This window comes from Lathamus discolor, chromosome Z (genome assembly GCF_037157495.1).
Source record: "Lathamus discolor isolate bLatDis1 chromosome Z, bLatDis1.hap1, whole genome shotgun sequence".
NCBI classification, from domain to species: Eukaryota; Metazoa; Chordata; class Aves; order Psittaciformes; family Psittacidae; genus Lathamus; species Lathamus discolor.
The window spans coordinates 67,682,255-67,826,433 of NC_088909.1; the positions used below are offsets into that span (position 1 = coordinate 67,682,255).

Here is a 144,179-nt window from a genome sequence, read left to right on the forward strand (position 1 = left end):
TGCCATGCTGCCCTCTCCTCCACAGTGGAGCAGATGTAATTGATGCTCAGGGCTAGCTTTCCTGGTTAACCATCCCGCAGGGTACAGGCTCTACCATCTCACACTTTCCAGTGTTTCTGGGATAGCTGCTGTTTCCCTAGAAGTGGGTAGAGGACTGTTGTAGTTTACTGTGATCTCTTTAAAACGTCTTTTCAGCCAAGAGCCACTGGCATCTGGACAGTTTTACCAGAGCTTGTAGAAATGATGTGTTAGCTAAAACAAATACTGAAGTCAAACCTTTGTAGGGTTTTAAACTATTTCTGGGTGTGGTTTACCAAGCAGCTTAGGCTGATTTGAACCAGCATTACTCCTAAGAAAAAGGCATTCTGGCCCTTCCCTGTCCTGTTGACTCTCATTCCTGCTCTAAGCTGTGGCAGCAAGCTCATCAGACTGCAGACAAAGCCTTCAAAACAAAGTGATAGCTTCCCGGTGTATCAGTGAGCCAAATTGGCTGGGCATGCCAGGTAAGAGCCCAAAAGATGGCAAAGCAAGGGTGAAGACAGGACTTCCCCCTTCAGTGCAACACACCTTTAGTTTACCCTAAGGTACTTGGGCAAATCCACCATAAGTCTTACGGTTTCAAGACCTGAGATACGGCAGAACTTGGTTAAAGTCTCTTCTGTGTCAAGCTGAGCAGGAATTTAGACCAGCCAGCATCAAATTCACCCACTCTTACACAAACTATCTATCTATCTCCTGACATTGTTGTGAAAATGCTCTGGATTAAAGATAAAAAGAAGAAAAAGCAAAATGTCAAAACCCAGATGTTACTGCAGCAAGGTATCTAGCCCCCATCAGCTGTCCTGAGTGTAGTTATAAACTCACATGCACGCCAGCTACCCTTCAAATAAGAGACGTCAGCCTTGGACAAATCCGCTGATCAGTTGCCAGCAGTCTCCTGACCGAAACGTATGCAGTAAGGCTTCGAACTGTGGCTACTGGCCAGAACAGCACCTGCTCCTCTTTGCTCTGAAGGTAGCTACATTAGCTGCTGCATGCTAAGCTTTGTTTACTGTTTCCCACTAAGCTCTACCATGCTGCTTTTCCAAGAGAGTTTAAAGATGAACACAGCACTCACTAAGCTAGCAGAATTAGACTCCCTCTTGCAATCGATGTAAACGGGCTCTGCCAGAACTGCATGTACAGAACTCTCCAGGAACCCATACTAGAACATGGTCTGGCTTTAGAAAGAGCCATTAATCTTATTTCCCAGGTGCCTTGTTTACCAGGACTACAAGTGAACCAGGGCCTCCCTCTTTCAGGACACTGCAGGACAGGGAGTAACGCAGGGGATTTGTCATCATTGCTTCCTGCCCACATTTAAAATTGTCTGTGCTCCCTACAGAAAGCAGTTCAGATGTTTCGAAAGGTGAATGCCATCAGTATGTTCTCTAGTCTGGCTATTTCAATGTTCTCAACACTTGCTTATTCCATTCCTGCTCCCCAAAACATTTTGTTTAATTGGCTTCTCAGAGCAGGATTGCAGAGATAGGCTTCAGGTAGCAGAGATTAGGAGGAGCACATCTGGCTTCCCAGATTTGAAACTATCCCTGAAATTTGGTGCCCCAATGAGCTAAAAGTCAGAAATAAGGACTGTAGTTATTTGTGTTACAGCAAAGGCAGATAGCTTGTGAAATTTGTTCCTCATACAAAAGCATGAACCTGTTTTTGACCCTAGTCTCTAGTTTCAGTCCTTGACATCTGAACCCTGCAGCTTTGATCAACAGCTACTAGTACATAACATACTCAACCATTTGGCAAGGTCGAGGAGCCACTGATTTCACACATTTCCTTATTTTTCACATTCCCATTCTACTTTCATCACCAGCCCCCTTTCATATAATTTATAGAAATGGCCAGAGATGACAGAGGACACTTGAATAACTTTTCTCACTTATGGTTTACACTGTAGTCCTCATCTCTTCTTAGGGCAGTCCAGTAGAAGTCCCTTGGCCACATCAGCTACTGTATCTCTGCTCATCAGGAATATGATTGTGCCATTCCTGGCTAATGCTGGGAAATGTGAGGAGACAACATTTGAGAGTCTTAACCTGGCTCTACAATAATACTATGGCCATGGCTGTAAATTCTTACAGTAGCATGATTTGGACAGTATCTCTCATCAACAGTTGGACTGATTCAAACACTAACAAGAGGAAGGACATCCTCACAATTAAGCATGTGTCAGATGAGAACTAAGTGGCAGGGGCAGTTTAATAACCTAGCACCACACCCTGCCTGATGGCAACAGAGCATGCCAAGAAGCCACTGTTCTGGGTAGCTTCTGCTAATGGAGGCCTTGTCTGAATTGCAGAAGTGACACAGTACATCTGGGATTTGTAAGTGCTGGGAATTGCTCTCTGGCCCATGGTACAGAGTCTTCTGTTGGGAAAACACAGGAAACCAAGCAGAAACACACTTCTGCCAAGCAGAGGAGAGAGAAGTTGGACTCCTGCTTGGAGCAAAAGAAAGCAGTCTTGGATGATGTCTCCAATGAGCAAATCCAACCTGATTTCTTAACAGTCGTGTTTCAGAACATAGCCCAAATCAATTATACTAAAGGCTTTCCAGACTTCATTGCATTTCAAATCAAATTTAGATTTGAAAAAGAGAAGTGACTTGGCAGATTTATTTATTTTTTTAACTGGAAGCTGCAGAAAGAACGTAAAACCAGATTTTTGTTGCAACTGAAATGACCTTACATGCACTTGAACTTAGAACTCCTCAAAAAAATCATCAGCACTGCTGGCCCACTTCTTGAGGCTCACCTCAGGCTGGATAAACATGCGGAGTTGTGGGCAGATAACAGAAGTAAAAGGGTAGGCAGAGAAATGTAACCCCGATAGTCCTGAGCAGAAGTGAGACCAGGTCTGCAGGTCACTTCCTCCAAGCTTCAAATGGAAATTAGCTTCAGCTTATGCAAAGTGTGGCTCTGGGCCTGGCTGGTATTAAGAATAAGGTTCCAGTGGCATAAGTGGTCCTCGTAAGTCTAACCACCTGTAGAAGGAACCACAAGTTTCATGCTTACTGTGTATGCACAGATCTACTAAATACCTGTCAGGGAGAGTAGTCTTCATTCATTTCTGTTATGCAGAGGCATACAGAAGTCATGACTGCTGTGGCAGTTAGTATGTAAAAGCATAACAGGGAATTGTGGCTCTAGATTGATAGTGGATTAAATGTTTTGAAACTAATTCTTCTAATGACTGAAACAATCTGCATATTATTTCACTTACCAAAGTAACAGTGGCAGTCTCTATTAATAACTCATATGAGTAGAAAATTGCTATCAAAGGTTATGCTTATCTGTTAGAGAAAAGGTTGTTTTTTTTTTTTTGAGAATTCATTGAACTCTATCCTAAAACCAACAGGGACCAAAGGTGGAGATTATAAACACTTGCTGAAAACAAGTGGTTTCCGGCACTTACATAGAGATTGGCTTCACTTCTGGGAATGAAAAAGTGGAGTCCAGCGAATGCTGAATGAAGCAGGAATGTTCCCCATACTTCTTTATGCAGTGGTACTGACCTTTATACAAATACATGAGTGTCAAAGCACAGTTTAGCAAGATGCCTTTGTGCTTACAAACCCTGTTCCTGAGCTCACTGGTGGAATGTGAAAGATGCTTCATGTCAATCACACTGTAAAGAAAAACATAAGACAGTTGCCCTTCTGTTCTCATCAATGGATGTGGTATTTTGTGTTTGCAGCTAAAGCCATGGGACAGTCAGAGGTACCACGTCCATACTACATGTCCTGGGGTCAGGGCTGTGATTGGTCTGACAGTAGAGAGAGGCACTGGGACAGTCACATTTATCTGGCCAGGGACAGCAGCCACCATGTCCATTTGCTTTGACCTGTGGTGCTATTGTGTGCAATGCCTGACTCACCTGGTGCTGCAGACGGCATTTTGCACAAGTGACATGACACTCCTTCCTGCAGTGAGTAACTCAAAGCAGAAAGGCAGGTCTGGTAGGGGAGTTGTGAAACTACTGCACTAGGATGGAAGACTGCAGTGTTTAAATAACTGAATATCCTTACTGAAGAAGCCAGACTTTCTCCCTGACATGCTTTTCTTTAGTGACTATGGGAGTTCCTACAGAACTTTTCTAGCCATGATAGTAAGAAATGGGTTAACTGCATGGTGTTAAGTCACAGCTGGGAAAGTGAGTCTTCCCTTAACACTCCTTCACCTTCCGCCAAATTGTATTCTGTTTTGTTAATTATAGAAAAGACTGGGCCTTGGAGAGTGAATGGCAACCGGGGAGGTCATTTGATGGCTTTCTGTTCATTCTTTACACCTGTTCTCTACACCCAAGCCAACACCAGCAGATTAGGTTCCTTTTCATATTTTCCTGAGAAGGCAGCAGCAACTGCTTTGCGAAGTGCTTCTCAGCCAGGTAGCATTACCTGGGATAAAAAGGTCTGGAAATCCTCTTCCCAGGAGCACTTCGGAGCTCTTGGCCTTGATTCAGTTCCTGAAGCGTACATGGAAACTCTGTTAATCCATCAGTTTATACATTCATGCATCTTCTTTCTGAACGTCAATAAACAGACTGATACTGCCCGTCACTTCCTCAAAAGCTTCCCTTGACACCCTTACTGGCACTTGACTGCCAGGTCTAACAGCTGCAAGCTGTATTTCCTTCCGACTGTGAGCAACCGAGGAAATTCAGCCCATCCTATCTGATGCTAATTTGGTTATGGTGACTCAGCCCCTTCCACAGTTTCCAGACTAATTGCTACAACATTCTCAAGCTGCCAACACAATCCCCAGAGGTCTGTAGAAAATTTTGATTCAAAATGTTCTAGTTGTAGGGGATGGTGGTTTATCTCCTTGTGTATAAATATACCAGAGAACATAATCTTAGCTGTCAAAGCCTTTAATGGGTGGAAACGCCTCTAAAATAGATCTCCTGCTTCTTCTGCAGATACGTACCTTAGAACTGGTAGATACCATAGGTTTAGGAACCTTACGTGGGTTTGGCACCGGCTTTCATGTGCACTCACATACTACCTTCAGCACAAAATTCAAGACCTGTACCCTCTGTTTTCCATGGTAATGTTCCAAGCAGATGACCCTTCCTCTCTGCATTCCCTCTGTGCAGCTGACTCACTCTACTACATACATTTTGGCTTGTAAGTACTCCCGCACAGGGGATGTTCGAGTGAGACTGATTCACTTCCAAGGGAAATAGAACACACTGTAACAATCAAATACATATTTTTTTTGTGGGCAGGCTATAGTAGTGGATTTTGCCATCCAAAAAGCAGCCTGAAAATGAAGCACGGTGACTCAGAAAGTCATACACACACACGATCCTTTAACAGCATCAGCAGTCTAACTCCAGGAATGCAAGAGTTCTCCCTTCTCTCCCATGTTTCCTTGACAACATTTTGAAAAGCAGAACTTTATCGTCCCCACCCTGTGCACCTCATGTGAGTGTCTCACCCAGCCTTTACTCACTCATATGAATTCCACCACCTTTGGCAGGTAACCCCCCAACCCAGCCTTAGATGCCAAGATGCAGCAGAAGCATCCTGACTGTACTTCAACACAGATGGCCCAAAGCTTCTCCAGGTCACTTACGCTCAGCTGCAACGGTGTCCGAGTCAGCAGGAAAGATGCCTCACCGAACTGCACTCTTTGGATCCTGTGCAGGTATAACAGCATATTCCTGAACCTGGACACACAGAAGCTAGAAACGCCTTCATTATTGCAGCAGGTACTATGATGTTTCACAGCAGGAGGAGGAAGTATGGGCCCAGGCTGTCAACATCCACCAAGATCCTCATCTGGCTCTGTGGCAGCATTAGCTGTTGTCCCCACTGTTCCTGTAAAGCTTGTTATGATAAATGGTGTAGCCACACACAGGAATACCAGCAGTCCTCTTCTATACACAGTCAGATGAACTGTGCAGAGAAAACCCAAACAGTTCAAGCAAGTCTGAGTGGCTTGACTATAACCCTTTTGTATCTCACGCATCTTCCTCTTTTCTACCTACTACCTTCCCTTCCAAATCAGACGAAGACTGAAAAAACGTGGGCGTGAATCTCTGGTCATGTTTAGTATTTTTGGTGATTTAAAAAACAAAGTCAAATAGAAATAATTTTTAATATTGTACATAGTGCCTTCAGGCCACCTTCAAAGAAGATACTGTACTGCTTCATCTCCTCTGACCTAAAGAGAGGTTTCAGCCAACAGAAAGCTTCATTTACTTACTTTACTAAATTACAACTTAGGCATTACTCCTCGTTTTCATTGGCAAGCTGCAGTAGCAGTATGAATCAAATGGAGGCACATGTTTTAAAAGGAAGCAATGAACTGAAAGGGAACTTCTCCTTGGAGTGGGCAATGCAGCCAGCACATGTTCAGGTCCTGGAATTTGCTCCAGCACAGCCAGCTCTAGCAGATTCACTGTTGCTCTCTCTAGAGACCTCACCATTTAGGAAACTGTGTTCTGGCTCCTTTCTAAGCCTCCTGGCTCTGTCAGTCTTTTGACATTTGGGAGTCGCTAAATCCCTGTAGTTCACAACTCTTTGTCAATCATTTGAATCACAAGGATCCTAAAACCTGCGGCTGTCTCCAGTTTACATCATCTTCAGGCGAGAAGAATCATATATATTCACCTCCAGCCAAGGTCACCTCTGGAAGCCCTTCTTGTCCCACCCTAAAATCATTTGCATGTCGACACTTACCTGTTGTGGCTTTACAAATTTACCAGTCTGGTCAGCAGCAGAACTCCCACAGAGAGTAAAAACGCAGTAAACCCCAATACAAACAGCAATATGGCGCACTTTCCTACCCTATGCATGCTGCTGCATGCCAGAGAGAAAAGACTCAGCTTGGAAAAATGCTTTGCAGCAAAATGTTTGCTTCTTCCCCGTCACCACCTTCTTCAGAATGTTTTGAGTCCAGATGCCATAACACACCTCTCTAAACAGGAAGACCATCTGCAATTCATCTTGTCCTTGAGTAACTGTGTTGCAAACTTGAGAGTTTGTCTGCATTACGGATTTTGAAGACAAAATGAAATGTTTGGGTTTATCTGCTTTATCTTCAAAGTTCTGTCTCAGAAGCTCTGTGCTGAGGCCAGAAAGAAGTGGAAGGTAGAGAGTCTCCGAAGAATATCCAGCTCACTTATTTCACTGTCAGGAACTGAACTCAGCATGTTCCTTGAACAAACTATACATACTGTACATTTATGTCTAAAGTGCTTTGATCTTGCAAAGACCTGCATTCCCTCAATTTCTGAAGTGACCAGTAAAGCAGGCTCAGTGCACTTTAAACACAGTTCTAAAAACTGCGGAATGAAGCTCTGCTCCTAGTGGGATTCACAAAGCAAAACAGGCAATCAATAAAAGTGAAGCAGCTGAAGGGATGCCCACTTGTATCACTCTGCTAACCTGCTGACCTTTTTATTGTTATTTAGGACAACAGTTTTTTTTGTCAGCAGCACATGACTTGTAGGAAAGCAATCCAAGCTATCCTATGACTGTGATTCACTTTCCTGAGCCTATTACCATGAAAACTGTAAACGATGCAATAGGCTGCGACTGCTGTTCAAGGATCCATCACAGCATCTGCTAAGTAATTTATACTCCCAGGGCTGTATTTTACAGTAAATGGAAGCAGAGAGTTGTCAGGAACATGCTGTTGTTTTCTGCATGTCAGGAACATGCTGAAAAAGGGCAAAAGACTGTTGCATCAGCGTTGGTCAGTCAACCATGCATAAAGCAACACGGGAGGCAGGCAGGGTAGGAGCTACCTGGTATCTCGAAATCTTGCCACTCCACCACAAGCAGTACAGTGGTGAATTGAATTCTAAACTAACAGACACCACTGACAGCCCTGCTTTGGAAAGGCATCTGAGAGTAGTCTCTGCTCTGAAAAGGCTTGTGATGGCAAGTCCCACTTGTCTGCAGTCACATGGACTCAGTGAAGGTAACTCCAAATTTGATGCTTGAGAAACAGGCCTAAATAAATCAGCAAGAAAACTATAAAGTCTTATGAGATGAGAAAGACCCCTCCACACACCAGAATCCAAAAAAAAGCGCTGAATGTGTTCACAGAGGGAAGTTGAGGCATGGTGGTGGCCATGACACGACCTAAGCAAATACAGCCTGTGGAAAGCTGAGCTCTTCACTGAGCAACTTTGGGCACTGGTGGGAGACACTGAACTCGGTTCATTAGAGGCAGAGAATATCAGAGCACAGACACCTCAGGTTAGTACTGGCATTAACTACATTGCTCATTGAGGACTAACACTTCAAGAAGTGTTTAACAAAGGAGCCCAGTGATGCCTGGGGAAGAATTTAACGAAACAAGAGAAAATATGGAAAGAAAGGCAGTGGGAAATCACAACTATCATTTTAAGAAATTACTATTCAACTGCTTTGCAGCATACACAGGGAGGACGTATTGTGCACAGCTGCCTGCATAGAGTGCTGTACTGAGACTGTGCAGCTATCAGTGAGTGATGCTGAGGGTTTAAATAAGTAGCCATAGCACTCATGTCATAGAATTGTAGAATGGTTAGGGTTGGAAAGGACCTTAAGATTATCTAATTCAACCCCAATCATGAGGGGATCCTTAATGTAAAGGACTAATACTGCAGCACAGGCTCTAATGCAATGTTCTTCCCCTTTGCAGCACAGCATACCCTCGAAGCTTCCTGATGACAGACTCATGTCTGCTGTTTTGGTTTCCATTGCAGAAAAACACAAAGGAGAAGCTATGTAGCAAAGAGCTTTGGCTTACCATTTCTCAACCACAATGCAAATCCTTCTGCTGCAGAGGGACCACCTCTGCAGTAAAAAATGAATAAATATTCCTCCTGCATTCTAAGAAATTCCCCTGAAGTGAAACAGAGGGTTCCCAGAATTTCATAAGCCAGGCACTGCCTCTCCAGGATTGAGAGACTGTAAGGAAAGATAAGTTTCAGTCCCTCTCAAATACAGAATACGAATGACACGGATGCAACAAGCAACAGTTTATTTGTAGAAAAATCCTTTAAAATTTTACTACATTGTAAGATTAAGGAAAAAATAGTATTAATGTATGTACATACAATATATATAAACAAACACACATCGCACCATTAAATTACATGCTTTTCAAAACAGAAAATGGTTCATATTCCCTCATATCAATTTTAAAGTTATCACTGCAAGAAACCTTGCTTCCTTTTTTTTTTTATCCCCATCGAAGTTTTCAAGTACAGGAAGTAAAGTAATGCAGGATCTAATAGTAGAAAACCTTTGTTATACACAAATTACGACTGACAGCTCTACAATATTTTTCCGCAGTAACCAACACTTGTGTTTTTTGAATTCTATGATGAAAAGCGAACTTTTACCTGAGGTGCACGGAAATAATGAAGCATGGTAATTGGCAAGTTTAAGAGATTTTCACATTATGATCCCACTGTAATTGAAGTTGATCAGGTATCACATGTCTATACCCATAGTACTGGCACAAGAATGCTCTGCGTGAGTTATCACCAATGTCTTAGAAGTGCAGGAAAAAGGCAAGCACCACTTGCAATGATAAGCATGCAGACGATTTAAGTGAAACAGAGGTAGCATGTTCTTGTAACTCCAGCAGGGTCATTCAAATCAACTGCACCCTCCCTTCTGCAAAAGGCACTCACTTTATCAGCTAAAAACAACAAAATGGTGTAAAATTCAGTCAGATTGACCACAAATGGTGGATTTCTCTCCTTACAAATATAAGAAAATATTAAGCAGAGGACATGATGGAAATTAAAAAAAAAAAAAAAAAAGGGTGTGTGTAAGACATACACATTTTGGGTAATATGTGCTATTCCTCTCCCACTGCCTGTTATGGGGAGAATCGAAGTATTTTATAAAAACATTTGCAGTACATAAAAGTGAAAACTTTCCAGTTAAGACGGCAGTATTAAGCAGCACATTATGTATCAGGAATAACTTCGAAACACCAGAAGTACACCAGCCTTTTTAATAGATAAAGAGCAACAATTCACAGTTAGAAGTAGAAAGCTTATGCACAAAAGGTGGTGCTAGAGAAGGATAAAGATCCTTTGATGTAAGAGCTCATAAACTAAAATGCACAGAACCTTTTGTACTGTATCTCTTATCCTTTCTGCAGTTTGAAAGTACGTCCATGCAAAACACCTGCTCTTACCGTGACACTACAGAGCTAATTGAATTATAAGAAGTGCCACTGTTGCAACTAGAAGCATAAGCTTCTGGACCGTTAGCATCTAAATTTATTTTGAATACAGAAGATGCCTTCAGTAAAAAATCTGCTGCATCTCTGCGACCTAATTCCCTCAGCTTAGACATTAGGATACCTACAGTGCTCTCGGGAGCGTTACTCCACTCCTGCAGGAGAGCATGGACTGGGCTCGTGATAAAGTCATTTTGTGTTCCATTATTTGTATTGTACTTTGCAACGAGATCAGGGAGGCCCAGGTTCATGGCCAGAAGGCACCAATCTTTCCCCATAGGATCAGGTGGATCCAAAAGTCGACTTAGTTTTCTCCTGGTAAGTAGATTTAGATCAGAAACATGAATATCCATTCCTAGGCTTCCCTGGGAGTACACATCAAGACACCCAAAACACAGTATACTGCTAAAGCTCTCTTTATATCCCCCCATAGTGTTAGTTAGTGATGTCTCTTTTTGACTCTGCGCACGGAAAAAGTCTCTAGGCTGGTAGACCATTACTGGTTCATGATGTTCCCTCAGCTGCTGAGGACTAAGGTAGTACTTCCCAGTCAGAAGGCCTGGTAAAGTTGTGGCCATTAAATTATCAATGGTGCTGCATACAGAATCCAGAAGTAAACAGCACTTGATCTTCTCTGTTTCCAGTCCTCTAACTTGAACCTCTATACCCTGACCATGGTTGACCAGCAGCACTAAAAGCTCAGCTCCACGATTCATAATCTTTGATCCATTTACCCACAGACGTATATCTGCATCTCCCTCTGTGCTTTGCTGATGAACCCACCTGCAGAGATTCACCTGAACTTTATGAAAAATTCCACAAGGAAATGGGGTAAGATGTTCCACAGGAACGATTCTAACACCACCATAAATAAGCACCTCATCTTCCTCATCTGTCCAAGACCTGTGGAGATTGTCAGTCTTTATGAGAGCAGGAATATCCACCATTGCTCCACTGCTAAGGTCCCTTGCACAAATATCCATGGCATCCAAAATCTGTATCAGCTCTTCCACATCACTATCTGTCACCAAACGCTGGATATCCTCTAGAGTGTACCGACCTCTATAGTGATGGAGGGCTTTTGGGTTCTCCACTGACAGGATTTTTCCAAGGACATTTGAACAGAGCCAGCGAGGATCCAGAAGCACAACATCTTGGACAGTTTCACTCTGCATAATGTTAATCTGTTCATAAATACGAAAGTTATTATTTACGTCTTGTGAAGTACAAGATGATACCCCATGTTCTCTCCTCCCTAACTTGCTGACCAATCATTTTGTTAACACTGCTGACAAGAGAAAAACAAACAGTGCATTTTATTTTCAGAACAAAGAGCAGATCTTGTTCTTGATTTTCACTAGTCATGAAGCCTTTAGAGTCCAACAGCCGTAAAGCCTAGCCATGCCCTGCAAGCTATTTATGCAAAAGTGTTATGCTTTGATTCAATTTCTAATGGACATACAAATTTCTCATATGCAGTTAACACATCAGGCACTACCTCATTAAAGATGAAAGCATACTTTCTGGGTATTTTATATTCTTACCACTACAGCAATAAACTGTAATTCTTCCTGTTTCAAGGAAATGCTGTTGAATGGAACAGGAGCCACAGGACAATAATGATAAACAAAAAAGCATTAACCAGTCTACTTTTTAAGATGTTTAAAAGGGAGGAGGAAAAAAACCCTACAAACTACAAGACACACTACAACTACATACTTCCAAACTACAGACATTTGCTTCAATCTCATTAATGGATACTCTCCCAGAGCAGCACCTTGCTAATAAAGAGTTGCAATTTACATAGAAACACTTACCTCTCCTATGCTGTGCAACTGCTGTGCAATATGCCGTAGGTCATCTTCGCTTGCTAGGGGATTAAGGTGTTCCTGTACATCATATACAAACTGCTGCAACGACATCAGCTGGTTGGGTCCATTCATTTTTCTCCACGAAGGCAGTGTGGAGATTATTTTTTCACACAGATGAGTCATAGGTGGGCAAGTCTTATGAAAGCACAGAAAACATCTGTTTGTAACTCTACTGTGCAGAGAATGACAGTACTGTTGTTGTGGGGTTTTGTTGTTAGTTTTGGTTTTATTTTTTAATGGAGGTTACAAAGTCTAATATATTCATGGCGTATATTCATGTCTAAAGACTTCCCCCTGCGATGGACCCTTACTCTTCCACCTGGCATTTGCTTGACATAAGAGCTACATTTTCTTAATAAAGTGTTTTTCAGTTAAATTAAAACAAGATTTTTTAAACATGATTACAAAGAGAATCCTGACATGTGAAACAAAGCTTGGTTGATATAGTCCTGCCTTGTCAAATATCAAATGACCAACTTCATGGTCTAGAAGATAATCTTTATTTCAGAAATTGTCAACATTATCTGGACAGGACCAATTTACTTCAACAGGGGAGACAGCAGGGTACCGGATAAGAAGATGTTACTTTTATTTATTGATTGTCTTGGACCTCACTGTTGCCTTACACTCTCAAGCCACAGCATGCACTTCTTCTGCAGCAAAGACCTCCAGATTTCAAGCTAGTGAGCGTGGCTATGATAAAGTTTTGTCAGAGAAGAAAAGCTTATTAAATCAAGAGACCATTGGGAATGTAAAATAGACTGAATCTGGTATGAACCCAAACATTTTCCTTGATCTACAGAATGAACTAATACATTCGCTTTTCATTCACTTTTAAAAAATCCCAACCTATCAGAAGTAGCTACAGAAAGACTTAAGTGTGTCACACAAGTATGGTATGAAGAAATTTAAAACCATTTAGCACAGGCTGCGTATCAACTTGACTGGGTCACCGTTGTTATGGATTCCTGTGATATCACCTGTGATTCCTCTGATATTCACAGAATTCCTGGTAATAACATCGAGTCATGGCTATTTTACCTACAGTGTCATTTACATATACTTAGCCACATATATACACCTCCAAGCACACATTTTCCAGTAAAAAAGTAAAGTAAAAAGTTAATCAATAGTCAGTTCACACATCTATATTGGGAATTATCTTTCTAACAGTTAGAATCAATCACTGTCGATTAAAAACATGAACCTGTAACTTTGAACTGAAAATCTTGAATTGTTTCCTTTTAAAAGAGTTCATTTTGATGACCTAACAAAATATCTACAATTTTGAAAATGCTGACTGAATCTTTGCTGTCAGGAGTTTCATTATCATCATGTTTGTCATGCACGCTGCTAAAAAATTCGAACAGCACTCACTTAAGTTACATAATGTAAGTACTGAATTTACAGTAAATTATTGCACAAGATTCTTGCATTTTGGCTGGTCCAACCCAGACCCTTAGACATTACTTACAGAAATAATCTGGCTTCTTATTTCTTGCAAGTGATTTCGGAGAAGCTTCATATCTTTAGACCCAGATGCGCCAGCATCCAACACATACAACTTTTCTGAAATTTGAAGATCATTTCCAAATCTAAGAGAGGAAAAGTAAGCAGTTATTTACTTAGTCCCAAATCCAGTTTTATTTCTTAATTCAATCGTACTTCAGCCTTAAATTACAGTTATTTTTCTTCTAAGGAACAATGAAAACATTTAAGTACTGATTATGCTAAGTTATTTTATAAGCACAGAGTACAACTGCTCTCTAATTTTCTTGAAAATAAACAGAGATATTGAGAGAAAATTGTATTTCCTAAAAAAAGGAGGCTGAACTTTATAAGAAAGTAACAACTGCATCACAAGACTTGAAATTACAAACTCAAACATTTTACTAAAGGAGGGGTAGCGGAAATTAATTATTTTTAAGGTCTCTGTATTTGCTGTTTTCTTTTTTTCTCACTTTGAATAGTTCAGTTGTCATTGCTACTGACACCAGCTCTCTTCTCCAGTTCCTTTTTTTTCAACAGCACATATTTGTTTTCCTAGCTCTGGACTTATCTGCACTTAAAAGTATTCCAACATCAATGATTATGCAGGTATTTTCTGTTGGTTTATTTCAACTGATTAAGACACTGCCCTGCCACTATTGCACTGGAATCCTCACATCTGTTTCTTGGACAGTCCAGACAAGTATCTATGCCCGCAGGTATGGATGGTTGCTCATAGCACGTGTTACCCACTTCCGTGCTCACTGTGAACATAAATTGTTGTCAGTTTATACAACAGTATGTTCATGACAAATTCCCTTTTCCATCTCCAACCAGCATGCCCTCCAAACATTTGCTGAAGAAGGCTAGAAGTGTCCCTAACTTCTAGGTAACTCTTGGATTACCTTGTCACCTGTGTGACTCCACAATACGCAGCTCTTCACAAACTGTGCAGGGAGTATCTCCAGGTTTAAGTTTTTTTCCTGCACAGGAAATCAATTCAGAGCAAAAGGTGGCTTTCCTGTAAAGCTTCCTCTTTTGCACCCAGAGTCTGTAGCTGAGAACTGACAGCCTCCTTTTCTGAGACTGGTACAAAACCTGAGTACACGAAGTGTTAGGCAGATGTCTGATATGGATCTTTGGATGCACCCCAGTGTTTACAGGGCGAGACTTCTAAGCCTCAACTAATTTTTGCATCACTTAGCTCATTTTAGCTCACTTCAGGCAGCTTGCTCACTGTATTAATGGTAAGTGACTAAATATTTGCACAATATAAGCTTCCTGAACATACTCAAAACATCAAATCATAAAGCTTAAGCCACATAAAAATCTTTTACATATTCCTATCCATTTTAGTATTTTTCTTTCTTTCCACCTGGCATGTTAAAGTGCTGTGTATAACACACTCCCCACTTACCTGTTCCTGATTTCTTTCAACAATGACATGTCTTTGTCATACCAAAACTCTCCCCCAGCAGGCCGAGGAAGGTTCACTATGTCAGCATGTGTGGCAACCAGAACAACACGCAGCGGACTTTTCAGTTTTCCACCGAATGCTGGAAGAGAAACAAGAACACTCCCTCACTATGAGACATGCCTATGGAGATGGCTGCCTTACTAAGCTGGGAAGGTAGCAATACATTTTACATTCTTCATACCAATCATTTTTGCAGTGGATTTACCAACTGTAAGCATAACCACAATGTGGGTACACCACTGATGCTTTGCGGCTTTTATTTGCCCACAAGATTATCTAAGTAGACTTCATGAATATCATCAGATACATTGATACTACATGACTTCATTGTTTTAACAAAAACATTTATAACACCAACGACATCTATTAACACTGTGACAGTGTGAGGAAAAGAAGTAAAAATAACAGCTTCTTCAAAGGGTTTCTCTCAGTCTTTGGATGACGCTTAATACTACAGGTGCATAGCAGAGGACTATAAGTAGAACACAAAAGGTCTACAACATTCATACATTAGTATGAATGCTATTTTGCAGTACTTACACAACAATGACCTCTCACTTAGGTGAGAGTTAAGTAGGAAAGCCTGTCAGAAACCATGAAAAAGAATAAGAAAGAAAGAAAGAAACAAATGACATGAATGAGGTGACAGGATGGAACACAAGAGTTTTCAATCTTTTCTCAAACTAATCTTGCATAAAAGAGGAGACATTGACAGTACATCCAAGTCTGCTGTTTTAATCTGAAAAAACATTCAATGGGAGAATATGCTTACATCACTAATTGGTTTTCATCAACCAAGGGCTACACAATCTTGACTCATTCATGAACAGTCACATTTTCCCAGATCTTTGCATACTACTTCCACGGTTAAGTATTTTGTACTAGTATACATTTTTTTGGCAGCTGAATGACTTAGGCAAAATAACTAGAAAGTAATTCCAAAAGTGTAAGTTTTCTGCTAACATCAGTTACTACAGATTACTTAGAAAGAACTTGTAATAGTACAAAAACGCATGGGTACCCAAACTGAGCCCACCATTATAAACACTGATTTAAGCATTTAAATAATGCTGATAATCAGCTCAGCAAGAAGAGACAATTAAATTCTAACACAGTCAAACCAAGAACTATGTTTCCTCACTAGACTGAGGAGCTGTTAAAAGCTTTCCACAACTGCAAACTCACTGTTTTTTCAGCTTTGATACTTTTTTGCATATTTCTGAGCTTTTACTTCCAGAAGTAATTTCATGTTGGGTAGATCTAAATGTTCATATTGTTAACCTCTGTGACTATCGTAACTTGATCTAAAATGCAAAATGCACATGCCTGAACTGAAAACTGAAGGTCTGCCTGGGCTCATCATTATCATTATTTGTCTGAGACAATGCATACAGAATTGAGCAGAACACAAAAAGAGAGAAATACTCTTTGCACTATGTAAGTACTTGATATGCTTGTCTGTTGAGTCCCTAGCAGCATTATACATGCTTGTGGGTGCTGAGTTAGATCCACTGGCTGGAATAATATTTTGGTTCATAGAACCAAGACACATGTCAGACCTTGGTTCATCCCTGAAACTGCCGCAATCTGCAAGCCGATGCTCAGCTAAAAGCACAAACAATTTATATGGTGTATACATACCCAGACTTACAGACCTTTTAAGGATTAAAAAAGGAAAGCTGTTTGCCTGCCGAGTAACTTTGTTTGTTAGAAAGCGTATATATAAAACAAGTAAACTTACTCAAAACCTGTGCAAAGTCTGAGAATATACGAAGTCAAATTTACAAGAAATAGCAATTTCTGTACACCCGGATACACCAAAAGGTTAACACATCTAAAGTCTCAACACAACTCTAGTTAAACATGTTAAAGTTGCATGTATTGAGAGATAATGCCACGTCACTGTTTTCTGTCCTGTTCTCACTAACAAGATTAACTTATGCTGGAAATGCTGTTAATTTGGGATAGATTTAAGTGGAATTTAAGCAGTATGTCTAAAACTGGTTTTAAATGGTTCCAACCCTCTGAAACACTTTTCCCACAGCGTATTTAACATAAAACTTCATGTGCCATTTACAGATGTAAATCCCAGTGTTACAGGAGGCTGTACCACACTTCATGATCATTTTTAGTTGGACTAAGTGGTGGGTACAACTCTTCAGGCTTGTTCCACAGATAATTCCCTTTCTCTAAGAAATCTTGTGTGAAGTTTGTTTGAATACATGGGGATGACATAACAGTGCTCAACACAGATGATGCACAAAGGTGCAGAGAAACACAAGAAGCTTTATTCTACAGTCCTCTATTATTTAATTAACAGGCAGAAGAGCATACCTATTGGCTCCTCAACTGGGACTAATGATTTCAGCAAACTGAGCCAAAAGGTCACTTGGTTTAACTGGATTTCATAAGGCTCCTCCAGACTAAAAAGCACTATGTGAATTGCTGTGGCATCATTTGTAGCAAAATAATCGTAACAGCAGAAGTACACAGGATTCCCGGAAAACTCCCAGATGCTGAAATCACCAACTCCTGAAAACAGACAAACAGGTGAAAAGATCACACTTTATCAGTAAGCACAAAGCATCTTTCAGCCATGGAAAGACAAACAAAAGAGTTAATCTGATTTAAACTTTCACAAAGATAAACCCTACACATATGGGAAAGACAACTGCAAATGCAATCATGAACAAAGGGAAGAGGTTTCAGACAGTTTTAGAGGCTGAGTAGTTGGGTGCTCACAATCTGTTCCGCTCTCACATTCACTTCTCTTGGACAGTCAGCTGGATGCCACACCTGTGTGTTAACTGCATGCAGCCTCGAACATTAAATTTGCCTTTGTCTTGTAATTCACTTGCAAAACAAGAGTTGCAGCTTCCCTTCTTTTCCTGCTAACCCCCAAAATCTGAGCACTGCAGTTTTTCTTAACATGTTGCTGCTGCTATTAAAACAAGCTGAGGGACAAAAAGAAGCCTTCTGCTTTACAGAATTGCCGTACTATTCACGTCACATTATTAACTCAGGATTTAAGAATCACCATGTTAAGGATCCCAACAGAACCATGCTTCTTGTTGCCATCTCCTTTAGTTTCAGGTGAGAAAAATATTAGTGTGTTGCAGTATATAGTACTTCCCAGATGCACCATTTGATTAGGGGTAAGTCTGCTGCACTTGTACTACCTCTATTTAAATAAAATGCTGATTAAGATGAACCTTAAACTTCTAGAAGAAGCCAGAAACCTCAAACCTGCTGTTAAGAGTACAGCTATTCAGAGTTCACCCATGTGTATTCATTCTATATCAAGCCAGCACAGAGAAAGAAAAGAAACCCTTTCTGACAGTTTGTGCACAACTCTGTTTCACTACAGAACTTGACTTGGTTTCAAAGACAGGAGAAATTAGCCTGGATGAAGAACAAGCTTTAGCTGCATGGCAAACTCTTCAGCATCTAGGACAAACGTTCTGCCACTGCATGTGGTAGTGTGTATATACTGCATTCATAAACAGTTTTCTCCCTCCAAGACAAAAATCTTGATTAATCCTAAATCAGAATCAAAACTGCAGCTGTTAAGGCATTCAGAACATTTTCGCTATGAAGAAGAGATCCTACTGGGAGAGATCTTACCGCCTATATAATAATTAGTGTGGCTGGTGGTGTATATGCACTCTTTGTATGGTCTTCACAGTCAAAGTCATGTATGTAGTAAAGACAACTTCTCTGACTGAGCCCTCTTACTGCTAACACGTGTAACTTTTCCTTTTAAAAGAACAATGGAATCAGAAGCTCCACTCACCATGTTTGGTGAGCTCCAGGGCTCACCAAACATGATCTAGTCCTGTCATGGGGTAAGAATGGTAGGTCCTTCATACAGCTGGGAACTGTTTACATATCGAGGACACTTGGGTCTATAGGACCAGATTAAATCCAATCAGGATATGGCCAAAAGGACATACAGTTTTGGTGAAAGAGCCTTTACACTAGTAGCTTGTTTGCTAACCCCCTCTTATTATACTAAGTCCTTCTTTCCTTCCTCCTGCCCCACTTACTCACCGTAAAAACATTTCTGTGTGACACTATAAACACCTGACACAAGTGATTAGTATGTATATTATAGGTATAGAACTTTATGCAGATTTACCTTCTGCTTAAACAAACCAAGTCCCACCATTGTTGGATTTTCAACCACAGTCACTGCAATATCAAGTCAGATTTTTGTTTTTCTTCTCAGTTTTATTTTAAAAAACAAGCAACATGGCATTAACTGTCGCACATCATTAAGGCACACCATCCCACGGCTTTGCTTACCATGCAAGTAGGCATTCTGAATATCAATAGCCTTGGTGGACTGGTCATCAGCAGATAAGTGAGAGTGATGAGCAGGTGAAACGAAAGCTTCTAATACTCCTTTGGTCAGGCCCGGCTCAAACATCATACTACGGCTTCTCACGCTCACATTCTCACAACCAGGATAAAGATTTGTAATACTTACTGAAACTGGGTCAGGGAAAGGAAAATGTGATTACAAAACATGTGAAAATCACAACCAGATCAATTCAAAATAAGTATGCAAAGCATAAAAGCTGATTAAACAAACAAACTGCTCTTCAAAGAAAGCAGATGACTACCAAGCTGTGAGAATACAAAACTACATCCTTCTTTTGCTGAAAAGGACAACATTAGAATGATCCCATATAGCACTTAATTGCCCTTTAGCATGTATACTGCTGGGGAGGAAGCACAGAAAAAACCCTAAACCCTGAAGATTTGTGAGTGAAAGGTTTCAATAGTTAAAATTCTTCTACGTTGCAAAGATAAACTGTTTGTTCAGCTAAGTGCTGCAATTTCATAGTATGGTCTGTTTTTATTGGAATATCACTACATATTCATATTGTTGATTCCTGTAAGTAAGAATAAAAATGTCACTGTGTAACAACACCTTTCTGGGGAGATGGGGGAGAAAAGCAAAATTGTTTTACTAGTAAGCAATTTGTTTAATTAACGATTAATTCAGATTTTGTGAGAGAAATGAAACGGCTTTGTAACTGACTGGCACCATCTAGTGGAGAAAGTAAAGTTTCCTCTCTACTAGACACTGCATTTGAATATTGGGTTTTAACATAGAAACCGCCTGTCAGCTGTAAAACTGTATTTTAATGTTTGATCTTCTACTGTATTATTTGTATCTTTAGGCTCTTGTAAATAAATACGTGGTGAGGCCACACATTTTTTGCAGAATATAAACAAACCTAAGCACATGGAACCATACAATCAACTAGGTTGGAAAATACCTTTAAAGGTCATCAAGTCGAACCATTACCCCAGGACTGTCAAGACCACCACTAAACATGATCAAATATAGACCAAACTGTGCTGGTTTAAATGTTTATCTGATTATGTCACTCAACCCATAATGTTATTTATGTTATATAAGGAATTTCATCCAAAGGAACAGATGCTGAAACAAACAAAAACCAAACAGTAAAATAATGCCACAGTAGCGTTGTTTGCATAGAATTGCAAAAGTTTCAAGTGTGCATAGCAATGCACAACTTTTTGGTTTATATTTAGGTAAGCTGTTTTCAAGTGCACACTTTGAATTCACCATTATATCTATAATGATTTGCCAATGTGACTAGCAGTGTTGTCTGATTTTATGATGGCGTGAGTACATAACAACTATCCTCTGCGTCTGATACCAGTCAACATTGAAAAAAATCTGTCTTCAGTCAAAACCTTCCTGAACTGCCTCCAGGTACTGATAAAAACTTCCAGGTACTGATATTCCTTGAGTGACTTATCTCCCCTTGGATGACACAGTAAATTAAGATAATCAAGAACTTCTTACTGATTCCTTTAATCAGTTTCTTTTTTCTGTTGTCACAGATGTGAGCCTCTTATGTTAAGTAAACAGCAAATGCATAACAATCTCTGTGCCAGCCATCTTGTCTTAAGCCACTCTTTGAGTACCTTTTAGCTTCCTCAGGTGACTAGAAAGAAAGCAGAGATGAAATCTACTACTAGCACTGTCCTAACATTACTTAAAAATGACAAATGAAACCTAAACCTGCAAGTATTATCCAAAGGTTTTTAAAGAAAAAGGCAACCCTCGACCCCATCTAAAACTGACTTAGTTAAGACTATTTCTAAACATTGATTCAAATTTGAGTTCCTCCAAGTGCTTGCTTAGCTTGTATATTGTGCAGTCTCTCAGTACGAAAAAAGGCACCTGGACAAATAGTTTGCTACTCTCGCTAGTGTACTTCTATCACAGCTGTAGATTCCTCCAAAGTCAGGCACATGCTGAAGTATAAACCTAGCTAGCTCCAACACGTTCTGCAGCTCTTCCGACTTCACACAGGCCAAGTGATGCTACATGGGCAAAGTTTTCCCAATTATTTGCACACATTTATTTCAGTTTAGAAAATCTCTATTTCTACCTTGTTTGGAGACAATTTTAGACATCTCTAACTGGGCTAATGCACTCCTGTACCTTACAGAGCAGCACTCCAAGGCATGAGAGGCAGTCTGAATGCTCTGTTATTACTGAAGATCACAAAAACATGCAGCAACTGTTTCAATTCTGCACAGAGTTTATTGGAACTACTCAAACAAAAAGACTGACAAAACCTAATCCTCGAAATCATGACGGTGACATGTGGTCAGGACACTGGCGTTCGCAGCCTAGGGCATTTGGGGAAAAATAAATGCCAGTGTTCACAAGTCCTGTCCTCCACTCTCCAAGTTCATGTAGGTAAGCAAAACCTTAACTACTTCTGCATCCTCCACCCAGCCTGCTCCTCTTTGCTCTTACTGTAAGTACAAGCCTGTGTACAGAGAAGCCAAAACTCTCCCCAGTTTTTGCTTTGGTTTCTTAAACAATTCTGTCTTTTGCAGTGCAGCCAACAGCTCCTCCTTGGGAGCTACACAGACCAAGAGGAAATGTCTTCTTATTCAAACATTACCGCTTCAAAGCCATACCTGAGGGTTTGGATGACAAAGGAGATGGGGGGAATCTGGTTGAGTTTGTGGATGAGAGCCTAGGCCTTCGTCTTCGGAAAAAGCTTCGTATCAGGCCGCATTTGAGAGACTCCACGAGGGTTGTTTTCCCAGCACCTGAGTGTCCAAACAACTTCAGTTTGATCCGGGGCTGTGGATTCTGTGTGTGCCGGAGTTGCTGGATAAAAATTCCCCTGTGAGCATCCTAAAATTCAACATAAAGAAGAAATCAGAATGTGGCAGGGAACTTGTGCCTCTCAATAAATTCAAGGCACAGGGTTTAGACAACACTTTTTTTGCCATGCTGGTGTTCATCTGGATCAGTTCCTTTATCTGCTTCACCATGCAAGTGATGCTATTGGCAGAAGGGCAGGAACAGGTAGACAAGGTACAAGAACAGGCAGACAGCTTGCTTTCAAAGCGCCACCTTGAGTCTTCATGAAAATCACACATGACTTCAAGTTTAACATAAGTGAATAGGATCATTCTGACCTCTGACAGAGGGCAAAGGAAGAAAACCTAGCCTCTTTCAGTACCCATTCTCCTTACCTGTCACTCTCAACAGCATAACTGATATCCATAATCTTATACATATACATACAGCACTGAAGAATTTTGCAGTGACATCTACCACCTGAGCAGCCCGAAAACTTGATGTGTGTTTCCCCTCTTCTTTACATCAACCTTTTCTGCACTTACCATATCTGGGAGAATTCTCCTCTTCCCCATCCAGTTCTCTGTTTACTTTCACTCCAGCTCTTCGCAAGATAAGTGCCCCTTTTCCCAGACCACTCTTACCTCTCTTTTCCCCGCACACTTACTCTTCTTTACCCGAAAAGACCTCTTGCAGCCTATTAATTTTCCATTTTTCTAGCCCTCTACTGCAAGTGTACATTATACTCATCTCCCACCCTACTCCCAAGCTTCCCTACTCAATTAACCTTTCACAGTTTGCCCTCTGTTTGCACTCATTGTCTCTTTCATAGCTGCAATCTCATCCTCCTACACAGGCCTTCTTCAAACCCAATCACATCTACAGAAGAGCTTTTACCTCCCCCATTACTCATCTGTATCTTTTCTTTTAGTATCTGAAGGACACTCCTGTTCCTGCCAAAGATAGGAATGAACAAATCAAATCTGTCTTTTCTTTTTGCCAGCAAGAGGTAATCAGAAATGGATAATCTTTCCCACACAAAATGAGCTTGGAAACTCAATTCAGCAAGGGGGTGAGGTGCAGGACAGCAAACTATCACTTGTCTCTTGCCACAGAAAGATGGGCTTTAAGAAAATTGGGAGATAGCAGAAAGGTGAAAAGGCAAAGGAAGTAGCTTCATCTTCCCTTCATTGCCCTATTTGGAGCTGAGACAGAGGCTCTGTTGTTCTGCGTTTGTACTGAGTTTAACACGTAGGATGAGTCATTAAATGGGCACCTACAGCTCCCCAAAATTGCATGCAGCAATTTAGCTGAGAAATTTGACAGAAATAGTAGCGCATTTAATTTAGTTCCTTCCTCACCAACAGACATTTATTAAGTAAATTAGTCACAATGCAAATACTGAACCCCTCATGGCTTAATACTGAATCCTCTCTAAAAAACACTGGGTAACACTAATGAGAAAACGTTCTTCACATGTGCTATTAGAAACTAACCCCTCCACAGGCACTGAAAATACAAGTGTCAGGCACAGTCTGTACTAGATGAAATTGATCATTTTGAATAATACTAGAGTATTGTTAGTGGTTTGATGTAATTCATTCATTTCAATTGACTAGATTGACTCTGTTGCAATGACTATGCTGATGAAGTATATAAGACATGTTTCCCATATATGCAGGGCTTCAATAATTAAGTGTACCCTGCTATCAAGAAGAAAGTTAACAACTACTAACATCTCTTTCAGAAGATGATTTATGTGACCTTCTCCCTTTTGTTCCAGGCCAACTTGTATTAGTTCTGTATCTAGATCTTGACTAAACCACAATTTTATTTATCTGCCTGCAGACACCAGCAAGGGTTCAGGGATACAACTGTGCAAAAACCAGCTCCTGTTACCACAAATGTTTACAAAAGCTATCACTGCAAAGGAAGCCTGAACTTTGGCACTTTCTGACATCTTCACTGATATACTTTACAATTGTAGCAAGTACAGTTTTACTGGCAGGACTAAAGGATAAGTCTCTACTTCCACCTTGGCAATGCCTGGTATGCACAATCTTCTATTGCTACTCTGCAATGTTCATTTATTTCAGTTTTCCAGAGGCCCATAATCATATTTAAAACAGGATTCTTTTAATTGGTCTGGCTTTTGCCTGTAATGTCCAGGAAAGTGGTCCCTGAACCTAAACATTTTGAATGATGCCACGTGTCCAAAATAATCAGTGCAGTATCAGATGTGTCAGACCTACTGCCTTACAAGCTCTGCTTTCTGGGAAGATCAGCTTTCTGTCTGTCATACTAAAATTCCAGAATTAAAAGAAGACATTGAAAACTTATACAACTCTTCCATATGGTATTAGTTTCCAGAAGAGGCACAACCCCGTCATACTTCATAACCCTGATCTAACTAAAATGGTGATGGGTAGGGGAAATAAGTCCTCTTGTGGGATGTGCTAATTCTCAATAGTTTATTTTCCAACTTCTTCTAACACCTTAGCTGTTTTGTAGGCAATGTCAGAGACAGGATACGATAGATTAGTGGTGCAGATTAATTTAGCCATTTTTGTTAGTATGTATATACTAGCTTTAACTGAGGGCATAATTTTGAATTAAGATTAAAAACAAAAGCACAAAACCCAAACAAACAAAAAAAAATCCTCCTCCCTGAAAGAAAGAGACACCATTCCAGTATAAGGATTTTTGCAACTGTTTCTTTAGAATGGCTTTGATGAGAATCTTATTGCATGATTTTCCATGGTCAAACTTTTCTTGGTATCTTAAAAACAGGAAAACCTCAGTTAAAATTCATGCATTCCCAACCTTTTTAAGTCTTGCAAGCAGACTGGCTACATGTTCATGCTGCTCTGCTCTGGCAAGATCTTCTGCTGTTTTCCCATCCTGTCAAAACACAAATATATTAGCAGCAGTTCCTTCTTTTTTTCTGACAATAAAAAAAACTCACACGCAACTTAGCTCAGCTACTCAAGGCAGCAACAGAATTGCTGTCAGATGCAACTGCAATAGGAAGAAGGAAAAAAAAAAACAACCAAACCCCCCACAACAACCAATACTGATCACACCCCATCAGAATCCCCATCTTCTTTTTAATTGTCCAAAAAAGATAGGGTACAATGCAGAACAAGGGCATTTCTTTCACAGATTGGCATCTGGATACCACTGCAATAAGATATTTTGAATTTAGAACCTGAGAGTGATGCCAATACTCCCCCATCTGAGCTTCTCTTCCCATCAATTAGACGATGATAGCAACTTCTACACACTGAACAGACACAGAAGTTTAAATGAGTGACAGTGGCGTTAACAGTCACTGGAGGCTTCCAGAAAGCAAGAACATTGTAAGGGATGTTGTTTAAATTGCATCAGCAGATTTTAAAAAAGCAAAGCTACCTTCAGCATTCTTCAGGTCTTGCCATTTGATTACCCATGTTTCAGAGGTCAGCAGCTTAATATTAAATTGGCTGAAAGGAAAATTGCTCACTACTTCTACAACTACATTAATGCTATAGTATTGTTTAAAATTTGGTAACAGGTAACTAACTTACAAGCACTCTGCTTCTTTCACTCTCAGATAAAACCATTCAGTTATTAAGAAGAAATACTGGAAAACTAAGGTCTCTTTATTTGTGTTTCTACCTTTGATTTTACTAGTTTTTCATGTAAAACCTGCATTGTCTTAAGTAGTTCCTGAGGTTACTGTAATTATTACAGTATTATTACAATTACTGTATCATAGGAAATAAACATCTTTGACAATTGAGTGTCCACACACAGAAGCAATTTTCAGGTTTCCATAAAAGTTATGTACTCCAGAGATAATTCAGGCAGAATAAGAACAGAACATTAGCAGGAAATAGACAAAATTGTAGTTGATGGCATGAACTGACTGAATTTGAACCAATGCCTTACCCTTCAATTCCTTCCACAGCTGACATGTAATTGCACCTTTAGTAAAGAGACATCTGAGTGTATTTTTAAAACTTTATTTTCCTTAAAGAAGATGTATCAAAGGAGAAAAATCTCTTTATTTGTGTTGACCCTACTCTCCAAATCCTAGTTAATTCCAAGTGTCTTCTGTATGAGGCGAAGAGGAGTCTAATGGCTGGGCAGCTAGCCTGCCATCAGAACTGCTTCAATACTTTAAGTGCTTCCAAAGTTCCCAGTCTTGGGCACCTACAGTGGAATCCAAAACTTTAAAGTAAAGTGGAAATCTTGATCCCCTTCCTGAGGATCCCTGTGGTAATGGGATGCAGCCTCCCCCAAATGAAAGTGTGAATTGTATCTGGATCCCCAAACCTTTGGCCTCCTCTTAAATCCAAAGCAGGACTGTTAGAGCCTGGCCCTGCACTATTCCTGCTGCAGCATACGTTTGGAAATGGCTGTCAAGCTCCAGCACCAAGCATGTATGCAGTGACAGATTCCTGCACGAGCATTGTCTCTTTGACAATCAAAGTAGGTCCCACACCTCTTGATGGTACATCACAACTGCTACTGGCAAAGCTAAGATAACTTCACACCCTTGTGCTGTGCTCCACGGGGGTTTGCTTTGGTTTCAAGCCTGACTTTGGCTACTCAGCTGTACATAATTTGTTTAGCTCTGTCACAACTATACAGGCACAAACACAAAGGAAATAATCTGGTGAGTATTTGAAAAGGAGTGTGGGTAGCAGTTGCTCATTGGAAAAATTGCAACAAGAATGGTTCGAATTGCTAACAGTCTAAGCAGATGTGTGCACAGAGCAAGCCTACCAGTAAGAGTGGGGTGGCACTGTCATGACCCACAGATCCCTCCCCACTTCTTAACAGGTTCTTGAGCTCAAGACCAGAGCTTGATACAGCTGTCTAATCTTGGTGCTGTGAAGGAAGACCACCTCAAACGCAGACCTACCAGGAGCTTTGCACTACTTTTTGCTCAGGCGTTGCTCTTATGCTGAAGCTTTTGCCCTTGGTCCTTAACTGAGCAACACCACAACTGTATGTCTGCGTGGCCATGTATCCCACTGACGCACCTCCTAACTTCTGGGTTTGACCTTGAACCTGTTTCTTCTCTATGGACTTGCCTGATATCACTAGACCCTTGGCTGACCATGGTCACTTAGCCCAATTCCTGACCTTGACTTAACTTCAGACCTGCCTCATTGTTATGAACTTGCCTGCGGTCCACATTCCTGTCGGAAGCTGGTTGCCATCCCTGCACCTGCTCTGCTTGTCTTGCTTGGGTACTGTGAGACCCAGCTGTTGTTGTCCAGGTCACTGTCCTTACTTGCTGTGTTGTTAGGTGGCTTGCAGCTCACCTCTGCTTATGGAGAAATGCCTTAGCAAGGGCGATGCCTGACGAGCACGAGTTTTGAAGTCGTGGTCATTCGACCCAAGTAAACAAGACATGCAGAAAGGCCAGTGGAGTAAGTGAAGGATATCACAGAGCACTGGCAACAAGTACAACAGAATGAACTCTAGGTCAAATTCACCCCCAGAAAAGCACTGTGAGATGTTAACATTGACAGAGGCTAGCAGTTCAGTTCACATGTCTGTTGTAAGTATAGACTCAGATCTGGAAGCTCAATTTATTAAGATAACACGTAGAAAAAGCATTTGCTTCCATGACAAAGACATTAACAGAAGAAAGTTCCCTTTTTGTCCAAAATTGTGAACAAGATGAGGCTGTGCACATTCTCTATGTGTCCACAGCAGGATGAACCACAAGAATTAGAAAATACATACCCAAGTAAAATAGTAAATGTGTTTCAGTAAGTTATTTTGCTATTAAAGTTTTCTTGACAAATACAGGGTATATACACACTACAATAGCAATGTGTAAGCAAAACTGGCATCTGAAAAGGGCTTGGCTACAGTCAATAAAACCATATTTCATACCTGGCGGTAGCATTTCCCTGCAATTGCTGACTGTCTCTTGTTGCAAGTCAGACAGCTATGCCTGCAAGAGTTAGTCCTGGGTTTAACTGTCCATGTGCAAGCATCATCATTCAAAGGTTTTAAGCAATCTGACAATGTTAAACTTGCTACAATTTTAGAAGCTTCTGTGAGGAGAAGCCAAGAACATGGTGCCAGCTAGTGTGTGAGCACAACACAAATTTTCTGGTGACATTCAAACACTGGAAATGATTGTATACTTCAGGAACTTAAGGTTTTTTAAGGTTACTTTGCAGCATTCATGCAATCTAATTCAAATAAACTAGTCCTTAAATGGGCTTACTGCAGCCCAGTTACTTAATAGCGCTGGAAATGTTAACTTCTCAGAGACAGCATGCTGAGAGAAGAAAAAGGTAATTAATTCTACCACGCTGACTCAGAAAGAGCTGTTACTAAGACTTTTCAGAACAGTTTAACATTTACCTGGAAAACTAACACAAAACTGAAATGCTATTAAAGTCACAACACTCACTTCCTCTCCTCCTCTCCTCCTTTTCCATTCTCTTCACTACAACAATGCTAGAATAAAATGGATAGTTACGTATATTCAATCTGCTTCTGCCACATTTAGTATCAGCACAATTTATTTTGTTATCCCCTTCAAACTATCTAAACTAAAGGTAAAAAGGACTTTTATCTTGGAAGGAAAGGGGGCATACAGGTAACTATACCAAAACGGCTGTCATCATGACATAAATAAAGTGACACAGCTCAAGAATTCTCCCATCACCTTTCTGTTTGCAAATAAAACAGATTTTTTTCTCCTTTTCCCCCCTCCATTTCAGCTATCTCAGGAGTAATTTATTAGAGAACTTTGAAAAACATGGACTCTACTAAAATCTAATCACAACATGATTTCAATATACAGAACAGTAGTTCTTTCTGAGCAGAATGCATTCGTTAGGGCAAGTAGCTATGCAAACATATCTAATGCATTTGAAAATAAAACATGCTTAGTTTGTTCAAAACACAGGTTGTGGTGTGTATGATGCCTAAAATGTATCATGTGCATATGAAGTGTGTATGATGAACGACACTTCATCTCTGCTGTGGATGTGTCAGGTAGGAGGACATTTCTCACATTAGTGAGAATGAAAAATACCTTCAGTGTTGCTAATTGGCAGCAGTGGTGCTGACTGCTCTGACACAAATTATTTGCTTTGCAAGGACACTTGGATGCTAGTTGACTGATCCATGAACCCACACATCTCCCACCATGAAAAGAAAACTTTTTAATCTCCTGAAAGCAGTAAAAATATTTAATATATATACAGTACATTTGTATGGTAACTGTATGTGATGTGAAAAGATGTACACCTTCATGACAGCAGCCCTGCCATTAAGCACACGTTTCTGTGTGCTTACAGAAAACACAGCGCTACAAGTAATTATTAAGTCAAGAAATTCTTAGGTGTAAATGAAGTGGTAGCTATAGTGTACCTTGATCAGTTTCAGATTTCACCCATCTCTAAATTAGTTTCCTACTCTCATACATAAGAAAAGCATTAAGCATAAAAGTATCTCTCAATACTTACAGAAGTTAAAGCTTCTACATTGGCCCCCGTTAGACACAGGAACCGGACAACATCAAGAATGCCATTGTTTGCTGCCAGATGTAACGGGGTTCTTCCATACTAAAAAGGTGAATAAAGTGACATTAGTCAAAGACCTTAATTTCAAATTTTATGACTAATAATCAAATTTATTTTACAATTATACATCCTGATACACAGTAAAAACTGTAAGAAAAAGTACTTTTGGTTACAGCTTAACCACAACTGCTTAAAGCTTAATTAAAAAGAAAGGATAGAGTGACTACTACAAAATGAGAAACAATTTTATAGCTGAATGCCACACAACTGTGAAGGAATCCTTGATTTTTTTGGCTGTATTTGAGAATGTGGTTTTAGTTTCCAGTAAAACTAATTGCATTTTGCTTAATTAAATATGAACCAGTTAAGCAACACTAAGTCCTTAACCTTTAAAGCTCTGAATTCTATTTCAATCCAAGTTATTATTGAAGATTACGTATCTGCAGTCTTCCCCTTCCAGCCAAAGGAATAAGAGGAATGAATGCAAGAAGTCAGGCTGAAGGAATCTGTGCTTTCAGTGACAGATGAAAAGTGCTGAAAGTATTGCCTCCCAAATTTTTGCTTTTCTTTGTGATTCTCTTCACTGCCAACAAGTCCTCAAGACATCTACTTCTGGTCTTTAGTGTTCAACGCTACTGTTGTAAATATCACTACCATGTATTCTCTGTGTGTAACTCCTCTTATATTACTTCACATATTTTCAGGCTTTCATTACTGATCTCCCTGTTTCAACCCTATATTCAGAAACAAACTCACAAAATAGCTTCATAAAAGGATGTTTCAAATCAAAGCTAACATTTTGACAACTGGAAACTGAGAAGATGCCCAGCTCCTCAAAACTCTATACCTCAACACAAATAGCATCTGGGATTGTATAAGAGCTAGTGTGTCCAGCAAGACTAGGGAAGCAATAATCTCCCTGTACTTGGCACTGGTGAGGCTGCACCTTGAATCCTGTGTTTAGTTCTGGACCCCTCACTACAAGAAAGACGTTGACGTGATGGAGAGGGTCCAGAGAAGGGCAATGAAGCTGGTAAAGGGTCTGGAGGACAAGTCCTGCTAGGAACAGCTGAGGGAACTGGGGTTGTTTAGTCTGGAAGTACGTAAAATAGAGAAGGCTCAGGGAGGGACCTTATCGCTCTCTACAGCTACCTGAAAGGAGGATGGAGCCAGGAGGTTTCTGGTCTCTTTTCCGAAGTTACAAGGGATAGAACAAGAGGTAATGGCCTCAGGCAGATTTAGACTGGATATTAGGAAATATTTTTTCACTGAAAGGGTTGTCAGTCATTGGAACAGGCTGCCCAGGGAAGTGATTGAATCACTGACCCTGGAGGTATTTAAAAGATGTGTAGATGTGGTCCTTAGGGACACAGCTTAGTGGCAGACTTGGCAGTTTTACTTTTACGATGATCTTAAAGGCAATTTCATACCCAAATGATTCTGCAGGAAGTAAATGTGTATGGTGTTTTACTGCACATAGTCTATAGAAAAAAGAAATGGTGTCCTCAACTGGTATCATGTATGTGTGGGACTAAGGATAAACAGTCAATTATATTAATGCACCTCCATTACAGGGCTCACTGCTGAAGAGGACCAGCAGAAATAGATTCTGTATTTGATAAGACTCAAACTCACCCTTTCAAATAAAGAACACTCTAAAAATCACTCTTGTGTACACAACTGTTAAAAGAATAATGGAACACAAGCCATAAACATGATCCTACCCCCACTGAACTTGAAGACTTATTTTTTCCAGACCATGCTTGCAGCCAGGCCATTGATGCCATTCTCCATTAGGAAAAGAGGTGCTAATCCAGCCTTGTGCTTAACTCACATTCCCCAAAGTGTGTTCTCAGCTGTGGATCTTGATTTAATGGCTTAGTCAGTCAGGTTTAAGCTTAGAGGCAGGACTGCGGAGCTCATTATTTTAAGTTTCTTTCACTCGGCAGCTGATGATTTTAATTATTAAAACCGAAAGTGATTGCACTGGACAGCCCTCAAGTGAAAAGCCCCACAGCTTTCTTTAGCTGACTAATACGGAGAAGGTCAGTGCTTTGGTAATAAATGGAAGTGTTAACTGGCAAAATGTAATTACCAGAACATGTACTTTTCCAGAAACACAAAGAATCTACAACACCTGAATCAAACAAATTTCAGAAGGCAATATGAATATTCCTATGAGTAACTTTTAAGCTTTGTAGCATATATAAAGTTTAAAAAGGGCAGAGAAAGATATTCAAAGCTAAGTATTGTGGCCTAAGCCCCATCAGCAGAGTCCAATGGCTGACCTTGACCTATTCAAACTAACCAAAGGAAAATTTCCTGAAACTGCTTACTTCTCTTGAAAAATCTCTGGTGAAAATGCCAGAATGTTAAACCTGTAAAGCATCACAGTCAATTAGCTCATACAGTGACTGCAGCACTAGCACAACAGAAGCAGCAAAAAAGATACTACTATCTCAAAGTTTAGGGACAGCTATTAAATATTATTTTGGCAAGTGCTTACAAAAATTATGGACAGTTCACATTTTTAGATGGCAGTAACCCAGCAATATGCACTGGGATCAACATTTTCAGCGTTATAACGCTCACCAAGGGTGTCTACAGTTGTCATGTGATTTTGAAATAATGCACAATAAGAAAATTCCCAAAAAGCACCTTACTCAGACTGTCGACTTCAACTTTTGAAAATAATTTTACATTTAACGTCTTACTTCTGAGATTCCTGTACCCTGCCAGTGACAATTTGTTTAATAAATAAATTTAAACTATTCTAAGATAAATGTTTCATTAGGGTTTATTGTAATAAGCTCAATGCAGAAAAACATAAACCAGCCAATATGACACTTACTTTTATAACTGGGAATAGAATCTGCAGTTGAGTTAAATCCTTTGTTAGGTGTCAGTACATGATCTTTTCATGCAATTTGGAAGAATTCAAAACATATTTTTCATAAACTGTACATTCAATTCTGTATATAAATTAGTGGTTTTAAATCACATCAAATCAAGGCCAGCAGCAATGCATATTATCTGTTCTTCAGTGCCTAGATGTAATTTGCACAAAGAAAAGCAATCCAGATAGGGAAGAAGGCTAGCATATACTTCCACATTAGAGCTGAGTGTCAAAGCACACTGTGATATTTCAACTGGGCTCGCTTTTCATGTATCTTTAATCATCTACTCAACTGAAACAAACTTAGGCAAATGTGCAAAGCGACTTGCTTAATGCTTTGCATTTGGCCACTTCAAGGGATAAAATATTTTTCATATCAGAGAATTGGAAAGGTCATCTAATGCAACAGGTGAGCTATTAAACAAAGGAGTTCAGAATCCATATTCCATTTACCTTATTAGTGACATCCAAATTACAACTTGCTTCACAGAGTGCCACCACAATAGGAACATTCCCATCTTTGCAGGCCACATGCAGGGGAGTGTTTCCATGTCTGTCTTGGAAATCTACAAAACATCCTTGACTGATAAGAGTTTTAACTACTTCTATTTGACATCTTCTCACAGCAAGGTGTAAGGCTATATGACCATCCTGAAATAACAAGACAACACGTAAGTGAGATTTAATAATGCTAAAAATCAAAGCATTTTGCAGAGTCACCATCCTTTCACACAACTGGGTGTATCTCCTTGCCTCAAGAACCGCAATGGCTTTTATTTCAAGCGTGGACACAGTGAGAAACACAGTATCTGTCAAAACAAATCAGTATGGGATGAAAGCAAATTTCTATTAAGCCACCAGGCTTTGCAGTGGAATGGATGAAATGCAAATACACATTCTTTACTAAGAGCTTCCCTAGGAGTGGGGAGAGTGGCCAACTGTAACAACCAGTTGAATATTGTAAACCACTCTAGCGTCTGCTTACAGAAATTAGTGATGCAAAAGTCATGCAGTCTACTTTACAGTAGTCTGCAAAGGTCAGTAACTTTACAGACAGGGCTTTCTCTCTGCGGAATAACTAAAAGGGACAGTGTGACTAGAAGCACATTTTAGAAGCAAAAGCATTTTTCTGAACTTGCTTTAGTAACTGACAGCAATAAAAAGACAAGCATACCAAAAGCGCAAGCAATGAAATGTTGAATTTCTTTCTTGGGATTACAGCATGAAAGACAAAACCTGATTCTGAATTAAACAGAGTTAAATTTTTAAATAGTTGGAATTTAGCTTATTGGAAATAGGTGTGATTTATCCAACCACTGGGAATCAAAGGCAAGCAGCAAATCCATCTTTTTTTCTCTTAACAGTTTGCTGACAATTACAGAACCCAAAGTTCCTGCCTTTTTTTTGTACAGTGTAACTCATAAGGTGATATTGGATAAGGTGATAATTGACAAGGTGATAATTGATAAGGTGATAATTGATAAGGTGATGATGAATCAGCAAAATCCCAATCATAGAAAAATAAACAGCAGGCAACTTTAAAGACTGCTGCAGTCACCAATAGAGTCTCTGTGTGAACTACTCAGAAAATCCACATCATGGAAACAATGCTGGCTTGCAGCATTCAAATGAAGCAATTCAAAAAGATGGCTCTCTGACACCTTTGATCTCTGGATGTAATTCCTGACCAAAAGAAACTCAAATTAACCTTGTCTGTTGCATGAAGATCAGCCTCATGTTCTGCCAAGCATTCCACTATATCATGGTAGCCTCTAGCAGATGCTGTCAGAAGCGGAGTCTCCCCTTCTTTGTTTTTAATGTTCACATTGCAACCTGCTTCACAGAGTGCTCTGGCAACAGAGTAGTAGCCGTGCCAAGCAGCACAATGCAGTGGGGTTTCTTCCTCCTGTTAACATGGAAAATAAAAACAACAAAGCAGAGCTGAACCAAATGCCAGGAGGAACGATTCCACAGCTTAATGTAGAAAAACAGAAAGATGACACAAAAGAAAAAGGTATTGTAGTTCCTAATGCAAGTAATGCTAATGTAGTTCCTAATTCTCAAAGCAAGAGTAACGCCTTCTGATATACCAAGTGATTATAGCAATGCACTAGATTTTCACTATACTTTTCACCATAAAACTATCTATTGACAATACCTTGCATATCTAGTCTTAGTTTAGATGGTTCCATGCTCTTGAGCTAACTGTCTTGGTTCTTTCACTTGAAAACATCCTCTTTCATAAGAAACTTCTACATCCTGTGTGCTGAGAGACTAATCCAGGGTTTAAAACAGAACACTCACCAAGGGGATACAAACCCCTGAACTCACAGAGCACAGACCACCACCCATACCTTTGTGATGTTGACTTTTGCCCTCTTCAAGCTTTCTGAGAGAACCTGTGTTTTATAACAGCAGTTGGTTGGTCTTATTTGTAGAAAAAAAACAGTCTCCACGACTTACCTTGTCTTGAAAGTTTGGATTGGATCCAATGCTGCAGAGAAACTGAACCACATCCACATGCCCATACCGAGCTGCAACATGGAGAGCAGTCTCCCCAGACTGCAATTACAGAAGAACATGCCACTGTAATTTCATGTGTCACCCTATACATACACTGCTGTGTACAGCCTGAATACCAGGCAAGTACACTGCATGGGGTACTCCTCCCTCCCTGTAACCCACAGGTACAGCTTCAGTCAGCATAGATCTTTCACTTACAAGCTGCAGTTGTATGTGACAGACTTGACAGGTTATTTCCTCAAAGGCCTGACTTTTTCAGAACTTATTTTCCTACTTTATTTGTTCCAGGTCACAGCCACAACAGGATTTCTGAGCAATATGAAGAGGCAGCGGCATGGGCAACTGGTGGTGAAACTATTCATTCTATTCCCATACACCCCTCCTCTGCCTTATATATACAAATGTAAGGAGCTTGCCTAACACCTTGGTATATCCTAGCATATTTGGGTCATTACATGTGATTATGTGCAACCTTTTATTGAAGTTGTATGAAAAATAAATGGCATTTTATTAAGAGGGTAACCTCTTTCCTAGTAGTCCTATCAGGAGTCAAACACTAATTTTGATAACATGCCTTGCACTAGCTCACTAAGCAAACTGTATTTCACAAGTAAAAGTGCCTCTGTACCACAGCTTTAGTTAGTATAAAAACACCACAATGGCATAAGATTTTAAGAGCAACTAGTTTCTAGGGCAAATGTTGCTAAAGTAACACTGCCGGAGACAAGGTAAGTGCTCATCAGCTATAAATTGTTAGGCTTCATTATATTCAACTTAATAACAGTCAAATTTACTTGTCAGACAAAAGTGATTTTCAATCAAGAGGAATAAAAACCAGAATCACGATTTTGCCCTATGTTTCAATGAGAAATCTAGTTTTCAAGTGAAAATTAAGTTAAGTTTGTACTTCCCCACCTACCCACCATGTAGTCACCACACTTAAAATGCATGCTTGGTTAACATTTGTCAGGAAAACAATCAGTACATCCAGCTACTTTAAAGCTGTGTTACCACAGCCCTAGATGTCAGCTTATAAAACCACACTAAAAAACCCGGTCATATGGTTGGAATTACAGCACAGATAAAAATCATTCCGAATGACCTTTCTCTTTGTTAAGATAAAGTTATAAGAAAAAAAGCTCTCTGCATGAAAAAGAATTCTTTGCTTACCTTATCCTTAACATCCAAAGGACATTTATTATCGTCAAGAAATTTCAGTGTTTCTACATGACCATGTCGAGAAGCCCAATAGATTGCATTGGATCCAGCCTGTCATAAATATTTGATTACAGATCTTTTTGATGTTTTTAGAATCCTAATTCTAGATTATCAGCTGAGGTATACATGCACTTTGACGTACACAGATATAATGAACAGATATTAAAGCTTACATGAATATATTTACCTAAAAAAAAAATTCTAATTGAATCAACAACCCCACATATCAGCAATGACAACAAAACCCCCTCTATGCAAAGGACGACTAACGGGATCACTAACTGCAAGGATAATCCTCTTCCTCTTTTTAAGGGAAGTTTTCTGGGAACAGTCATGAGACAAAAACCTTTCTGTTTCTGACTGTACCATCTACAGACAGAGAAGCAGACAGTGCTTAAAGTTCATTTTAAATGAATCCCAGATTGTTACACTATGTTTTGGAAAAAAGCTTGCTGCAAAGTATACCCTCTGTCGCGTACCAGCTCTAGTTGCAATATCCTTCATCACTAAAATGTGTATTCATCATTCCACGATAAATAAAGCTCACCATTGTGTTTCAGGGCAATCACTAATTTGAACTAATTGAGGCAATTTTGCAAGCATGAACTGTATTTTAAGATTAGCATCATTCAAATTATTTCAGCTAATAAAGTGATCAAAATTAGAGGATATGCACTAGAAACAAATGACATTATTGAAGATTTGCTTTTATCTTTTTGCTGTAGAAGACAGTAAATGGGCTCTACAGCCAGCATTTTTTAATTTCCAATACAACTTGGTCAGAACTGCTTGTCCTCTCCTAACTGTACCAGATAACTTACATAGAATGGTGACAAAGAAAAACCCTGACCTTATCTTGAACATCAATACGGGATCCATGCTTTAAAAGCAACTGAAGCATCTGAATGTTTCCACAGCCAGCAGCAATCAGTAGCGGAGGTGTTCCATGCTAACAATGAAATACAAATGAGAACAATCTATTCAATTTTTGAAGGCTTAAGAAAAGAAAGCAGAATAAAAGGTAAGTACTGAATGGCATCTCTGGGTTTCCAGTTTCAAATTATGTCTTCAGGGAACACTGTATAGAAATAATTTGTCCCTTTGACCAAAAGAATTTATTGCACGGCAATCTTACAAATTTTTGGGATGAATTCACGTTTACTAAATAATACACCACATGTTAAAGGTATGCTTTTCAAATCTGGAATATTAATGTTAGGCTCTCATTAGCCCACTCTGGCAAGGACGATCCCCTTTGCAACTCCTTTATATCTACATATCTACATTTAAAGCTGGATTACCTAAGGTACCTGCCAAGACGCAAGCCACCAGCAACACACAGGAAAGTTAAATGGGACTGCACCATTAAAACACAAACCCACTGATTTTTTTAAAGGTTCAAGACACCATCACAGTAAAATAACAGATGCTTTCACTTCACAGTGCTCTTCATGAATATTTCTCATAATACAGATTTGGCAGTCTGGTTATTCCTACATATTCTGCCATGCTCATCTGCCACGAGAAACAACAACAAAGGTTGACATCTGATATACCGCTGCTCTTGACAACACCATTTCATTAATACTTTCTCAAAGGCCTAGGGGGGAAAAAAACCCCAAACAACAACAACAACAAAACAAGAACAACCAAACCAAACAAAAAAACCCCAAATGTTTTAGGTTCCATTTTCAGGTAGTTTGAGAAGTCTGAACACAGAACACATTAAAGTTTCTCCTAAAGAAAGTCAGAATCATTTCCCAACCACCGGTCTCTTCTTTTTGGGTGTTATATTTCCATTTTACAACCATGCTGCTCTATTCAACAGGCTGATAGCTAGTCCCCCACGCACCTCAAGCAGACCCACACTACCTTGTTGGGTTGATTGACATCGTAATTTGTCAGAGATCCCAGAAGGTGCTGTAATCCAGGAAAATTGTCATCATTGATGGCATGAATAATAGCTTTCATTACAAAAGAATCTTCCTCATCCTTGTAATTAAATGAGAAAGAAGAAAAATTATTAAAGGAAAAAAAAATCCCTATCTCAACAGCTGCCAAGACATGTTAAAAAAAAAAAAAAAGTAAAATTTTCAAAGCCTTCAGCTGCAAGTTGTAACCCTTTGTGAAGTGTATTGCTAACGTGTCCACAAGTTATATGAAAAGAAAACCCACACCAAAACCCCCCTCACTTTTTCCAGTACTGTTATGTTTCCCCTTTCTTCACACATGAACCCATTGCTCATCGAGATTCCAAACAGGTTTTTTATTAGGTGTACTTTCCTTTTCCTCCCAGGACTTTCAGTAGATGCAGTACTTGCATCAAATGAAACTAACTCCATGTACATATGTGAACATTAAAAATACCAAGAAGTACACAAATACAAACTGGAATATCAAGTCTTGCACCATCCATGACTATGACATAGGAGAGGTACTTTGGACCAAGCTTTCATTTATTCAAATTGACCAGTTAAAAATCTAGAACATAAGTAATGAGCCTAGATACCTCTGCAGGTGTAATTTTGTTGGGTTTTTTTTTCCCATGCAGTAACATGTCAGAGCACTGAAATCCACTGAGTCTAGTATTTCATTACTCCTACCTCCTGTCTCCTGAGGTTTCAGATTTTTTAGAACATTAACATTAGGGTACAATCCTTTCTGCTGCAACATAGGTTGAAATGCTGATCCAGTGTTAAAAGTCATAATGATAGCTGAGGTGGGGGAGGCAGGGAAAGGAGGGCAAGATGGAGAGAACAAAGAGCATGGAAGCAGAAAGATAAGAGGAAGAAAAGTGGAAATAAGTGGAGAGTTGCACAGGGAAGATAACATGGATAAAAAGGGCTCTGCAAAATATTTGACATTTGATCCTATTAATGTATCGAAAGATGAGGTTACCCAGCTCTAAACATATTAGCATACATAAGTTGCTGATCACAGGGAATTTGTGAAGCGTGTATTAAAACCTGGAGAGTAAGCTAAAGAAGAATGTTTTTGGTTTTCCAAGCATTTGTAATTACAAACCATACAGCAGTCGCTTCTGACTACTTAAATCTAGTAGATGCAATATTACAAACTGAGTAATGGCCAACTTACAGATTTCCCCCTTAAATAACAGCTTGTGACACTGCTGTCTAGCATTCACTGAATCTAAGACAGTCTCAATGATTTTGAGTATTCTGTTAAAAAATGCCCTACTATTTTACTCTACACAGTGCCGTAAAAAAATTCAGATGCAACCTTTTCACTTTATAGTTGTAACAGCACAAAAAATCCTCTTGAATAAAAACAAAGTTAGATGAATTTCTGGCTCTAGCTATCAGATTCACCATGGTAATTAATAAATTCAACTTCAAGGTTTGTGACGTGCAGAAGATCAGACTATCGGTAACTGATCTCTGCAGCCTTATAATCTATTTCATCCTGCATAAGAGATTAAAATTAATCTCTTATGAGAGATTAATTAATCTCTTAAGAGATTAATCACCATATTTTCAACAAGTCAATATTTCTGTTAAAATAATTTCAGAAAACGTGAAGCTTCAGATGTAGTAAAGCATTCTAAGCATGTAAGTATACACTTACCAGAGTATCATCACTTCTAGCGACACTCATGTTACTTCTGGACAAGAAAGATCTTGATAATCTTTGGCACAAGGATATTAAGCGCACTGATTGCTTTTCAAAAACAGAAAGAAAAAAACTATATTAAAAAAAATTAAAAGAGAATACTGTCATATTAGCAAAAGAAAGTGGAGCTTGAATTCAACACCCCCATCTAAATTTTATATTGCATTTGAACCTTCAATTTCTTTTGCCATTTATAATGCAAACAGGGTATACATATACACTAAGCAAAGCTGTATATTATTTTAGGATCACTACTATTTCATCACACTGTTCAAAATAAAGCAAACCTGATTTGTATTACATCCTCTGGCTTACAATGAAAACGTTTAAATATAACTATTTTAAAGCATTTACACACAGAAAACCTAAACTGAGTGTGAATTAGCTGACAGCATTCCTTTAAATGCCAGGTTTCAAACCAGTTTAAGATATTCCTAGACACACTATTTCATTTTAAGGCAGCAGACTAGTACCTGAATTTTATAAACACCATTGATGTTCACCTACCACAGCCACTGACCTGCAGAAAAAAAACCACTGTACTGCCCGCCTGAACATTTTGTGCCTTCAGACCATAGCTTAGCAAAATCATCCTATTTCCTGGCCTCCGTGACAATGAATAGAACTCCTTTTCTAATAACAGCGACTTCTCTTGTCTCATGTCTCATCTCTCCTCATGATAAAACAGTTTTCACATACAACATTCATGCGCTTGTTTAGTATCAGTGTGAACTCCCCTACGTGTATGCTGGAGGAGGAGGGACCTGTCTCAATGAACTGCTCCTTGCACAGATCAATGCTTTCAACTAATACCTTGCCTCGCTTCTGGAAAAATAACTGATGCCAACCTTCTGAACAGGTTGGCAATCTCAGACCAAAAATCCTCTGCAAGAGAGACTAGTTTTTCCCTCCTACTCTGTAAAGTGTTGGCATAAGTACTGGAGCATTTCATTCTGTGAGGCCTGCTTAAACAATGCTCTATTTATTTGAATTATTGTCACAAAAACATGTACTTACACTTAGAAATGCCTTAGAAATGTTAGAAAACATTACCAAGACAGATGACAGCATACAGCTAAAGGCATAAACCAAAAAATCCATACACACACATTTGTATGCAGATCACTAACAAAGAAGTCTTCTCCCATACCACCATACTCCAAATGACAGAGGAATGGGTTTCTTCTTCCTCCTTCTTCACTCCTAAAGGCACTGATGTTTCCCTGGAGCAGGTAGTATCACTAGCGCATTTGTATGTCACCGATTTTCTTAAGATTTATTGAATGACTTACTTTCCATTTTCGTCGTGCTGCAAACTTTTTGAATTTCTCCATATTCACTGCAGATGCTTTTCTACTAAGTGCTTGCTGGGTGTCTTTAGGCTATGTGCAACAGGAAAATAAACTGTAACTCCCACAATTACATCCAGAACTTTCCTAAAATACCTTTCTGTATGTAAGACTCTGTCCTTCAGTGATGACTTCCACTTACATTATAATAATACTGTAATAATGAAGTAATTGTAAGCACATCATTTTAACATCCACAGCCTAGTGGCGCATGCAGATAGGATTTCCTGAGAAAACGCCCTGAAGAAAATCCAGACCTAAGAATATTTCATGCAATAGTAAAACTTGTTTCTTCATTTTTAACAAAATAAGCCAACACTCAACAGAATATTCGGCTTTATCCTTCACCTCCCTCTATGACAGAGGCACTGGATGTCTCCTAAATAAATCCTGTCTTCTTGGAAGGCTTCCTGCTGATTTTAAATGCAACCAAACATTGTTCCAGTCTCAGTGTAATCACCTCGATATTGCGCCAGCTACCCATGGAATATACCACATTTAGACTGTATGTTCCCATACTTGAAGTAATTTTTATGGAGAAAAGCAGGTAAAGGTAGTGAAGGGAATGGGAAAGAGAAGATATGATCAGTGTGGTGGGGGAAAAATGCCTGGGAAGTTAAGATATAAAGGACCATAAACGGGTACAAAATAACATGACTTGTTGTCAGAGTGGAGACCTTGGTCCCTGAGAGAGAAAACTGGGCAAAGCTTGCGGTATAAGAAATCATTTCAGCATGTTTCAACTATTTGAGATTATCCCAGTTCAACCAGAATTCAGCAAAGCACAGTCAAATCTGCAGGTTGGTGTATAGGAGTAGAAATGTCTACACTACAGTGCTGAACTGGACTGGAAAAGTTGTGGCATGGGTAAATATTCTGCTAACTGGCTGTCTAGGAAATGAATGGGGTCAAATACCCACTGTGAAACCCTAACACCTGGGAAATCAATGGCACTGAAGAGGTTTAGTACTTACAATCAGAATGTGGTATGGAATTTGAAAAAAAAAAAATTAAGTGGCAGGTATTGCTATACCCATTAAGAAGAAAGATAGGTCCCACTTCCTCCCTTTCAACCTAGCAACACCACAACAGCTCAAACCAAATCAAACACTGGAACACTGAAAGAAGCAGACCACTGCCCTGCATTAACTGCTTTCTTCAGTGTAAAGAGGAAGGACAGAAGAGATGACCCTTTTCACTTTTTTCCCCCAATACAAAGAAGGAGATTAAAAGATGAAAAACATGACAGGAAACTGAATAGAAATCAGAGAATGCATATTTGTCAGTGCAATGCTCCCTGAAGATTAGCTTCTCTGCCTAAGCACTAATCTCAGTAGTGGGCTACGTCCCTACTGATGACTTACATAGAGGATATATTAAAGGAGTCCACATTCTGCATCTATTAGCTTTCATACAGACAGCTTTCCAAAACAGTAAGTTATATTAAACAGTTACATTAAACAATTTTCCTTGTTAAGGAACTTGAAAAATGAAAGCGAAGTACGAAATGAAGAATGATTGAAAACAGGACAATAGAATGAATGACACGCTAACCTTGATCCAAGGATGCAGCAAACTATCTTGAATAGTCATTCTCTTCCTTTAATAGAATAAAAGGCAAAACTGTGTCAGATAGTAAAAAATACATACAGCTATATGTTTGTTAAACTAACATCTAAAAATATAATGCAAATATGAAACACTAAAGACATAGGCTGCAACAGCGTATACACAAGAGAAACAACTCACTTTGGATCCTTGACTAGAAGTCTTTGTATAAAATCTTTAGCTAGGGCACTGGTATTACTGAAGAACTCTTCTTCAAATTCATAATTCACAGCAGACACATTTGCTAATGTTTCCTGTTTGGTTTCTCCAAGAAATGGTGATGCACCACTTAGCCTGCAAGATAGAATATTCCTCTCATTTCATGTTGTAACATTGCTGTTTCAACCTTCTGAGGTCAACTAACAGTAGAAAAGTGAACACTTTTTTTTCTGCTCTAAGACTGCAAATAGACTTTCAGGAAGATGTGCTGTAGTAGGGCAAAAAAGCTTTGCTGTAATTTCAGCGAATATTGACCAAGATAAAGCCACAGTGGAAAATCATCTACAGATCTGAAGACAGTTTCCCATGCTATCTCAATGCTGATTAATGGCCTTCCTTTCAGTAAATATACTATTACTTTATGATTGTTCAACTTGAATCATGATGAGCAGTCAAAATGGTTTGACTTCTACAAACACCACTGAAAACCCAGATGACAGAATCAGAATCAAAAAAAAAAGGAAAAAAAAAAAAAAAGAAAAAGCATTTGCCAGAGCACCCGTAGATTTTGGTACTTACAGAATATAAGTTATTACACCGATGCTCCTGGAGTGAAAGGTAAAAAAAAAAAACAACAAAAGGGTGAGGGAAGGGGAAGAGAAATGGAGGGATAGAGAGAAGAGAGAAAAAAAAAAGGTTAGAACATAAGAATAATCAAGAGAGATTTACTTCAAATAAGATCCAATAACTTACCACATATCTGCTTCAAGACCAAGAGGCTCATAATTTACTATTTCAGGAGCTAAAGGAGAAAGCAGGAAGATCAGTACCTAGTCAGAGAACAGATCTATGTCACTCTGAGCCTATATATGTCAGAGATAATAAGCTAAGATGTTGATTGATAAGAACACCTTAATGCAAGTCTAAGTCGGAACAGAATGATACAAATTGCTTATTTACATTTCAAAATGTCATGAATTACACACAAAGTGCATAATCCGTATCTCAGCCAAACCAAGCTGTGACACAAATTTTGTTTCATAGACTGAAAAGTTTGAAGAAAAAACAGTTTTCTCACCAACAAACTCTGGCGTTCCAAAGATATTTTTGAATTCATTCCCAAAGTCAATTTTGTGTGCTAAACCAAAATCAATAATCTTGATTCGAGGCTTTGGTACATTCCTGTCCAACAACATTATGTTTTCAGGCTTTGAGAAGGAGAAAAGGAGAGAGGAGAGATTATACATAGGTAAAAACGTGCCATACATATCAGCATTATTCAGCACTGAACACTTCTCTCAGTCTAAAATTCTGTCTTCAACAGAAAACCCCCACATTTTCCTATTATGATGTAACATATGCTAAAAATTAACTACAGTAAATTAGGATTTCATGTTGATGACAGAGTGCTACGATTACCAAAGGGGCAAGCTTTTAGCTCTTGTAGACATAACAGCTGCAGTTTTCTTGTGGACTGACAGTAAGTGAAACACGCTGTCTTCCATGAAGACCACAACCTCTGTACAACAGCCATTCAACCAGTCCTGGGAACTTGCAAGAAGTAATGTCATGTACACTAGCATTTAGGCTTGGTTAACATTACTCCCCGAAAGAAGTTTTTTTCACACTACAAGCAGTCAAGGAGGTATATCATGTTGCCTTTGGATCTTCAACATAAACTTTTGGAGTGGTCCAGCTCCCAGATTTTGAGGTTCAACATACTGACAAAAACAGAAACAGAACAGGTCCTCATGTCTTTTCTATCTTATTTTAAAATACAGACTTTGGATTATTTTACAACAAAGATTTGCAAAACCAGAAATGAAGTTAGGAGGTAAAATCTCAAGATTACCAAAGGAGCCTGCTTTTACACTCCATCACTTTAGTCAGGATACAGAACCAGCTACTTAGTCTCCGTATCCTGACATGTCCATAAGCTGGCGTGCTTTAAAAAGTTTCTTGAGTTACATCCATCTTTGTTCAGGACTTCTGGAGTCATTCAGCTCAGCTTTTCATCATCACCCTTCTTTTACCTCTCTTCCCCAACGAGACGGGCTGATACGTGCAAATGTAATATTCCTCCTTCCCTTCCTACATTTCTATTGCATACTTCTATTGTTCTGCATACTTTGAGTACTGTTGCATACAATTCGTATGTTCTTGGTATCTGGTGAAAGGATGCTTTGTATTATTACAAGCACATTGGCCAAAATTTACATTTCATATTGTAACAAATATATGTCTTACTAGATACACAACTTTTTTCTTTTGTTAACTGTCATATAAAGACAGAGTGTATTACTGTAGGCAATGAGGATGAGACTGGGAAAGGTATGCTTATTCTAAACATAATTTCCTTCCCTAACTCATGCTCAAAACACAGCACCCCTTTCAGAAGTGCACTGCAATGTAATAATTATGCCTCCTTTTCCTATTATGGATATAGCTGCCAACTTCAGCCAACTTCAGGGTATGTTCAGCTGCCTACCTCTGAAAAAAATCTTACAGAGGAAAACATCCTGGAATTAAAACATTAAGAAAGCAATAACTGAGTTTAGATACAAAAGATCTCTTTTCATTACCAAAAGGATGCAATTTAACAGGCTTTCAGAAAATGAATAGAAAAGCCCCAAGAGCAAAAAAAGCAGACAAAATGATCTGCTCTGTTTGCTCCATAAGAATTTTTGTATTTAACTCTGTACTGTTTCAATTTAGTACCTATAAATAACATTCATGGGAACATAAAACAGAAAAAAAAATGCATCCTGGTCAGATTATTTAATCCAGATCCCATTCACATTACATAAAATCATAATCATAATTTTTATTTCGAGACTGCTTCCTCAGAATGGTTTAATTTCATCGGAAGTTGCCATTTTCTGTGAAGAATCTTACATTAAAACCAGATGGGAACTATTTATGGTTCAGTAATTTCTTTTCAATGGCTGACCTCTCCCCTGTCTATATAAGCTAGCAAAACAAAACTGCCGCCAAGGTCTGCATGACGGCAGATTTGTGGCTGGTGTTACAAAGGACTTTAACGGAAACTGCTTACAGTTGAAGTTTTTATTTGCTCAACACACCTTAAGATCAAAGTGGGCAATTTGCAGAGAGTGGAGATACTGAACACCATTAAGTATCTGTTTGAGAAATTCTGTGGCTTCCTCCTCCGTGAGAGATTCTTTCTCGGCTAAGAAGTCGAAGAGCTCTCCACCTGCAACACTTGGAGAGCAGAAGCAGAGTTACTGATGAGCTTCCTTTATCCAATGGATTCCTTTTAGCATAGGTAGTCTCAAACCAGCCTTGAAAAGAATACAGATGCTTTAAAATTTGTCAGTACCAGAAAGAACATCAAAATAACTTAAGTCAATACCCCAGATAGTAACTACTCCTTGTCTCCCTGAAAGGAATACAATGTAAAGAGTCTTATTTTCTAACAAAAGAAGGTTTAAAAAACCCAAATACATATAGTTGGCTGTATCTAAATTTAAATTAAGTAAAACACACCCACTCCGTGTATGCACATTTGAAAGAATATAATTAAATGTGAAGTAAGTATACTGAAAACATACCAGTGTAGTGGGACATCTAGAAAATAAAACATGAATTGGCTCCTATCAGTAAAACGTCAGATTTTCAACCCTACTTCTCTCCCCCTGTGAAACAGATACTGGTAGCTGCCCTACTATTCAGTTTCTAAAGTCCTCAAAGCATTCAACTCTTTGAAAACAGTGTATTACATTCAGCATGTATGTTGCATTTGTTCTTTAACATTACCACACTTTTCCTGCAATGAAAAGCCACTACTGCCCCCAAGTCTATTTCCAGCAAGTGTTTTAGCTGCGCAGGCAGAAAGAGGAGTAAGAAGTGAGGAAGGTACATAAGCACATCTAGATTTTTGCATTTGAGGAAGCAAAATAAACTGAAGATGACCCTTTTCTCAGCTCTGTCAGCAGTTTGGCAGGATTGACGATAACTGTCAACAGAAAAAACAGATACTGAAGTGAGCAGGAAACACGAACTACAACTATTCTTAAACAACTGATCTCCTCTCAGTTTAAGGATATATACGGAGATGACTGTCTACTGTGGCAAACTGTTTTTCCTGCTTATAAAAGTAGCTTTATTACTTAGAAATGTCTTAGAGACCATAAAGATGGTCATATTACCCCTTATATTTTGCACTGTATTGGCATCAGAAAGTACACCCTAATTTTTGTTGCCTTTCTGTAGGGAAAAAAATATAATCTGTTCACAATTTCTATTTCTGATTATGAAAAATAATGGGATTAACACATAACAATAGCTAAACAGTCTGTGCAAATTTCTGGAAATACATTCGACTACTTTACCATGTCAACTTTTCAAGAGACTTAATCTGCATTATTGTGATGCAAGTTGCATGAAAAGTGTATTTTAATGAGTTCTTGGAGCTTTCACTGAGCTGCCTAGACAATAATGAGAGTATTGTTTTTGGTATTATTTGTGTTGTAGTATTTTCTGCATGAAAGCAATCACTGAAACAAAATGCCATTAAATATAAGAATTATAGACTGGAAGGAAGAGAGGTAATTTTGTGGAGCTTTTTTTTTTTTCTTTTTTTTTTAAGAGATATTAAAATTTAATTTCTAAATATTAAATACAGTTCATTATTTTACAGAGGCTGGTCAGAAAAATCGTACAAATGGATACACTTGCATATTCTCTCATTCTTTGCTTCCAACTGAAAAGCCAGGAAAAGGTTTTCAGGCAAAGATCTGTATCTGCAGCATTTCGTAATAATGAACAGAAACCTGGACGGTGACACAGTGCTGGCATTTCTCTTCATTTCCAGTCATTGGGCTAAGAGACTTAGACATGCATGGAACTTGTTTCCATGTGTTTCCAACTGGATGTCTGCTGCATTTGCCAGGAGGCTGTTAGCTGGAGCACAGCCATGCCACACAGAGCAGACTCACTGTGGTTGCTTCCCCAGCCATGGGCAGCCACAGAAGCAGTCACAGCAAACCCCAGCACCTCTGTGCACTCAGCATGGTTTGCCACTGGGCTGTCACACAGTTTGGTGAGCTGGCAGAGCTGGACCCTTGGCTGAGGAAGAGTCTCAAAGGCTCCACAAAGCACATGGTTATATGGTCTACTTCTTATGTGAAACAGTGAAAGTGCATGATGATGCTTAAAGCACCAGAAATGCAAAAGAAGTACTCAAAGCACACATTTTCAGCAACAGCAACTTGCAACACTGTGCTGCCCATCCTGCAGTCTAGACCAGATTGCGACTGTCACGCAGGTATTGGTATGTTTTATGGCTGCTACAGTTTAGTCTTATACACACTGGCATATTAAAGATAGACAGTCTCTGTGAAACTTATTAATCATCTATAAACAAGTAGCACTGATTACACTCCTTCCTTTTAGATCCAGAAGAATGACTTAATTCTCAACGTTTGCTTATTTTCAAGTTAACTAACAAAGAAACGTAACTGTGTTTGTGTAAAATGGAAAGAGTTTCCTCCAGGTTCTTATCTGCAATCTTTCTATTTTGTGCAATTTTGTATCCTGAAAGTTTACACTGCATGAAATTACAAGTTTTACGTACATGTACTTTTATGCGTCCCAAAGATGTCACATTTGTGAGTAGTTAATTGCATGAGATCACATATGGCTTTTCGCTAGCACTGCTGAGTACTATCCTGCCATTGCCACAGGTTAGTTTTAGTGACATTTCTTTCACATGAGGCCTTATACTAGTGCAAAATTGAATGTTACCTGTATTTCACAGGTAATATACCTAGTGCTCGTCAATCTTAAAACTGAGGTCCAGAGAACCTCACTGGTTAAAAACAAACAAACAAAATCCTGATTTTTTTCCCCTTAAAATTTGAAGCTAGTTAGCAAAAGTTTGAGATTTTTCGTAAGTGCTGTGTGCTTCTTTAGATGCCTGAGTACTGTGACCTTAAGTGACTTGGTAGTCCCATACTTAAGGAGTGGGTGGGTGAGGGACTGGATGTAATACACTCACAGCTTTGTTCCAGAAGAAGCTGGACCTCTGGTCTACAGGATTTTAGTGTTTCCCTTCACATTACGCATCTTAGCCTTAATGCCTAGGGTGACATCCTTTGCAGGTTCACCTCACTGCAAGGCAACTACTTCAAGAAAATCACAGAGGTTTAATACAGCTTTCTTTACAAGTTTCATTTCCACAATTAATTCACCGCATTATAGTGACCCAGGTCTACAATCACAGCCTGCTTTCATACATTTCATTACCAGATTATGTATCTAAAATCACTAGATGATCTTGACTGGACTTTCAGACGTCACAGGTCCAAGAAATTTATTGGAACAAGCCAATAGAGACATTAGCTACGTAAGCTATTGCAGTCTTCACAAACCTCCTAAAATCGTTGGGTTTTCAAGCCTAGCCCTGCAGCTCAGCCAGGATAACAGAGTCCCACGGTAAACAAACACTGCACATTTTACTATCCCAGGGTCACCTTCAGAGATGGAGCCAGAAACCAAGCAGAAACACCATTCCACTACCACTGCACATGTGCACATCCCATCTCACGCACAAATGCAAACTTAATCTCAAGAAAGGGGCAGACAACATACATCAGCCCCTACAATGGACCTTTTTGAATGTCACCTTCTCCCAACTAGTACACTGGTTCCACTTCTATTACAATTCCTCAGCCTTGTTTCTAAGTTAGCTTTAGTGTGGCAGGTGCATGAATGCCTTGCTGAAATCTGCCTGAAATCAGGTCATTATGCAAGTTTCCAGAGCCATGCGACTGCCTTCAGGGCTCTACAGAGAGGCCCATGCAGCCAGCATCTAGCAGACTGCCATCAACCAGTGGCTGGATAGATTGCTTCCTCAAGGGAGTAGAGGCAAGAGGTTAACCAAGCACTAATGTTTCTTCCTGTAGAGCACTTTGGAGTGTCTGTACCTAGTATACTCTGGAAGCACAGACATTCCCTTCAATTTCTCTGTTTGCTGGTCGGAATTAGCACACAGCTTTCTGAGCAGTTCATTTGTGCTGTAACACAACTCTGATTGCCAAAGTGCTCATAAATAACTGATGGGGAACAACCTATACCCCTTCAGATTAACAGAAGCGCTTGATTACATTCAAGTCACAGCTAATCCGTTTCCAGCTGCAAAGCCCCTCTGTTTTCCTTCACACCCTATTTTCCTTTAAAGCATTAATTCATTAATATTCCTGCATAAAAGTTTGCTGCTTACATTTAGACCAAGTCACGATTTTGCAGGCATCATAGGTTGTTCAATTATTTTGATCAATAAAACAAGAATTTGTGACTGATGGAGATGACAATTTTAATCATAGAGGACATGTTACATTACTGGCCATGATATAACACAGAAAGCCATAAGGGCTCAGTAAATCTATTTTCACTGTTATAACATGACTGCATTTTACATTGTTTCTGAGTAGCAGAGCATGTTTTCATAAATATTTTGTACAACCATTTTCACTAAGAGCAAGGCACTGATGCAAGTAAAATAAAGCTTTGGGTCAACTGCATTCTTTTTTATAAAATGCCACAGTGGCAAAAGCATTTCACAAGCATTCTCAAAGAAAGGTCTGCAACCCACATAACTCACTCTGGGAATGAAAATATATCACCTCTGGGGAAAAAGGGTTTCTGGATAGCGCTTTTGCAAGTTGCCAGACTTTCTTAACTATGAAACGGAACTGATCACCAGATCTCAGAGGAAGTCATTATGGGAACCTACACAGGGAACTTAGGACTAATTAACCTTCACAGTCAGCGCGGTCACCTTGTAACAACTCAGTCATATGCCATGTCGATCACACTGCCCATATTGTAACAGCACGTAAATGGTAATTAATGATTATCTAAGGATTTCTAATAAAGTAAAAAACCACAAACAAACCCCTAAACCCAAATGCAAACCCCTTGTTTGAAGAAAATTAACCTTGTAAGTTGAAGCTTACAATGTTTAACTTGCCTTGCTTACATTCTGAAGCAACATAAACTAGTAAAATTAAAGATTTCCACAACCATTTTATTTCATTTTTTAAAAGCAGGTTTGATAAATTATCTGAATTCTTCTCTAATCCATGTCAACTGCAAAATAAAGGCTTTCTCTAAGCATTCTGTGGTCAAATGGCTGCTCGATGACCCTTTCCATTCCTTTAAAATAGAAGTTATCAGCCGAAGACTAGACTGAAAAATTGCTACTTCTGTTTTAAGGTTAAGTGGTTTTACCTCCGCTGCTTTTCAGAACCTTTATGAATTGTGCAGTTGCCAACCCACTCATCAGAAGTACAAAGTGTACCACATGTTTTGAAAGAGCAGAACAAGTCAGTTAGCTGTTTCCTACTTACAGAAAAACACTGCACTTAGCTTTTTCTTTATCTAGCTACCAAAAATATCAAGACATGTTACAGCATCGCTATGCCTCATCATTTTCCTTTGTCCAGCTTCCATTAGACACACCAGCTGTAATGAAATAATCTCTTCAGTGTGACTGAATTCTTCAGTTATATCAAACAAGAAAAGCATTAGACTCAGAAATGCCAGCCAGAACACAGGCACTAAACTCTAGGCTAAGACTTAAGCAGTTAAGTCACACTAAGAGGAAGGCCTGAACACTCCTGTGAGTATTTCCTGCCCCAAACACGGCTGGTATTCAGGTTTTCATCACTAATGTTCCCTAAGTACCCAGAGTCTGAAAAATGCACATGGTTCCAGACACTTTGGCCCAGAGGAGAGCCTTAGCATTTTGATCTAAAATTAACATACGAGGAGCATTCAGGTTTAGCATAAAAGAGTGCCATGCATTTTGCTCATGGACTGCAGAGACCAGAAGCCAAGCGCTCTCCCTCCATGACGTGTTCAGGGCATTGCAGAATTGCACTGGCCCTAGCTCCTTTCTTTTCAGCCCTGTCAAGCCTTCATTCTTGCCTGTCTACATATCCTCTGTGCATCAATCTGTGGGCCCACAGTTTGCGATTTTGGAGTAAAAAGTTGGAACATTCACAAATTCGCATTGCAGAGATTGCTTACCTGCTGCTACCTCCCAGTAAGTGCCAAAGATTCAATCCTCCTCTCAAATTCAGTACAAGGCCACTTGAGAACAACTTTCTTATGACTTACAGGTAAAATTAGCAAAAACCGTGGATCTATTTATATCAAAAGACAACCGAAACTTAAACTCCATGCAGACGTCAAGCTTCTCTGGAAGTTAAGCTATTATAAATGCAAAAAGTTAAACAAGCTCCCAGTAAGCTAGAAGTTTAAAGAGTTTGCAATTATGTGCTTTTATTTATTCTTCATGAGCATCTCATGAGATCATTAGAATTTTTATACATGAATCTATCATCCTTTTCTTGCTCTGTTCTGTCTCGGTTAATAGGATGAAGGTACCAATAACGTGGCAAATCTCTCAGGCACTGTGGTGTTAAAGACTATATTTTAAAGAAAGTATATAAGAACTTTTTTAAAAAGGCATAAACCTAGTATTTAATACACAATGACTTGTAAGTCAAAGTCATTCCTCTTTCTGAGCTGACACTGTCAAAGCTTTCTTCTTTTTTTTTCTGAAGTTCAGCAAGTTATTCATCATTCAGAGCTATGCTACAAGAGCTATCTTCAGTTAAGATTTCCAATTCAGAAATGAAGGTAAGTTTCTTGCAGAGAAAAACTCCATCCACAACTTCCCACTGAAAAGAGTCAGCTATTGCTATCAAGCTATTTTAAAAGGTGAGACCATCTGCATTACTTTTGAGCATTCTAAAGAACTACTATATAGTTTAAGATAAGGGTATTCATTCTTTGCAGTTGAACTGAGAAACCATAACCAAGGCTCTACAAAGCACCACACACAGTATATTTTGTAGGTCTGCAGTCTAAACGAAGACATAATAAAGTAGAAGGAAAAACACAACAGAAGAGTCAGATTATGCATCTAAGGTCAGCAAAAGGGGAACCAAGTAGATGCAAAACATGCTTGAGGAAAGAAAATAATCATCACTGTGCAACAGAAGCATCTGTGTTTTCTACTCTGTAAAGTCTGAGAAAATGATGGCTTCAGCAGAACTCACTGAAATAGCTAACAAATAACAGAGACTACTTCCTGCAGCTGGTTAGTAAAAAGTACCATAAAATTCTGACTAATTAATTATTTGTGTGAATGAAGAAAAAACCTCACAAAAACTACTACAGTTTTAAGCTAGATGAGGAAGAGACAGTGTCTTCTAGTTAGTATGTAATGCACAGCATTCCTGGCAAGCTGATAAAGGAATTCATAGAATGGGAATTTCAAAGGTTATTTCCAAATCAAGGAGACACTTGCCATTAAGGAAGACCTAGAAATATGAAAATATGCCTGATTTCTCTAAATATACCAGGAGTGTCTCTCTAAATATACAAGGCTCTTCAAGGATAACTCATGCTAGTGTCTGACTGCTGAAATTTTTAAGGATGCATTTGACTATTAAATATTTCATAGTTTTTTGTTTTGTTTTGCTTTGTGAGTTTTTTTTTTTAACTTGTTTTTTGTAGGGTCAGTTTTGTGTGATAAGGTAGTTGAGAGAAAAATCTCCAGACATTTACGTGGATAGTTTTTGATATGCAGCTCTGTTCTGCATTCAGTGTTATGAGGACCTTGCAACCATAATAATTAACTAACTGCCTACATATTTCTGCATACAAATCACCACATTGAATACTTTGCTGGCTGATGTAACATTTACCACAAGGGAATGAAGTGAAAATTTGTAGAGTCAATCACGTCTGAGAAACAGCTGACTAATAACACACAAAAATGTTTAGAAGGCTGCACACAATACTGCAAACCTCCTGCTGAACCAGGAGATAAAAATCAATACTCAACAGGCAATAGTCACTGTTGCCCTGAGACTCTGGATGTCAACATCTGGCAGCCAGCAAAAGGGCAGTTGCAGTGGCTTGATCTCTGTGGGCTGCAGCTTCTACCAAGAACAGAAACCAGAGATACTTTTCCTCACCACTGCTCGTGTTGCTACCCTTGCTTATTAACATTAGTGTTTCCTCTGGGCTTTTGTTTTGTCATGAATTTCCCATACACAGCTGGAGTGTTGATTTTTAGTTTCTGAATTCTAGAAAAATCAAGTTACACAAAATTCTGCCTGTATGTGGCATACTGTCTCAAGTCATAAAGGAACATGAGTCCCAGGAAAAATGCTGTGTTCTGAGCAGAAGGGAAAACAGCCACTTAGGATGGATTCTGAGCAAAGCAAAACAGGTTATTTAATGAGCTTTTAGCTTTGTATTTATTTGAAATTGTTCTGTAAGAGCAAAGGATGTCAGGGGAGTAAGCCTCTAGGCATAATGCGAATATTAGAACATAAGAAGAAAGGGATTACATATTTAAGTCCCTAAGCATGCAACTGAAATGACAATTTTTTGTCTTTTCAGTAGCTTTACATAATATCATGGTGATTTTCAGAATTACAAAACTTTACAGCAATTAGAAAATTCAGTTTACAAAGGGTTCACAAACGTGTCTTCTCTTCCTTGTCGACCCTCTAAGTCAATTAATGCATTACCTTTGTGATATCCCAAATAGCACTTAAACCTGAAAGTCTCACATAGTAGTTGGAAAGCGAAAAAAGGAAGTTTCCAGCAGAAACTATATGGAGATTGTTAACTAGGCAAAACAATGGGTTAAATTGTAATGCCAACAGTCTGCTGAGCTTTGCACCATCAATGTTAAGAAATATTAACACACATTTTCAGAAGCAGTATCTGCTTCCATTTAATGAACCTCAGGAGGCACACACAGACAACACACAGCAATCTTGTTGCCGAAAGAGTTCCTATCCATGTTGAAAGGGGTTGGGGTGTAGAACAGCCCCATTCCTCCTACCACTGTCCATGATTACTGTGTCTTCCTCAGCGCTTTCAAGTCCAGACACTGGCCAGATATCAGCTGGACAGATTACAGAACAGAAAGCACGCACTGCACAAGCAGTGATACAAGGCTATAGACAGAAGGAATGTGATAGCTAGTATCAAGTTGGGAGAGGAAAAAGGATCACACTAATTTTGCTGTGTATTCATGACACATTTAAAGAGCTCCAAATGAAAACCAGGAGTAGCAGATATTCTGACAGGAATATAAGGTAATTTTACTTCATACAGGATGATAGTTAAGCTTTGATTAAAAAAACTCAAAATTTGTTTAAATTACCCCAAGTTAACAAACTAATGCGAATGTGTACTTCTGGAACTAAAAAAACCAACCCAGAGTACAAAAAGTATTACAGTAAACCATCACATGCTGGACTACAAGTGTAAAAGTATGTCCTAATGTAACAAAGTAGTATCACGCATTTACATACCACAGAAAAGATGAAACTCCAACTTTCCAATATTCTTTTTAAATCTAGGCTGCAAATCTACAGATATGTTACTGAAAGCACACAAAACTAAAGTATTCTTGTAAAGCAAGTGAAAATAACTTTTACCAAGTAAACAGGAAGACATAACCTTCATAAGAAAAGTTACATGAACAGCCAAAAAAAAGACACAAGTGCTGCCCAAAAATCTGGTACCAAATCACAGAGCAGGAATGCCAATTATACAGTGTCAGGTATGCACCTTATGTAAAGATACGCATGTCCCACCAGCAGGCACTGCCAAACTGTAATGGGTGAGTGATGCTTAACTTCTAAACTTGCAGTCTTTGAGGAACTGGAAGGCAGACTTGAAAGAATGCAGAAGTGTTCTCCGACAATATATTTACTTCAATTTATTAACAATAACCTTGGATGGAAAATGGGAACTAAAGCTATATGAAATGACATGAAAGTTCAGTTTAGATTTACACAGGACAGAACTGGGAAAATTCTGTTCTCTGTTAAGCGGGTTAAAAAAAAAAAGGAGAAAAAGCTGTGATGCTACTTTACTTTACACCAACATAAAGCATAGTAAAATTTGCTAAACGTCCACTTAGAATCTGTACTTCCCTCTGCTCTTTATATCAGTTTACTTAGCCCCAGGCCATTCCTCTGGATCCATAACATCGATAATGATTAAAGTAACAAGCAGGATAAAATTCTAAATATGCTGGTTTGGTTTTTTTTTTTAACCTTTGCAGTAGATTGTGTGGTGCACTGTAGTGAAAAATACATGTAGAAATCAAGAAGCTACAACTCTAACTTAAAGAGTTCTAAGGCTATTACTGATCACCTTTTGGGGCAGTAATTAAATCAGTAAATTCCTATGATTCTCAGAAAAAGCATCTGTTTTGTTAAAAACAAATCAACAAACAATATTCTGTTACTAGTCCCCAGGTCTCTAGAGCTACTTACAGTTCCAGAATAAGAATGACGTCTGTTTTGTTCTCATAAACATCATGCAGGGTGATCACATTAGGATGTCGAATCTCTTTTAGTATGCAGACTTCTCGCTCAATATCTTCCCGGCTCACCCCGCGCCGGCTGGATTTTGTTCTTCGTTTCTTGATGAATTTTGCTGCAAACTGCTGGCCAGTGCTTTTCTCACGGCATTTTTTCACTACAGCAAACTGCCCACTAAAAAAGAAACGGGGCGGGGAGAGGAATGAAGGTAAGCATTTGCTTCAAGGAAGTGTTAAAAGTACCCTCTATTTACCACAGTGGGAAAAAGAGCTGTAACTGAATTACCAATTTGACTAAAGTACATTACTGCTTTTTTATGCAGTCTAGAATAATGCTGAAAAAAAACACTAGAGAAGACAGAAAAGGCAAGTTAAGGTACTGCTTTTACATCACATAACCATACATACACACACATTTCAGTGTATCTGTAAATAAAAGATAACACCTCTGTAGATCATTGGATTTTTGACAAATAGTGCATTGGGGATTACTGGGGAAAAGTAATGGTTTCTGGATTCTCCTTCTATATGCACGTTAAGGATAATTTTTTGTTGTTGTTCTGGAAGAGAGACAGCACTTAGTTTGTTCCAATCTATATGATCTGTCAAAATTCGTCTTATTCTGTCCTAAAGTATGGGGCTTGTTTTCTTTTGTTTGTTTGTTTCTCTCTTTCGTTTTTTGTGTCTGGGAGTTTTTTTGAGTTTGTTTTTTTTTTTTTGTGGTTTTGTGTGTGTGTGTGTTTTGTTTGTTTCTTTTTTTTTATGATACTGGGTTGCAGGGCTTTGGTTTTTAGCTTTAAAAGCACTAACTAAATACAGCTATTTTATCATCTTCCTAAGTAGGTAATGTTCGAAGGTGAGAAAAATACCAAAGTACTGAGGAACAAAAACCTGTGACTGTGTTACATATCAGAAGAAACTTCAGGAAGCTGCTGACTCCAGTATGTTATCATTTGACATACAAGCCTGTTGCTTCTAGACATACAGACCAGTTCAAATCCGAAATCGCCAGGAATCTAATGCTGAGCTAAAACAAGCCCAGGATTTCTAATATCACTGAGTTTTGCTTTTAAGTTTTCTTGATTTCTCGCTGCCAATTCTGGTTTTGGTTTATTTGACTGTAGGAAGGATTTGCAAAATCATAAAATTATGCCAATGAGAAAATCTTCCGAAGTTAGCCTACCCTGTTAACTTACGAAGTGTTGTCCCCTAAAGTAGACTTAGAACAGCAGTTAAATCAAAGCTAAGCCTAGTGGCTTATATCTAGGCATGTATAATTCTACCTATACCATGAAGAGGAGCTGACTTATATTAGTGGTTAATTAATTACAGCTGACAGAGATCTCTCTAGAAGACGTATCACCTGCAAAAAGGGCATCACGTAACGACAAAGTGCCAAGTGGGAATCACCCAAAGCTACACCTCTCATGCATGAACTAAATGCACAATACCACTTTATTCCTGCAGAATGAACATGTGCCAAATATGCCAGCAAAGTAATTAAACAATTGAGGTGTACATAATATATAGAAAATAGAAGATAGTAAGTGATCAGCAACCGTTTTATGCAATAAATGAAGATAACAAAATGCTGTAAGAGAAAACCAGACTCATGATTATTGAGTTTAAAGGTCTGATCAGCTAAGAATACCTTATGCTGATGTGTCGCCATTGCCACCATTACTATGCTGACCCTATACAGAACCCCGAGCGACAAATTGACTTGAACTGGGACACGCAGTTGGGCAAGGCAAAATAATTGTCACCTCTAGAAGGCAGGGCAAAGAGATCCTCTTCTAGGAAGCCACCATAAAGGTAGCTATCACCGGGTGTGAGAGAAATAAACCCACAGGCAGTGAGAGAAATAAACTCTAACAGAAGCAAAACAAACAGCCTTTTAAGTTTCAAAGTTTGGTTGTATTTCAATGTTACTATCACCATTCAAACTTCATTCTTATTTCCTGAAATCAGTTTATGAATTTCTGAGATGACTTTACGCTGCATGAAAAAAATCTTTGCCTTAAACTACCCCTCTCCTTCCCCAATTCTGCACAAAGTTGTCAAGGGCCAGGTTCAGACAGGGCTCAACACATTATTACAAATTGCGCAGGACAGAGCACTGCTTTAAGCCACTCCATATCCTCTTACCCATTACATGGAGGTTGGAAGACCTGCTTCACTTGCCTAGACTTGGTTAGCTAGTGATATCTGAGATGCTTTAGGACACCTAAGACATTGACATGGGACTGGCAGATGGGACACATGACCTCTGAAAGATGTGTGTCATCCTAAACTGGCAGCAGAGGGCTAGACCAAGCCTCTCTGCTTGGTCCACACCAACTGATCCTGCAACAGTGGCTCTGGGTTTGATCTCCAGGGTCTGAGCATTTTTGCACTTTGGACAGCATGCCAGAACAGTACCATGTGCACTGAGGTATTTGCACTGCTGCAGAGGACACACAGAGTCTTCTGGCCCTCGCTTAAGGGAGGGAAAGGAGCAGTTCCCTCTCTCCCGCAGAACATGCACATCTCCACAGAGATATGCAGCTTTACTTAAAAAGCAACCAGCTTTTCAGACAGTTCCCAGTTCCAGAGAAACTGCGAAGTCAGGCAGCAGACAGATGTAGGCATCACCATACTCTCAACAGCTACTCAAGCTCAGAAGCCATAAGGAAGTAAAAAGCCATTGCTTGCATTTTGGCCACCTGGCTGGCTTTCAGGCTAGAAGCCTGAACTGCCTGATAGAGTAAGAAAAATATTTCTGCTTGTGATTCATCCATAGGCACGAATGCTACGTGGCTAACCACTTATCAGTGCTCACCTCTCAAGTCTAGGGCAAAACCTACTTCTTCATTTAAAGACAAAAACACCCCACAAGGCAAACCAAACAAACCCAAATAACAACAAACCCCAAAAGACTACAAACGAAAATTACTGCTAACATCACCTCTGGAGAGTCTGGGACTGCAAAATAATTCTCAAGTACATTGACACACAATGCATTTTGACATCCAAGAAGATTTAAATATAAAAGTTGACTGTAATTAAGTTACGTATGTTTCACTGACAAAGCATGTATCACTGACTTCTGGAAAATTCTGGTATTCGAAATTCCAACCTTTAGCCCATGGTGGAATTTTTCTGCACTGAAGAGAGTAATACATTTTCTAATTACTTTCTAAATAAAAAACATTCCACAGGTGTTTTTAAATATGCACTGTGGACCTGTAAGCTAAAGAAAGATGACTTTTCCATAGTACTATTCATATTTGAATTACACCATTCACTTCATGCTTCTGATGCCTTTATGGCTGAGGCTGTTAAATCATATTTTTGGCAATGAGTGAACTATGATATTAGAGCATGAAGCTGACCTACTGAAACAAAGAGGACCAGGTAGGACAAGCAGATCTCTCTCCTCCTCTTCTGAGCTACCCAGCTTTATTTTTTCAGTCTTTCACTTTTTCCTCCAACTACAACTACCTGTTTGAAGGATGTCCTATCTATTACAGTTTAATATAAAAGTATCACTGGGAGACCAATACATTGTTTAAAACCACACAACTTTATAGATTGGTACCATTCACAGTTTATTAGGATGTCAGGCTCCAGAAATCTTTGACATTGCTCAAGGAAGCAAAAAAGCTATCAACTAACAGGTATCTAGACTACGTGTCAATCTTTTACCAAATAACCTCCTTCTTGTTGCCTGTTGTGGTATTCAGCACATAGCCCCACAATTAGTTGTTTGTTATTAAATGCTGTGCATGCAGATGACACTTAAGCTGCAATCAAAGGGGCCGTGTCCATAAGACACACCATTTTACAACTCTCCTGTTTTAAAAGCAGAAGTGCAAATCAACAGGTATTTATTGATTTATTAATTTATTAACATATACATATTAAACACACAGAACTGCAGTGACAAGTTGTTGTAAGTCCATTCTGTATGGTCTAACACATTTATTTACAGCAATATTCTCCCACAGATCCTACAGTTTCTGATCCAGCATTCATTCATTCAATGTGTTCAAAGCCAGAAAGTCCTTCAGTTTTTTAAGTTCCCTTGCTTTTGAAGGTGATTGCCATTTAGGAGACAATTACACTGAAAAATAATACAGAAATAAATCACAAATTCACACTTACTAAAATATCTGAGATTTTTTTTTGGTTTTTTTGTTTTCCACATAGCAAAATCAGGTTAAACAGTGCAGCAGGATGACAGCTTGATGTTAGAACAAATACTTCTGTTAATAACAGTAATTTGTTTTGTGATCTTGTAATTCCTACTCAACCAGCAGTTAATTACTATTCTAAATCCACTCTTTTTGGCACACTTGTCATGATATCTCCACATTCAGTGATTTTCCAGTCTTGCTTCAGAACAAGTACTTATCCCAGTACATTTATCCATCTTTTTTCCAAAAGGACCTCACCAAGTCCTTTCATTTTTTTCCCAGAAGGATGATCACAGCGACTAGGGGTGGCAGACACCCTGGACTCCGCACTCCCAGCCTTCTGCACCAGCTCTTCCCAGATAGATCCTTCTTTAAGAGCTAAAACTCTTGCCCCAAGAACCCTCCAGGCTGGACACAGAGATACTCAAGTAATCCCCACGGACTATTTTTCTATTATTTATTGTCACAATAGGGCAAGCACAGGGGAATTCTCCATGCTGTCTTCTGAGGACTACATTCAAAAGCAAAAGTTTAATGGGAGCAGGGGATAAGAATAAGGAAAAGGTGTTACGTTGACATCAGAGTTATAAAATATGTTGGTATGTTCCTGACACTTAGGCTCTTTTTTTCCTAGTTTAAAAATTCGGTGTTTACTACTCAAATCTGAAAATGTGCTATATTAAGATCCAACTGCTTTTACTATTTGTCTGACTGCTTTCCATTTTAAAAGTTACACTAATCCAACAGAAGGAGGCTTACATAATACAGTTAATTAGCCTGTGAAAGAAACTGGGACTACTTGTTCCCCCCAATGAAACCATTACTAGCAGACTGCAGACACCTCTGTCTTTCCTCAGAGATATGCAGCAAGGAAGGGCAACTGAGCAGGTGACCTGCACCCCCAGCAGCACCTCAGCATCAGTCAGCTCCATCACTCACCACTGCCACCCATATACCGCTGCCTGTCATCAACAGCATTTGAGCCGCTTCTGCTAGTAACACTGTCTCTCACAAAACTCTCCACTGAGGTAGCAGTACCTGAGTCTTTTCCAAAGGAAAGGAAAACTTTTCCACAGACTGTGAAGGGTTATATCTACATTAAATGCCTCTACATCTTCTAAATCAAAACATTTTCACTTCAGCTGCAAAGCCAAATTGCAGGCAACCTCTTTCCCCTCAGTCCTCTCTCCCTCTTTATGGTCTTGCAAAAGACAGTGTACTTACAGAGACACTTGAGAACCTCTCTTGCATGTATGTTTACAATACCACAGCTGAGAGTCTCTAGCACAAAGCATTACCTTTGCCCCATTGAGAAGATAAGCTATTATACCCATTAGCAAGGTGGTGTAAGCTGTGTTTAATAGGTTAATAGAGCACTCCAAGCAGATGCAACTGTGAAGTGGTAGCATTTCACATGTACCACACTCAAAAGACATGTCTCATGGAGTAGTAGCACTAGTGCTAGCTACCAACATCTCATCTGCAAAGAAAAATCTTCACAGATCTTGATAAAGAAACTGGCATACTCTATAAGAAGGTTATCTTAGCAGGTAGGGATTCCCTAAGAGCACGCACATCTTTTCCCCACAGAGGGCATTTTAAGGAACATGCCCTTTTCCCAAAACACATTGTTAATTTTGAGCCAGCCAAAGAGTATAGGCACATAGGGAATGAATGCAGGACTGACTGATAATCTTGTATCATATTTGTTTAGGCTCTGAAAATCAGAAATACTTGCATGGTGCTCACAATTTTTGTGCTCCTCCCCTTGCCCTGCAATGTTTAATTTTCTAGCACTGATGCTGAGATTACTGGAAGTGCTGTTCAGCTGCCAGTCCTCCAAGCACTGAAAAGCTTTTAAAAGACATGGCATACAACACGAAGATGATGAGAACACTGCAGGATAGTTGTTACCTGAAGGATATACGGATCCTGGACAGATAATTAGGCTGGGGGTTATTTTTGGTGGTGGGGTTTTGTTTGTTTGTTTGTTTGTTTTTTGGGTGGGTTTTTTTTTTGTTGTTATTTTGGTGGGTATTTTTTTCTTTTTTTTTTTCTTTTTTTTTTTACAGCTCTTGCAAAACAATTTTCAATGTAAGTAACAAGCACTTCAAGTGCTGACACAGACACACATCTTGCAATTGACAGTAGAGCCCTCTGCTTTGTGTTCATGGAGAAATGCATTTTCCCCCACAGTGAATCTAAGTGTCAGCACTCAAAGTACTTGACCACTCTGTCACACCTAATTACTTGGTAGGATAAGGAGCCACAAGCACCTGAAGCCTATTTATCACTGTAAACATGTTTCAGCTGCACATACACACTTGTTATAAGGGCACACTGGTCATAGCACAACTCGAGTAGTAACTTTGAGATACACACACAAAAAAAAGCAGTACTAAATTGGTGAAAGAGGAGTTAAATGTGATACAGCATATAAGCTAAAGAGAAAAGACTCCTCAAATCCTACGAGTAAGTAAACAGGAGGATAAGCCAGCTGAAATCTGATGGTGCACTAAAGAGATCATTGTTAGGAGAGGTCTTTCCCAACTACTACTAATATAGAAAAATAACTATAAGAACTGACTCAAACTTGACCATGAAACTATAAATAGTAGAGTGGTGCAAGTACAAAGGCAGAAGAGTAACACACTTATGTAATTTTGCAGTACATTTCAACATGTATGGAGTTTAAATCAAGCTGTAATTTATACCCATTTTATCAGTAAAATGTATGCTCATACATTTTCCTTAGCAGCAAAGCTGAAAAGAGCAAGGACAGCAAGGAAAGGGAAGCAAAGAAGAAAATCTGGCAGATATATAAAGCAAACAAATGTACTGACAACCAGTATTTCTTAATTTCAAAGTTTCCTGTTATACATAGATATATTTATACGCTAATGGACTCTGTGTCTTTTAAATTCCCTTCACCAGTTTCTGTCTTAGAGGTATTTTGGTGGCAGATTACCAGGTTTCAGAAGTACCCTGATCTCATGTACTGACTCATATACACATATTCAACATACTGACTCAATCTATATGATGCTGTAAAGTTTGAAATATTTTATGTATCCATACAGAGGTAATAATTTAAAGCTATTTTACCAAAACATCCAAAGCATAAAAAGGACTTCTTCCCTTATATAATGTTTTAAGAAAAAACCCAAACAAACCCAAACAAGCAGAAGCCCAACTTCTAAAATCATCTGTATTATTACTGTGTAAAACACAGCCAGTTGGAAAAAACACTGCATTGTCAGATACCGTTTTTTGTCTGGATAAATCAACTGAAAGCTCTGTCATACTACCTATTCAAATACAGTTCAGTGTAACTGTAAGCTTATTAATGAAATTAATAGAAAGACTGTGTCTGTACCAGGTGGTATCACACAAAGAAGCAGCCAGAATTTGAGGTTTCAAACACTGTAAAAAGCAGGTGGTCTAAGTTAATGTTTTAAACATACCCATATAACTAAACTACCTATCATAACCTTGTATAACTGAGGTCATGTTGCAGAACAGACAAGAAAGCAAACAATCACAAATGTAGGGCATTTGTCCAAGCAGTTCTTTTCTCCAGCATTTTAAAGCTTATGCCTTATATTTTTGTGGTTTGGTTATCTTAAAAGCTACTATTATGCTTTTCAACTATGAATTTATCTCCTGCAGAAATCCTCTTGTGCTGTTAGCCTCAGCAGATTACACCGATGAAAATGGAGGTCTCTACTGCTCTGCAGCTTTCTGCAATTTCATGAGGCTGCTAGCGTACTTCTCTAGACGTTTTCTAAGCTTACAGGAAAGTGATTTTCAATTTCTCTGTTGTTTTCTTAGAAACCCAGAAGAACCAGTAGTCCTCAGGGAGGACACAGATAAAGTAATTTATTATTCTGTTATGACATAGCACAAGGAAGATAACATGCTGTTCGACAATTTATTATTTCTTATGTGCTTCATATCACTCCAAGTCCTACATGGAAAATGAGAGAAAGGGGCAGGTGGAAGTGGACACAAGACTGGGATGGACTACTTCTCTGTCTTTGTACATGTATGCACATGCATCCAATGCTGAATGGAAGACTATGCTACAAAGTGTCTTCACAATACCAGTTTATCACACTATTACCTCACTTTCTGGTCCACACATTTAAAAAGGACAAATGATCAAGGGGGTGAGCAGCTTTGCCAAGACTCACTACACAGGCAGTTTTCTATACGTATTCAGTTAAGATGCCATCTCACTGAACACAGCTCTCCAGAACAGCAATTATTGTTGAGAACCGGCAGATTAATCAGATGGTTCTGACAGGCTCAGAGAAAAGGGGATAGAGAGCTAGGTTTGGAACACTTTCAGTGTATTGTACCCACATGTTGAAAGTGAGACAGCACACCAGTACACACCTTCCCATGGCTTTCTCAACACCCCCAACTAAAAGAAAGGGGCTAATTCTATTCAGAGAACTATGATAAAGTTTTTCCAGCACAGTTAATGTCAAACAAGTTAAACTGTTACGAGTGTGCATGCATGCACACATGTGTGCATACATTTACTAAGCTGAAAAGCACCCATAAAACTAGTACAGTCCATCACACCAAGATGGTGGAAAGTGGATCCCATGTATCAGGAACTTGACAGTTAACTTCTACAGCAGATGACTGAATAATTGTTCACATTCAGGAACAAGAAGTTTAGAAAAAATGTAGTCTCACGATTAGGCTTTATTTGTGAAGTGGAACAAACAATAAGTTAAAAAAAATATAATATATATTTTATATATATTATATATAATATATATTATAATATATATTTTTATATATATAATATATAATTAAAATATATTATATATATTATGTATATATATTATATTATGTGTATATATATGTATATATGTATTATATTATGTATATATATATTATGTATATTATATATATATAATACACACAGACACACACACACAAAATCGAGCTCTTCCTGCCCTCCACTTACATGCAATACATGTAAACGCTTTCACCCACTCTCTGTATACCTAAATATGCCAGTATCTCTGCCCAATCCTGACTAGAGCACTGTAGAAACAGGATACAAAACAAAATATGACTACATGATATTTTGTTTATAGTTTAGTTTATACACACTATCCTGTGGAGCTAGCAGTTTGATATTTGATATATTCTATCTTTGTAAGTGGTAACTGAGTTACTGTCCTTGAAAAGTGCTTTAATTAGTAGCACAGGAACCTTAAAAAAGAAATTAAAAGAGTCAAAGAGCTTGCAACATTTGTATCCTGCTGATGTACTTTGCCTGAAGGCTAATGGACAGCCCTTGCCAAATATGGCTGCTATGTAACCAAATGAGAGTGCAGTCTTCTCTTTTACCCCAGGAGAATGCCTCCACATTTTTTCCCTTAAGGAAGGCTTTGTTCCACGACAAGGCTCTAAACTGAACACGATTTCAGCCCACAAAATGTGTTTTCACTGGGTAACACTAGGTCTCCCCATGAAGTTGCAAATTTAACTGCTCTGCACGATTCCCAAGTGTTGGCATACAAGAGCAGGGAAAAGAGTGGAAGGAGTTATGAAAAGCAAAGTGAGAGGTGCTTTATTGTGTGCTTCAACATGAAAAGACTTTAAAAAAGACAAGCAGCATCAGTTTGGTTTGAAACAGAGGCTATTTGTATTTTCCTCATGCAGTCTACCTCTTGATACTTAATTAGATGTGACAGAACCGTGGTTTACTTCACCACTTCAAAGGGATATTTAGGTTAAGTACTTGAGTCACAATATATCACACATTACAAGTATAGGAAAGAGTAAATGCTGTTCAAGAACATATTAAATCATAAACAAGCATTAGAACAGAAACATGTATAACAAATCTAATATAAACAAATCACATGAAGAACATCACCTCTGAAGACTTTATCTGCATTGACCATGAATTTGTCTCCAGATATACCACTGGTCTTAGTTCAAAACAGTGAGAAAGAATAATACAGGAGTTATAGTGAAGAATGGAAAGCTCTCTACAAACCAAGTTAACCTTTTGTATACAGAATAGTTCAACAATTATTTATTATCAAAACTGAACTGCCACACAAAGCATGTAATTGTGAGACACTGTTAAGGCTTACAGTGCCTTTCAGCATTATTTAAAAATACTGAACAGCAAAGCTTGCCCAAGACTTTACATAACAGTTAACATCTGTGAGCTCAAATTGGCAGACTACAACTCAATAGTGCAACAGATTTCAGTAAGTCCTTCAAAAGTTGCCTGCTCAGTAGAAAATGCTTTGCAAGAAAGATGCATTTTAAGGGCTATGCAGTGTCCTTAAGCTTTATTTCTGAAGCTGCCCAAGTTGTGTGTTTCTATAGACTACATCAGTCTTTAATTTTTATTGCTTTTTCATCTTTAAGGGAAAGAAAAATATCTTATGACTCAATTTTCCTCAATTTAGATAACTGTAAAATGAATTTCAGTTCTGTTTTCCCAGGTAAGCTTCAGATTTCTTAAAGCATTAAAAATACCCCTTATAATTTTATTTTTTCATATCCAAAAAACGGATTTACACAATTCAGGAGCAAAATAAATGGAAGAAAAACCCCCGAACAGCCCTACACATGAAACCATTACGGCAGAAACAAGACACAGAGCAACCTCACACAAAACGTTATGTGAATGTACAGTCTTAATCTTGATGGATACTTCAGAAAATATAAGCATTCACACAGAAGTCTTCAAACGGTTTCTCTTTTCAGCACTGATACAATAGAATCATTTTGGGAAGCACTTCAATATTGCTGGAAATAGCTTCCATCTGTTAAATGTAATAATGCGTCTGCTTTCCATTGAAGACCTTTGAATAAAATATTCTATTGCTTTCAACATACAGCTGCAACCATCCCATGAGTTTACTCCACCTCCTGATTAGAAATAATGGCAGGGGCAACAAAACCACCAAGTCCAAGATTTAAGAGAGTTTGAAGCAGGGCACCTCCTCCTACACACCCTCCTTTCCTCTCTTCTACCTCAATCATGAATTGATTTCCCGGTTACAACACATGTGATAAATGAGGCTTGCGGTCACCAGGTGTCATAGAATCATAGAATCATAGAATAGTTAGGGTTGGAAAGGACCTCAAGATCATCTAGTTCCAACCCCCCTCCCATGGACAGGGACACCTCACACTAAACCATCCTACACAAGGCTTCATCCAACCTGGCCTTGAACACCGCCAGGGATGGAGCACTCACAACCTCCCTGGGCAACCCATTCCAGTGTCTCACCACCCTAACAGGAAAGAATTTCTTCCTTATATCCAATTTAAACTTCCCCCGTTTAAGTTTTAACCCGTTACCCCTTGTCCTGTCACTACAGTCCCTGACGAAGAATCCATCCCCAGCATCCCTATAGGCCCCCTTCAGATACTGGAAGGCTGCTATGAGGTCCCCACGCAGCCTTCTCTTCTCCAGGCTGAACAGCCCCAACTTCCTCAGCCTGTCTTCATACGGGAGGTGCCCCAGTCCCCTGATCATCCTTGTGGCCCTCCTCTGGACTTGTTCCAACAGTTCCATGTCCTTTTTCTGTTGAGGACACCAGAACTGCACACAATACTCCAAGTGAGGTCTCATGAGAGCAGAGTAGAGGGGCAGGATCACCTCCTTCGACCTGCTGGTCACGCTCCTTTTGATGCAGCCCAGGATACAGTTGGCTTTCTGGGCTGCGAGCGCACACTGAAGACGGCTCATGTTCATTTTCTCATCGACCAGCACCCCCAAGTCCTTCTCTGCAGGGCTGCTCTGAATCTCTTCTTTGCCCAACCTGTAGCTGTGCCTGGGATTGCTCCGACCCAGGTGTAGGACCTTGCACTTGTCGTGGTTGAACTTCATAAGGTTGCCATCAGCCCACCTCACAAGCGTGTCAAGGTCCCTCTGGATGGCATCCCTTCCCTCCAGCATATCAACCGGACCACACAGCTTGGTGTCATCGGCAAACTTGCTGAGGGCGCACTCAATCCCACTGTCCATGTCAGCGACGAAGATGTTAAACAAGACCGGTCCCAACACCGATCCGAGGGACACCACTCGTTACTGGTCTCCAGTCGGACATCAAGCCATTGACCACAACTCTTTGTGTGCCACAATCCAGCCAGTTCTTCATCCACCGTGTGGTCCATCCATCAAATTGATATCTCTCCAATTTAGAGAGAAGGATGTCGTGTGGGACAGTGTCAAACGCTTTGCACAAGTCCAGGTAGATGACGTCAACTGCTTTACCCTTATCCATCAATTCTGTAGCCCCATCATAGAAGGCCACCAAATTGGTCAGGCAGGATTTCCCCTTAGTGAAGCCATGCTGGCTGTCCCCAAGCACCTTGTTGTTTTTCATGTGCCTTAGCATCCCTTTCAGGAGAATGTGCTCCAAGATTTTACCAGGCACAGAGGTGAGACTGACTGGTCTGTAATTCCCTGGGTCTTCCATTTTCCCCTTTTTGAAAATGGGGGTTATATTTCCCTTTTTCCAGTCATCGGGAACTTCACCTGACTGCCATGATTTTTCAAATATGATGGCCAGTGGCTTAGCAACTTCATTCGCCAGCTCCTTCAGGACCCGCAGATGGATTCCATCAGGTCCCACGGACTTGTGCACGTTCAGGTTTTTAAGATGGTCTCGAACCAGATCCTCTCCTACAGTGGGCCCAAGGTCTTCATTCTCACAGTCCCTGTGTCTACCTTCTAAGAACTGGGTGGTGCAGTCAGAGCCTTTGCCAGTGAAGACCGAGGCAAAGAAGTAATTCAGAACCTCAGCCTTCTCCAAATCCTGTGTAGCCAGTTCTCCTGAAAGCTTCCTCAGGGGGCCTATGTTGTCCCTAGTCTGTTTTTTGTTTGCTATGTACCTGTAGAATCCCTTCCTATTATCCTTAACATCCCTCGCTAGGTTTAATTCTAACTGGGCCTTAGCCTTCCTAACCTGGTCCCTAGCTTCCCGGACAACATCCCTGTACTCTACCCAGGCCGCCTGTCCTTGCTTCTATTTTTTATAAGCCTCTTTTTTTCCTTTGAATTATCCTCAGCAGCTCCTTATCCATCCAAGGAGGTCTCCTGGCCCTCCTGCTGCACTTCCTTCTAGTTGGGATGCAGCACTCCTCAGCTTGTAGCAGGTGATCCTTGAATATCAACCAAGAGTCTTGGGCCCCCCTGCCCTCCAGGGCTATATCCCATGGAACCTTACTAAGCAGGTTCCTGAAGAGGCCAAAGTCTGCTCTTTTGAAGTCCAGGGCAGTGAGCTTGCTACACGCTCTTCTCACTGTCCTGGGGATCTCAAACTCGACCATCTCATGATCACTGCATCCAAGGCTGCCCTGGAGTACCACATTCTCAACCAGCCCTTCCCTGTTGGTGAGCACAAGGTCAAGCATGGCACCTCTCCTCGTTGGCTCCTCTGTTTCTTGCAGAAGGAAGTTGTCTTCCACACAATCGAGGAACCTCCTGGATTGCTTGTGCTGTGCAGTGCCATCGTTCCAACAGATGTCAGGGTGGTTGAAATCCCTCATGAGAACAAGGGCCTGCGAGCGTGAGGCTTTTCCTATCTGTCTGCAGAGTGCTTCATCCGCAGGTTCTCCTTGATCAGGCGGCCTGTAACAGATCCCCACAGTAATGGCTCCCATGGCTGTTCTCCCTGTAACCCTGACCCACAAACTCTCTGTAAACTGCTCACCTGCCCCCAGACAGAGTTCCATACTCTCCAGCTTATCCCTAATATAAAGGGCAACTCCCCCTCCCCGCCTGCCAGGCCTGTCTTTTCTAAAGAGCCTGTAACCTTCCATTCTAACACTCCAGTCATAGGAGCCATCCCACCATGTTTCTGTGATGCGTATTATATCATACCCCCGTAGATGTGCACACATCTCTAATTCCTCTTGTTTGTTCCCCATGCTACGGGCATTTGTACAGAGGCATCTGAGACGAGCTCCAATTGAAACCGGCAAGTTGGCTGAAGCAGCTGGAATGTATGTACATTGTTCCGAGCATTTATTATAGGTGTTGGCAACTGACTGGGTGTGTTGGGATGGAATGATGCCCCCCTCCCCCAGCACATCTTTTTTAAAGCCTCCTTGACCAGTCTGGCAAGCCTCCTGCCAAAACTGTTCTTCCCCTTCTTTACCAGAGCAGCTCCACCAGCCCCCAGTAGATCTGGCCTACTAACTTCAGTCCTATGTTCAAGACATAGTGTCCCACTATGGCAACATGATGAGACACTGTGCAACATGCACTACTCATTTTGCTGCACTGATAGTCTTTCTTGGCAAAAGTTTTACAGAACAAATGAAACACCACTTGTTTGCCTATTGGCTTTTTTAAAACACTAATTTTTGGTTAAGCTGCATAGTTTCATAGGCTGTTTATCTCTGGTGTTTACCATCTTCAACCCTCTTCACCCCATTCACTATGCTCTTTTAATGTAATTGAAAGATTTCACTTGATTATTTTCAGAACTGCCAGCCTTCTGCATTTATTTTCCTTGCTAAACCCTCTTAATTCCAGATTTTTATGATCTCTACCTTTGCCTCTGACCTCAGCACTTTGAAGTCCACCTCTCCTGTACCTCACTAGATCTAGGTATTTAAGCCAGGTTGTTTAAAACTTTGAAAAATTACAAATTCCTCCTCACTGCTTCTCTTCCCTGACTCCAATGGGATGGCCAGGTACTCAGTCCCCTCCCAGTCTCTCCTAGGAGAGACTTCTTCAAATCACTCTCTTCTGCAAATCACTCCTGCAAATCACTCTCTTGCTGCATATACTATGTCCTGAACACAATAGCTGGTTTGCTTCCAACTTGTCTAGCTTGCCTTTGCAATAAAACGGCAGAGCGCACCAAAGAAACATACTGTGGGGACAGGGGGATTGGGTGGGGAAAAACAGCCAACCCTGACAATTACGTGTCCTTTCTGAATTAAACAGTGCTACAACCCAAACATGCATTCACACTTTCACCTTTAACACTCAGTAGAGCCTATTCATTATCAGAGAGAAACAGTCAGAACCTGTTAAGGTCTCAAGTATGGATGTAAGAAATGGGTGGAGTCTCCGCATGTTCAAAACCAAATTCCTTACTATAATTTAAATAAAGAAATAACAGTAAACTGTGCAGTATTAATTTAATGCTTCTATATATCTTATGTTAAAATTACCCCACAAATCTACTCTTTTCAAAGTTACTTACTCTTGTTTAGACAGCTGAATAACACTTTTGTTACAACTGTTTTAAGGAACAAATAAAAAAAATGTGCACAACATCTAAATTTAACTTAAGAGCTAAGTGGCAGATGGCACATCATGTGGTTACCCATCAATCTGCAGCTTTGGCAAAAGGATTAATCTGCAAATCCTGCTGCATAACCAGCATCAATATAGGGAGTATCTACACCCCGTGCGCCTGTGCTCTCCCCTCCAGCCCATTAGGGAATGGTACTTCAGCGGGAAATTCTTGGACATTTACCTATCCATTTGCTTTTGGCCCCAGGCCAGTCATTTTTAAGTGCTGCCCGATTAACAGTATAAACCATCTAACAGTATAAACCATCTGAAGTTCCAGTGTTTGCCAAGATGTCTCACTTCCAGGAATACCATTAGGTATGGGTTTCACATCTTTTTTCTAATTCCAAACCAATATTCTTCCAAGAAGTAAACACAAATTTCCACTGGTTTGTTTTAGGTTTTTAACCTCCTTTCTCTCCCACTCCCAATTATTCTAAATACTGACATCAATAGTCTCACCATAACTGAACTAAATGGAATAATTATCCAAACCACAGCAAATTAAATTCTCTTTAGCTTACTGCAAATGGCTCCAACTTACAGCAACTACGTATTTTTTAAAAGTAACTCCAAAGACAGAAAGGACTGGGGCATTTGTATGCTCTCCAGTCTCATAGTACGGATTCAACAGCTGGAAGGAAGGGAGGGAGAAGAGTGACAGGATTTTTGTTGGTTTAACTATTTCTACCCAAATTCTTATCACTTTTTAACATAACACATAACCCTCCAAACCCCTTCCTTCCAGGGAAACCAGAGCCCATGACCTGGCAACTCAATCTCTGCATTTTTACATTGAAACATAAAAATGTCTCAACATGCTGAACTGAAGATCACTCACTGCTCTTTGTTACTTCAGTAGTGGTTTTGTTTAACATGCAAGTATTTCATTTTAGGATTCCATGCTACACCACCAATCACAGTGTAGTCGTGGAAGTCACGGGCAAAAAACACAGCCAAACCCAGCCACTTTGCTCCCGTCACTAAAAACACAGTGTTCCCTTCCTCTGGTATGATCCTGAAGTGCTGTTGTGCAGCACTTGAGAGATGGCAAATTTGGAGCACGACTGCTGAATAATAACATGGTCTCAGGTTAAGCATGCATTTTATTCACATGAGTGCTCCTTGTGGAACAAGAATGAGGTTTACAGTTAGACTTCCAGATGGAATTTGAGAAGAGGGGAAAATGTCAAGTCTTTGGATTGCTGATTGGCTAACTCTTTCAGAACCTGAAAATGAGAAATAACAGTAGATCACTAAAATCAAAAGGCTTGCATCAAATGAACAAAAGAAATAAGCCCATCATGATATTAATGCTCTATTGGTTCTCTTGAATTGTCTGAAAATAGCAGCACCACCACCATCCTTTGGGAATCCATCCATTTGCATTCCAGATTATTAATGGTGTCCGCTTCTTCTCAAAACCCACTTTATTTTCCTTGTACAATATTTAACATGCTTTCCGTCTATAAGTACTTACTTTGACTTGTTATGAAAAAAACAGCAATATGCATACAGTTAAGAAAAGAGCATTAAAAGCTTCATGTTTCAGTGTTATGCTGCTATACAGACAAGACCAGGTTTTTTATGCTTACAGGCAGTTGAACTGCTCTTCTGAAGCAGAGAAATGAAAAGTGATTTCTAGATGTCATCCTATTTTGCTTTAGACTTTATATAAACAAGCTTATTGTTAAAAATGCTTGTTTCTTTTAAATGCTATAAATCTGTATTTTACTGTATGCAGAAAAATTACTGTCCCTAAAGAAAGATTAGGGAAGATGTAGCAATCCAGACATAAGGTAGTTTGAACAAAAGGATCTCTGGAGACAGCAGCATGCTGCAACATCCAGAAATTACCTGAATTCCACGATCTGCGATTCAGACTTTCATAAATATCAACACAACATTTTACGGGCTATGATTCTTAAGCGGCAAGTGGTGCCTCACTTTCACTCCAGATTGTACTTGGGATGAAAGGTTAATCTGCATTGCTAGAGAAAGCAACCTGCTTATGCACAGCTGGACTGTGCAACGCAGCATGTGCACAGGCAGCCACCCATCTGAAGCAGCAACTATCTCTCCATGATCTACTGGGGCCACAGAGTGTCTTCTCTACTCTGGATGCACTTCAGCAAGTTCATGTTGTGCCCAGTAACTCCCTTCTGTAAGGTTTAACCGAACGACACCTTCACTGCTTACAGTCAGTACTGTGAAGTGGTCAGAAGTCCACAGTCATAATTTGATAAACTTCACAAAAGCTATGAAAACTATTACACTGAACAGAAGGTTGGACACTGTTGCAGCAATAAAAATACTTTCATCACTACAACCAGTATGTTAAATGAATATCAACATTAAGAACAAATATAAACAAAAGAGATACAGGAAAAAAAAAAACAAAACAACAACAAATAACCTGGCTGCAAGTCCATATCAGCATTATCAAAAAGAGTTGTTTCCTAAAATCCAGCTTCTGTGCCAAAACAGAGAGCTTTTTTCCAAGTTTGGTTTTGACTAACAGGATGCCAGGAGATTTGTTATTCAAAATAGTTGGGTATTTATAATCACTACCATTGCATCAGAAAAGTTTCACTTTCTACAGTAATTCATCCAGTCTACAAAAGACTTGCACACATCAATTGTAGCTTTCAGCACTGCAGCTCCTTCTACACAGATGAAGAGTTAAGACATCAGAATAAAGATGAAGTCACAGAGACATCCACATAGCAGTCACTGCAAGCTGAAGCTGAAATCCTATCTGCCTGTTACAAGGGCTGTGAGCAATGGAGTGCACAAACTACAGGAAACATCTAGAAATGATCGTCTTAACCGAAGGTCACTTCTGTAGACTTCCGCACTGAAGAACTGGAGACTGTCCTACACAACCCAGCCTTCCCCCCTTCACCTTCTTGTTTTATATATTATGGATACGCAATGCTACACCAGAGATAAAACAAGTGGGATAACTTGGAGACACCTGCTAAAAAGCTGAAGTGTTTCTCAATAAAGATCCAAAATAAAGCAACAATTTTTGAATTCACAAATGACTTCATAAACACAGCTTTATCAAGAGTGTTCTCGCAGAATGCTAGTATTCGCCTGTTAGAGCTGGCGAACAAGAGAGTAGTACCCCTACAGTGAGCACTGTCCAAGTCCATCCCTCAGCCATGCTCTGCTCCAGAGGTACAAATGAACAAGTAAGGGATTTGTGCTTCTTCCTCATTGCTAGCACCAGCAGCATACACCCTACATTCAGTTCCCTCATTTTACCTCTACTCAGGACCTTCCTGCATCCCAGCTGAAGATAAGCAAGCCCCTGGAAAAAAGCAGAACCAGTAGCCCAGCGGCATGTCAGTATTTCCAATAAACCTTCTCTGCATATCACTTCCCCTTCCATCCTTTGAGAGGTATTTTACTGTACCCCTTCGGCTTTCATGCATTCCTCAAAAATAACGTAAGAAATTCACTTCCTAAAAGCGTTAACTCTTTATGTAATAGATTTCAGAAGTTTAGGGAGGAGTACTCCTGACATGCTCAAATGATACAAAGGACTTTGACTAATTTAACTCTGCATCAAAGCTCTCTTTGGAAAATTTTAGTCAGATTTTTCTTTACTGCATGGTATTCTAATAAATAAATAATAATAAAAAAAAAGCCTACAAGTGACAGGGTGCCTTGTGGAAGATGCGTTTTTTCTAGATAGTTTCTTTTTTGCACACAAATAAATGTCAGAAAATCCTGAGGTATTTCACTTCACAAGCTACAGCCTACTTTGATCTTTGATTTTCCAGATACAGACTTTTCAAATAAAGACTTCAAATATTAAACTGCACTAATTCCAGGAATTTTCTTGTATCTATCGCCTTCTTGACAAAGAAAACGGATAGAAATGACTCACTCAATCTCCAGTAACACAAGCAAAGCTGTAACTTCTTTTTGCTGCAATCTTTGTGACAAATCCAGCTCACAGGGGCATTTTATTTTGGCCCCAAGAACACAAATCCATTTATGCACTTCTTTCCTTTTTCTGTCAGAAAGCAGCATTCATTTGCATGAATTGCACCTACTGGAAACATTACCTGGAGCAAAGTTTCTCTTAGCAGGGAATGCTATTGTTTCTTTCACAGAAGCACGGATCTGTAATAAACCCCATTACGTCGGATGACCACGTGCCTCTCGACAGCTCTCTGCATTACCCCCCACCACCCCGCATGCCAGTGAAATGGTAAGCAGCCTGCCTTTCCAACCACAAGCCACCAGCTTTTCAGTTCAACACAAATTGTCTCAGGGAGGCCTGCACAATGTGCTCTCCCCCAGTGTCATGCTTCATTTTGTTCCTTTTCATGTTAAAATGCCAGACAAAGAAAAAGCACTCTGATGGGGGGTTTCTCTCATCTCTTTACATGGGGAAACATCAATGAGAAACTACAAGAGACCAAGAGATCAGTGTGGCAGCGCATTTGCCACAGCTGACCCTGCAGAATAGCTTGTCTAAGAACCACCAATTTTAACTGTCCTTTTTCATTCTAGGGAAAGAGTTATTTTAAGAAGGACTTACTGTACTTGGTAAGAAAGTCTGCGCTGACAGGGGCAGTCTGGCAAGCAGCATTTTCTTGTTTCACCTCTGGTAAAGGTCTCACGCCCACCAGAGAAAGCAGCAGCAGCTCCTCCTTAGGAGGTCAGCCCTTGAAAGCAGCTCCATGAGGCTGGGGCACAGCCCAGTGTTTGCAGGAAGGCTCCCCCCTTATCCATGAGGTCTCACTAACCTCGCTCAACACCACGGTTTCTGCTTTTCAGTCGCTCAGTATGCAAGCCTCTCCATTTCAAATCAGAGTCTTGTTCTCCCTCTACCCCACCGTGTTTCTTAAACTATTCTGGCTGTTCACACCTGAATGTGCATTGACACACAGCTGTTGCCCTGCAAAGTCCCCCTTCCCTCACAGGCCAGGTGCTTCTCACATTCACTATGAGAGCTGCTTTGGCATCACAGATTTGTCAGGGCTGAATGCAGACAATGTGCCGGAAGGAAAACAGGTTGGGGATGGGAGATGGAGGGATGGTGAGAAGAAGGCAGAATAAAATGGGACTGCCCGAAGTAGAAAAGCACTACATCAGCAAATGCTCCCTATCAATATCAGATAGGAGAGATGCAGAGGGTGCTCCTCTCGGAGGTATTTGTGATCCATAATTTTCCAGCCTATCTTCCTGGTTACTGTTTTTTAACTTTAAACATCTTTCCCCGATATCACAGGCTGAACAGCATCTCTCCATCTTAACTTTCAGTTTTTCCCTGTCCTTTTCCAAAGCCAAAATTAAGGGATCTGGCGGAGCTATATTATTTGTCACTCTGGGTGGTTTCTTAAAGTGAAAAACATATCTGCATACATTACTTCATCCCATTTTCCTTGCTCCTCAAAACAACATTAATTGTAACAATGTATTATAGTTCAGAGTTGCATTTTTGGGCCATTTTTCCTGATCTTCCAAAGTGTACAAAGGCCACCAACGGTTACAATATTTCACCAGTATTTTCTTATTCACCAAGCCCCCAGGAGACCCTCCAAGCTCTTTCCAGTGTGCCAAAATGCACCCTAAAGGACTCTTTTTCAAGATCTCTTCACTCTGCTGATTTTCCATTATCAATCTCACATTTACACACACACACACACACACACACACGGGATCCCACAGACACACTTCACACAGTTACAACACTTGAGACATAGACTAAAATTCAGTCAACCAACCAACAGCTAATAACACAGTTATAACATCCTGTCACCAATACCAAATCACAAGACCAAAATCTTTACCGTAACAAGTCACAAAATAAGATGAATACCAGTAGAATCAAACGCAATACTTCCTAACCCCTATGGCTCAGACCATATTGTAACATTAATAGGGGGATTTCCTTGAACACTTTATATTTGACCAGCCTGTCAGTGTCCCAAGAAGGACGAGACCCTTATGTTAGACCAGCCTGTCTGCATCCCACTGTGGGAACGGTACTGGACAGCCCACTGTATCAGAGGGCGATTCGACTAGCCTATTCAGGGACTGCGCTGACAGCATCGTGAATCAAATCCCTTATGGGCTGTTGATAGCACACTGGACCCAAAACCATTTCCACAAGGCACACCCTGCATCTTGTATGACCCAAACCATAAGATTCCCCCTGCTTAGTTATAACAGTCTGTCACTGACACCAAAATCACAAGACCAAAATCCTTAATGTAACAAGCCACAAAATAAATCAAGTACCAACAAGATCCAAAACCATTTCCACAAGACACCCCCTGCGTCTTGTAGGACCCAAACCCCAAGATGCCCCCTACTTCTTGTGGGTGTATACCAGTAAAATCCAAAACCTTTTCTGCAAGACGCCCACTGTGTCTTGGCAGGACCGAAACCACAAAAAGCCCCCTCCTTGTGGGGCATACCAAACGGACTCTAGCAGCCGGGCATATGCCTTTACCTACTAGGTGTGTTGGGGGAGGGGGGCATCATTCCATCCCAACACACCCAGTCAGTTGCAAACACCTACAATAAATGCTCGGAACAATGTACATACATTCCAGCTGCTCCAGCCAACGAGCCGGCTTCAATTGGAGCTCGTCTCAGATGCCTCTATACAAACGCCCGTAGCATGGGGAACAAACAAGAGGAATTAGAGATGTGTGCACATCTATGGGGGTATGATATAATAGGCATCACAGAAACATGGTGGGATGGCTCCTATGACTGGAGTGTTGGAATGGAAGGTTACAGGCTCTTTAGAAAGGACAGGCCTGGAAGGCGGGGAGGGGGAGTTGCCCTTTATGTTAGGGATAGGCTGGAGAGTATGGAACTCTGTCTGGGGGCAGGTGAGCAGTTAACAGAGAGTTTGTGGGTCAGGGTTAAAGGGAGAACAGCCATGGGAGCCATTACTGTGGGGATCTGTTACAGGCCGCCTGATCAAGGAGAACCTGCGGATGAAGCACTCTACAGACAGATAGGAAAAGCCTCACGCTCGCAGGCCCTTGTTCTCATGGGGGATTTCAACCACCCTGACATCTGTTGGAACGATGGCACTGCACAGCACAAGCAATCCAGGAGGTTCCTCGATTGTGTGGAAGACAACTTCCTTCTGCAAGTAATAGAGGAGCTGACAAGGAGAGGTGCCACGCTTGACTTTGTGCTCACCAACAGGGAAGGGCTCATTGAGAATGTGATGCTCCAGGGCAGCCCTGGATGCAGCGATCACAAGATGGTCGAGTTTGAGTTCCCCAGGTCGGTGATAAGAGCGTGCAGCAAGCTCACTGCCCTGGACTTCAAAAGAGCAGACTCTGGCCTCTTCAGGAGCCTGCTTAGTAAGGTTCCATGGGATATAGCCCTGGAGGGCAGGGGGGCCCAAGACTGTTGGTTGATATTCAAGGATTACCTGCTACAAGCTCAGAAGTGCTGCATCCCAACTAGAAGGAAGTGCAGCAGGAGGGCCAGGAGACCTCCTTGGATGGATAAGGAGCTGCTGAGGATAATTCAAAGGAAAAAAGAGGCTTATATAAAATGGAAGCAAGGACAGGCGGCCTGGGTAGAGTACAGGGATGTTGTCCGGGAAGCTAGGGACCAGGTTAGGAAAGCTAAGGCCCAGTTAGGATTAAACTTGACAAGGGAAGTTCAAGATAACAGGAAGGGAATCTATAGGTACGCTGCGGATAAAAGACAGACTAGGGACAACATAGTCCCCCTGAGGAAGCTTTCGGGAGAACTGGCTACACAGGATTTGGAGAAGGCTGAGGTTCTGAATGACTTCTTCGCCTCGGTCTTCACTGGCAAAGGCTCTGACTGCATCACCCAGGTCTTAGAAGGTAGATGCAGGGACTGTGAGAATGAAGACCTTGGGCCCACTGTAGGAGAGGATCTGGTTCGAGACCATCTTCAAAATCTGAACGTGCACAGGTCCATGGGACCTGATGAAATCCATCTGCGGGTCCCGAAGGAGCTGGCGAATGAAGTTGCTAAGCCCCTGGCCATCATATTTGAAAAATCATGGCAGTCAGGTGAAGTTCCCGACGACTGGAAAAAGGGAAATATAACCCCCATTTTCAAGAAGGGGAAAATGGAAGACCCGGGGAATTACAGACCAGTCAGTCTCACCTCTGTGCTGGCAAAATCTTGGAGCACATTCTCCTGGAAGGCATGCTAAGGCACATGAAAAACAACAAGGTGCTTGGGGATAGCCAGCATGGCTTCACTAAGGGGAAATCCTGCCTGACCAATTTGGTGGCCTTCTATGATGGGGCTACAGAACTGACAGACAGGGATACAGCAGCTGACATCACTTACCTGGACTTGTGCAAAGCATTTGATGCTGTCCCAGACGACATCCTTGTCTCTGAGAGACATCAATTTGATGGATGGACCACTTGGTGGATAAAGAAGTGGCTGGATGGCTGCACACAAAGAGTTGTGGTCAATGGCTCGATGTCCAGCTGGAGACCGGTAACGAGTGGTGTCCCTCAGGGATCGGTGTTGGGACCGGTCTTGTTCAACATCTTTGTCGCTGACATGGACAGTGGGATTGAGTGCGCCCTCAGCAAGTTTGCCGATGACACCAAGCTGTGTGGTTCAGTTGATACACTGGAGGGAAGGGATGCCATCCAGAGGGACCTCGACACGCTTGTGAGGTGGGCTGATGCCAACCTCATGAAGTTCAATCATGCGAAGTGCAAGGTCCTACACCTGGGTCGGAGCAATCCCAGGCACAGCTACAGGTTGGGCAAAGAAGAGATTCAGAGCAGCCCTGCAGAGAAGGACTTGGGGGTGCTGGTCAATGAGAAAATGAACATGAGCCAGCTTCAGTGTGTGCTCGCAGCCCAGAAAGCCAACCGTATCCTGGGCTGCATCAAAAGGAGTGTGACCAGCAGGTCAAAGGAGGTGATCCTGCCCCTCTACTCTGCTCTTGTGAGACCTCACCTGGACTATTGTGTGCAGTTCTGGTGTCCTCAACATAAAAAGGACATGGAACTGCTGGAACAAGTCCAGAGGAGGGCCACGAGGATGATCAGGGGACTGGAGCACCTCCCGTATGAAGACAGGCTGAGGAAGTTGGGGCTGTTCAGCCTGGAGAAGAGAAGGCTGCGTGGAGACCTCATAGCAGCCTTCCAGTATCTGAAGGGGGGCTACAGGGATGCTGGGAAGGGACTCTTCATCAGGGACTGTAGGGACAGGACAAGTGGTAATGGGTTAAAACCTAAACTCGGGAAGTTTAGATTGGATACAAGGAGGAAGTTCTTTCCTCTTACGGTGGTGAGGCACTGGAATCAGTTGCCCTGGGAGGCTGTGGGCTCCATCCCTGGCGGTGTTCAAGGCCAGGTTTGATGAAGCCTTGTGTGGGATGGTTTAGTGTGAGGTGTCCCTGTCCATGGCAGGGGGGTTGGAACTGGATGACCTTGAGGTCCTTTCCAACCCTAACTATTCTGTGATTCTATGATTCTATGATTTCCTATCTTGATTTATGGAAGGCTTCCAAACCTTGCGTACGCTTACGAAACCAACCCAATTACCAATTTAGTCTTCATGCAAGACACCCCCTGCACCTTACAGACTATACAAAAGAAAATAATATCTTTTATGAAGATGGTGCTTGTCTGCTCCTGCAGGGATCTGAATGAGTTGAGGGGTCCCTCTGGGAAAAATTCCCGAGGGCCCTAGGGAGCCCTGTCCTCAGCGGGTCCTGCAGCCGAGCAGAGAGGGTCCCATCTGGGGTGCCAAACTGATTTGGAGAAAACTCCAGGAACAAACTTGCCAGCAAAGTTTTCAAGCTGACAAGCAGGTATTCTTTACTGCGGCGCATGGAGACACGGGGGATAGCTCCTCTTAACGTGTGCCTCTGTGTTGCTACACCAGCCATCCTTATATAGTCCCTGGGCACACATATATTACATCATTTTCCAGAAAGTTCCCCTCGTGCGTACAGAATTGTGGTGGTGGTCTCTGAGGGTCGTTTACTTCTTCCAACAATCTTCATCACTTCTGCACCCTTTGGAGCATGCACAGTAGATGCTCATACCAGTTTAATTGGCTCATTAGCACCAGAGACATAATAATCCTCCTATCCTCCTACTTACCAGTTAGTTTAACTGTAGCTCATCCTGGACACCTGCTGTTCCCAGATACTCCTTATCCCTGTGTCCTGTTCTTCTGGACTGTTTTTCTTAAAACTGTGTCAACTATAACGATTTATCTTGTACAAGAATTCTCAGTATGTTCTCTAGCTGCACTCTAGTTTTTTTCCTATGTATCATGCACCTCAGTAATTTTCCATTGCTACTGTTACAAAGCCATCAAACTTAACATTACTTAAAACTAATTCTAAAGGTTTATATATTCCATTTTGTGCCCCTCGTTGTCTCACTTCCCATTTCCAAGAGCGACACCAGTGAATTTTTTCTCGCAATTAATGAGTCTACACAGGTGTTACTCCAAACGTAACCATAAGACTGTGTAGCTGCCAGAAACAACGCTGAAGTGATAGTGTGTTGGTGGTGACAGAGAGAGAGAGCAGAGCTCAGCTGCCACAGTGCATGATAACTACAGCAGGGTTGGCAATCAAAATTCAACTTGTAGGCTTGACATGGAAATCTGTCAAATAGAATGGGGAATCCCCAAACACCTTCCCATCTGAAACTGTACAATCACACCAGAAGAGTCAGACATAGCCACGAACCTTAGCTCTTCTATAACATCTCACAGGCTTAAATTCACTGCCATTCTCGACGCACTCACTGGGTACAACTTAAGATATTTATTTCTCTTCTTGAAAGCTTTCTTACAGCATGGAAATAACAAAATCCCAATCCAGCATCAGATAAAATTTATCTCAATCTTTGTCTCAAAAGAACATTTGAGTAAACAAACTGAAATCCTGATAGGTGTGTGGGTTCAGGCTTCCACCCGCTAGTGAACAGGTTAAGTACAGGCATTGCTGCTAGCAGCCTTTGTCAGGCATGAAGGCAGAAACTGTCTTCACAGTGAGTACAAACTCCTCCCAACAAAGGTTCTTCAACAGCTTTCTCACGACCACAAGTACAGGGGGTACTGGAATTACCACGAGGACAAGGAACACTGCTCTCTTGCAAAGACATTACAGAAAACCTACAACCACGTAGAACTAGACTGCCACCAAGAAATAGTCATTCTTTTTCTGGCCTCACACGATTTTTCATGCAATGATGCTGAAACTTTTCCACATATGCCACATAATTAGTGGAAGAAATAACCTTCAGTCAACACCACCACAGTAGCACAAAAAAAGTCAACACTGAAGCTTTAAGAATCAAACCAGGAAGGCAGCAGCTTTTTGCAATTCTAAAACTCTACTCCAAAGTTAAAGCCTATGTAAGCCACACATTAAATAAATCAGGTCAGTGCATAAAATTAATTTAAAAGCAGTGCTATGAAGAAGAACAGGGGACTTGTCTATGTAATTTATTATCAACTTATAATTTTCCCCACTCAGTCTTCCATAGTATGGAAAAAAAGTATTTTTTTCCATAATACAGTTTAACTGATTTTCATATTAATATCATATACTTCACACGCATTTGTTGGGTTGGATTGCTAGCACAGTGGCAATTCTGGAGCATATACTGCACTGCAGAAAGGGTATCTAACATGTTCCTCCTCTGTCTAGAAGTGAATCTGTTTCAAGAATGCGTACATGGTAACTACCCTCCTGCACGCCCACCTACCTGTCCTTGTTGTCACGCTTCTTCCTCAACTCGTCTCACAAAATCAAGATTTTCTTCTAGCATTAATGCTCAATGTTCCACTTTAAAAGGTAATGAAAAAACAGTGTTCACACAAGTCATGGAAGAAAGTGCTATTGCATGTCCTAGGATAAAATGGCAATCAGCTGAAATTCTTGAAATGAGCCAACATTGCTGTGTATCCTGCAACCAGACTTGGAAAGACAGTATTGTTAAAGAGGCAGGAAAGACCTTAGGAAAGCAGGCAGACCAGAAGATGAATTTATCAGATTGTTTCAACTTCTTTTATACCTCCTTTATCCTACTTTTTTGAACAAGAAAGTTTATTGTGTGGGAGGTTTTGCTACCACGAATTAAAACTGATGGAGTAAAAAATAAGAATCTCTCATACAAGTCTTCAGCTTGGCCAGCCATATCTCAATTGTTAACATCATCCAGAGAAGTCAGAAGAAAGAAATAAATTCTGGAGGTGGCATATAGAAAGCTTTTTTTTTTTTTTTCCTCAGCATCTAGTAGTTATTCAGCATAATTTTCTGAAATTCCAGTTTCTTTAAGATGCTCCACCAAAGGCAAAGTTGAGGTTACTTGCAATATGATGTGACTACGGAGAGGTTTACTAGGATTTACGTGGGGTTTAGTCAAAAGCTCCAGTATCTTTCCACACTGCTCAGTTTCTTCCAACTACAGAAAACCAGTTACTGTCAGGTTAAGAAACAAAAGTGAAATAAATTATAGCTAGTTCCCTACATTCGGGATGCTATTCTGGAAATATCAAATTTTATTTTTATATAAGGCAGTTACAGAGATGGATTACCAAAAATGAAATATAAGCCATTTTGAATTAATACAGGCAGAAAAAAGCAGAAAAGGTCAGAAAATTTGCCTGGTAGAGGATTTCCTCCCCAAATTATGAAGTTGAGAGGACAGAACTGAATATTTCCAGCAGTAGCACCAAGCCATCCATATTACATGCAAAGTTAACACAAAAATAAACAAAAGGCCATCTTGCAATGGTTGTGGAGGCCACTTCAAGTGACAAATATGGTCAAACTCCACAGTTGTCCCTGTAATCTAAAACCCGATAGAAATGCATGATATAAAGATACTCCTTTACTATGCAGTTTTCTTATCCTAAGAAAGTATTGGTGTACACTTTGGACTCCAGAGAATTTCATCAGGAAACTCTGTATGGACAACAGTGAGGCACAACTAGCTTTGATGTCTCCGAAGGAAAAAGCGATCAATTCCACCAGTCACTATGAGCAGATGAAAAGGCCACATTTACAGCCCCATCTCCTGAAGAGCTCTTCATTCAGGTTCAGCATAACCTCCTCTAACATAAAATGCAAAAGACTGCATATCCTAATGTCATGGTTTAAGGCCAGCCCGTAACTCAGAACCACACAGCCATTCGCTGACTCCCTCCCTTCTTCCCTCCAGCTCCCGGCATGATGGGGAGGAGAATCGAAAGAATGTAACTCCCACAGGCTGAGATAAGAACAGTCCAGTAACTAAGGTATAACACAAACCAGTGCTGCTGCCACCAGTGATAATAATGATAAGGTAAATAACAAGGGGAGAGAATATAAAACTAAAAGGGGAAAGGAAAAAAAACAAATAAGCACAAGTGATGAACAACACAGTTGCTCACCACTCAGCCCGACCTGAGCAGCGATCTGGGCCTTCCAAGTGACTCACCACAGTTTATATACTGGGCATGACACGCTGTGTGGTATGGAATACCCCTTTGGCTAGTTTGGGTCAGGTGTCCTGTCTCTGCTTCCTCCTGGTCTCCCCTCCTCCCTGGCAGAGCATGAGAGATTGAAAAGTCCTTGGTCAGGTAAGCATTACTTAGCAACAACTGACAACATCAGCGTTATCAGCATTGTTCTTAGGCTAAATCTGAAACACAACACCACACCTGTCACAAAGAAGGAGAAAAGCAACTGTTACAGCTGAACCCAGGACACCCAAACACCTAAAAAGACAGCTTCAAGGCAAAGTAGCTACTGCAAATGGCAAGGAAGAGGCAGTAAATTGACTGCTAGAGGCCTCTCAAATGCACTTGAAGGTAAAAAACCTTCAGATGTTTACATTAATTCTTTTCTCAATGTCTTACTCTATGTAAAAAATAAAGTTTTCAGACTAAAAATCCTAAATGACTACAGAGAAATAAAACTTTCCACCAGTTAAATATGCATAAGCAAGATAAATATTAATAATTAAGATGGATGCCAAAAAATCACTGTGAGATGTGTTCTGATACTAGCGATCCCAACTTCACCATTTTTAAGCTGAAGTAACAGTATTCCAATCACTTTTGGTTAAAACAGCTATGACTGCATTATCCCTCTACCCCCTAATCAGCCAATGAAAACTCACCATGTATTAAGGTGAGCTCATTACCACACAAGAAAACCTTCTGAAGGCAAATGATACAACCAGGATGATGGGCAAATATAGGCTAATAGCCCATCCCAGATGAAGGAGATACCCCCAAATTAAAAACTGAGAGGTTTCCACACTTTCTTGACTTACAAGCATCCTGAAAAAATCCCAATTTCTTGGTGTTTATTAAGTGATTAAGAATAGCGTGGTGCATTTTGACAGCCGGAGATAAAGGAACAAATGCAATAGGCATCAGGAAGAGAGTGTCATGAGATTAAATAGCTGGCAAAGTGCAAAGGACAAAAAGCAAATGTAAACAAAGATAACACCCAAGACAAACCAGAATGCAGTGATGTGTTGCTTCTGATGGCATATAGAAACAACTGAACCTTGATGCAAAGAGGAAGAAGGAGAAGGGAGAAGAAAGGGTTGAAAACAATTGATTTAAACAAAGCTACACATATAAACAAGATGTCAAACATACTTAACGACCTAATTTGAGCTTTACAAAGATTAGCCAGCCTCTCCCACTGCAACCTTGAGACATGAGGAAGCTACTGAAAAGCTAAGGTAAGCAGCAGGACTCCAGTCAGCACTCAAGACTTGGAGGTCTGCTTCACTTTTGTTAAGAGTAAGTGCCCTGTTCCACACTGCATAAGAACACATGCTTTACATGTGTCTATTGTAGAACTAGGGTAAACCTGCTCTCATTCCAGTGAAAGCCTACATGGTGCATCTAATAAATGTCCATTACCTACTACCTCCATGCAGGTATCTGCCACCCAAACTCAAGCATGTACATTTTATAACCACCAACAGAGTGATATTAACCATATCCATCATTCCCTTCCATAAAGGATGGATGGATTAAATTCTCAGTTCAAGAAGTATCACATTACATTACCTTGCTTTTTCCAGTGTTTTGGGTCTAACTGTAGCTGAGAAACTGTTTCTGTAAGATACCTCTTTTTCTCTATGTCAGCAGAGTTAGTAATTCTTGAGAACATATGAAAAACCATCAGCACATAAACACTATTAAAGATAACAGTACTTAGTAGATATAAAAAAGCTGTGTTTAAATGAGACAGCTTAAAAGGCTTTTAAAAATTCATACTTTCCCAAAATGAGGAAGAGAATTAGGTGAGGGAACAGAGCTTTATCATTAACTGGTTTTATACAGCTGACTAAACACAGGACCTCTCAAAATATCTGACTATAATACAATTTTATGGTGCAAAAATGGAAGAAAAAACAAGCACAGAAACCCAAACGCCATACATCCTGTATGTCCCCACAAACAAGCACATAAAGCCTTTTTCCTCTTCCCCTTCACCCTTGTTTCTAAGAAAAGAGTGAGCAATATACTCAAGTGCATTTACCTTGTTACCTCCAAGAGACCTACTACAGGGGGGCTTAAAGTCATGCTCAAGGCCCTTGGGTCTTAAATCTCTACAGTATAAATTAGAGACCAATAGAACTGCATAAAAACAATAATACTAATTTGAAAAGACCCCCCTGACGACACATGGCATGTGAGATTTGAAAGGGCAGTCACCTTCACATTTTTTTTAAAGAAGTTAAAAAAAACCCAGAAAAATGTGATAACTACTGCTGAAAGACAGGGGAAAACGAGTCACTTTTATTCTTATTTTCAACTGAAAGTAACACTCAGAACAGCTCTCCCACCTCAGCCCTCTTCTTCTCCTCAAAACACAGCCATGATGACAGCAATACAAAGTGCTACAACGGATGAGCTTTGAATTCAGCAGGAGTTGCACAGTGAAGGAGAAGTCTCCTACAGAGACAAAAATCAGTCTTGCAACAAAAGACAAAACTTAATAGTTCATATTTATTTAACTAATGAATCCAAGAGCAGCTAGGAATCACTGATATTTTATCTTGCACCATACTTTGCACACCATTAACTTAAATAATCCTTAAAAACTTCACATTTGACACTGACGATTTTATTTGCAAGTGGATTTTCCTGTCACTACACTACTCCATAAGCTAGAAAAACTCCCCCATCCTCACTGAATTTGGGACTTGTTTTAGTACAGATAGACACATACAAAGAACTCAGAAATAATTTCCATCTGCTTCACAAAGGAGCCAGAGAAAACATTTCTTCACTTGACTCTCATTTACGTTACCATTATGCACAGCTTAAAGCAGAATCATGTTAAGAGAGCTTTCACAGTGTAGCCCCACATTCATCACTGCAACGAGTAACAGCAGGAAACGCAGGCTTCAACAGATGGAGGATTCGGTCTGTGGCAACCTACAGCTTCAGGGTTTTTTTAGAGATAGACCTGATGAGCTAGAAAGGAAGTACCACTAGCACTGAAAAGAAAGATGAAGGTTTGCAGTGAGGTGCAGGTAAGGAAGACACTACAAGCTCCCTGGATGTGAGCATGCTGACAAAGCCTGTCATGCTCTCTCTCTTTCCACCATGTTTGGTGGCTGCTCTGCTTTGAAGGTTTTCAGAACAATGAGCTAGCGTTTGCACATCCTGCTTCACTTTGTCTTCCGGTCTCTTATTATTTATCTTGTTTCCAAGTCATCAGAGCATTTCAAATTTACACTATGCCCACACATAAGCCTTCTAAGAAACACACAGAATGGTTTGCGTTGGAAGACAACTTAAAGATCATCTAGTTCCAGCCCCCTGCCATAGGCAGGAACACGTCCCACTAGAGTATTTTTCATGTAAGGAAAGTACGGATTCACCATTCAGTCAGACAGAGTAGTTTCTGTCTCTTTCCTAAGTGCTACACAGCACGAGGACAGTGATTTTTCAGAAAGAAAAGGTGCCACTGACAGTGGTATTTCAATGAAAGAAAAAGAAAGGAGAGATCTTGCAGCTGCTAAATCCTCCAGAGACAGTGCCAGAACACAGCCCTCCCTCCCATCAGTGTGGTCTTCTTTCAAAGGAGCACACGACTTTAAAGAAGTTATGACCACAGTGTTATCAGACAATATATGGGATTTCTCAATCATCATACTCTGCTAAGCAATTAGGTCAAACTGTGCTCCTGAAAATTAGTTTAGCACAGCTGAAGGTCAAGGAATAAAAGCATGTGGGGGAGGAGATGAAGCAGAAAAGGAACAGAAAGATTTATTTTAACTCTCAAGCACATGCAAAGTGCTTGCCGGAAGGAGAAGTTGCTCTGTTGCTAGAACTTTATAGTGTGTGAAAGGAACATTCTTGGCACTGAAGAACTGGCATCTGTGTACAAATAGGAAAAGTATTGTTCCAAGTTACAAGCTGTACAGAGAAACAGAAAGGAAGTCCTTTACATGAATGTGCTCACCAGTACTGTCTTGCTCATTCTCAATTACACTTTTGTCAATGGATTGATGTGGCTTAATAGTCAGGTAAAAAAGCAGATTTTTGTTGCTGTTCACCAGAACAAAAAGGTATTATATGCTTATTATATGCTTTTAGAGAGTTCTGCAATTCTTTATTAAAAAAAAAAAAAAAAACAAACCAAAAAAACCCCCAAAAACCCAAAAAAACCCCAGATTCTCTTGCAGGAGCAAGAATTCTGATGTCAGATTTTTTTTTTTTTTTTTTTTTTCCTATTCACATTTGGGGTTTGGAATGTAAATTTGAATGAATAAAGTACTCTGTGGTCTATGTTGGCAGCAGATGTTCAGAAGAGAAGGCATACTGAAAAAGCTAGAAGCATTACTGAAGGTTTGATGATTCCGTCCTCCTGGAAATCCATAAATTACTGTAGATACAAAACAAAAACAAAACAAAATAACTTTACAGACTGCTGTAAGAAGTTCACTAAACTAAGTCTGAAAGTAGCTAAACAAAGATGAAATTCTCTTTTGTGCTTTTTATAGTGCTTTGAATGGTTAGAATAGGTGGGTGAGAGGCAAACATCAGACAGGCACAGACAAAACCTTCCCTGCTGCCTGTATGTGTGTAAACAATTCAGCTCTGTCTTCAGTTTCATATTCTCTATCCAGCATTCACTTGTACAGTCTGGGTAACACCAGACATGCATGCTTGACACTGTGCCAGTAGACGAGACAAGAAATGCAAGTTATCAACATCACTGAAACTTTATACAAGAGGCTGAGCAATAGCCAGACACTTGTTTGTTTTGGTTTTTTTCCCTCCTCTGATCCAGTTATTGCCTAGGCAGGAAAAGCAATTACAACATAATGAAGAGGGGAAGCAAGGGAGAGAGAGAAATCCAGTTGCTGGCTATTCCTTTGTACACAAAAGTGTAATATCCAAATACTGTGACTGGCTATCTTTAGGAGCCATAAACCTTTTTCCTGCTCAAGAGATAAAGAACTTTTCATGGCGATACCATAAAAGTCATCAAACAAAACTCTCCAAGGCTTGTGCTGAAATCTTAGAAAGCACGCATTCTTTATTGTAGTGCTGGAGACATGAGGGATCCCTTCACCAAACGGGTCTGCCTGGTGTTCTCAAAAGCAAGTATTATGTGACAGTAATACATACATATTCATTACATTTTGCAGAAAAGTCTTGCAAAGGAGTGAAATCTGGTCTGTTTTTCTACCAATGGATTATTTCAGTAGTGGACTCACACAGATGACTCACCCAAGAGGTGCTATTTGTTTAAAAACTGTTATATTGGGAACTAAAGCTCCTTTCCAGTTGAATGGCAAAATTTGTCCAGCTTTGTTACTACACAACCAGTATCATCTGGTTCCTTCAGGGACTGGTCATCCTGTGGTCATTTCTCCTGTATCTATTGTGTTATTACAGTTAGCATTATTTCCCACATAGTGTGGTTAAAGCAATCAACACTCCTAATACCTCTATGTGGGCTACATCATTGAAAATATTTTAGTGGTTCTCCCGTGTTTAAGGTAGCGATTCCCCGTTCACCTTCTTTTAATCTCTTTTTATACCTAATTGTAGTACTAACCCAAAGGTGGTACTGAGATTTGTTGGCCTCAATAGGAATTCCAATTTGGAATTCCAAATAGGAAGACTGTTACTTGAATGTTCAGGAAAATGAGTACATACTCAACAGATTTGTTTGCTGTCTTTATTGTTTCCTGAATCAAGATGAATGTACATTTTAATTCATGGACCTTTATGATTTCTCAGAGGTTGACCTACATCTGTTACACCTAGCAGCAGTGATGAGATTAAACAATACATGGTACCAGCAGTCAAAATATAAAGGTTCAGATCTAACTGTAAGTCACTGTTGTGGTTTAAACCCAGCCAGTAACTCAAAACCATGCAGCCGCTCGCTCACTCCCCCTTATTCCTCTCCCTGCTCATGAAGGGATGGGGAGGAGAATCGAAAGAATGTAACTCCCATGGGTTGAAATAAGAACAGTCCTGTAACTAAGGTATAACACAAATCACTACTGCTACCACCAATAATGATAATGATAAGCGAAATAACAAGGGAAGAGGATACAACTGCCCACCGATATCCAGCCTTATCCAAGCAGTGATCTAGCCCTCCTGGGTAACTCCCCCCAGTTTATATACTGGGCATGACGTGCTGTGGTATGGAATACCCCTTTGGCTAGTTTGGGTCAGGTCTCCTGTGTCTGCTTCCTCCTGACTTCCCTTCCTCCCTGGCAGAGCATGAGACTCAGAAAGTCTTTGGTCAGAGTAAACATTACTTAGCAACAACTAAACCCATCGGTGTTATGAGCATTGTTCTCAGTCTGAAAGTCAAAAACACAGCACTGCACCAGCTACTAAGAAGGAGAAAAATGACTGCTACTGCTGAACCCTGGACAGTATCCACCCCTTATTCCATACCATTAACATCATGCTCATATCCCACATTTTTCAATAGACCATCACTGTTGTCTTATATCTCTCTCTATACATACATTATATATATATATATACACACACACACACACATCCTTAGTGCATGGACCAATCCCTATAAAGCTGCTGAGTTCATCCGGTTCATGATGTCGGGCTCCATCTCTTGTAACAGTCTTTCAGAGCAGGAGAGGCTGTGTGCAGTGTTGGATTGTTGCCTGCTCATGACACTGCGGAACTCGTCTGGTCACTGCTGAGCTCATCTGGTTTCACCAAAGTTCATTCTTGGTTGGGATGATGGTTGTAGGGAAGTCAGGGCCAGTCGCTGGTGACCTAAAGACATCTAGCTGGTGGGCTGTGAAAGTGCTACGTAGCAGGCAACAGCATACAATTGAGTTCATTGGCTGTTTTCCCATAAAATAAAATCCCCTTGAGGTTCACATCAGACTTTGCCATCTTCCTGCATTACCCACCAAGTGTGTCAAGGTCTCTCAGCAAAAGCAATCCCACGAGTGGCTTGCCTTTACCTGAAGCAGGAATAACCCGGGCTGTCTTCCCCAGCAAATTCTTTATGTGCACCACAGGAACTTTATCCCCTTCTACAGTGTGTGAAAGTTCTGACTGGGCTGGGCCAGCCCTGTTAGCAGATCCACTGGTGTTGACCAACCAGGTGGCCTTTAGTAAGTGTGTATCCCAATGCTTGAAAGTTCCCCCACCCATTGCTCTCAGTGTGGTTTTTAACAGCCCATTGTACCATTCCATTTTCCCAGAGGCTGCTGCGTGGTAGGGGATGTGATATACCCACTCAATGCATGCTCTTTGGCTCAAGTGTCTATAAGGTTATTCACAGAATCATAGAATAGTTAGGGTTGGAAAGGACCTCAAGATCACCTAGTTCCAACCCACCTGCCATGGACAGGAACACCTCACACTAAACCATCCCAAACAAGGCTTCATCCAACCTGGCCTTGAACACTGCCAGGGATGGAGCACTCACAACCTCCCTGGGCAACCCATTCCAGTGCCTCACCACCCTAACAGGAAAGAATTTCCTCCTTATATCCAATCTAAACTTCCCCTGTTTAAGTTTTAACCCATTACCCCTTGTCCTGTCACTACAATCCCTGATGAAGAGTCCCTCCCCAGCATCCCTATAGGCCCCCTTCAGGTACTGGAAGGCTGCTATGAGGTCCCCACGCAGCCTTCTCTTCTCCAGGCTGAACAGCCCCAACTTCCTCAGCCTGTCTTCATACGGGAGGTGCTCCAGTCCCCTGATCATGCTCGTGGCCCTCCTCTGGACTTGTTCCAGCAGTTCCATGTCCTTTTTATGTTGAGGACACCAGAACTGCACACAATACTCCAGGTGAGGTCTCACAAGAGCAGAGTAGAGGGGCAGGATCACCTCCTTCGACCTGCTGGTCACGCTCCTTTTGATGCAGCCCAGGATACGGTTGGCTTTCTGGGCTGCGAGCGCACACTGAAGCTGGCTCATGTTCATTTTCTCATTGACCAGCACCCCCAAGTCCTTCTCTGCAGAGCTGCTCTGAATCTCTTCTTTGCCCAACCTGTAGCTGTGCCTGGGATTGCTCTGACCCAGGTGCAGGACCTTGCACTTGGCATGGTTGAACTTCATGAGGTTGGCATCAGCCCACCTCACAAGCGTGTCAAGGTCCCTCTGGATGGCATCCCTTCCCTCCAGTGTATCAACCGGACCACACAGCTTGGTGTCATCGGCAAACTTGCTGAGGGCGCACTCAATCCCACTGTCCATGTCAGCGATGAAGATGTTGAACAAGACCGGTCCCAACACCGATCCCTGAGGGACACCACTCGTTACCGGTCTCCAGCCGGACATAGAGCCATTGACCACAACTCTTTGTGTGCGGCCATCCAGCCACTTCTTTATCCACCAAGTGGTCCACCCATCAAATTGATGTCTCTCCAATTTAGAGAGAAGGATGGCAGGTGGACAGTGTCAAACGCTTTGCACAAGTCCAGGCAGATGACGTCAACTGCTCTACCCTTATCCATCAATTCTGTAGCCCCATCATAGAAGGCCACCAAATTGGTCAGGCAGGATTTCCCCCTAGTGAAGCCATGCTGGCTGTCACCAAGCACCTTATTGTTTTTCATGTGCCTTAGCATGCCTTCCAGGAGAATGTGCTCCAAGATTTTACCAGGCACAGAGGTGAGACTGACTGGTCTGTAATTCCCTGTGTCTTCCATTTTCCCCTTCTTGAAAATGGGGGTTATATTTCCCTTTTTCCAGTCGTCGGGAACTTCACCTGACTGCCATGATTTTTCAAATACGACGGCCAGTAGCTTAGCAACTTCATTTGCCAGCTCCTTCAGGACCCGCGGATGGATTCCATCAGGTCCCACGGACTTGTGTGCGTTCAGTTTTTGAAGATGGTCATTCCAGAAATGAGTCCCATTGTCTGACTCAGTTCTCTCTGGAGTGCCATATCACCACAAAATCTGTTTCTCAAGGCCCAGGATAGTGTTCCGGGCAGTGGCGTGGGGCACAGCGCACGTTTCCAGCCATCCAGTGGTTGCTTCCACCATGGTAAGCACATGGCGCTTGCCTTGGCGGGTTGATGGGAGTGTGATATAGCCAATCTGCCAGGCCTCCCCATATTTATTCTTCAGCCATCATCCTCCATACCAAAGAGGCTTTAACCATTTGGCTTGCTTAATTGCAGCACGTGATTCACAGTTGTGAATAACCTGGGCAATAGTGTCCTTTTTTAAGTCCACCCCTCGACCACGAGTCCATCTGTATGCTGCATCTCTGCCCTGATGGCCTGAAGTGTCATGGGCCCACCAAGCCAAAAATAATTCACCCTTATGTTGCCAATCTAAGTCCATCTGAGCCACTGCAATCTTAGCAGCTTTATCCATTTGTTGGTAGCTCTGGTTTTCCTCAGTGGAAACCAAATTTGTCTGCTTATCGACTGAGAAGAAGTGCTCTTGATGCTGGAGTAGTGAAACCAAGGTCCTTTTCCTTCAAGATTTACAGCAGTGTAAGATGTTAGTAGTACCTAAAAAGGACCTTCCCACTGCTGTTAATGGTTCTCCATGTTGAAAAGGATGGGCTGGACTATCCAAGTCCAAGGATTTATTTATCAAATCTAGTCTCGAAAGTTCCTGTAAAGTTTTTCCAGTATGGATCCTGGGTTAAGATTTATTTTTACTGGTTTTGCTTGCTTAGATTTCACTGGAACTTCTCTGTCCCAAACTGTTGGAATCACAGCTGAACACAACCATTTGAGATTTTTACTCTTTATCATTCTCTAATACCAACATTAAGGAATCTGACGAAGCTAAATGAATTCCACACTTCTTTTGCCACTCTGGGTGATTTAGTAAAGAGTCTGCATACATTGTCTCATCCCACTTTCCCTCTCATGTAAAAACCAGCATTAATTGTAACAAGGTATTGTAATCCAGTGTTCCACTAGAAGGTCATTTCTCTCCATCATCTAATTTATACAGAGGCCATCACTGATTACAATATTCGATTAAATTTTCCAGAGTCACAACCCCTCCTGGGGGACCAACAATTGTCTCCAAAGTGTTAAAATACACCCTAATCGTGACTTCTTTACAATACCACCTGAATTCAAACTTGTTACCCGTACCAACTTCAACAAATAATTCAAATAGCCAAAATTAACAAAACAACTTACCAAAACCAGTAACAAGTAATAATACCTTGGGAACTCAAAACTTACACAATACCAGGAGGACTTGAATCTCCCTTCTTTTGGGGATTACCAAATCAAGTGGGACTCTAACCCACGAGCTTACACAAACCCTAAATACCCAACCACTGGGTAGTATTAAGCAGATGGGGTTGCCTAAAAGAATGCCATTTGTACTTACCAGGGGTCTTACTCTGAGCTCTCAGGTCCAGGGATCGGGGTTCTCCCCAAGAAAATCCTCAGTGCCAGCTGGAGGTTCCACAATCCCAGAATCTGTAGAGGTCTAGAAGCAGGGTCCCATCCAGGTCACCAAAATGATACCATAAACCTCACCAAATAAAACCCTCCAAGACTTGTGTTGAAATCTGAGAAAACAGGCATTCTTTATTGCAGTGCTGGAGACACAGGGGATCCCTCCACCAAACGTGTCTGCTTGGCGTTCTCAAAAGCGAGTATTATATGACAGCAATACATGCATATTCATCACATTTCCTGCGAAAGTCATGCATATTTAAATCATTCCTTGGAACTCATGAATATCTGCCACGCATGCTCATAAAGCTCTGGCAGTCTTTTTATTTGAATTGGAGGGCGTTTTTTTTACGACCCGCATTGTTATTTTTCTAGGTATTTTTCTTTATTTCATCCTAAGTAGAGCTTCCTTATTTGGTCATATTTGTTGCATCTTGCTCATGCAGACATAAGCTAGGAACAATGTTCCATGTCATTCCTCTTTTATCAATGTTTACCTGAGTTTGCACAACAGGGCCAAGATTCTTTGTTCTATCTTGCTTACACAGGCAAATATTCTACTCCTAGTTAAACATTTCCTGTTACCTAAATTGCTGAGCACAGGATGTGTAAAGGACAGCTCAATTCATTATCTGCCAGGCTTAGCCTAGTCCATAAATATTAACCCTTTATGGTTTGAGTAAGTTGAGTATATGTGGTTCCTTCTTGAGAAAACATTTTACCATACAATTAGTTTTTACTTTTAAATTTCATCTAATACAGTTCAATGTGAGATAGCCAAAGTACACAAGTATTATACATACAGTTTGAAAACTTCAAAGCTAGTTTTTAAACATTCTTCGACATATGTTCAATCCCTTTCTTATCATTACTTTAAATGAGACTAAGTCATACTGCTAATCTCCAAGAGCTCGTAGCTTCCTAGTACAATAACAGAATAGTTAGGGTTGGAAAGGACTTTAAGATCATCTAGTTCCAACCCACCTGCCATGGACAGGGACACCTCACATGAAACCATGCCACCCAGGGCTCTGCCCAACCTGGACTTGAGCACTGCCAGGGATGAAGCACTCACAACATCCCTGGGCAACCCATTCCAGTGCCTCACCATCCTCACAGTAAAGAGCTTCTTCCTTATATCCAATCTAAACTTCCCCTGTTTAAGTTTTAATCCATCATCCATTGTCCTATCACGACAGTCCCTAATGAAGAGTCCATCCCCAGCATCCCTATAGCCCTCCTTCAGATACTGGAAGGCTGCTATGAGGTCTCCATGCAGCCTTCTCTTCTCCAGGCTGAACAGCCCCAACTTCCTCAGCCTGTCTTCATACGGGAGGTGCTCCAGTCCCCTGATCATCCTCGTGGGCCTCCTCTGGACTTGTTCCAGCAGTTCCGTGTCCTTTTCATGTTGAGGACACCAGAACTGCACACAATACTCCAGGTGAGGTCTCACGAGAGCAGAGTAGAGGGGCAGGATCACCTCCTTCGACCTGCTGTAATAACCAAGCCCAGGATATGGTCAGCTTTCTAGGATGCAAGTGCACACTGAAGCTGGCTCATGTTCATTTTCTCATTGACCAACGACCTCAAGTTCTTCTCCACAGGTCTGCTCTGAATCTCTTCTCTGCCCAACCTGTAGCTGTGCCTGGGACTGCTCCGACCCAGGTGTAGGACCTTGCACTTGTCATGGTTAAACTTCATAAGGTTGGCATCAGCCCACCTCACAAGTGTGTCAAGGTCCCTCTGGATGGCATCCCTTCCCTCCAGCATATCAACCGAAACACACAGCTTGGTGTCATCGGCAAACTTGCTGAGGGCGCACTCAATCCCACTGTCCATGTCAGTGACGAAGATGTTAAACAAGACCGGTCCCAACACCGATCCCTGAGGGACACCACTCGTTACCGGTCTCCAGCCGGACATTGAGCCACCGACCACAACTCTTTGTGTGCAGCCATCCAGCCACTTCTTTATCCACCAAGTGGTCCAGCCATCAAATTGATGTCTCTCAGAGACAAGGATGTCGTCTGGGACAGCATCGAACGCTTTGCACAAGTCCAGGTAAGTGATGTCAGCTGCTGTATTCCTGTCCGTCAGTTCCGTAGCCCCATCATAGAAGGCCACCAAATTGGTCAGGCAGGATTTCCCCTTAGTGAAGCCATGCTGGCTGTCACCAAGCACCTTGTTGTTTTTCATGTGCCTTAGCATGCCTTCCAGGAGAATGTGCTCCAAGATTTTGCCAGGCACAGAGGTGAGACTGACTGGTCTGTTATTCCCTGCGTCATCCATTTTCCCCTTCTTGAAAACGGGTGTTACATTTCCCTTTTCCCAGTCGTCAGGAACTTCACCTGACTGCCATTTTTCAAATCTGATGGCCAGTGGCCTTGCAACTTCATTCACCAGCTCCTTCAGGACCCGCGGATGGATTTCATCAGGTCCCATGGACCTGTGCACGTTCAGGTTTTTAAGATGGTCTTGAACCAGATCCTCTCCTACAGTGGGCCCAAGGCCTCCATTCTCACAGTCCCTGCGTCTACCTTCTAAGACCTGGGTGGTGCAGTCAGAGCCTTTGCCAGTGAAGACCGAGGCGAAGAAGTCATTCAGAACCTCAGCCTTCTCCAAATCCTGTGTAGCCAGTTCTCCCGAAAGCTTCCTCAGGGGGCCTATGTTGTCCCTAGTCTGTCTTTTATCCGCAGCGTACCTATAGAATCCCTTCCTGTTATCTTGAACCTCCCTAGTCAAGTTTAATTCTAACTGGGCCTTAGCCTTCCTAACCTGGTCCCTAGCTTCCCAGACAACATCCCTGTACTCTTCCCAGGCCGCCTGTCCTTGCTTCCACCTTTTATAAGCCTCTTTTTTCCCTTGAAGTTTCCTCATCAACCCCTTATCCATCCAAGGAGGTCTCCTGGCCCTCCTGCTGCAGTTACTTCTAGCTGGGATGCAGCACTCCTGAGCTTGTAGCAGGTGATCCTTGAATATCAACCAACATTCTTGGGCCCCCCTGCCCTCCAGGGCTATATCCCATGGAACCTTACTAAGCAGGCTCCTGAAGAGGCCAAAGTCTGCTCTTTTGAAGTCCAGGGCAGTGAACTTGCTGCACGCTCTTCTCACTGTCCTGAGGATCAAGAACTCAACCATCTCATGATCGCTGTAGGCAAGGCTGACCTGGAGCATCACATTTCCAATCAGCTCTTCCCTGTTGATGAACACAAGGTTAAGCATGGCACTTCTCCTTATCAGCTCCTCTGTCACTTGGGGATGACATATAGATGGCAGCAGTGCTAAACTACACTTTCACATTCTTACTGTCTCTCTCACTTGTACTCTACAGTTCACAGAATGCGAGTATAGTTTGTGTGGTTCTCTCTCAATGAAGACTTCCAAGTCACTGGTCTTTGACATGTAGATTGCCAACACTGTAAAATAAACAAAGTAGTAGAGGACTTTGGAGCTGGCCCTTTGTCAAAATGTAGTCAGGGAAAATAAAAGCAAAACACTTCATTAAATGTACAGCAGTTATAACATGTGACAAATTACAAGATGTACACAACCAGTATGAAAGTGAAGTGAGTCTAAAACATGCACGTATGGTACTTGTAAAACCTAGAGAAGCAAAAACAGAAAGTTCAAATGTGAGAAGGTCCCTTGTCTCAAGTCCCTTAACACAAGCACTTACACTTGAGTGATTACCAGACTACAGAATGTGAAGAACTATGTATGATCTTATTTGCCCAAGCAAGTACTCAAGAAAATGATTCAGACAGAAGTCTACTCATAGACATGGTTGTTTAAAATACCAGCATGAAGTCTGTACTGAGATGTAGTTATACGTTATGTATAAGCTAAGGGAATACGTATGTCTGTAAAACTCCCAAGGCTGCTGGATGTCAGCCATTTCCTATTAATGATGCTTGGGCTGGAGCTTGCTGAAACCCATTTGGTCTGAATACATGCACATCCGCTAAAGCGTTTTCAGAAATCATCTCATACGAAAAGCAGAGTACTTACGCTTGTAAGCAGTTCACAGAATCACAGCATAGTTTGAGTTGGAAGAGATCTTCTAAGGTCATCTAGCCCAACCCCTAATAGTTCAAATAATAACTATGATGAAAAGGAAAAAGCTAGAAAGGTGGGATAATGCAGAAAAAATGCATAGATTTTCAGGCAAAGTGCTACCCTTACTGCCATTTATGGATTAAAAAAGAGTTTACATACACAGGTACCTGAAGGATTAATGACTAAATACGTATCAATATAAAGGCAGGCTATAATATCCTGTACCAGTACTTAATGCTAGAGATGGATTCTAAATGCTTCTACTGTTCTTTAGTACTTCAATTTCCACCTCATTTGGACTTTCCATCAACTTTGTAAACCGCCTTAGCTATTAATATGAAATAAGAGGTTAGTTTCGCTATATTCATATGTTAAAAGAAGTACACGATGTACATCTGACTCAGAACTGAACACAAAAGCTCAGTCATCACTTGCTCAGAAATTCTCAGACCAGGAGCCTGCGCTGAATATTAAAATATACACGCAGAACAAATTTCATTTTGGTGATGCTAAAGACTGTTGATGCTGCTGTTTGATAAATAGAATGGTTTTGAGTTTCCTGCTTCTCTTCGATAGCACTGGGTTCTGAAGCATGCCTTCAGTGCGTGTTTGTCCTTCAGCTTGAGGAGGAAGAATGTAGGGATAATGCTTACCAGATCTCAGTTATGCCATCCACTCTTTCATCACAACGAGCAGTTTCCCTTTATTTCACCTTTTCAGAACCTCCTTGTTTTATAGCACATGACCTATGATCTTAATGAGCAATTAACAATGTGCCTCTGGGCAGCATTTCTTTGCAGATTTGGACTTTGAAGCTACCTACTTTGAATGGCCACAAATAAAAATACACAAGTGAATGACACTGGCAGCACAGCTGCACCTGCTAGATACATTAAATGATGCCGATGTAAGAAAATGTTGCTTTTTCAGTGTATTTGAAAAATCATTTAATATGGTGATAGGGTACGGATCACTCACCAAACACTTGCTAAAAAAAAAAAAAAAAAAAGGTAAAATCTGAGAGCAGAAGGGAGGATGGACTGCAAAGTCTCAAACAGGTTATGACCCAACTTTCCCAAGAAATTAATGGAGTTAGAAGGTGTGGAACGTATTTCACCATGTTTCATTACTTCCCATCAACTACGAAGAATCACTGTAAAACACACAGGTCTCTTACTAACTTTTCAGTACCAGAGCACAATGAGAAACATACAACCTCAAGCTTACACAATACAGAAAACAGACGAGTAAATTTTTTGCATGGCAAAATTTCTGTGTTTTCTCCTCCAATTATTAATGTGATTTTAGCTAAATCCTTAAGAAAGCCAACAAGCAATAGAATCTACAGACACAACATTTAAGACGAAAAATTCAAGCCAGTGATGAAAATACTGCTTTTCCTTGACTGAAGGCAGCTTTTTAAGAAGACATGGAATGACAAACAAAGGATATTTGTGTCATACATACAAACCTCATACCAAGTGCCTTAGTAACTGTCCATGTACATTATGGTTTTATGGGCTGCTATTTACAGCCAAATAATTGTCTGCTTCCCTAGCTCTTCAGCCTTTACTCACAACTGCTCCTTCTCACAGACAAGCTCAGCCACTTAGGAATTTAGAACATCAAAAAAAACAATACTCCAAGTTGCCCCCTCTGACCTCAGTGCAAAGGAGGGCTTGTCTGGTCACCCTCAGGCTGCTGGCGAAGGAAAACAGAATGTGCAGTCACCAATGGCTGCCCATGGTTGACAGACAGTCAAGTTTTGCTTCCCGGTTCAGAGCAGCTCTTCCACAGTCTCAGCCAGCCAGACCTGTGTGGCACTGACACAGAGCACGTGAGGCACAAGCTTTATAGTGTGCGTGAGTAGACTGAGCCAGCATCCACCACAAACACAGGCTGCCCCATCCCTCTGGCATGCATTGCTGCCATGCTATGCCTGTGGCTGCCACTGACACTCCTGTGGTGCCCACCATGACCCAGTTCAGGGAGATCAATCTGTAATTCTCTCTTGCTTCCAGACTGTGCTGAGCATGGTGCCAGCACCAGCACAGAAGAAGCCACAGAACACAGCTCAGCAAGTGAGGAACAGGATCGTTCCCATTCACTGACCCCCCCCACTAGGCTGCTATAGCCGCCCTGTAGAAACACCCAGGCAGAAGCAGCAGAACACAGCTCAGCAAGTGAGGAACAGGATCGTTCCCATTCACTGACCCCCCCCACTAGGCTGCTATAGCCGCCCTGTAGAAACACCCAGGCAGAAGCAGCACAACACAGCTCAGCAAGTGAGGAACAGGATCGTTCCCATTCACTGACTCCCCCCACTAGGCTGCTATAGCCACCCTGTAGAAACACCCAGGCAGGCTGGCAGGCAGGTAGGGCAGCACTGACCAGGCATCAACACGTTCTCAGGAGGGACAGTAACATAAAGGTTTCTTTTTAAAGGAACAAAAGGGACAGCAGAAGTGGGCCAGCTTTTTAAGATATAATCTGGAATGGTTTGTTCTCTAGTTAATGTTATAACTGGCAACAAAAGCAGGGAAAGCAATCCTTCTTCTAGGCAGGAATGTGAAGTAAATACTATCAGAAGGCTCTTTCAAGTAAAAAGCAATGGGAAAAGATGAGACATAAGGAACTAAGCCATCCCCTGATGTGTTTTCCTTTCCCAGGGAATCAACAGCAATTCTGCACAGATGGCCCTGCTCATGAAGATAAGAAAATACTGCCAGACAGATAATACACCTAAAAAGTCCTAGCTCCCGTACTAAAATATCTGAAGTCTATGTAAGCTTAGGGTGTAGGTAAAACCACAACAATGATAACAACAAAAAACCCAAACAAAACAAAGGAAAAGAAAAAAAAAAAAAAAGAGAAAACCCACCAAAATGACAACATACACAGAAAGAAAAATCACAACCCCCCAAACAAACCCACAATCCCTCTCTACAGCCCACCTCCCTCAAGCAAAAGGAAACCAAAACAAACATAACAAAAACCACACACAAAAAGGAACCCACCTCAAAAGATGAAGAAAACACAAGGAGACAAGGTGAAATATCTACTTCTAGGATTACATCTGCATCCCCTTCATTAAAGGTAACAGAAGCAAAGTGCCCCAATAAAGGAATCAAAAGTCAAGAAATAAGGTATCAGAAGAAAAATAAAATTTATTACCATTCAAGACTCCTGTGAACTTTGTTTTCTTAGGAAATAATAAACTGACAGTTTTGTTGATAAAGCTATTGAAAGTGCTGAGTTCTTGGCCACAAAGCTGTCAGATCCAAGTATAATACCCACTAATACTATTTCCCTTTAAAGGAAAAAGGGAAATAAAAAACACAGGGAAAAAAACTCAGATCCCTATCTCCATTAAACTTGGCAAAATGATTTAGTTGTAAACCATGCCAGAACAGAATACAATATTATCAATTAACATAAAAATTAACTCCACCTCGTTGTATCTACATAACTAGGCAAAGTAAGCACAATAGCAAGTAACACGCACCACACACAGTACAGACGATTATAAATTTCAAGCATTTGCTTTCTCAGTTTCATTTAGAAATACAGGATTAGTAAGGAACATCTCAGCAATGAAGTCCAACCCTACAATAGTCAATAAGACTAAAAATTTCAGAAAACAAAGAAGAGATGAGAGGCCCCATACTGCTTTCCTATAATCACAAGACAGTTAAAAGCCACCAAATACTCCAGAAAATGAACTCTGTCCCATAAGAGCCACAGCTCCAAAACACCACAGCCTCAACAGACTGTGTGACCTGGGGAAAAAGTCCCATTGCTACCAGTTCCTGTGGCACATGAATAAGTTCTCAAAGTGAACATTTCTACAGGCACACCCATTCAGCACCTCAACTCTTACAATGACTTACTCATACTTGAGAGAAAACAGGAAATGGACCAAAGCCCAGAAGCCAACTTACGTACCAGACTGAAAGTAGGGCTCCTCAAGTAACTTGTGAAAGCTTAGAAACACAGTATGAATTGCTCACAAATGAAGATATAACAGAAATCAAGTATTTCCAGTACACTAGTCCAGTCACAGGCTAACTTAGCATTCTATTTAAGCAAGAAGTGCACAAACAGAATGGTACTGCATGAAGCCATTCTTTTTTCCCTTTCCAAAGGCTCACTCCTCCGTCCAGGTCAGCAGAAAATTCAGTTGAACTGTCTTTCAACCAGGCTGCACACACAGTTATGATGCAAGTTTACACTTACTGTGAAGTCTTCCAAGTTTTGGATATATCCCCTATGTTTCTGACCACCCAGTAAGATATGTTTCTCTTTTAGGTAAGTACGGGCAAGACAATCTAAATCTTCTTAACAAAGAGACTTGCACCTGCAGGCAGGTGGTACTGGGGACTTTACTCTTGCAAAGAGTGGTACATCACTGCACTGCGAGGTCCCTGCTGATGGTGGTCAATGCACGCACATGGTCTGGGCAGCCCTGAAATAATGCTTCCTCCTCAACAGTATTGCCTCTTGAAGCCAAAACTGTCTGTGACATTCGCTTGTGTAATCAGGAGGGAACAAGGGGAAGGAAATAAAATGTAAACCCCAAAAGAATAAGACTGCAGACCATCATGTGGATTACTCAATGTAGTGTTTTACAACAATCCTAACGAAACCATGTGAACTATTTTGGATTTGGGTAAAAGAACATAATACAAGACATTCTCCCCAAAGTCAATGTGTACCACAACCAGAAAAGCACACCAAACTGCAACACACTAAAAATATAATGCCTTTAGTACAAAAGAATAACATCCTTAAGGACTACAGTGTGTCTGGAAACCTTGAAAAGAGAGGGGTAAAACTGATCTAATATATCCACAATGACTGTATTCTTATCAGCTTCTTCCTTCCCCAGGACACTATCATGCAATCCTCTCCTTTAATCCTACAAGCTCAGTCTTGACACAATTTAGCATCCCTGTTCACACTGTCTTCATTTCAAAGAAAAAGTCCCACAAGTTCACTCTCCTGGAGGCAAGCAGCCTCTCAGTTTCCAGCTTGCAGGTTCATCTGTGAACACTCTAAATGTAAACCTAGTTCCTACATTTTCTTTGTTTCCTCAAGCATTTTTGTTCTTCCAGTGTATTTAAAAAACCACATCACTGCAAGCTTTGTGGTGCAAAGCTAAATGTACCAAAGTCTTTAAGTCTTCTCTCTCTAGAAGCTTCTTCCCACAGCTTCAGTGCCTTCACATTTCTTTTTCATTTTAGAACAGAAAAGCAGCAATCTGTTTGAAATGGAGGGACAAGGGCTCTGGGTAACACGTAAAGGAGGATGTAGCAAGGTACTGCACGAGGATATGGGGAGATACCTGGCCCTACAATTCAACTCTTCTGTTAGCCTGTTCTGTAAGTGCACCAAAGCCAACAGGAACATCACCAAACTGACAAAACCACACAAGCTCTACTCTCTCTGTAGCACCCCCTAGGTAATGAGATCTTGGAGTTCAACAGCATTACCTGTATTAGACTGCTTGGCACAGGCCTTAGGAGAATCCAGTTCCCCTAAATTTCACACCATTTATGTGTGAATTTACTCCAAAATTCATTGCATAACAGAGATATACAACAAAATAGCTTAGGCTTGCTTGGAGATCTTTGGGCTCTGTGCAGGCTTCTCTCAGCTTCCACGTAGCTCAGCCATGAACTAGCGATGGTTAAGTAGGATCTACTATACTGCATGGTAAGTCAATGAACACTTTTCAGGTTTGTGATAATCCTCCTTCGTGTCACCTATCTTCCTGCAGTGCTGTCAAAACACAGTTTGAGAGACAACAGCTATTTGAGACACAACTCCTACGCAAGTTACTACCACCCAGGAAATAGAAACTACTGATCCATTGCTTTGACTGGCACCTTTTCCTTGGAATGTGTAATTTTACCAACAAGTTGCATATGTTTGCTAACCAAGCCAGTGAAAAACAGAAGGGCATTAAGCCATTAAGCCCAGCTGTGGGTCTCACAGGAAACATACAATTTCCTACAAAAACTGATACGCTTTTGAATATCTCTGTCAACTGCAACAACCATTTGTCAAGGTTACTCTAGAACTACTGCACCATTCATCATTCTCCTAATTTCTAGCTTAACTTCCTTATTGCTGGTTTATGTTCTTCACCTTTGTGGTAAAGTGAATATCTTCGGCCCTGCCACATATTTAACTCGAGGTGGATTTATGGAGACAATCACAATTCCACACAGGCTGAGACTTCACAGTGCTTTCAGCTGATCTCAGTGTGCACTGCTGCCATAAATCAGATATAAGGTGTTTCTTCCCCCCTCCCCTTTAACGGCACCACCGAATAAAACAAAACAAAACAAACCCCACAAAAACACACACCAGAGGAAAGTGATACTGCTTTCAGCCAATAACAGCACAGACCGAGCTTGACACACAGCTCTCGTGAAAGGATGGCCTCAGCCTCCCTTTCGTAAGCTAAAGGGGCCAGTTTCTGTTTGGTACGCACAGCTCCAGCAGAGGAAATGACATACTGGAACATCTGGAAAGGGAGACAATGGGGAGGAAAAAAGAAATGCCAAACCCCTCCACTCCACAAACCACAGAAGGACAAAAAAGCAATGCACAGAAAGACAGAATGGAAGTTTCAGCACATTCCTATCAAAGAAGCTCCAGTACTGATTGTGCCTCACTAAACCTGTCTAGAAGAGTAATCAAAGATGAGCATTTTTATCCACTTCCTGATGAGTCTAGATTTACAAAGATTTGTGCATTTAAACTGAAGGCACAGAATAATCAGCAAGCTCTAGTTTTAATTACACTTCATTTTAAAAGACCTACAAAGCAGGCATTATTCTCCCCCAGAGTGAGAAATAAACTAAGCAGGAGCAAGCAGTTACACCCAAAAAGCATCGGCACCTCTTGGGTTTTTCACGAAGCGAACCTCTCAGCACATTTTACATGGCAGTAATTGTCATCAGTGACACTGTATGGTGACAGCCTCTTGCAGCCTGTGCAATCAGCAGCTTGCAGGTTATTATGCATTTGTGAAAAGGAGGCATTTTGAGGCACGGCTGGGAGGTAAAGTGACTTGAGACATAAAAGAATAGCTCCTCCCACCACACTTCCCAGTTAAGAGACCTTCTTTTTCAGTACCCACGCAACCACCAGGGCCAAGACTTGCACACAAGCAGAGAATAACCAACTTCTCCTCTGAGAGGTATTAAGGCTAATAACAACATTTACAAGGTTCACAAACAGCACAGAAAGGGTTCTTCACTGTAATCCAAATGTCAAAGTTTTCAACTCAAAACCAAAAAAAGGCACACAAAGACACCAACCAGGTTTCTTGCTCAAACAGTGGCTTGGTGGCTAATGCTTTCAGGGCTGCTTGCAAGGCCTTTGAAAAACTCATAACATCCACTCAGTTTACTGTAATTAATTACATGTTCTACCAGAATTTACACACACATAGCTATAGAAGCAGTGTGTTCCACACTTGCAGTATTTATTGTTGTGTATGTACAAATAACACATGAAACAGTACTGCAGAGGTCTGCATTTTCTGCATATTCAGTACTTAGCCATTTTATCCCCATATGAGAGGGAAGCTTAACACATGCTTCTTAATAGAGCAGTGGAGACGCGATTACAGCAGGAAAATAAAAAAACCAAAACCAGAAATTGGAATTTTCAGTGTATCACTATTAAAAATTTTTTACCTACATGCAATACTTTTAGCCTTACCAGATCATCTTTCACAGTGCTTTTTCCCCTCATATGACTTCCTGATCTGGTAATTCCTATGAAAAAAAGTTACCTTATAACATTATTAAAGATGGTTGGCATGGGTTTCAAATGTGATCATTTTGAAAGGAAGTGTGACCTCAAAGGAATTTCACATCCTATACGTATCACAATGGAGCTTGTGATACAATTTTAGTATGTTGGCTAGTTTAGCAAGATTAGTTTACAATGTCAAGCCTGAAAAGCACTCTGAAGTACAAATTCTAGTTGCCATCCAAGTATTTTTGTTTTCAAGTTTATACTTTTTTGCTGATCTAAAAAGCAGTGTTTTTGAAAACTGGTATGTGAATAACCAAAACCACATACATGCATACACACACACACACATATATATATATATATATGTTCTGCCTACATAGTTCCTGTTTACTACAGAAATCAGTTCCTGGCATCCAGGGGGAGGAAAAAAAGAAAAAAAATAAAACCAAACCACAAAAAACCCCTCTCTTTTCACTCAACACTTAAAAGAAGGTAAAAGAACATTTTTCAGATTGTAAATACACATTTGCATAACTCCCTGTTCTCTCTTATCAGCATCTTCAGCATGTTATCCTTTGCATTTTTCTCTCACAACTGATAAGGTGATTAGATACCTTAGATAGCAGGGTTAGCTTGCTGCTTTTTACTTGAGCATGTCTGCTCAGTGAGCTACCAAGCAGAAACAGATTAGTTTCCAAAACTGCTGAAATTCATCGCAGCTTTTATTCAACAATAAGTTGTAGGTGTTTCCCCGGTGAGTCCAGCAGGTTCAAACAAGCATGAACTTTAAGGGTATGATAACTCCCCCAACTTTTTGAATCAATAAGAATCTAAAACTTGCAAGCCACAGTGCAATGCAAATACCAAATTCCAAAGCTGTATTTCAATAATCTGCATCTCTTTTAGGAAGCACGTGGAAGTTTAAAGGAAAAAAAAAAACCCGAATAGGGTTGTGGGGGTGAAGGAGGAGGGAGCTGCTCGTAAGACCAGGATCTAAATCCCTCCAGTTCACATAAGTAAGACACAGTATGTCATCTATAACATAGCTTTGTTTGGGTATGTCTCTCTATAATTATTTAAGCAATGCTGCATTTCTCTCGGTGTGTAGCAACTCCCAAGTAAGGCTAGTCATAAGAGGATTAAATAAATAAAAAAAAATAGTATTTTGATTAATTTGATCTATTTAAGCTCTTTACGTTCATGCTCACTGTGAGTGAGTCTGCACTTGTGGTGCAGGTTTTAAATACTGATAAACTTGAATTCCTGTCTTTTGGGTGGAATGGAGTAAAAGCACTGCAGCAGCGTGTTTAAAATGCACGGTCACATCACCTGCAACTGCAGGCAGAATTAAAATGAACAGCTTGAGCACATTTCTTGCCTTTTCACAATAATCTCCACCACCCCTTGAAATTTCATGGCTGGATAATACTCAACACATCTGTAGGTAGCCTGCATCTGAACAATGCCAAGTAATAGGTGTCACTCCAGATTTATAAGACAAAAAAGTGTACGCAATGCAACATAACACCGACCAAGAGCAGTGTCTTTGTATACATTCTACACTAAAGACAATATTTGATCCACAAGTCTCACACAAGACTCCCTTGGTACAAAAGCTTAAGACAAACAAACCTGAACATCCACAAATGTGTTAGAAGAAATCACGTACAGGCAAGACAAGTAAGGGTGATCCTGTCAGGATTTACAATCTCGAGTGCCTTTATTTTCCTTTATTCCCCCTAGGCACAAATCAAAATCAACCAAAAGAATGGAATAAAACTCAAACATTTTGGTAGAAGGATGAGAATCATTTATTACTTTTTCTGCAAAAGCACTGTGAAATGCCAGAAAACTAGAAAGCGCATTTTCAGCCCAGGCACATTATCCCTTCTCCTTGTTTCCAACAACTCTAGTTCTTATGCAGTATTCAAACCTCCATTACCAGTTTCAATCAAAAATTCCATTTACACAACCCATTTGCTTTCTCCAAGACACCTTTTTTAGATCACTCTTATTAAAATGATTTTTTTATTCTCACTTCTGTCAGAAGTATTACAAAGTACTAAAGACGGCTAAATAATTTACAAGGGAAAACAGTGAAGATTATTAAAATTTCTGAGTATTTGCATCTTCACTGAGCTTTCTCAGAAGGCAGGTTGGCCTAGAATTTCATGATCCATTCATTCAAACACACCTCTGTCAAGAGAAACTTACCTGCTCATTTATTCACCTTGTTTGTTGCACGACTGCAGCAAAGCAAGATGAAATAAAGGAATTCTTCCTAAGAAGGGGTGGGGAAGGCTGATTTTGCAAAATGGAACCTTTCATCATTGCTTAGCTCAAGTATTAAATCAAGATGTGGGCTCCCAGATGAACAGAAGAAATTTTAAAGTAAAAGGTGTTTTTAATATTCACAGCTTTCCAAGTTTTGAGCCTCAGTGTTGACATTTGCAACCACATTTGTATGCAAAAGTAATGGTGAGAAACCTACGTAACGGGTAAAGGAGGAATAGAAACTCATGGGATTTACAAGGCAGTACTCCAAGCAACCACGGATATTTAAGCTTTAAAAGAAGTTAAAAACACCACTAAAGTAAATCATACAACTATCCTCTTGCAGTTTTATGGCAACACCTCGCAGTGAAATAATTTTTTTTTTTTTTTTAAATGATGCTGAAATGAAAGCTTTGGCCCTTTTAAATAACTGCATTTCACTTTTAACGCAAAATCCCTGTCAAACACTTTGCAATGTTTTACCACCCACTGGCATTTTCTCACAAAAGTAGATAAAATTGATGAGGTTCTTGGTTTTCTTCACTTTTTTTTCAAGGAAGAGACAGAAGAGTTTGAAGTTCTTTAAGATTCTTAAAATAAGTTTAAACTGCATGCCAACCTTATATAGCACTCAGATGAACTAGAACAACCTCAGTACCATAATAACATGTTTATAACAGACCACATTAATATACTGGTTTTTTACTACACTCCTCCTAGTATTCTGCCAACTTGAAAAATACTTTTTTCTTCTGTGTAATATTACTCAGTGTTTGCACTTCCCCATTCTGTAAAAATGAAATGCTTTGTCTTCACTGCCGCGTTCTGGAGCCAACATGTGACTTCCAAAGGGTGTCTGTTTGGAAAAATACCCATGTATTTAAGCATTTCTTATGTGAGTGGCCTAAGGCAATTGCTCTCTTTTATAAATATGTATTGGGGACCTAACATTGCATTTACACTTTCTCTTTAAAATAAATATGAGAGAGGTTACACAAACCCTAACACCACCTAAGCTAGCATACTGACATTGTCTTCTCCCTGAAGAACCTTAAGAAAACAGGGTAATTTCTAGATATGTCTTTATTTTCTTCTGTAAAGTAAACCATGTATTGGTGTCTGTAAGCACAAGCATAGTTTTATTTTTAAGAGTCCAGGCACCTAAAACTAAATTTCAGAACACTTCATGCATTCTTGCCAAGAAGAATGGAAATTAAACCGAAAGATTTTTTGTCCCCTAACAAAATATTTATGCCTCACAACCTAAACTATGGCTTGGCACGATAACATGCCTTTCTAACACGCTATCCAGTAAGTTAATATGACTTCACTGTTGTACTAACGTATTAACACGGACTGTCATTCTAGACATACGAAAAGCCAACCGAGAATACAATGTGAAAGTACGTATTTATCATGCACCTGTACAAGTCACGGCAGAAAACTTGTACATAAGTAGGGTGAAGGTTATTTTAAATACAGTCTAATGAAGTTCCCAATAACATAGGAGTTTTCTGTTTATTTGGTAGGGTTGGGGTTTTTTACGAAACAATGTTGTATTTCTAAGTTCCTGCCTATGCCAGTATCTCCTTTACAACATTTGTTATTACTTGTCCCTTCACTGGAAAGGTACATACAAGCACACACATGATCATCGGCATGTTGTCATGTACACTGCCCTGTGGTAATTAAACACCGATCCTCAGCTTTGAAATTGCCGAGACGAACACTACAAAAGGATTCCGCCATACTGATGTGCTAAAATGCCACTGAATTCCCTCTGAAAGAAGGGGGAAGGAAGATGAAAAGGAGGCTTGCACATAACATAATTCAGGGTTAAACTAACAGTTTTGAAACACGGAAGGCACTGAGAAAACAAGGCATGACTAACAGCATGGACTCAGAGATCACTACACAGCATTCAAGCATCATGGTTCAGGCAGGCAACGCTTTATCTGCAGCACTCTGCTCACATCCCCTCATCCGACTTCCAGCTTAACAGGGATACCCAGAAAGTGATCTCCACCGCACGGAGGAAGAGCAATTTATCTCACTTCTTTAATCGTCTTATCGAAGCAAACCCAACAGATACGGCGCCCGTCGCTACACACACACCACCAACTCCCGTCCTACAAACCCACCACGTTTCCAGCTACGCGCCGGGCGAGCAGCACCCAGCCGTACATCTCGCAGCTGACCCCGCACAGCAGCCCGACGGGCACCAAGCAGAGACGGCACCACCGAAGAACCGCCCGGCTCCAAACCCACATCGGACCTCTACCATAAGCGCAAACGCGCTGTAGCTTGAAACCCCACTCCCCCTTCTCAGAACGGGCACCTCCCGCCAGGACTGAAAGGCGACGCGGGGGCTTTCCAGGCGGCTGGAGCAGCGCCTGCCCTGGCCCCTTCGCGCTCAGCGGCAGCGGCTCCCCCCGCTCAAAGCCGGCAACGGCCGCACCCACCTGCCGAGGTCCTCGCCCGTCTCGTAGTGCTCCTCCAGGTTCTCCTGCCTGAACACCGTCATGGTCGCCGCCTCGCCTTCAGCCCTCCCTGCTCCGCGCCCTCATCACCAGCGCGCCGGAGCCGCCGGGGCCGCCCCGCGCTCAGCTACGCGCCCTGCAGCAGAGCGCAGCGCCGGGTGAGCTCCCCTGCCCGCGGCGGGGCGGTGTCCCTCCCGGCGACGGGGCCGGGGCCGCCCCCCGCCCGCTCCGCCCCGCCCCGCCCCGCCTCGCCTCACCCCGGAGGAAGCGGCACCCGCGGGCCGCAGGACGCTTCCCTGCCCCTGCCGCTGCCCCTGCCGCTGCCCCTGCCCCGGTCGCTGCCCCGGTCCCGGCCCCGGCTCCTGCCGCTGCCCCTGCCCTGGCGGCGGGAGAAGAAAGCGGCGCCCGGAGCCCCGCCCCTCCTCCAGCAGCCGCCCCGCCGCCGGCGCCCGGCTGCATTCCTCCGTGGCTCCGTCGCCGGGTCAGCTGGGATGTGCCGCCGGACCTGCGGCAGCAGCCCCCGGGCATCCCCGTACCCAACCGTACCCTGCCCCGGGCGAGGGCAGGAGGCTGAGCCGGGGGATCCCCTCCCCACCGCCGGGCAGGGACAGCCGGCGCCGGGCCACCCGCCTTCTCCGCCGCCCGCTCCCTTGATCGCCACTCAGCCGCTGCGGCCGCGGCCCCCCGGCCCCTCCGCGCCCCGTGAGGCGGTGCCAGCGTACCGGGCCGGCGCGCCAATGGAGGCCTTCCACCGCCCGCCCCTCGCCGCGGCCTGTGCCCGTGTGCCGCGGGGGGTGGCACGGCCAGGTGCGGCCCGGCCCGGCGCGGCGCGGTGCAGCTCGACCCCGCGGGCGGGCCCGTGGCGCCGTGTGCAGGCCGAGCGCGGCCCCGTCCCCGCCCGGTGCGGCGGCTCCCGGCGCGGCCTTTGTGTGCGCTCTCACCGGCAGCGCCTGCCGCAGCCCCGCGCCTCCCGCCCGGCTCCTGCGTCCCGCTGGGAGGCCGCGCCTCCGCCCCGGGCAGGGTGAAGCGGGGCCGGGGACAGCCGGGAGCCGGCGGCCGCTGCCTTCCGGCCACCAGCGACCTCACCCTGCTCTGCCACGGCCGCGGTCCCCGTAGGGCAGAGCGGGGCGGTGCCGTGGGGGCCCAGGCTCTGCATCCCCTGCGGCAGGGCTCTCCAGGCCCTCCAGCAGCGGCGGAGGAAGAGGTTAGCAGGGCAGCCCCGGGCACGGCTGGCGCGCCTCGGCTCCTCACGGAGGAAGCATGGAGTACCGTGTACAGGTACCCTCTCACCAGCAGGAAACAACAGCGAGCTTCTTTTAATACAAAGTGCATTCAGTTGTCTGTGCGGAATGTGGCACCTCGCATTTGGCATTTGTTAACGTCTCCTGGCTTCCCATGTGCTGCTGCTCAGGTTCAGCGTTCCCAGCACGTGTTGTTTTCTGTGGTGTATTGGTCCCAGGCCAAGCTGTGTTTTCCGAGTTGCTCTTTCCTCTCATCCCTGTTGCTCAGCCTCGAGTGTTCAGCATGACGTCAGGTAACGCAACAGCTTTTAACTTCCATCTGAACTCTTGAGATCTCTCAGGAAAAAATCGCTCATCAAAGGTGAAAAGAAGTTCAGTGCAGTCATACAGTATTACACTTGAGTCAAGAGAGCCTATTTCTTGAGGTACAGCGCAGTAAGAACAGAAGCCCTGAAATTTTCTGAGTGAGTCATGGCATGACCTGGGGCAAGCATCATGAATTTTTGTGCCTCCACTGAAGTCATCTGTAAAATGGAAAGAGGGCATTTGAATGGGTTGTTGGATGTGAAGTTGCATAAAGCCATCTTCAAGGATGGCAGCACTATTGATGGCCCTACGTTCAGAACTATGCACCCACACTATGAGGTTTACAGCCAGGCATGATGCTGGGCCTTGTCTTCAGCCCATCTTCTATGTATTTATCTCTTAATAGGTTTTCAGACTCATGGCTCACACACTTTAGATTGTTGGATTTTCAGCGCAACTCAAAGGTTTTAACAGACACTGGCTACAGGTTCAAAAGTTCTATTTTGTCTTACAGATTCTTCCTTTCCTGGAAATGAGGACAATCACTGGAGCCAGCCCATGAAATCTGAGGCACTCTAACCTCGCTTGATCATAGAATCATAGAATGGTTTGAGTTGGAAGGGACCTGAAAGCTCATCTAGTTCCAACCGCCCTGCCATGGGCAGGGACACCTTCCACCAGACCAGGTGGCTCAAAGCCCCCTCCAACCTGGCCTTGAACACTGCCAGGGATGGGGCAGCCACAGCTTCCCTGGGTAACCTGTGCCAGCGCCTCACCACCCTCACAGGGAAGAACTTCTTCCTTATATCTGCCCTCTTTCAGTTTAAAGCCATTCCCCTTTGTCCTGTCACTACATGCCCTTATGAAACATCCTCCTTTAGGTACTGGACTGGAAGGCTGCTCTAAGGTGTTCTTGGAGCCTCCTGCTCTCTACACTGAATAAAGCCCAGCTCTCTCAGCCTGTCTTCATAGGAGAGGTACTCCAGCCCTTTGATCAGTCTTTCTGGCCCTTCTCTGGTCTTTCTCCAGCAAGCCCACATCTCTGTGTGTTGGGGGCCCAGATCTGAACACAGCACTGCAGGTGGGGTCTCATGAGGGCAGAGTAGAGGGGCAGGATCACCTCATTCCACCTGCTGGTCATGCTTCTTTTGATGCAGCCCAAGATACAGTTGGCTTTCTGGGCTGTGGGTACACACTGCCGGCTCACACTGAGTTTCTCATCAAACATACCCCCAGGCCCTTCTCCTCAGAGCTGCTCTCAGTCCATTCTCTGTCCAGCCTGTAGCTGTGCCTGGGATTGCCCTGACCCATTTGCAGGACCTTGCACTTGGCCTTGTTGAACTTCATAAGGTTCAGGTCCATCTCTTGAGCCTGTCCAGGTCCCTCTGAATGGCATCCCTTCCCTCCAGCCTACCAACTGCACCACACAGCTTGGTGGTGTTGGCAAACTTGCTGAGGGTCCACTTGATCCCACTTATCTTCAGATGTTTAACATTTCTTTGTTTTGTATTTTTATGACGGTGTTGAACTTACATAAGAGCAACATCCATTGTAGCTTGTATGTATTTTGCATTGTAAGTGCTACTCAAAGACGCAATTCAGCACAACTCCTTATGACCCAGCCTGCTTTAACTGAAGCAATTGGAATTTCACTATTGATTCAAGTGAGAGCAGGCACACATTGAAATCAACACACCATAACTGAGGTTATTACTGAGATGCATAGGATCAACAGAAAAATGAATTATTTAAAATGTTCTGGTTTTCCCGTCCACTTCATTAACTACCTTATCCAAAGGGGGAGATCTTGCTCTTGTTGCCTGTCCATCGAGGTTTGGGATGCCTGAATTTTGTTGTTCAGGCCCTCAGTGGTCCTGGGAGTTCTGTTTGAATACTCTTGTGTCAGCAGCAATAGCACTTGTCACCATGACACATGCATGAAGAGCAGTCATGCTTCACTCCAGTGAAGACAGCTATGGCAGCACATCTGGTACACAGGTACCAAAAAAGATGTTTTCCAGCTGAAGCAGGGATCCTGTTTCTTCAGAGAAATGCTCAGCTGGTTGTGTTTCATGCAGCCAGCTTCGAAAGGGCTTGCCTGTTCTGAGTGGCACGCATCTTGCAGTCTGGAAACACTGAATCTAGGTGGAAACCCAGCCCTACTGCTGTGTTTTCAAAATGCTCAGGTTCCATGAGTGATACTAGATTGCACATGTAATAAATGGTAAAAATAATTTTAAATTGCTGTCAAATGTAATTCAGGCATTGCAATTGTCATTTATGCTTACAGGTTTAATAGCACATTGGATGAAATCCAACCGTAATAAACTCAGCAGCAACATCTCTGTGATTTCGTGGTTCTGTGATTTCAAGCCAATGTGTGTTTTTTGTTTATTGTAATGTAACAGGAATAATAAAGTGAAATTAACTCCTTACTTACACTGTTGTAAATTAGGAGTGGTCCTGGTGTCAGTAAGACTATTTCAGTGTGAAAGAGGGTCAAGAGCAAGATTAGTAGCAACAAATTTGGGTTTTTTTTTAAGGAGTGATTTGTTCCTGCTAGCTTATTACATCAAGTGGTTCACATATATTTTGCTATGTAGAAAAACGTGTTCTGTTTCTTAAAAAAATACTACAAAGAATTCAGATTTGCAGAAAGCATCTTCATCTCCAAGCAGTAAGTGAAAAGAAAGCTACATTATTTCTTCAAGTCAAGTGATTTATAGCCCTATTCAGCCACTTTACTACTGAATCAACACAGCCATTTCTGCATAGAGTTAACAGACAAGGAGGCATATTAAGTGTATTATTTCAGGATAAATCTTTTCAAGATCACTGACAGATTTTTTTCTGTCATCCAGGTAAGATGGTTCTTCTAACCATGTAAGATACTAATTATGGCAAAGAACATAAATTACTTAGTCTGGCTATTACTTCTTCTGTGTATAGTTTTCTTTTTAAGAGATTGGCATTTATGTTTGACATTACTTTAAAGCAATTTCCTGGGTTATGTGTGATGTTCTTTGTGCAGATCCACAGATTTTTCATACCTAGTTTAATTTTTCACAAGGCAATCTAGTTACTGCCACTGAAAGCTACTCTTCTGCATTTATCAGACGCACCAGGGATGCACCAGAATGTAGTGCCACAGAGCCACTGAGATCTGGTAAACCCAAAGCATTTTTCCTATAAAAGGAGCTCCAGATATGCCAGTGACATTTGTGATTAGGGCTCCCATGCCTCAGAAAGTAGACTGAAACCCATACATTCCTTTCACAGATGCCTGAAATGGCTGGCAAGGTAGAATCTGTAATTTTGCAGTAACTGTGGCTTTTAGCACTGTAACTAGACTCAACAGTGGTGCAGAATAAATTTTGCTGGAAAAAATAATTCCTTACCATTTCAGTCAATAAACAAAATAGCATTTTGTTAAAAATTCATTAAATTGCTGTGTTTTAGAAGACACATAGAAGTCACGTTCATAAAAAATTATCAGCATCACTTCTGAAAGCACCAAGCACAGCAAGATTAGTGCCTCTTGTATTCTTTAGGGATTTATGTCCGTTCCTCATTAAAAAAAATAAAAATCTAGGATCTGCTGATTTATGTGTTTATTCATCACAGCCCATATCATGTACATCCCCCAGCAAAGACTTTACTTGGCAAGGCAATTAATTGTATGCCTGACTTGGACCAGTGAACAGCAGATAATCTGAACTTCCTGAGGACTTAAACAAACAATCAGAACTACATGGGAATTACCTATCTTGAACTTTGATTTCCTGTAACTGTTCTCCCATGTAGATTTGGTCTCTGTGTATTGTATATTTATTTAATAGAAAACAAACTGCAAACGATTAAATTCTTTGCAGGACTATTTCTTCATGAAAAGAAGGTTTACTCCAAGTCAAAACATTTTGAGAAAGATTTTGTTAACGTGTAGATTCAGTAAGGTAAATGTAAGATTACAACATTTAGTTAAAATACTGCTTGTAATAGTATAATATATCCTTATGTTGCAGCAAGTTTAGGTTAGATATAAGGAAGAAGTTCTTTACCATGAGGGTGGTGAGGCACTGTAATGGGTTGCCCATGGAAGTTGTGAATGCTCCATCCCTGGTGGTGTTCAAGCCCAGGCTGGACAGAGCCTTGGGTGAAATGGTTTAATGTGAGGTGTCCCTGCCCGTGGCAGGGGGGTTGGAACAAGATGATCTTGATGTCTTTTCCAACCCTAACTATTCTATGATTCTATGATTCTATATACACAACATTCTGTGAGACGAAATATATATTTTCAAGTAGCATGAGAAAGTTCTTTGGTCTTCTGGCTTTTTAATTCTGAGCTCAGTTTGACTCCCTACAAAACCAAAATGCATCAGATATGTAGCAGTATGTTTGATAAATTTTCTTTAATCAGACCAAAGAATACTCCAAACCTACATGTGAAAGAAGAAATCAAGAAAGCACTTGCTGGAAGTCCTTCGTGATTCTCAAAGTACCTCAAGAATTTTACAAGGAAATTGAAGGCTTTATTGTTCAGTATATTGTGCTATAAACCTTGAACTTGACTGACATCTCAATATTGTGATATGCATGTTTTATAATAATAATTTATAACATATACTATCGTAAAACAATGGTATTTGCATCAGCTTCTTGCACAATATGCACTAGAATTCCCGCCCCTCAGCTTTGAAATGCAAAAGTTCAGCAGGCTTATCAGTAGTATATGATACCATGAAACCACATTTACTCTGTTCGGTAAGCTTCCAGAGAAAATGGATGGCAGGATGAGGTAGCACTTGCTGTCCTGTCTTTATGCCTATTTCTTCTTCTAAGGGAGGCTCTAAAATCCCAGTCACAAGACAAACAATAGAAAATCAAAATATATATATATAAAATAAAAAAAAGTTAATAAAGATTATTACATTTATATAACAGCTTTTATTCAGTGCTCCCCAAATGCTTTGTAAACATCAGTTGCTTTAATTATCCTTTGCTACACCTCTGTAGCAGAGAGTGTTGTTAAATAATTATGCTTGTCAGTGCTGAACAGACACTCACTGCACTTGCCAGGAATGAGAACCAGCTTTAGGGAAAGCTATGTGGAGGGCAGAGGAGGCTGGTGAGATAGTGCCTGTGGTGGTGGCTTTTGGTGCTGTAGTCAGCAAGACCTCTTAGACCACTTTCCTGCAGATGTCAGCTGTTAGGAGGGAAATCTGCTTGCTGACACTTGGCCTTGGTTCACTGCCTGGGAAAGACATTTGTGGGTTCAAATTCTTTTGGCATAGTATGGTAATACAGAGGTCATAGCCTTATCCTTAGAAATGAATGCTAAGTAGTACTTAATGTAATCTTTTTACAGAGAAGCCATTGGAAATGAAGGCTGGATACAGGATTTAACCCCAATGCCATGGATGTGTAGTTAATTGCTGGCATTCTTTACTTTTTTCTTTTTAGGTAAACATGACTAAACTGGACATGCAGAATGTCTGTAGGACTAGTCTGACTTGCACAATATCGCACTTGAAGTGAGTGATGATGACTGGAAAAAAAAGTGCTATCCTAATGTTTAACTCCTTATTTCAGTTAGTCCCAAAGACAGCTCCCAGGAGCCAAGACACCTACGTGATAGTGTTTCCTTTGAGGATGCACTGTAAAAATCTGGATGTAAAGTCATTAATGTTTCTGACTGCTGACCCAGATTTTTTCTGTGTCAGTAGGTCTGGCATGACAGATACACTGCTGTGGAGTCCACATTAAATACCCTGTTACTACAGCTAGCATTATCGCATCTTTTGTTCTCAAAGAACGTTTACCAAGGGAATCTCAAATCAGTACACTGTGCTGATCCAAAACTATCTATCTTAGCACTGGCGAAGTGTGCCTAAAATATTTTTTTGTTGTAGAATAGCCTAGAACACAAGACTTGACTACTGCTAAACCAGGACAGATAGAGCAAGCAGTATCTAAAGGTAAAAATGTGGGAGATTTCTTTTGTTGGTTTAGTACAAGATAGAGGTTCCTCATAATACTGGGGAACCAGGGGCAGCAGTTTTAACATCATGGGGTATGACAAACTTACCAGCTTCCTGGCACCCTGACTAGCTACAGGGGAGTGTGAAGAGAGTAAGCACTCTCCAGCTGTTGGTGAAATGCCTACATGTGAAATCATTAGCATATAAAAAAAGTCTGTTTGACTGTTTTGCAGCTTTTGCTCAGTGTATTTGGGCATTTCTGAAAGCAAAACATCCCTAAGCATGAATATACAACAAATATGTCTGCATGGAGTTGTCATCTAGATGTTTGGGAGACAGAGTAATCATGTTTGGCATGTTTCATGCCCATACATTCCCTCTGCCTATCTATCTTCCCTACATGTACAGCAGGCAATGAAACATTCGTGCTGTAATTTCTGAAGAGAGAAATTTGAAGTTTGCACTGAGTTTCCTCTGCATGTGATTAATTTTCTCAGGTACTATGTATGACACACTGGTCCTGCAAAGTGCTTTTTTGTGTGTGCTATGCAGAGAGCTAGGTAGGAATATGGAAAAAAGTACAAGAGGCTTCTTTAGTGTAAGTGACATTTAATCTTGGCTGGCTGCTCAAGAGGTACTGTGTGCTGTTCAAGTGCCTTAATCCAGTCAGTTGAAGTTACCTGTGGTATAGGGAAAATCTGTGCTATTAAAATGCCAGTTTCTGAGGTTGATCCCAAAGTTCACCAGGTGCAAAGAGTAATGGTTGTGATGCCCAGCCACTGCCTGCAGAATTTTGGTTTCACGGCCCTCCTAATCCCTTTATTTCTCCTCTTTGCATTGTTAGCTCAAGTAATGCAAACTACCTATGTTCCACCCTGCTAGGGATGGCTACAGTAGCAGCTGTGGTGTGGAGGGCCAGCAGTGAGCACCTCCCATCTCTATGAGGCAGAGTGTGTTAAAAGGGCAGCAGAATCCATCTTCCTCAACTGAAATAATCCCTCCGATCATGCCTTTAATTCATTTTGTATTGTATCTCTTTAATTGATTTATTATTGTATCACAGATAAAGCTGAGCAAGTTACTTAATGAGTTCAGCTACCAGGATGGATGGATGATTCGTTCTATGATTTGGTGATAATTTTCTTTCTGTGCAGTTTTCAGAATAAAAGCAGCTGCTGTATACCTACACACTCAATTGTTCTAGTAGGATTTTACATCTTGAGTCAAAGATCTTGCTTTTCCAAATACCCTAGGGGCTTATCAGTTACAAATAGAAGAGGTGTAACAAGTACTGCTGTCATTGCCAGGAACAGTGTATTTTTTTATTAGTTATTGTCACAGTTTCCCATTAGGAAAGAGAATTCTTGCAGAAATCTGTAACCGAGACTCTGCAAAGCAGATCCAGAGGTCTAGATGCTAGACATAGCATTGTGAAGTCTGATTCTGGTGGAGTAAACCACTGCTTACCTAGGCACAGGCTGGAGAGTTTGTAATCACTCTGCTTGGTAAGCTTCTGAGCATGCAGCACTCTGTAGGTCGAAAGGTGGAATTCTTAATTATGTGCTTAAATAAATGGATGGCTTTTCACATCCAGACTCCTCTCCTGACATCAAGAGGAAGGGACTGGCATGGGTATGTCTGTTATTAAAGTACAGAATGTTACATTGGTATTATTTGCATAAAAGTAGCATCATGATTCATTCACAATCCCATTACAAAAATGATGTATTACTTACATGCATATTGCTTAAATAGATATTATTGTATCCAGAAAGAATTACTAAATGAGAAGTACTCAGACCTTCTTGTTCCTGAATTAACAAAGGCATGCATTAACAATGATGTGTCTTGTACCTGAAACCATATTTAGTAGCAAATTTAACTGACAGGCAAGGAGAAAGAGTTCTCATGCAGCTCTTTTTTTCTTCTGACTTTCAGCTATGCTCTTGCAAAGACCTAATGCATTATACTTAAATGCCAAGCACTTTTACAGTACTTTCTCTTTAGCCAAGTAGAAACTTATTTTTATCTAGAAAAGCATTTTTTACTCTGCAAAAGGATACCAGTATTTAGGAAAAAAAATAATAATTTTACAAGCTGTCCAGTGGGATAAAAATCTAGTCAGGATATGTGTCCTGGGTTCAGCAGTAGCAGTCATTTTTCTCCTTCTTAGTAGCTGGTTCAGAGCTGTGTTTTGACTTTTTGGCCTGAGAACAGAGCTGGTAACACAAATGTTTTAGACTGACCAAGGACTTTCTGAGCCTCATGCTCTGCGAGGGAACAGGGAAAGCGGGGAGGAAGCAGAGACAGGACACCTGACCCAAACTAGCCAAAGGGGTATTCCATACCACAGCACTTCATGCCCAGGATGTAACGGAGACTTAGCCGGAAGGGCTAGTACACTGCAGGGTTTTGACGAAGTATGAGTCGGTGCTTGTCAGGTGGGGTTGGGCGAGTTATCAGTCGGCTGGTGCTGAGGTGTTGTATTCTCTTCCCTTGTTATTTCCCTTATCATTATTATTATTGGTGGTAGCAGTAGTGATTTGTGTTATACCTGAGTTACTGGACTGTTCTTATCTCAACCCGTGGGAATTGCATTCTTTAGATTCTCCTTCTCATCCCTGCAGGAGCAAGGGGAGGGCAAGAAGGGGGGGGAGTGAGTGAATGAGCTCTGTGGTTGGATTTAAACCACGACAGTGTGTGAAAGAACAACAAAGACATACCAAGAGTTTCAGATTAAAACCTAGAAATTATTATTGAAAACCTGGTGAATGTTACTCAGGCAGAGAGGCAGCCCTGAGTCTAGGTGAGGGAGGTGTGTGGGTTGGTGGCTCAGCCGTATGACCAGGACCTCTGATTCTGGAGTGAAAGCAGCGCTAATGGGAAAGGACTGGGACTGGAGGAGAAGGAGGGAAGAAGCTCATGTACCTTCAATGCTTTGGTAAAACTGCATTGCATTGTTTTATCTGCTAGATAGTGAGAACATGAAGAAACACTAGGGAATACAAGTCTCTATTTCAAACAAGTGAAAAATATTCAGTAATATTAAATGACAAAATGTTATTCAGGGCTAGTTCTTCAGCTGGTGTAAATAGATATAATAAATTGTCTCAGTCCACTAAAGTAATGGAACTAGGATAACTCAAAAAAGGGTCCGTAATTGCCATTAATTAAATGTTTAACAGAACCTCTTCCTTTGATTTGGGGGATTTAGTGTTAAAAAAGCGTGAATCCAGCTTGGAGATATACAGAGTACTCATACATAGACACTCAGTAGGAGAGTGGCAATTGTATATTGCTTCACTACATGGAGGACGGGATTTTGTTTTGTTTTGGGGTTTTTTTATTGTATCCTTCAGATCATTGTACATGTTCTACCAGCTGTGCTCAGCCTGTTGATCTGCTATGGAGGTGCTAATTTTGAAGTTGTTGTGGTGCAAAAGCGAGGTGGCACACTGAGTTAATGCCATAGCATTTTACCTCAGGAAACCAGGGTTTTGCTTTGGCAGTACTAGGCTAGTGTAGGTGCTTGCTCCCACCCCTCCCAGTAGATCATAATGCAGTGTTGTGGAGCTGACACTGGCAGTCAGTGGGTGTGCAGAAGAGGTACAGGACTGTGGATGGGCAGGCGCTCACAGGCATCATCAGAGGGGACCAGACTGGAGACATTTCAGACAGCACACCCCATGCTTCCTCAGCTTCTCTACATCTGTCAAAACAATAATTATTGCGTCCTCTACCCCAAAACATGCAGATGAATAGAGGCTGGGGGTGGGGAGGGTTTGCTGATTATTGACGGTAATGAAGGAGAGTAGGTGGTGATTGCACAATGCAGAAACCTAGAAGAAAGGCAGCATGATATAATTTCACCCTGGGAATCTATTGCTATGGCAACAAAGAACAGATTTTTTTTTTCCCCCTGAAAAATAGGGTTCAATACAAAAGTATCACAAAAGCAGAAAAAAAAAATTAGCAAACCTTTTCTCCTCTTTTCTTGTATTCATTCATTTGTATTATTACTGATATGTTTGTAAGCAAGGAAGAGTAAATGTCTGTGGTTCATAGACATTTCCCCTAAATTAAATAAAGTATTGTTGTGTTAGCTTTATTGACTATTGCAGGGAAGTCACAGCAAAAACCCTTGTGGTGTTCTTGATGTTCAGTCTACAGGCCACTTGGAGTTTACATTCCATTTACAGCTATTAAACTACTCCTCCAGATTTAACAAGATGTAACTGAAGTCAGGATTTGGTCCTCAACATTTTCTATTCCATATAGACAAAGAGTTAATGAAAACAATTACTTTTATTTAAAGCCACTGAAGTGGGTTTTGATGGCCATTACAAGACACTCTGCCAGCAGCGTTTCACTCTGGGAACTGCAATGGCTTGGACTGGTGAATAGGTGCTTGGGGAGGCAATCTTCTACATTTACTGTGTGAGAAAGGTTTAAGCTCTGCAGTAGCATTAAATGAAGGAGCAGTGCTAATTGCCCCTCTACAGGAGAAGTAAGGCTTTTTGTCGGAAGGCCAAAAAAGAAATCCGGGAGCCAGATGAATACTGTGTGTCTCAGTGCACGTATTGCCTGCCAGACCCCTGGGATCACCAGTTTAAGTCTGCTGGAGAAAAGCTGCTGGTACAAGGAATATTGACCAGATCCGGGTTTCTTTCCCTCTTCAGGGTTTAAATTAGAACTGTAAATTACTGGCTAGATGAGCCAAGGATTAGCCTGTACCCAAAATCTGCTCCTATTTCCCCTCAAGACATCTTCATTTTGTTCTTTCCTAACACTTGCATTATGGTAATCACATTTGGAGTTTCTCTGCTCTGACATGGTGTTCATTTCAATTACACACTATTTTATCTCTACACCAGGTATAATTATATTTTTTCATTATATTAATCACATGTTTTTCATATCTCCAGGCTTTTCATAAGATATTAAAATGAACTTTTTCACACCTTGTTTCTGACATGGAACTTGCCAAAGAGAACTCTTGTTGTGAGATACCCTGAGCTCCATGCACAAAAACCTCTGGGAACACCAGTAACTTCAATAGTCAGATTACAAGTTTATTGAAGAAAGGCAGCATGGCTACAGCAAGAGGCATTGAATGAAACAAAGCATTTTCTCTCTGTATGACTCATTTTTGTAAAACACAAACCAAACTCAAAATTAAAACAAGAAAGAAAGAAACAAAAGAGAACCATTCTGATAGAACACACAAAAAAACCCAACCAACCAGAGATGAAGCTGCAAACAAGCCTTCACATATGTTGGGTGTCCTGAGTTAAGAAGATGGGGGAAAGAGGGAAGTCTTGGGGCATATTTAGATGTGGCAGAACTGTCTGTAAGGAGCAGTGGTGCTGAGAAATTTTTGAGACCAATTTTTGCTTTTCTCCTCAAGTGTCTTGACTATAAATTATGAATTTGCAATCAAAGGACTCTGTTCCAGCAGAGAAAGCTTTCACCACATAATTATTGCTCACAGAAACTGCAGCAATTGTATCTGGATGGAGGGTGACAATTAGATTTTCATGACACCAAAGAAGCACAAATTGGTCTCGGACCTCTTGCTGCATAAAGAACAGGGGCAATCCCATGCACCGATTTGGCCTGACATCTGCTTTATTTGCTTTTCTTTTTCTCACACAGCCACTATGAATTTTCCTGCTGGCAGCCTTCTGGCAGAAGCCTTGGCCCCTCTGAAGTGAGCTGGAGCCCTGGCACTGCCACTATTGGCAGCAGGGTGTCAGCCTCTATTCCTTTGTGTTGCTAATGGAGCTTAAAATGAACATGCTTTTCGTGTTTGGAAAGTAACTTCACTTTTTGTTTGGTTGTTCTAGGGTTCTTTTGTCTTTTTGTTTTTTGTTGGTTGGTTAGTTGGTTTTGGTGGGGTTTTTTAGTACTAATCAGCAGAAGCAGAATTCACCTGTGCTATTACTTTACCCTAAGCAATAATTCTGTGTCAGGCATGAATCAATCATCTTCTGTGTTCTAAAGCTGATGTTTATTGGAGAGACTTCTGTGAATAGTGAGGTACTTTTAGTTTGCTGTTAGTTAAACCGAACTTACAATGATACACTTTTGAAGCAAGCTGTGTTTAGTATGAACTGATTTTTGTTGCATATCAAATGCTTGGAATTTATTCAGCAGAGACTTCCCACCTTATATGTAACAGAACAGAAAAGTAGCAATTTAACTCCTGTTAAACAATACAGATTTACTTTGCCTTGTTTCTGTGTAGGCTGCAGTAAAGGGTTTTTTTCTATGGAAAAGCCATATTGAATTGAACAGGGAAGAAATCAGCAAGATTACATAGAAATTTAGCAGCTAATAGGCTTGAATAAAGAATTACATCCCCGTGAGAGTGTTGCAGCACTCACAGGGCTGTTCTAAGCATTCTACAGAAAGCTTGTAATTTCCTATTAAACTTCATAGGAATTTCTCATAAATGTTTGTTGAGCTGTTGGGACTGGAAGTAGACCAGCACCACAGTTAGGAAGGGTTAGGAAGCACCATCCACTTCTTGTATACTACGAAAAGTTATCATTTAGTTTGCCTTACATAGCTGTAATTCCTCTTGGATGACAAGGCAACCCAAAACCTGAATGCCATTATGGTGGTGCACTTACCCACCACTGCTGCTGGAATGGAGGGGGATTCATTGCATCTTTACCCTGGTAGAAAGAAGAGAAATGGGATGCTCATTCTTATTTTTAACTCCAAATTAACAATATAATCCACCCTATATGGTGTAGCTACATTACTGCAGTGTTCTGTGCTGTTTAGGTGTCAGCAAAAGAACATATTATTAGTCTGGTGAGTTTTAATATGTACAGTGGTGTAAGTACTCCAATTGTGCTGGCTGCAGAAGGAAATCCTACTGTACATTCATGGATTGCACTCCTGTGAATGACACTGAGTCTACGTGATTCAGGTATCATAGCAACCTCCATGAATCACAATCTTTGTTTCTCTGTGACTTGCTCATAAAAAAAAACAAACAACACTCTTAGCATGGGGCCTGCCCTTTCACTTTTCACCTCAGTGAAGAGAAGGATTGCAGAAGTGGTGCCACTATCTCCAGTGTGTGCCACAGGGGAAGGATTGTCTCCTTTTGTACTGAGTACTCCGTGTTAGGAACCACTTTGTTCTAGGTGCCTGTACAGGCATTAGCACCCACTAAGTTTTCTGACAGCTACGCAGTTTTAATAATGAAAAGGCTTTGTTTTGCATTAGCACAGAAAATGAGGAAATGTCGCTTAAAACAATCATTCCCAAATGCGCTTTTCTAAGAAAAAGAATTTAAGGAGTTAGTGTTACACAGAGCAATGCTGTGTGGCTGGCCTTCCTCTTTGTGCTCACCAGGTCATGCTGCATGCACTGCTGAGAAGGTGCTGCCTCAGGAGAAAGTAAATTCCTTCAGACCCTGACAGAAGTGATTTGCTTTGCTTATGCTTACTGCTGTCTTCTCAAGTTGGAGAAAGGAACTTCAGGTCCACACAGTTCTCACCAGGCTCCACCTCCTCCCTTCCTACCAGTTGCAGTAGGATCAGGGACCAGGGATTTGGCTCCAAACCAGGTCCACCAACCAAGTGAGCAAAGGATTGAGACTGATGAAGTGATACTTTTTTGCCACCTGCTTTGGCAGGTAAACACAGAGAAGGTGGTGCTGCAATTTGCTCTTTTGTAGGAACACAGAAAGCAATATTGTGTAGAAGGATAACTGCAGTGTAAGTGCTTGGCCTTATAACTTTTGGTCAGACTGTTGTTTCCATTTGGCCCTGAAGCTCCTGTGAAAGAGAAAATGCTTTTGTTACAGTTTCACTGTGAAAAGATAATCTACCACAGTGCCATGTATTGCATAGAGAGGAGAAAGAAGAGAGAAAGAGTGAACCATCACTATGACCAAGCAGAACAAGACAGGCTAGCCATATATTTCTACTAATTTCATTTTCTCTGCTGTCATTGGAATTAGTTCATGCATTTGTTCAAAATGGGAAATAACCATTTCTTAAAGTCACTGCACTTAGATGGTATTGGCCTGAAAACAAAGAACATCCATTAAACTACTGAAGTTCTTTCTAGGGCAATAAAAACATATTGAGTTTTGTAAAATAAAACAGAGGAGCTGAACGACTCTCTTGGGTGTTACATTAAGTATCTTATAAAATTCCACAAGTCAGTAGAGCCTTTTTAGATGTAAGTTGCTGATTATGATATATAGCAGCATAGATACTATGGTAAAGAAAGACAAAGCTAACTTAAAAGCTCACAACCTTACCAGACAAAAGGTACTGTAGATACCAAAAAACCTCAGAGATACTTGTACATCCTCCTCCAGATGAAGAATATTTTGTGGTTGCTGGGAACATGGACGTGTGTAATTTTGATTCAAAATGCAGCCTTTTGACAATAACCTAAATACAATACTGAGACAGTAGAGCTAAATGACAGGAGTTCAGAAATTAACTGTAAACATGAAGATCATAGAACGGTTTGGGTTGGAAGGGACCTTAGCAATCATCCCGTTCCACCCCTACTTCCATAGGTAGGGACACCTTCCACCAGAAAAGGTTGCTCAAGACCCTGCCCAACCTGGCCTTGAACATTGCCAGGGACGGAGTAGCCACAGCCTCTCTGGTCAACCTGTTCCAATGGGTCAGCACCCTCACAGGTAAGAATTTCTTCCTTCTTTCTAATCTAAATCTACCCACCTTCAGAAGGCCATTACTCCTTGTTCTATCACATAAAATATCATTCTAGGTGAAAAAAAATAATTTAGCTCACAACTACAGAACCCCAAAAGAAATGTAAATGTTCTTGCCAGTGTACAAGAAATATTCACTTATGAATTGTTGTGCAGAGATATGCGATGGCCCCATATATGCATTCATTAACCTCATTTCCAGAATTTCAGGCCTGTTGGACTATGGGAAGGTAAACATTAGTCCTGGCATTACATAGCATGCATGCCACCTCCACACTTCACACTTTTATTTCTGGTGTTAACAGAGAGGCCAAAGATGTGAGTAATGCAGTGATTGTGCCTGAACCAAGTGTTTTGCTTGCAGGGCAATATTAACATACTTCACTGCCGAGCACTCTGGTGTGGTCACAGCTCTGTTTTTTTTAGCAGTTCTTTCACCCTCACCCCAGTGTGAAAACTGGTAAAATAAACACTTTGCTCATGCACCTACATGGGGGTGTCTGTTATATCTGTGGCATTTGTTATATTTGTTAAATACCGTATATAGCTGTGGCAGGTAAGCTGTTCCTTACAGTCAGAGCTACCTTTCTTGTTTCCCAACAAGCTAGGGGCATCTTGAAGAAATAGTAGAGGTGGCAGAAGTCTTCCAGAGAAGAATGTATGCCTTTCCTGATTCCACTGGGATTTCTTCACTCTGGAATTACAGGTGCACTATCTACAGGAACCTAATGCTCTGAAATTCTCATTTATTTTGAACTTTGTTCTTTTATTTCTATACTGTATTTGTGCTTATCTCCCCTTCATTCTATTTGGCTGATCCCGGTCATATCTCTTCATCTTGAGTTTCTTGCCTGGTTTCCCACACCCTCCTGCTTTTTGGTTGGTAAAAGTTCTTTTGTTTCAGCCACTTCCCAGCACCTGGGCTCTGTCAAGGCAGCTGAGGCTTAGAAATCTGCCTGATCCCACAGACCAGGGGCAGAGCTGCAGCCTGGTACTTCCTTCCTCTGGCCTTAGACATCAGGTACAAACTTCCCTCAGTCTATTAAATCTTGGATCAAGGAACTCAAGAGACCTGGACTGCAATCCTCTTCCTCTTTTCAGTGATCCTAAAAATTAGCAAGAACACAGAGGGTGTCTGTCTGGATTTGCTGTGAAAATCCCAATGCAAAACATGTTGTGCCCTTTCCTATTTTAATTCTGCTATTCCAGTCATTATTTCCAGAAGACAATGATGAATTCCTGATCTCTCATTTCCTCTGTTAACAGGGCTCATTAGAGTGACCTTGCAGTGCTTGGCAGTATCAGATACATGACCTTTTTTCTCCCTGACATTCATTTTTTCTACATAGTGACATCAGTCACTGTATAGGCATAATCTGTTTACAGCTCTTGAAAACCTATTTGCCTCATATGGAGCTGCTGTCCTTGACCACAAATTGACGGCACACTGTAGCAGGTGGCTCTTTATGAATCCAAAGGGAAACACTGGAGAAACACCACTGACAGATAGATGGAAATCAGACAAACAGGTGCTTATAATGGCGATGTTCAACAAGCTGGGACCGTGGAAAAAATGTTGCCTCATGAACAAAGTAGGTGGCATCCAGGAAGCAGACAACAAAACCAAATCCACCAAATAAGGCAGATTTCCATATATTTTGACTGCAAAAGGGCTTTTGGGGAATCTCTTGCCTCAAGAGATTGGCTTGGCTTGCTGAGGTAGGTGAAGAGCTTGAAACCTAAAAGGTGAAAAGGAAGGAGTATTTAACAGGAGCTTAGCTGGGGGATGTGGTATGGCAAAAGCATAAAGGAGGTCATAGAATCATAGAACAGTTAGGGTTGGAAAGGACCTCAAGATCATCTAGTTCCAGCCCACCTGCCATGGACAGGGACACCTCACATTAAAACATGCCACCCAAGGCTCTGTCCAGCCTGGCCTTGAGCACTGCCAGGGATGGAGCATTCACAGCTTCCTGCGGCAACCCATTCCAGTGCCTCACCACCCTAAGAGGAAAGAACTTCTTCCTTGTATCCAATCTAAACTTCCCCTGTTTAAGTTTGAACCCATTACCCCTTGTCCTATCACCACAGTCCCTAGTGAAGAGTCCCTCCCCAGCATCCCTATAGGCCCCCTTCAGGTACTGGAAGGCTGCTATGAGGTCTCCATGCAGCCTTCTCTTCTCCAGGCTGAATAGCCCCAACTTTCTCAGCCTGTCTTCATACAGGAGATGCTCCAGTCCCCTGATTATCCTCATGGCCCTCCTCTGGACTTGTTCCAATAGTTCCATGTCCTTTTTATGTTGAGGACACCAGAACTGCACACAATAGTCCAGGTGAGGTCTCACAAGAGCAGAGTAGAGGGGCAGGATCACCTCCTTTGATCTGCTGGTCGTGCTCCTTTTGATGCAGCCCAGGATACGGTTGGTTTTCTGGGCTGCGAGCGCACACTGAAGCCGGCTCATGTTCATTTTCTCATCGACCAGCAGCCCCAAGTCCTTCTCTGCAGGGCTACTCTGAATCTCTTCTCTCCCCAACCTGTAGCTGTGCTTGAGATTGCTCCGCCCCAGGTGTAGGACCTTGCACTTATGGTTAAACTTCATAAGCTTGGCATTGGCTCACCTCACAAGTGTGTCAAATAGAGCTGTAAAGGATACAAAGAGCAATCTCAGTTCAGAATTGACAGATTAATCACAACATACAGCTTCATGCTTCCATGTGACCCTTCATGTAAAAAATGAAGATGGTGCCTCCAACCCAAGAAAAGATCAATGGCTAACACAAAGTTATTGACACATGAGATTACTTCTGGTGTTTCCACAACATGGTCACAGTTTGCAGACCATAAAAGAGAGAGCACCTTCCCATACAGACTCTGGATAAAAGAACACGGTAACAAAAGTAGTTGCTGGGATTAAACTCTGGGCTCCTTTAGACATCATGTTCCTCAGCAGAGTCTCTTATATAGGCCCCAAAGGACCTTTTGTAAGGAAAAGAGCACCAGTTCTTTCTACTTCAGACATTTGCCCTTCTTGATTGTTGTGAAAGTGTTGCTAAGGAGTATAGCTAACAGTACACAGTGGCTGGAGTAACAGAAGTAATCTTGCTTCAACACTTACAAAAAGAGCTGACAAGCCTTGCCTCACCAAAACAGGTATCTGCTTTCATTTATTAGGTAGGGTGAGAGAGCAGAAAGGATGGAGCTCAAAAGGTCTTTTTTTAAGAGGGTAAGACTATGGTTGTTGCATGTCTCCAGACCTGGAAGTCTTTTAGCCTGTAGGAGAAGGTTGCCTGCTAAGAAACCCCTGATGCCTGTTCACAGAGCTGTTGGAACAGAGCATTTCTTCTAGTAGTTAGGATTTTCACCATTTGATTCAGGGTACTTAGAAGACAGGCAGAACAACCACTGCAGGTAGCTTAGTTAAACAGCTTAGGTCTAACACACAACTCCTTCCTTCCCTCTTCAGCAAAACTACACTTTTTGCACTCTTTCTTTCCGTACAGTTCAGACTGGGAGATTCAGTTCACTTCCAAATGACATAGATTATGTTAGGCTCTATACTTCTCTCCCAGCAGGAGAGCACATCACTCACTGAGGAAGCTGCACTTCAGGACTGCTAAAGTTGCCTTTGATTAGTACCTTTGCCTTTCAATGGTGAGTCACCCTGTTCTTTCCTCCTGTGAAAGCTAATCTTAGTGGTTGTTTTGGGACAAATACTTTACAACTTATTCACTAGGAGAGAACTCAGTGCCTTTCTATTTACAGCAAACTTCCCACACTCTGTTGTCTTGTGATAGATCTGAACTTCACAGAATCACAGGGGATGGCACTGTACCCTTCTGTGCTGAAAAGAGCTTGAGAAGAAAACTATGTAATGCAAGAAGCAGAGAAGTGGGAAAGGGCAACAGAATAGTCTTCCATGGAGATGCTTCAAGACATATCCATTTGTTTCTGAGGAGCTGGAAAGGAAACTGAAGCCCTAAGAAACTGTGGGGCATTTATCAGCCTCTCGCTATCCAAGCTCAAGAAGTCCTATGTCCCAGGCTGGCAGAAGACCTTGCAATACACAGTGTAACACCATCTTGCTGGAGAAGGAATCCATGTAAGTAAGGTAATCACTTGAAATGCAGTTGTGGTAAATAATTAAGTTGTATGACTGTAAGCACAGATAATTCTGTATGCCACAATGGTTTTGCTTCCTCTTGGGGAAATTATCTGTGACCGAGGAGTACCTACACTTCTGCCCACAGAGAAGTGTAATGGAAAATTAAGGGAACCAGAACGCAACTGGCTGTCCAGACTGTAGTGACAATGGTATCTATGAAGTTTATTTAGAGGTTTGTCCAAACCCCTACATATATCTGACTATTTCTAGATGCTTCTTTGCTCTATGTCAGAGTTATTTATGAATTTTTATGGGTTAAATGCACCAGGGCAGCAATACAGTCTGAAGGCCTAATAGCAAGTGAAGGAGAGATTCCCAAAGAAAGTGTTTGAGCATGGCATTGGCCTCCAGGCTAACAAAGGTTTGTTGGTGCTGGTTTGGGGCACGATTCTCATCCTGCCCATGGGACTATCATAAGCAGTAGTTGTTTTGACTTCCAAGAAACTATGACCCAGATGTGTCTTGATAATATTGTGGAATATGAAGAGGGTGGTTGTTTCTCCAGAAACTGGGTCAGCTCCCATCTGTTGCTTTTGAGTCAATCCTTATGTTACACCATCAGATTAATTTACTCCGTTCAGAATATGAGTCTTTTAAACAAAATATTTAGTATATTCTGCCTTCACTGCTAGCTATTGACAGAAGATGCAATCCTGCAGTTGCTTTGGGTTTTTATAGAAAAGAGAGAAGTGGTAGCTATAGGGAAAGGCACAGCACGGTTTTCGAACGTTCATGGTGTGTTACTAAGAGATTTTACTTTCTGAACCTGAGGATCAGTTTTACTCCCATTCACCATTATACACTATCCCTCTGGCAATACCAGTGATTACTTCCAAAGAAACATAGTTACAGAAGAGTGAAATATACTTGTATCAGCCTTTAATGCATCTTGGTGTGTAAGACAGAAGCAGAAGAGCCATTCCCATGTTCTACACTGACTAGTTTCTTAGAGAGAAAGTTTTGATAGGGGGCAGATGGCTAAAAATGGCTTGCTGTGGCATTTTTTTCTTCTTGTTAAACTTCCTATCAAATAGCATATACTCATTACTAAATAACATTTACTCCTCATCAGAACTATTCTGCTCTTGTGGGTTCCACGTTCCTATTCCAACATATTTCAAGTGCGTAACTGAAATCAGCTGGTAGATGGTAATCTGAAAAGGTTTCAGTATTAGGCCTAATAGTTACATGTATTTTCTCCAGTTTAGATCTTCCAAGAACATGAAACCAAGAGTCAAAGAAATTGTAGCATGCGGAATTCAGCAGCTTGTTTTCCCCTTACCTTTTTAAAAGGCTACAGTTGCTTGTGAAGCAGCATACACCCAGTTTGATGGATACAGAGCTTCTGGATGGCCAGACATGATTCCCAGACCTGCAGTTTGCCCAGGACATAAGGAATCAAGGCAAAGCACTGATGCTGTCAGGCAAATTACTAACAGGTTTGTCTTAGTGTCCAGATGCAGAGAGGTCACATGACTTTATGTCTGCAGTAGTTAAATGCTACCAGGCAGAATTTGCAAGGAAACTTTCTGATTTCTGTAATCCAAAATAGTTTGCAGTATTTACTGCCAGCAGGTTCAAATGTTGACTGAAGGATTAAAAAGTTTTACAACCTATATGAAATTGGTTATTCACCAGTGAAAGGACTAAACATTTACTATGGAAGGGACAGAAAAAACAATCACTTTCTACATCCCTCCTACTCCACCCTCCTTCGCCACTTACTTTCTCTTCCCCAGGGCATTTCACTCAGCTGCATCTTGCTTTACAAACGGTCCTTTTTTTTTTTGGCATTTAGTCCCCTTAACAGAAGTTGCAAGTCATGCTGGTTTGCAACAGCACTGTGATGTACGCAGAAGAGGAAAAACAGGATCAGAGGCCCATGTTCATGTTTGCTTGTAGCCTAGGGAAAGATGTGAACTGAGGTTTGCAGGAGGAAAAGGCATTATCTTTTTTGTTATTACAGTTCACAGTATGTTTCAAAAATTGTCATGGCTTAAAGCCCACAGCTTAAAACCTGGGATTGAATTTGTGCTTCTTTTGATAAGAGAGAAAACCCCACTGTGCTTGTATAGGTCTGAAAGAATGTAAAGCATAGCACCAAGTGCAGGTCTTTTATGTAGGCAGGCAGAAATAAACTGCTCACTTACTGTTTTCTAAGATCTGACATATTGAGACACGCCTTTTATGAAAAACTGTTCCCTGTTTCTAAAAGAACTCTGCATGAGTTCTCGTTTGGTACCTCAGGGCACAAATGAAGGTGGAACAAAGCTTCCTCTTTGCAAGTCATTATGCATTTCATCATCTAAGGTTAAGCTTGGCCAGCACAGCTACACTGCTAGGTCACTGAGGCCTCCTGTTAAAAGTTTGGCCTTCATGTTTCCTTGATGCTTGCAAACAGGCACTCCTGACCCTTCCTGCAGGGAAGGGATGGGAGTGACTGACTCAAACACCAAGCCTGACATCTAGTTTGTTGTGTGGTAGAAAGCATTTGTTACCCTACAGGTGCCCAAGAAGCAAAGCACAGAACTGTAACTAAAATTCCTCAAAGGTCCTGTCAATGACAAGAGAGAAAACCATCTTTCACAACACATCTTTCAAACCTGGCAGTTGTTGAAGGCTGACTAGCTGAGCAGGTCTCAGAAAGTATAAGCTTTCTTAGCAAATGATCCCTGCAGTGCCAGGTAACTGTGGATCGCACTGAAGACTTAACAAGCGTAAAAAGAATAGCTACAAAGCAAAGTACATGGACAAATTGCCCAGGACAAGTCCAAGATGTTCTTGAGTGAGGTTCAGTCTTGGAGAGTCAGTGCTTGGTGAGGCACTGGAATGGGTTGCCCACGGAAGCTGTGTGAATGCTCCATCCCTGGCAGTGTTCAAGGCCAGGTTGGACAGAGCCTTGGGTGATATGGTTTAGTGTGAGGTGTCCCTGCCCACGGCAGGGGGGCTGGAACTTGATGATCTTAAGGTCCTTTCCAACCCTAACTATTCTATGATTCTGTGATTTTATGTTATTTTCTTCTCTGGCTTGCTGTGGAGGATTATGAATGGGTACATGTTAATGGTGTTTGGCTGTTCTCAAAGTACAAGAAATAAAACAAAAAAATACATATAAGTCCAAAATATTTCCTATAGTACCATTGATGTGAAGATTATAAAACAGTGGTTGGACTATTATGAAGCGGCCAACTTTTGTGTGATTATTTCATGCTGAATATTCATTTCCAAAATCTAAAGCAAAGACTGGTGAATATGACAGAGCACAGTGAATCAGGATTCAGTTCAGGTATGATTTCAGTATTACTCTTACATATTGAAAATAAATGCATATAATAGTTTGCTTACTGTCAGGATAGAATGACTATTTAGTCATTCTCGTCATATAATAACCTAGACAAGTTATTATCAGTTATTAAGTGCTTACCTGGGATCTTCCTAAAAATACTGAGTGCTATTTACAATTGTTATTCACAAGTTATTTACAAGTGTTATTCACAAGTTATTTACAAATATTATTTAACAAATTTTCAAATACTACATTTCTATGCATTTCATTACATAAATATTTAATTTGAAGGAAATAGGCACCTGAAATAAGAAAGGTTTTACACATTTTCCTCTACAGAAGTCAGAGCAATGAATGGAAAGGAAATGTAAAGACATAGGCAAATTGTTCTGTATTAAGTGGTGGATTATTGACCTATAATTGCTACATTAGGTAAATAGAACATTTAATTTATAAGCCTAATGAAAAACTGGAAAATTCTTATATAAGTACAGATTTATTTTGTACTGTTTGAATTCAGAAAATTCTTTTCATAAGATTCTGAGATTTTGCCTTAATCAGAGCTCACTGGAGATGGAAGATTTGCTTTCACAAAAACAGTGCTGTTACCTCCATGCATTAAAAAGTGAAAAAGATAAAAAAAACCCCAGGGGTCTGCAATGCTCCTCATCCCATGCTTTAAAGTATTCTTTCAACCAAAGAAGAGCTATTTCTATCTAGACCTGCTGTATTTTGTAATCACTCTGCCTCCTTCTGTCTGCTCCCAATAAGTTGCCTACTTCCAGTATGAGAAACAGAATGAGCCCTTTGGTCCTTTGGTCCCTGTCAGTCTTGTGGGTGCTGTCTCTTTGTTAGAGAGAAGAAAATAATGTAGACCATAAACCATTTACATGTTCTCTTTTGGAGTGCAGAGAGTCTGTGCAACCATCAACCTTAAGTCTTCTCTTTGAAATCATGATTACTAGAAAGACACCACTACCATTTCACTTTTCTTCACTTTCAGGCCTCACTCCTGCAGAAGGAGTTTACCTGATGTGCCACCATTCAGTTTGGTGGTTATTGTAAACTACCAGCTGTGCAATTCTGTCTCCGTATATAACCCTGCCATTAAAGATGCTAGGATTATCAATTTCTATCAGAGAAAGTGCTTTGAATTCCATTAGTGTTCATTAACATGCATTCCTTCAACTCTCTCCACAAGTCTTTGCTTTGGAATGTGAATATTCAATTAATTGTGTCAAACCTGCTTCTAAAACTAAGAGACTGAGGCTGAGTTAATTTACATATGAACAATAGATATTATTTTCTGAGTTATTGATTAGCCCTTTTTTCAGAAGGATATTTGAATAAAAATGAATTATACAGTCAAATGCTGTTTCTGTTTCATATGTTGTACACTCTACATTGATAGTCACTAATCCTACAAGATTAAGTAAATGCTTTAATCCTGGCATTCTAATTGTCACACTAGAAACAGAATAGTACTGTATCTGAGCTAGCATTTAGGCGTACTTATTTATCTCTTTTTTTTTTTTTTTTGAAGATCAGTGGCACTTTACCTAGGTTCAAATATTGTCCACAGAGATTTTTCAGCACAGCTTGAGAGCAAAGAGTGCAAAAATACTTTTTTTCTGCTGAGGTAACTTTGCATGAAAAATGAAGTGTCTTTTAACGTTAAAAGAGGTATTTTTTGATCTGTAAATATAGATAGTTCAGCTGATGTCAGGAAAACCAGTCTCCCTTAATTAAAATGGTGAATTTCCTACAGAGTTGTGTTTTAAGAAATGTAATAGTGCATTAGGGCTCTGTTAGAGCTGTTTGTATTCACTTGTCATCATAAATCTTCAGTTTTAAAATAGGCCAGACATTTTATTTTCATCTTCCTGGAAACAATATCCTGTACCCTAATCAAAGGGATCAGCCTATTTTAAGATACATAATTAATGCAGACAGAGGCTTTTTTTTTTTTTTTACTCTCATGAAAGATCAAGAGCCAGGTTTGCTCAAGAAGAGGAGTATATCAGCAGCTATGCAAACACCACTGGTCCAGCAATGTATGCTGACAAATATAGTGTGTTATTTCACAGGACAGGACCAGTGCTCCTCCCATTGCTGTCCTTCTCTTCCAAGATTCTTGCTGTATTTATCACTGTCCCATGTCCTGCTTCCACAGCTACCATCCCGTTTGCTTATACTGAGGAAAAAAAGACTGGAAAATTGGAGTAGGCATGTTGTGATTTTTAAAAAAGTAAGTTGCCTTGCAGTGAATCTACTCATCCTTACATCCTAATACCACAGGAGAAGAGGATCCACTGTTCCTGCCATGATTTAGAAACAGCAATGAAAGAGAACCTGCAGCTCCTTCCCATCTATTTCTAGAGATGCAGTAGCATTAGGGTTCTCCCTAAACTGTTACAGCTGAAGCCAGGACAGGTTCTGACTGGGTAAACTATGTCTGCCTACACACCTGAATTCTCCTCATAAAGTTCTCAGCATTTCACTTGCAGCCAAAGACACATTTACATGTGGCATGCTAATGAACATTTTCACTGAAGTATACCATTGAATAAAAGGTGCTGTATTACAAATTAATTCTCTATGTGGTGCCCACTCTGCATAGTATCCAGGAAGCAGTCCCACACAAATTGAAGTTTGGGAACCCTGTCGCTAAAATCTCATCTGATTCCCACTGCTGTAATTTGTGTTTGCTAGCAACTTGCATTCTGGAAGGCATCTGCAAGGTTGTATTCTTAAGTCAGACCTTGGTAAAATGTGGGAAGTGTATTCATTTTACTAATATTACCAGAGGCTGCTGACTCCAGGAAAAATCCAGCAGATCAGAATAAGCTTTTCTTAAAAAACTCAAAGGGACTGAACAACTTTGCAATATCTCAGACCTTCCAGCCTTTTCTCTGGAAGGCCAGAAACCCAAAATTACAAATCAACAGGCCTAGAACTTAGCCCAGAAACAAAGTTCATGCACATATCAGAGAGAAGGCACATCCCACAGAGGAGCCACAACCTGCTCCCATCTCCCTGAGCCATGGGAAGGGCAGTGCAGGGAGATTAGCGTGGAATGAGGCTGGACTCCTGGCTTCCCACATGCCTTGCTGGAAACATGGACATGCATGTCAGCTTTTCCAGTGTGCTTCTGAAGCCTGTTACAAGTGCTTGAGTTGGGTGGATGTTCTTGTGTGGGTTTCTGCTAGAACAGGAAACCCTCACTCAGCTCTGTCCCAGTCACCTAACTCACAAAGCAGGCTTTAAGCTTTCACATTTAATTAAACACTGGTGTTTCTTTTTAACCTGAAGACTACCTGAAGTCTGCTCTTGATTTTTAATCCCATCCTTCCATTAGAGGCTGTTGTACACTGTCACGAGCTACGGCAGACTGCTGTAGGAACCATTTAGCTCTACTTTGTAAAGTACAGAAGATGCACACAAAACAATGACAGAAGGCAAACCACATTGTCAAACATCACATGGCACTTCCAAGGATGGTGGTTTTTCTGCCCTAATGGTATCAACACCAGCAGCAGGCCTTATGGAAATGTGTCATTTCACAAGATGGGAGACAAAAAGCAGAAACCAAGGTGTCAGAGGCTTCCTGCTGGCAGTGTACCAAGAGTTGTAGCATTTCCTGACCATCCTGACACAGCATGCCTGGAGGTGTGAAAGCCTTGTGAGCACTTGCAGTGAGAGTTGAGCAGAAACCATGGCAACAGTAACTACGGCTGTGCCTTATCACCATCTAACTTTGTATTCTGGCCCAGTTTTAACTTTTCTACTTTTAAAGTGACCACTTGGCTCAGGCACACATTTGCCTGCCTCTTAGCTAGGTAGTTTGGCCTGATAGCTTAAAAAAAACCCTATTTATGGAGTCACAGGCTCCAGTATTTACCTGGATGTTTCTGCACAATATTCTACAGGATTTTTTTGCTACGTGTAATTGCAACCACAAGTTACAATTATTTAACTATAGACAGATGCAAGGACTAAGGAGTTCACTGGGTTAGGGATTTTTTCTTTAAAGTCCTACCAGTCTCATACTGCCACCCCCCCCCCCCACCCCGCATTTTATTCATTGCTAAAAAATGCAGGCAAATGGAAGAAAACAGCACTGTGTATGCTTTGCCTTCAAGATATACTATCTCAAACCCTAAATTCTTTGTACACGTCAATACAAAATGTTACCATCACAGATCTGCTCTGGAAAAAACCTGCTGGACAGAAAGGAATTCAGAAGAGTAAGGTGATATAAGCACAAGAAAGGTCTGATGTTGCAGAGAGATGAAAGCCATACATACAATTTGCTTTCATCACAAGTGTTCCTGCTTTATGTGGTACAATTTGTTTTTTCTGCTGAACATGTAGCCTTGAGCAGGAAGTCATACCCAGACAGATTAAAGGACATAGCTTTACTTTCTACTTATACTTTACTGTTCTATTTTTTGCATTTTGTATATTACTTTCTTATGAAAGAGCCGTGATTTTACAGGCCTTCATGCTGCTGCACTCATCATCTCTCCTCCTGATCTGCGTCACTGGCCACAACAGTGGGTTAAGGTTAGACAAAATTTCATGTGAACAAATGCCTTGTAAGGGCTACTTCCCTGCTGACAAGCAAGCCATCCTGCTAAGTCATGTAACTTGCACAGTTATTTGGGTTAACAAAAAAACCCCAAACCAAACACTATCAGCTCTGGCTACATACGCTGCATCTTCTGAAACTAAGGGTTTGGTCTCAGACCCCACACCCTTACTTACACTCTTGTGCCTTGCTCTAAACCATGACTCCAGTATCATGCATTCTCCTTTTTCTCAATTTCCTGTATTTCCGTGTTTTGTATTCTGTACTTCAGAAGCTGGATCCATCACATAGGCTGTCTTCATTGCCAGGACCTTTCCTTTTTTCATTTACAGGGTTCCCTGTACCCCACACAAATACCAGCTTTCTTGAAAGTTGCAGATAGAAATATTTGCTGCCTTGTCCAGAATCATCCTGGAACTTGCAGGCTCACATCCTCTTTCCTGTTCCATGGATGCTGACAAATGCAGCAAACCATCAACAGGGCCTGTTCCCCAGGGCAACAGAGGACCTCAACACATTCTGCCCTGCAGCTGTGCAAGGCCTACCAGGAATTATGCTCACATAGGCACCACTAGAAAGGGCCTGGCCAGGGCTGTTATGTATCTGTTCCTCTCCAGGCATGTGGCATATCTTATGCCAAAAGACCCAAATATCAGAAGAACTTAGGCTAAAAAGAGAAAGCTGGGAAGAAACTAGTAAAAAAGGAATACATTCATGAGGTTCTGTTAGACCAGTCCTAGTCAAGAGGGAAAACAGATCAGCAAGAGGCAAAAATAAGGGAATGTCTTGTTTTAACTACATGCATAGTTTATTGGATCACTGATACAGGGTTGCCATAATCTTCTGTATCAACACTGAGCATGAACTTGGGTTCTATTTCTCAGGGTTTTACTGGGCCTATTTAGCATAATCCTTGCAGTTGGACTCTGAAGCAGAACCCAAAGGCATTGAAAAATGCCAACTTATTTTCTGAAACAAATTCTCATCTGCCTGCTTCACTGTGGAAAATGATGGCTCTTTTAAATATAATTGAATACGCCAAGTGCTATAGTATGCTACTGAAATTTATATTATCAGGAGCTTCTAGTATGTTGGTCAGAGTGACATAACAAAGGCTGCTATTTATGCTTTTAAGCTTTTCTTTCAACAGTTGCTTAATCATCTCCTATCTTCGATCACGGAATTTGTTTTGCAGATGAGGACAAATTGAATATACAACTACGTATCTACAAACTGGAGACCAAAGTGCTCACCTAAGAATTAAAATGTCTTGCTCAGATTCTACATGTTCTTGAAGAGCAAATGATACAAGTAGTTACTTTACTCTGAGGTCTGGGTTAAATCAAAGAATATTTGTGCAATATTTACAAAATGCAGTGTGCTATTTATTACATAGGCCAAAGTTTTTTTTTGTTCCATTTTATATTGAAGGCTCCTTAATGGCCAATGGGCAATAAAAACATAAAAAAGGACAACTGAAAAGTTACGGAAACACATCTTTGCCATTGACAATGGTGGTTGATGACATGAAAATAATTTTTAAGCCATGAGATTACTGGAGCGGCATGTTTCTATTGTGTCAGCATCTTCAAAAGGCTTGTGCTCCTCATTAAATGCATATTTTAGATAGCATGGTTGTTTTCTCTGGCTTCATGTTATAGTCTTTCTTTCTGTGCCTAATTGTAAGGTATGTTAATGGTGCTGTTACACTGTGAAAGTGGGTAGCATTAAATCTTTCGCTGAACTGCAGATCAGACCATGTAGGTTTTTAACCAATAAATTGTGTCTCCCTCCTTACAGGTCTTTGAGGAATCTTTAATGTAAGTGAAACATCAAAAGTCAAAGTCTTTCTTTGTTAACTGAAACTTCTTTAGGATGAAAAGCATGGCAATTTTGGCAAGTAAGATCCAGGTTACTGGACTAGTTAGCTGTGTTCAGCTGTAACTACACAAACTTGGGAATTTTTGGTTTCAAAATACCGAATTTGCTGTAAGAATCTCTAAGAATCCTTCCCTGGAAATGAATCAGCTATGTCTCAGTACACTTGATTTGTTAGTCAGAATGATAATGAGACTTCTGCCCAGACAAGAACATCAGAGCATGTTTTCTAAACTGTCCCCTTTTTTTGGCATTAATATGTATTACTCTGTACAGGATCTCCCATCGTGATTCTGCTTTCAGAGCGATTACTGAGTTGAGTCATTGCATTTCTAACTGTAGGCAGCTGGCAAGTTCATATGCTCTAGTTTGCTTTCAGGTAATTAATATAATATGACAGAATATGTAATGTTATATATACACATTTCTCTTATTATCTCTAGGGGTTTTATAAGCTTTCTTTCTTACGATTTTGCTGATTGCTTTCTAATACATAGTTTTGTTTATATCAAAAACAGGGAAAATCAGTTTCCAGATTTCACAATGATTCTTCAGAACTTCAGTGAAACTGTTAAGTTCCTGTTAGTGTTTGACCTAAGTGGACTTCTCAATGCATAGATTACTGGAAATGTACATGTTCCAACACTGGGAGAGAAAAAATAAGTAACCTTGTTTAATACCTTCTGAAACAACCTTGAGAAATGAACCTTAGGTAAAAGCCACTTAGCATTATTGAAATTGTTTTACTGAACCATGTTTTCACTGATGGCTTACGCTGACAAATGGAATTTCTGTAGCATTTTCCACTTGCATCTGAGCAGTCTTACTTTGAGGGCTGCAGCCTGTATACTGCAATTGTCTATAGGGCTAGTGTAAGGTAACGGTGCTGTTTTCATGGGCATTTTTGTACAGAAACATCTTGTGAAGGCATTTTTGAAGAGTACATGTCAATGTCAGAGCTCCACCCAACAGAAATGTAGCTCTGTCCCTTCCTGATTTCCCTCCAAAACAGAAAAGACTTCTCAGTTAATTGATAAATTTTCATTTGTGGAAATACAAGGTGCTTTTTCTCACTCCATTAAAAAGCATTGTAGACTGTTATATACATCCAGTTCAGTGTTTCTTTTCAACTATTTCCTCTCTACTACATAAGCATCTCTCCAGGTACTACATATTTCAGGATAAAGAAGAACACCTTAAGGAAGAACACCTTAAAAGTCTTTAAGAGAGTGAAAGAAAATGACAGAGACTATGAAACAAGCTAATATTTTCCATAGAAACTGGGAGGTGCAGAAAGTCAGTTGCCTGTGGTAAAGATATGAAAGAATTTCTTTGTACCAATGAAAAATATGGATTTCCACTAAAAACAACCCTCCTGCAGGTGTATGGATGAGAGTGTCTAAAACCTAGTGTTTCAGTGCTTAACACAAAAATTGAATTTTTCAAGGAAATTAGTTCTTAATTTAATATCTAATGCTCCAGTGGCAGAAAACATCTGTGAAAAC

General features: G+C 41.0%; 1 protein-coding gene across 1 annotated transcript; it reads right to left on the bottom strand.

Annotated features, from left to right (window-relative positions):
* Positions 1–9,313: 9,313 nt before the first annotated feature.
* On the bottom strand, positions 9,314–112,721 carry DAPK1 (death associated protein kinase 1). The gene is made up of 25 exons (XM_065661990.1): positions 112,501–112,721; positions 56,509–56,730; positions 46,249–46,387; positions 44,244–44,373; positions 43,919–43,967; positions 43,745–43,771; positions 43,148–43,300; positions 42,953–42,998; positions 41,342–41,431; positions 40,005–40,097; positions 38,292–38,411; positions 37,270–37,368; positions 36,372–36,470; positions 35,142–35,240; positions 34,387–34,584; positions 33,132–33,329; positions 29,726–29,824; positions 25,062–25,139; positions 22,067–22,289; positions 19,394–19,582; positions 17,423–17,620; positions 15,029–15,167; positions 13,598–13,718; positions 12,070–12,258; positions 9,314–11,436 (listed from the first exon to the last, which is right to left on the bottom strand). The coding sequence occupies exons 1-25, from the start codon at positions 112,560–112,562 to the stop codon at positions 10,204–10,206; spliced, it is 4,293 nt and encodes a 1,430-aa protein (XP_065518062.1). The 5' UTR covers positions 112,563–112,721; the 3' UTR covers positions 9,314–10,203.
* Positions 112,722–144,179: the final 31,458 nt, after the last annotated feature.

Bases quoted from the DNA above. Each gene is read 5' to 3' on its own strand.
- DAPK1 (XM_065661990.1), bottom strand. From the start codon at position 112,562: ATGACGGTGTTCAGGCAGGAGAACCTGGAGGAGCACTACGAGACGGGC. The intron at 36,471-37,269 runs GTCAGGGTTTTT...TATTTATGACAG, and splicing joins GTATTGATGTTCAAGATAAG to GCTGGATCCAATGCAATCTA. The intron at 34,585-35,141 runs GTAAGTCGTGGA...CCATGTTAACAG, and splicing joins ATCCAAACTTTCAAGACAAG to GAGGAAGAAACCCCACTGCA.